This window comes from Polistes fuscatus, unplaced genomic scaffold (genome assembly GCF_010416935.1).
Source record: "Polistes fuscatus isolate 324 unplaced genomic scaffold, CU_Pfus_HIC Scaffold22, whole genome shotgun sequence".
In the NCBI taxonomy this organism is placed as follows: domain Eukaryota; kingdom Metazoa; phylum Arthropoda; class Insecta; order Hymenoptera; family Vespidae; genus Polistes; species Polistes fuscatus.
In genome coordinates, this window is record NW_025113099.1 from 1124763 (window position 1) to 1268941 (window position 144179).

The 144179-nt window shown below is 31.3% G+C and overlaps 4 protein-coding genes and 1 long non-coding RNA gene across 10 annotated transcripts in view; 2 read left to right on the plus strand and 3 right to left on the minus strand.

Moving 5' to 3' along the window:
- The first annotated feature begins 24694 nt into the window (after positions 1 to 24694).
- Positions 24695 to 27417, plus strand: LOC122517999. Its single transcript, XR_006303955.1, has 2 exons — positions 24695 to 24844; positions 27149 to 27417. It is a non-coding gene; the product is annotated as an uncharacterized LOC122517999 (long non-coding RNA).
- A 1469-nt stretch (positions 27418 to 28886) lies between these two features.
- Positions 28887 to 100298, plus strand: LOC122517950 (dipeptidase 1). The gene is made up of 10 exons (XM_043636584.1): positions 28887 to 29149; positions 49518 to 49671; positions 60312 to 60444; positions 64572 to 64722; positions 66949 to 67018; positions 81560 to 81736; positions 82024 to 82108; positions 84163 to 84238; positions 93200 to 93335; positions 99653 to 100298. The coding sequence occupies exons 1-10, from the start codon at positions 29025 to 29027 to the stop codon at positions 99767 to 99769; spliced, it is 1224 nt and encodes a 407-aa protein (XP_043492519.1). The 5' UTR covers positions 28887 to 29024; the 3' UTR covers positions 99770 to 100298.
- A 10084-nt stretch (positions 100299 to 110382) lies between these two features.
- LOC122517933 (REPTOR-binding partner) lies at positions 110383 to 135157 on the minus strand. Of its 3 annotated transcripts, none has more exons than XM_043636557.1 (4): positions 134851 to 135152; positions 119987 to 120080; positions 112923 to 113044; positions 110383 to 110636 (listed from the first exon to the last, which is right to left on the minus strand). In XM_043636557.1, exons 1-4 carry the CDS (start codon positions 134887 to 134889, stop codon positions 110532 to 110534), a joined length of 360 nt encoding a protein of 119 aa, XP_043492492.1. In that variant the 5' UTR covers positions 134890 to 135152; the 3' UTR covers positions 110383 to 110531. The 3 variants fall into 3 exon arrangements, with proteins under 3 accessions (XP_043492492.1, XP_043492494.1, XP_043492493.1); XM_043636559.1 differs by lacking the exon at positions 134851 to 135152 and adding an exon at positions 120152 to 120172; XM_043636558.1 differs by lacking the exon at positions 110383 to 110636 and adding an exon at positions 112382 to 112511 and having other exon boundaries at positions 134851 to 135157.
- A 1779-nt stretch (positions 135158 to 136936) lies between these two features.
- On the minus strand, positions 136937 to 138686 carry LOC122518045. Its single transcript, XM_043636709.1, has 3 exons — positions 138121 to 138686; positions 137750 to 137986; positions 136937 to 137270 (listed from the first exon to the last, which is right to left on the minus strand). The coding sequence occupies exons 1-3, from the start codon at positions 138684 to 138686 to the stop codon at positions 137126 to 137128; spliced, it is 948 nt and encodes a 315-aa protein (XP_043492644.1). The 3' UTR covers positions 136937 to 137125.
- Positions 138687 to 140529: 1843 nt separating this feature from the next.
- The window catches only part of LOC122518046 (ubinuclein-1), a 10064-nt gene continuing 6414 nt past the window's right edge, over positions 140530 to 144179 (minus strand). For all 4 annotated transcript variants that reach the window (XM_043636713.1, XM_043636711.1, XM_043636712.1 and 1 more), the window contains 3 exons: positions 143985 to 144101; positions 143678 to 143857; positions 140530 to 142698 (listed from right to left, as the gene is read on the minus strand). In XM_043636713.1, coding sequence (XP_043492648.1) covers positions 141279 to 142698; positions 143678 to 143857; positions 143985 to 144101 — 1717 coding nt within the window. In that variant the 3' untranslated portion in view covers positions 140530 to 141278. The remainder of the gene's footprint in view (positions 142699 to 143677; positions 143858 to 143984; positions 144102 to 144179) is intronic.

Below are 144179 nucleotides of genomic sequence, written 5' to 3' on the forward strand. Positions count from 1 at the left end.
GAGAGATTAAATTTTGTATTTCAATTTGCTATGCGACACGTTCGATATGCGGAATAATCGATACGGTATTATTTCGATTTATATTTTTATCCACAAGTGTATTTTGGAATTTAATAATGGAAATATATTTTTTGGATATTTGAAATAAATAAATAAATAAATAAATAAATAAATAAAAAAAAGCATGAATAAATTACAATAAATTGAAGAAATAAATAAAATAATATATATGTTACGAGAATGATTAAATGATTATGATTTTTCCAAAATAAATTATGCGTGAATTTTATAAAGAAAATATTGGAAAATGTCAATTTAATATTTGTCAAATATTTGTAGAAATAAACCGGGCTTAGGAATATGGGTTTAAAATGATGTGTCGTAAAAAGTGTAAAAAATGATTGTCACCTTTCGTAAATTATTCAAATTTTCTTTTCTTTTGAAGAATGCAGCAAGCAAGTACGTGCATACGTAAATCAAATGAGATAGAAAATCCATACGATTGGTTTTAATAAAAGAAAAAAATGGTGAAGTATGTTAAAGAAATCGTTTAAAAAGAGAAAAGGGGAGGAAGAGAGAGAGAGAGAGAGGAAAACGTCCCAAGAGTAAGTTTCTTCTTCGTATAATTTGACACGCGATCCACTACCGAATTCGCGACAGCAATTCTCGAGAGACAAAGGAAGAAATTGTTCTAACTTCGTAGCCATTTAACGGACCTTCTCTTTCGAATGTAAATTCACTGGCTCTGTCTTTTCTATCTCTTCATCTCCATAAAAGTACTAGAAGAGAAATTCCCGGACTTAACGCGTTTCTTCATTAACAGACGGATATTTGAAATAATGAGAACTTTATTTCCGAACGAAATACAAAAATAATAATTACGTGCCTACTTACGAAATAATCAAACAAATAAGGTAAAAGCCCTCTCGGTTGGCCAGTTAAGCCGTTTTCTTTTTTAGAAAAATTATATTCATTCAATAAAATAACTTACATCTAAACTAATGGTTTAACCTGTAAGCTTGAGCTTTCAGCTTTGAATAAAAATAAAGAAAAGACAAATTATTCATAAATATTTTAATAATAAATTAAAAAAAACATAGATTTGCAATGTCCCTATTTTTAGCCAACTTTCTCCCTCTTCTGGCCACGCATGTCCCCTCATTTGGCCATGTTTCCTATTTAAAATAAATAATTAATTAATAACTAATTTATTAAATAAATCAAAATTGAATAATTCAAAACTCGTGTACAAAGAAATTAATTACTCATTAGTATTAAAAAAACTAGTTGAATACTTTATGTACAAATATATATAACCTCAAAGCGAATAGCCATAAGTTGGCTAATGATAAAAACAGAGGCAATAATACTGTCTCCATGCTTGGCCACCATATTTTTAATGGAGAATAATTAAAAATCACTTAATTTTCAATTTCTATAATAATTTTAAGCTATGTTAATTGCAGAAAAAAAAAATATTTTGGTTGCTATTGTCAAAAATGAAATATATAGGTTAATAAAAATCACAGTATCCTTACCTTACTTAACAAGAAACCATCCAAAAACAGAAGTCTTGCACAACTTTATTTTTTTTCGTTTTTAAATATATTTTTAAAATAATCCGAATTACTTTCAATGATATTTTAAAATTAGAATTTTTTTTTTAAAACTGTCACCATGTGCACATCAGCATATAATTTATAATCACTGTTGTGGCATAGTGGCCAATAGAGGGGGCCTGGCTAACCGAGGGGGCTTTTACCTTATTAATTCTTTTTTTTTTCTCGTATCATATACAAACTTTTACTCGCATCAAACGAATGAGCATCATCGAAAAAAAATCTAATAAAAAAAACATATTTGTGGGATGAGAGCGCCTCTAAGTCAAACACTTAAATAGGCATTTGTTAGGTGATTGAACGTTAGGCCTTGGATAGCTCAATGGTTAAAGTGCAGTCGCCCGGAAAGCGGAAGACCCGGGTTCGAGTCCCGGTGCAGTCAGTTTCAACGGCCCAGATTTTTTCACGAATCCTACATATCTATAAATATAATTATTAACACTTATCTTCAATTTTAATTGCCTTTAGAGTTTTTTTCCATTTTTCCTGTCGAAAGAATCAGTGAAAAAGAAGAGAAAAAAATACATGACGAAATATTGCAATCCACGATCGAGTAGCAAAGTGTTGCTGCAACCGATTACGGATGATCGAGTAACGAGCTTTTATGTCGTGTTGAGTAAAGAACCGAAGGAGAGATCGGAGCTCATTTCGTGGCTCGTACAAATCTCTCTCTCTCTCTCTCTCTCTCTCTCTCTTTCTCTCTTCTACTCTCTTTGAAAAGGGATGACGAATTATCGCGAATTAATTCACGAGAGAAACGTTCGTGCGTCAGCGGCACGTGCTCGTGTGAGAAAGATAGAAAGATAGATAGATAGATAGATAGATAGATAGATAAAGAGAGAGAGAGAGAGGAGAAGTTGAGTAGACGATAAAAAAAATGAGGGAAAACTCGTTTAATAGCCGACATAGCCATGGTACGAGGGCAGATACCCCGTGTGTACATAAACGGCTGCTCTATTATCGTAGTGGAACGCTAATGTTTAAATCGATAACGTACCTACTCCCTCCCTCCCCCCTGCCCATCTCCTCCTCCTCCTCTTTCCACATCATCCTCCTACTATTTCTTCTCTTTTTCTATCTTTTTGCCTAGTTCGAGAGATCGAAAGTGTACATGTGCGTGTATATGAGTATGTGTTTGAATGTTTATACGCGTGTGTGTCTGTGTGTATGTGAGAAAGAGAGAAAGGTAGAGAAGAAGGTGGAAGAGAACCGTTTAGTAGCTTTTTTAGGACCACCTCGACGTTCCGAAGAAAGATGTAGACAGAATGATCCTTTCTTTTTGCTATTTTCTTTTTTCTTTTATATATATATATATCTCTCTCTTCTTTTTTCTTTATTCCCTTCGTTATTCATAATCACTAACGTTCGCGTGTGAATAACAAATTAATATCTTGGAGTAACTTTAGGAGACTGATTAACATTTGAAGTATCCGTAATAATGTTGATAACAGTTTGTGTAAATGATTTATACACATATCAAACCGTTCAGTTAATTAAATTTAATTTTTGATGAAAGATCGATATCGATAATAACGCAAAACAATTTCTTTCTCGTAAGAAAATCACATGTGAGATTTTATTTTTATTATTTTTTTTTTTATATTCTGTTTTGTCTGAAAATTGTACGAAAATGTTCCGTTTCTTCTCCTCTTTTCCTCTTCCTCCTCCTCTTACTCATTTTTCTTTTTCTACCCCTTTCACTCTTCCAGAACTCGTTCGATAAATTCTGTTTAACCGTGGTGAAACGCTCGGAGAAAATCGTGCGGAAATAATTATCCGAGCACCGTTAATGTGTCTGCTTCGAAGAGTGGAGAAAAGATCTAGATAAAATGGAGGGAAAAAAAATAAGAAAAAGAACAAAATAGTGGAGAAGAAGTAGAAGTAGAAGTAGAAGAAGAAGAAGTAACATTTCGTTGATAACCAGAAAAGAGATCTGCTTTCGAGGATTTCGCTAAATGCCGAATGATGTCTCCCTTTCTCTTTCAAATCTTTTTCCGTCTCATTATTGTTATCGGTAAAGCGAGAAAAAGATTTAAAAGAAAAAAAAAAAAAAAAGAAAAAAACGAACGAATATTAGAAAAATCAGATAATTTTTTTCCTATTATCCACTCGGCCAAGATAACAGAATTATCTTTGAAAACAAAGTTAAAAATTAATGTTAAAAGTTTCTAATAAAAACGATCGTTTTTTTTTTTTCCTTTTTTTCAACCTAACGTTCGTGCTTTTTTTCTTTTTTTTTCTCTATCATCTTCTTTTCTATTTCGATTCTATGATAAAATATTTTCCTGAATATCACCAGGATACGTAGATTGTTACAAATACGTAACAATAAAATCACTTGCGTTATTTCGTTAACGATACGATCAATTTGATTGTCTTTCAACCGGTTTTACATGCGCGCAACGCTTATGTAACGTAATTTTTTCTGTCATTTCATTCAACGTACTTTATCAACTTTGACGTAGAGATGGATGAAATATATTTCGCGTATTTTAACATGGTCTGGTATTCTCTTAACAAAATTTTTTCCTGTCCGTTCTCCGAGCCGAATTTTACAAATCGCGACGAAACAACAACTAGCGTTTTATTGCATTTTTTTGGATAGGAGTGGGGGGAGGAATGGGGAATAGGGGAGGGGTTTCGTTCGAACTCAATTAAAACACCAATCGTTATCGGTTTTCTCGAAGAGAGAAAACGAAGAGTACAAGAGAAAAGAAAAAGAAAAAGAAAAAAAGAAAATAAAGAAAGGGGAAGAAAAATTTGTTAGAAAAATAGAAAAGGAACGAAAATATATAAAAGGTAATAAAAAGGATTTAGTTGTTACGTCTGAGAAAGTTGGAAAAATATGCAACAACATTTATTTGGCTCAGTGGGGAAAATTTGTGGCATTGCTATTTGGGAGTAGGAGGAGGAGGAGGAGGAGGTGAAGGGCCCAGGATTAAAAGGGTTCAAAATTCTAGGCACGCGACAGCGATTCCGTTTACCTCTTCTCGAAATTACTTTCCGCCAGTTGAAAAGTTCGCGTTTACGTTACGAAAGTCCACACTCACGTGGAGTGAGACGTCAACGCTCATTTATAACACGACCACCACCACAATATACGTCTACCTCTACAATTTTCCGAGTAACATCAAGAATTGCTAACGCTACTCTTTACTCGTTTTAAACGAAACGTGTATGGTGGTGATACCGCGTACACGCAGTCAGACACGTGTAAACGAAATTCTTCTTCAAAAGAATAAAAAACAAAAGAAAGAAAAACAAATAAATTGATTCTTTTGAAAAATAAAATAATAATGAAAATTAATATTTTATTTTATTATATTTATTTATTTATTTATTTTAATTATTATTTTATTTTATTTTATTTTTGTTTATTTTATTTTATTTATTTATTTTATTTTATTTATTTATTAATTTATTTTATTATTTTATTAATGAAAATTAATATTTTATTTTTGAATAAAAATTAATTAAATATTAATAGATTTATAAACATATGAATTAAAATTAATTAAATATTAATAAATTAAATAATAATAAACATATTAATTATAAAATTAATGTGAAAATAATATTCTAATATATATCTCGTATGAATACAAAAATTAATACCTTACATTGTTTTACTATTAAAGTATTGTGCACGTGCCTGGAATAAAAACAATTCTTTTCGTTTTTATTTCAACAAAATTAAACGTTTATTTTGTTTCTATCTAAGCTCAATACTTTTCAACAAACATACGTAAAATTAAATAATATAAGATCGAATAAACACGACACTATTCTATACGAATTAATAAAATTAATAAATAAATCACCCAAATTGAATTTTCCTTATTAACTTAAATACGAATGTTGTTTTATTTTTCAATCGACTAAAATCAAACCGAAATATCCTATCACTTTGTTCTTAAATTCGTTCTCTTTGCCAATGGTTCGGCGATAATTGAACGAGCCAAAGGAATCAAAGGAAAAGAAAAATTCCCTTTGAAGGAAAATACAAAAAATATTATCGTCTAACGAGAAGCACCGAACGACGGGAACTGTAACAGGAAGAAGGAAGAAGGAAAAAGTTTGATATATATATATATATATATATATATATATATATATATATATATATATATTTCCTTCCTCCTACCCTTCTTTTCTTATTTACTTTCTTTTTTTCCTTTCTCAAATCTCTTTACGATCAAAAGAGAAGCACATCGATTGCCCATAACAACTGTATCTGTGTGTATAGAAAATACACAAATTCCAATAAATCGTTCGATTTCGTTTCCAGAAAAAGTCTAACATTTAAATTTATTGCCAATGAAATCGACAAAGGGAAATGTTGATCGATGTTTCCTACCTCAACCCCACCCCACCCCCATAACTCTTTCTCCTTAAAAATGTCAATCATTTCTCTCATTAACCCAACCAACACATTTTCTACGAGTCAACGAAAAATATTTGATCACCTGGCGTAACGTTTATAAATTAAATTAAAACAAAAGTAGAAATATTGTTTAATATTATGTTTTTTGTTCAACTTTTTTTGCTTATTCGATGAGCTCAGAGACTAAGGAACGTTGTCATTTTTTTGACTCACCGGAAGTGAGGTGAGTTGATCCTATGGATCATTTGCAACGAATAAAATACTGGAAATCTAAGTTGGTGTGGGTTGGTTGGTTGCGCTCGGTCGCCCATTATGACGACGATTAAAACATTAGGTTGTAGATCGTAAACGACATTGGTGCCTTAGTACGGAAGAAAGTACGGCTTAACCATCTATAAAAGAAGGTATCCCGAAGGTTTTGGTATTCAGTAACGCATTCGTTGCGACCGGAAATAACAGCAGCAACATGGTCACTTGGGTAAGTCACCAATCGTCGTTTTTCTCTTCTACTTTTCAGCTGTTTTTTTTTGCTTTTTCTCAACGGAAATTTCGAATATTTTGAAGATTCGGGTAACAGGTTGGATTCGGTCGTAGATTAAATCGATATGGTACACCCCCGTCCATTCAATTTCCTCTTTCTCTTTTTTCATACTTTTTCCTCATAGGAATTATTCAATTTTCCCAAGATTAAATAGCAGTTTGAATATTTTACATCAACGTTATTCTCGTTTATAAATTTCCCGATACCGCATTAAATTGATTTTGTTATTGTCCAATTGATTTTCTTGTTATTGTGCGCAAATACGCATGAATTACGAATAAATGATTTTGTTCTTCCTCTCCTCTACCTTCTTTTTGTTTTTTTTTTAAATAAATATATATATATAAATATTCTTTTTTTTGCATTTCTTTCGTTCGCTTGCACAAATACACGTGATATAATTTACATTTTAATTGTCGTATATCCGTCGAATTTGCAAAGAAAGAGAGAGAGAGAGAGACAGAGAGATAGAATTAAATTTACGTAGTATTTTAAATGCGATCGTTTACGATTAGTTGAAATGCATTTCCGCGATAAAATTCGCGTATTATATATTATCGCAGATTTTCCTAGCTTATTTCCCGTTCTAATCATTTTCGCACCTGTAAAAGACAAAATTTATCGAACGAGTTTCTCTCATTATTAACGAGCCTGTTACCGGTGTTGAGTGTAGAAAAAATTGCTGATTAAATTCCAAGTTATTAAACGCATCGCGTACAACGTTTCCGTTTCAAAAAGAATATATAGTGAAAATATATATTTTTCATAGAGAAGAGATCCCTCTTCTGTTTCTTTTTGTTCGTGTCCGTTAAAATAATAGCCGTGTTCGAAATTCATGGAAACAAGAGAATTAACATCGGTGACTGCGTGTTGGGCTTGAAACGAGATATTCAAGATTCATCGTATCGTAGTTTTCATCATTTTTCAACCCTTATTATATTTTTATTTCTTTTCTTTTTTCTTTCTTTGTTTGTTCAATAATTATTAACGCAGATAATCAGAGAAATACGAGAAAAATTGTCTGTTATTCGTGAAACCAGGAATACGAAGATTACGTTCGATTAGATTTCAATTCGACAGTAAGGGTTTCGATCGATAAAATATTTTCCTTTGATGTTAGGTATGGTTGTCGGTTGTCGGACTACTGTTAACAGTAGCGGCCAGCCAAGACCCAAGAACTCGAAATCAGGATAAATTGGCGAAACTCGATTGGATCGAGCCAACTCGAACGCAAGATGTTGTTATTGAAAAACCTACGAAGAAGTTGGAAAAGAGGCAACTTGCTGGACCGGCTGGAGTCACTTTCCAACCTTTTACGGTACCGAATGGTCTGGGTTCGTTTCACAATGGCTACAGTGGTGGTTCCACTATCGGAAATGGACCTTTCTCGCAAGTGACGTCTACGAAATCTTCGGTGCAACCACGAAGAAACGATGCAGCGGGAACGCATATAACATTTGTGACACCGGCTTTTGTTAATCCTCCGAGGAAAAATCGGGACAGTCATCAGGCTGCTTCTTTTCATCACAGTCATCATGGTCACCATCATGGATATCATCACGATCATCATCATGGTCACCACTCGCATCACGATCATCACTCGAAGCATAAACACGATCACGGTCATAAACATCATCACGGACACGACCACAAACATCATCACGATCATCACGAGGAACATAAGCATCACGAGGAACATAAGCATCATCAAGATCATCATCATCACCATGGGCACGATCATCATCATGGTCACAAGCATCACGAGGATCATAAGCATCACCATGGTCACGAACATAAGCACGAACATGGACATAAACATGAGCACAAGCATGGCCACGATCATAAACATCATGGGGAACATCAACATCACCATGGTCATCAGCATCATTCGAAACACGAACATCACGAGGAACACAAACATCATGCTGAGCATCATCATCATCATAAACATCATCATCATAACGAGCATCACCACCATCACGAGCATCACCACGTTAACGAACATCATCATCATCATACTCATAAGGAAACGGAGAATCATCATCATCATCATGGTCATGAACATAAGGAAGATCACAAGCACGAACATAAGGAAGATCATCATCACAAACACGGTCATGAACATAAACATGGTCACCACGAGGATCATCATCACAAGCATCACGAGGACCATCATCATAAGCATGGTCATGAACATAAACATGGTCACCACGAGGATCATCATCACAAGCATCACGACGACCATCATCATAAACACGGGCACGAGCACAAACACGGACACAAGGAAGAACATCATCATGGTCATCACGAGGACCACAAACACGACCACCACGAGGACCATCATCACAAACATGACCACGAACACAAACACGGACACAAAGAGGAACACCATCATGGACATCACGAGGATCACCATCATTCCCATCATCAGGAACACAAACACCATCATCACGAGGAACACAAACATGGACACGAGCATAAAGAAGAACATAAGCATGGCCACGATCACAAACATCATCACGATCATCACGAAGACCACCATCACGATGAACACCACAAACATCACGAGGGACACAAACATCACGAAGACCATCATCACAAACATGGCCACGATCATCATCAGAAACATCACGAGGATCATCATCATTCTTCCTTCGAAGGTCACGATCATACCCACTACAAATCCTATGGAAATTACTTTGGGGCCTCGCAAAATCACGAGGAATACGTTTTCCCCGCGGAAAGCGCACCTATCGTTGTCAAACCTCAAGTCGTTGACGTATTAAAAGTCCCACAAAAACCATCCCCAACGAAAGAATCCGCCGAACAGGTTACCGTCGTCCAAGTTTAATTTTTTCGATATATGTTAATCGATTGATCTTTATTTATATATCTACACTTCTTTATTTATTACTAATACTCGGGACTATTTATTCTCGATATAGGCTTAAATGTTATTCAATTATTATTATTATTATTATCATTATTAACGTTACCACAAATATTTCTTGTATCCCTTCGAAATAGCGATCAATAATAATCGTTCACACGATCTCGAATTAATCATCATCTATGAATTTGATTTCTATGTTACACTTATCACTTAACCCTATGGTCACAGCATATCAAAATACACCCGTATCCCGTCAAAATGAGAATATCGTGGTACAAACCCCAATATGGGTTAGTAGGTCCTTCGTACGAGTCTTTTTTTAACGGGTGACCCTATATATGTGTGGGATGCGAGCGTCTTCAAGCCAAACACTTAAATAGGCATTCGTGAGAAGATTGAACGGTGGGCCCTCGATAGCTCAGTGGTTAAAGAGCAGTCGCCCGGAAACCGGAAGACCGGGTTCGAGTCCCCCGGTGTCCACTCAATCCAACGTCCCAATTTTTTTCACGAATCCTACATATGGGTCACTAGGAATACAAACTTTTATCGAGACAGTACTAAGAGAATATGATAAAAGGTGAAAAAAAAAAAACAAAAAAACAAAGTTTACTTGTTTGCGTGTGTTCGAGAAATATCGCAATTTTCTATCTCTTTTCCGGTTCAGTAAGATATAGAACGACAACAACAACAGCAAAAAAGAAATGTGATAATAAAGGAGAGAATGGAAAAAGGGAAAATGAAATGGTAAGAAAATATATAAGATAGAAAGGAAAGAAAAAGGGAAGAGTAGTGTAAGATAAACAACATTTGCGTTTGCAATTCCATAGTTTCAAGAATGTTCAACTGAACAAGTTTAGCCCGGGGCGAACTAACATCTTTTCCGTGATGCTAAAGCTGTTACACTATAATGCACCGTTGGGGTAGCGATACAACAACGCGTAAGTAACTAATATAGTTATACCGAAGGAAACTAAGCGGTTAGTTTTCTTCCTACGAAGAGAGAGAGAGAGAGAGAGAGAGAGAGAGATAAGAATAGAAAGAGAACAAAAAAATGATAATCATCTTCACTCAGAAGCACACGGATTATTTCTTCCAATCTTTTCTTCATTTACAAATCATCCTTTGATCTCTAAAAAAGATAAAAACATTATTTACAAAGAAATTATTTATTAGAAAATATTTATCTTACCAAATATGATACGTTAGATACTTGTAACGGGATTAATCATATTTTAAACGAATTATTTAATTAAAAATAAATAAATAAATAAGAGAGAATGTGTTAATGTGAAATATAGAAGTGATATAAAAATAATGTAATAAGTGTAAAAATAGGATTGTGTGTGTTGGGTAAAAGAACGAGATGATTCGAATTTGCGGGAAAACTAATTGACAAAATAATAAGATATTATAGAAGAAGAAGAAGAAGAAGAAGTAAAAGAAAAGGAAGAGAAAGATCGATACGTCGAATCGATCGATTGGAAGATCGAAAATGACGTAGAGCGACGTTTTGATAAGATTGACCTTCTTTTTCCTCTTTTTTTTTTTTTTATATACGAAACTACTACTCCAATCGACGTTGCCTATCTGATGGATATTGCAGGAGAAAGTTTTAGCGAAAAAATCGTATCAGTTTGTCAACTAATTTCGTACGGAAAATTATTTTTTTATGGTGTTCCAATATACCTTTCGCACTCGCAAAAGAAAGATAAATAAAAAGAAAAATAAAGAATGAATGAAAGAAATAGATGGAGAGAGAGAAAAATTCTTTCACTCGGCAATGGACGTTTGAAACTCGTGGTTGGTGGGTTGGCGAGTGGGTGGATATTTGGGTTGGTTATGTTGGTTCGCAACTTTTCTCAACGCGAACCGGGTTTCGCAACGTTAGAAAACTGACTTTCGAGCTTCTTCCTTTCCACTCCCTGGTTCTCATCTGTCTCGACTGATTTTTCTCCAACGAGTCTCACTCATCCCGATGAATGAGCCCAAACTTCTTCTTCTCTTTCTACCATGGAAAATTCTCAACCAACTTTTATTAGACTTTTCTACTGTCGTCTTTTGAAACGTGAGAACTCCCACCCCATCCCCTTTCTCCTCACCAATGATTTATGATTATTGTATCTTTTCCTTTTTTTTTATTTCTATTCTTCATTATCTTCAACGTACCCCCCCATTCTTTAGTAACATTCGCGAGAATCATTATAATCGTTGAAAATGGTCTATCGTTTATTCTTAAAGTATCTTTTAAGTGTCCGACACTTTGTACCATTTGTTAGAATCATCATTTTTTTTTTCTTTTCATTTATTTTTAAATACTTTTATACTGGCTGACTTTTTTCTGTCTCTTTCTCTCTTTGAAATATTTTTGGAGATGAATTTAATAGAAATAATCCTAAAGTTATCCTTATATATAATCGTCTCGCTGTTATATTTATTATAACATTGTTATTATTATTAAAATTGTTATTGTTATTAAAATTGGTTATTATTATTAAATATATTAATATATATATATATATTAATTATTATAAAATTGTTATTATTATTAAAATTGTTATTATTATTAAAATAGGTTATTATTATTAAATATATTAATATACATATATATTAATTATTATAAAATTGTTATTATTATTAAAATTGTTATTATTATTAAAATAGGTTATTATTATTAAATATATTAATATATATATAGTAATTATATAAAATTGTTACTATTATTAAATTATTATTATTAAAATAGGTTATTATTATTAAATATATAATATATATAGTAATTATATATATATTATAAAATTGTTACTATTATTAAAATTGTTATTATTATTAAAATAGGTTATTATTATTAAATATATTAATATATATATTATTATTATAAATTGTTATTATTATTAAATTGTTATTATTATTAAATAGGTTATTATTATTAAATATATTAATATATCTATATATAATTATTATAAAATTGTTACTATTATTAAAATTGTTATTATTATTAAAATAGATGTCTTAGGAAATTTGGAATTCTTTTTGAACGTTTTTTTGATCTTGTTGGTTTAATCTTGTTAATCAACAAGATCAAAATAACGTTCAAAAAAAATTTCTAACCCGTCCAAATTTCCTAAGACACCCATTTTAATAATTTTATTTTCTGGACAAGATAAAAACCAATTAAATTATTATTATTATTATTTTTGATATTAAAGAATTTTTATAGAAAAATTTGTTCTTTTGAAACTACGTAAAACGTAGAAAGATAAATATTACATTTCGGTAAGAAATCGAATCGATTGATCAAACCTAGCTGTAATACAATTCCTTTTCACAGTTATCATCGAAAGAAGAAGAAGAAGAAAAAGAAGAAAAAAAAGAAGAAAAAGAAGAAACAATTCGAAAAGAGGAAAGGAATTGGTGAAAGTCGGTATGTTCGAATGATTTCTAGATGGGTTAATAAATCGTCCAAGTGCAATAGATCCTTGGAAATGGTTCAGGAAAAGGTGGAAAGGAAAAGGAGTAGAAGGGAAAGATGGTGGGGGGGAGGGGGAGCAGGGGGGAGGAGGAGGAGGATAAGCTCGAAAAGAAAGAAAGCGTTCCCTAGACGGCATCTTAAGATTTAAATTCCTCCAAGCGGGTTTATCAGCATGCATTGGTCGACCCAAGGAAAAAGCGATTTTCTACGAATATTTTCTTCCAACCTCCCCCCCCACGCCTACTCCACCCCCACGCCTACTCCACCCCCACCCCTATCCCTCTTTCATTTTTTTTCCTTTCAGTTTTATCCGATACATATTTGTGAGGAAAATGTTAGATTTTTTTGTGTGTGTACATAGTCGTGTTAGATGTTTTTTTTTCTTCTTTTTTTTTTTTTTTCTATTAATTTTGCTAGATAGGATTTATAGTACGAGGAAATGTTTGTCTTCGATGATTCAGAATCAATCCTATTTTATTAAATGTACTATCGAACAAATAAGGCAAGTTAAATAAGAAAAAGGAAGATAGGAAAATATTTGATACAAGGGTGGGGGTAAAGGTTGGGGATAGAAAACGGAAAAATGGAAAGAGAGAGAGAGAGAAAAAAAAGAGGGAGGGATATGAAATAAGAGAAATATAAATGAATGAAATAAAATAAAGAATATGATGAAATCTAATTTCGTCGAACGATCTTCGAAGTTTTTCGTCTGCGATGAATTTTTCAGCATTGACGAAAGATACGAAAGAAATCAAAATAAATTTGTAGTTCGTAATTTCGTTGATCAACGATTAAAATACTAAAATGTAAAATATAAATAGACATAGATTACAAAAATGTTTAGTGGCAGAGAATAAAATGAAAAAAAACGTGACTAAACGTGTCGATAAAGTTGAATCAATTAGATGAAAACGAGTAACCGTGAAAATAATTTTCCTTCCCTTTTATAAAAAATTGAATCCTAAATGAATTTAAAATTACAAATGTAACAGAAAGCTTTGAAGAAAGTCCGATTTGAAAACTGTCAACCAATGATATAAATTTATGAGATCATATAGGAATCCCATTAGGTGTTGTGCATTAAGAAAATGTGTTCTGTTCGAACAAACGTATGATGGAAGAGAATAATAATATTGTTCGATATATTTCTCGGTAGAAAATTAATCTCATCTCAACGTAAGAAAGAGATGACGAAGAAAAGAAATCTTCCTTTCTTTCTTTATTTCTCTTTCTAGCTTAGAAATTTTTAAACCACTTTTCTGTTACCTTCATAAATAATTCACATCTGAAACACTTTAATTGCACCATACTAAACGAAGCATACGCATCGTTAGAGAAGACGAGCTCAGTTTGTCCAACGATATTTCTGCATGCATTTGCAAGTTTTATCCTTCTATATGTTCTTTTTGCTTTACTTTAATGTTTCCATTAAGAGAGAAAGAGAGAGGAGAAATAGGGATCGACACATCTCGTCAGTTTCCAACTTCTATCCGGTACCAGTGTCATACTCATTAGCATAATCGTCTAAAAAGAGCTCGTCGAATTTCCAATAACCCATACATATACATATATATTACTTACATACACACATTACTTAAAAAACCTCATCCCAAAAGCTTGGAATCAGTTGCCAATTTCTATCAAAATTTTATTTAACATTTTTTTTTTTAATCTTTAATTTACGTATTTATTTATTCATATATTATTTTATGTATACATATAATATTTATTTATTTTATACTTATCTTTATTATTATGTATCTTTTTATAATTTAATTTATTTTTCTTTATTTATATTTATTTTATTTTATTATTTTATATTATTTCGATATTTTTTGTGTTTTTTTTTTTATGTAACAATGGGTTATCCCCATAAATATTTAAATAAACGAAATCAACGAAATATGACGATAAATTTTGCAATGATCTCTTATTTTATTATTTTATTATATATACAAATTGTTATTATTATATTTATTAATATTATATTTAAAGCGAAAAATCCGTGATTCGAGTCCCTGGTCCAGTCAATCCGATGGCTCAATTTTTTTCACGAATCCTATACAAACATATATTTACTTGAAATATAATTGGAAATGAAAATGAGAAAATAATTTTATTATTAAATAAATTTGATTGGATAATTTTGATTGATTCGGGAATGTAATTAAAAAAAAATTATTAAATTCATTCAAAGATAAAATAAATGATTACAGATCAGAACAAGACTGGATATTCTAATTGACGAATATGTACGAGATATGCAAATTTGATTGTCCTAAGGAAGAGAGGAATCCCATGAACTAAAAGATGAGAATATTTAGCAATTAAGGTAGAGTTTCTATCGCTTCGAGCTACGGTTCTCTGTTTAAATCTATGAGAGTTCAGTGAATAAGAGGTAGACGAATGGTGGATGAGAAGGAGGGAGAGGTGTTGGGGTGGAAGGGGGAGGGGAATTTGCAAATTTGGTAGAACAATAGGTGGAACGTCGAAGCGAAAAAGATTTATCGTTAAGAGTAATGCCACCTTTTCTATATAAATTTAATCTTTTTTTTAACCTTTCTTTATTTCTTTCTTTCTTTTCTTTTCTTTTTCGAAAATCTTTCGAATCGATCTGGAAAAAAAAAATAAATCCTACTTGTCAATTATTTCAAATGCATTTAAAATGATAATAATTACGAATAAGAGAAAATACTTTTAATCGAAATGTTACTTCGATCGATCGATCGATCTCGAATCGAATATCGTTGAAAAGAAAAAAGAAAAATAACGGATTAAAAAAAATTTGTGTAAAAAAAGAAAAAAAGAATACAATTTGATAATAACAAAAATGGATATATAATACGTAGATGAAAAAGAAAAATCGTATATGTAAAGCATAGTTTAAATACGGAATATAATATGTACCGAATGTAAGCAATATATTTGCTTATACGTATATACAAACATACGTAAAACTCCAACAACGTTCTATTTATCATTGGAAAAATAATTCCAATTAAAAACGCATGGGAATAAAGCTAAATTAATATCGTACGTAGTCTATATTTGAAAAAAAAGAAGAAAAAAAAACAAAAAAAAAAAGAAGAGGAAAAAAAACGTTGTATTCTCGGAAACGGAAGTAGAGAGAATTTATTCGTTGGATCGAGCGAGAGATAGCCGGAAGTGAACTGAAATGGACGTTCAAAACGCGTAACGTGCGCCCGCAAAAGGTCAAGCGACCCTTTCCCCATGATTTCCATATTTTCCATGCTGAATCTCCCTTTCTCTCATTCTCTATTTCGATGTTAATTTATTAGAAAAGGGTTTCGGATGCTGTCGGTATAGAGAAATCAGCAAAGAGAGAAAGAGAGAGAGAGATAAATGTATCAACAATTCACACTTTGGTTGCACTCTCAAAACCGATGCGCAACAGGACGGAAAGGACCGTAGATGTATTCCAATCTCGATTTATCTAGGATCGATCGGTCCTTAGAATCGAAATTCCCTCTCAAATTTTCACATCTCTCTTCCTCCTCTATTCCTCTCTCTCTTTTTCCAACAGCTCTCCAATCTCTACTTCTATCTCCTCATCTTCCTGGGATTCGGAAACGTGCGGTACCACTTAAAGGCCATTTTCAGGACGCGTGCGCGAACCATTCACCAGCTTTTCCATGGTCTAACTATGTACATCTTCACCTATATAGGGTGTGTCACGTTTTAATCGATCCATAACAAATAATACCAATTTATCTTTGAAATATTATTATCGATGCATTTTTATTATATTCGATCTTATTGATTTTTTTTTTTTACTACCCACGCGTGTTTATTAGAATCTTTTTTTTTCATTATTATTATTGTAGAATTCGTGAAAAAATTAGGCCGTTGAACTGACGGGACTCGAACCCGGGCTTCCCCTTCCCTTCCGCTTTCCGGGCGACTGCCTTTAACCATTGAGCTATCCAGGGCCCACCGTCCAATCTCCTCACGAACGCCTATTTAAGTTTGGTTTGGAGGCACTCGCATCTTACATTATTGAGGGCTTGTATTATTTGTCTTAGAAGTTAGGAAACTTTTCTTTTCAATAGCACTTGCGTGTAATAATAAATTAATAAAATAATCATAGATATATTAAATTAACTGAAATTATATTTTTTTATTTAAATTCTTAGGGTTTTGATGAAGATTATTTTGTTTTAAAAAAGAAAAATAAGAAAAATATAGAATTGATGAAAGGTAAATAAATTAGACGACACTTACATACGCAACGAGTTGATGAACATGTTCGAGTATCATAACGACGTGCGTGTTTCGAACTAATTTCTCATGGAGAAGACACATTATCATATCTATAGCATCGTCGGCTGATGTCATCCAACAGTCACGCATACTCGCATACATGGAAACGTGCGAATAGAAGAAGCACGACCGACACGTCTTCCTTGTCGTGTCTCTCCTAACTAAATATACTCAGAGAGAGAGAAAGAGAGAGAGAGAGAGAGACACGTATAGGTATACCTACACATATACAGAAACACACGTAACGTATATACATATCCAACAAACACATAGACATAATATACCTTGATAAATATGACCTCACTTTCGAGCTTCTCCATCTTTTGGAAAATTCTAGTGTCAGTCGACTGTTGTCTCCATCGGAAGTCTGTCCTCGTTTCCTGAAAGACAAGGGGCTTATAAATCAGTCAGTTTCAGATTAACCCGAAGAGGAAATTCTACCAAAGAATAGAGGAAAATAATGGTAAGAGGTTAAAGTTACGAATAGAGAATATCAAAAAGAACGATTGGATAATCCCTTACTCCTTTTATCGTTTTTTTATTTTTGTAACAATCGAGAAACCTTATCTTTCATTTCTCATAAAATTATTATTAGTATTATCTTATTCTAATGAAAACTTATTCCAAACGTTTCATCACCGTTCCCTCGGACATTGATTTCAAAGCAAACGGGGCTCGGGATGTCGATTAAAAGTTAAGTAAGTTCTCTTTTAAAGAGCAAACTTCCCATCACCGGTTTCAACTCAACCCAACCCAATCCCCACAACCCGAAGAGAGAAATTCACGGTCGCGATATTTTCATTGAAAACATTTTGATTGCACCCAAAGGATGGACACTAGCAGAACGATAGCGTATACGTTGTTACAGAAGACCAAGCTCGAGTAGACGGTTTAATGAATAATTCAATGCTCCTATAGGTGCGAACCAACGAAAAAAATCCAATATATTTTTCTCTTTTTTCATTTTTTCTTTTTTTTTCTTTTTCGTCGACTGCTCGGTTTATTCTATTGACGATGACATCTAATAAAGACCGTTTGAAAATTTCTCATCTCGACTATTTTCTATCTTTCCTCGTAGAGGAGCAATTGAAAGGTCAAGCGAATCGATAATCGAAAGCTGGGTGGTCGAGGCTAATGGCAGGTATCGTGTTACCTGACTGATATCGTTATTACCTCTTGCAGATCAACACTTTGGGCGTGGATGCAATTTTAAGAGCCTAAAACTGCTCAACTTATTTCTTCCATTCTTTCTTTTTCTATTCTCATTCCGATTTTGTTAATAATTTTTATCGTAACACGAAACACGTAAAAAGAAAAATGTACAAATCTTTTAACTCCCGATGCAGTCACGCGAACGTAAATTTCACGGAATCAAAATGCACGATGATTAAGACTCAGTGTCGCACCTTTTAATTAAATTATTTTAATAACAGTAATATAACAACAGAAAAAAAACGTAATAATACTGCAAAGATTGTATATAATGTGTACGATTTAAAATAATATAATAAATAATAATAAATAATAATATAATAAATAAGAAATAAGATTATAGAGAAAGATAAAAAATTGTTAAAGTAATCAGAGAAAAATATAAAACTTATATTTAAATACTTATTTAATTATACACGAGTAAATTTCTACGAATAAAAAAATGTATGAATGAAATGTTCATGAAAAGATTTCGTATGAACAATCGATTAATCATGCACGAATTTATATCGAACGATACTTATCTCAAAGTATGCTGTAATGAAAGAATTAAAATCGATCAAAAAACGGCTAGTTTAAATATAATAAATGAATAATGAAACACAAGGAAGAGAAAAAAAGGTCGAAATAATTGGAGGAGAGAAAAATTTTGCACGAGTAAAAATAAACTTATGTATATACTTAAAGTATAGTTTGTTAAAGTATACAAGTTTAGACGAATTCTGAGGCGCGAAACTTTATTCGAATCGAATCGAATTTCCCGCGTGTGCCTTCGGGGGAAGAACTTTCGCCCAATTAGAGGAGTTTTCGTCGAGTATCGGCGTACTATCGAACCTTCGTTTATGATCGAGTTCAATTTTCCATTAGTTATATAAGTAAAACGCGTAAGTTATATTATTTATGAAATAAATGAAAATGGGGAAGCTAAAGATGAACAAAGAGTAAAGTAAAATTTAATATTGTTTGAAGTATATTTTAAAAATTCATTGACAAAGTATCAACTTTCGCGTACTTTTGATTCAATTATTTTTTATTATTTTCTGTATGAACGTATCAAACATCATATAAATCAGAACACCGTTCCAATTTGACGGAAATTACGTTAGCGTTACTTTATTTATTGATTTTTCACACTTTCCCTTCTAGTTTTTTCCTTTCTTATTACTTTTTTTCTTTTTTTTCCACGATAAATTTTCATTATGATCGAATATTTTTCGAAAGATTCACGCTAACGCTCTAGAATTATTTCTTAACCCACGTTTAGTGATAGCTATCAGCCTAAAACGAGTACACGAAATCACCCCATAGATCTTTGGAAATGTCGAGCTGAGTTTATTCATATTTCTCACGCAATTTCATCCAATAATCGAACGTCCCTCCAATATTCTTACACGAATTTTTCGATAATCGACGATTCGACGTAACGAATAGTTGTGTAATCTATTTATATCATAAATTTTATTTTTTTAAATTATTCTAATACTTTGAACGATTGCATTTTATCCAAAATCCTTGATCAACTATCCTTGCATCGAATTATTTTTTCCCCCGTTTTTTTTTTATTAATGCAATAAGTTTGAAAATTATTTTTTAGGATTTTTCTAATACTCTCGATGATCACATTTTATTAAAACTACTTAATCAACAATCTCGTTGCATTGAAATGAATTTTGTATTTTTACGCTTTATAAATTCAATCAACTGAAAATCATATTTCAAGATTGGTTTCGATGCTTTTTTTTTATAACTATAAACATATCACTGAAATTGTTTAGAGAGTTATAGAAAATATTGTACACTTTTCACGATAATATTTTACTCGAGACACCAATTCGATTACAATGTAAATACGTGTTGAGAAAGTATGAAGGAAAAATTTGATGTATAACCGGATACGCAAATCATACCAAATATCATTGTTTCTCCAACAATAAAATGTGATTTACAATATGCAGCTGAGTTTCCTTGTCGAAAACAAAATCATTAAAATTATTATTTGATAAAAGAAAGAAAAAAAAGGAAGCATTAACACATTTACCGATTCTATAAAATGCAATTAAAATTTCGATTTATACGATTGCATTCGTATCAGAGATTTTTTTTTCTACCAAGAAAAATACCTCAAATAATTAGTTTTGTTTCACCATAGATAGATATCCCCATACGAGAAATTGATTTAACAGAAAATCCTAATAACCGTTAATATTTTATTAATATGAAGAGAATTACACCTTCCCCCTCCCCTACCTCCCCCTCATACATGAAATATATTCGTATTGATATTTGGAAATAATTTAGTTTGGCCAGTAATCGATTCCAATCAAGTTCCATATCGTCCGATTGGTTGAAATCGAGGAAGGCAGGGAAAAAGCTGGTCTAATGAAATTTGGATTGCGCGTTTATATTCTAGCAAAACGATTTGTAATACCGATCGAAATACTAAAAGAGAGAGAAAGAAAGAAAGAGAGAGAAAGAGAAGGAGAGAAGGAAAGAGATTCATAGGAAAACTGAAATTCTGGCCTTTACAGAAACACATAGACACATAAAAACACACACATGAAGCACTTTCCTCGTTTCCATCTGCTTTATTTATACTTCTCACGCTATTTCTTCCAATAATCGAGTGTCACGTGAACTATAGCAAAGAGTTATTCTGGATCAGGGCCAATTGCGGTGCTATAAACAGGATAAAAACGGAATATTCCGAAAGACACTACGAGATACGAGCTTTCGTTTGACCGACTAAATAAATCGGTAAAAAAGAAAGCAAAAGCAGCAGAAGCACAGCAGTAGCAGCAGCTGTGAACGTAAACGGATCTTCGATCGTTTTAGGAATTATCAACGATCCAAATACGTTTTATATACATACAGTACATATATATGTGTGTGTGTATGTGTGTATGTATATATATACAAGTCTCTTAAAACTATATCGTTACGATATTTTCGTATGAAATAAATTCACGGATATACCTGAGCTTGTCAACGTGTATTATATCCATGTAACACAAATATTTCTTATACTATTTCATAATTCTATTTTATTACTTTCACTAAATATATAACAAAAAGTGTACGACTTTATTATTACTATCATTATTATTAATAAAATAAACTGATGTGTGTACTTATGTACGCACGTAAGAAGTTATACTTCTTTGGCGTACCAAAACGAACATAACCTCAATAACCTCAAAAATAACCTCAAAAAATAACTTAAAAAAAAAAGAAAAACTAGTGTGTGCACTTATGTACGCACGTAAGAAGTTATACTTCTTCGGCGTACCAAAACGAACATAACCTCAATAACCTCAAAAATATCCTCAAAAAATAACTTTAAAAAATAACCTAAAAAAAAAAGGAAAACTAGTGTACTTATGTATGCACGTACGAAGTTATACTTCTAAGAAAAAAAAATAATAATAATATATAAGAAAGAATAAAAAAATATCAAAATATAGATATCAGCCCACACTAAATCGTAATATCGAATTATTTTATACGTCAACGGCCATGGCGCGGTATTAAAACTACTTCCCGCTCGATCAATTAAGTAAAGCAGCGCTGAGTACGATTAGTACTTGGATGGGTGACCCGCTTGAGAAAAAAAAAGAGGAAGAAGAAGAAAAGAAAAGACGACTTCATGTCGTAAATTTGAAATCGCTTAGCCCGCGCATCGTTAATACCGACAAACTTCGTGGTGTCGATTTTTCGTGTCGCTCGGAAAAAAATCACTCCCATCACATTTTCCCAAACGCGCCGAAAGAAGTATAACTTCAAAAAAAGAATACAAATTTCTCATGGAAAAGAAATTTCTTCTTTTTAACAGCAACAAATTACAATAGTGAAATAAATCAAGTACATTAAAAGAGAGTAACGTGAACATTGCAAGCAAACGAGAAGTCCTTTGCGATGTACACATTCACACACACACACATATACACTTATACATGAAAATGTATATCCATTATATATTTCTCTGGGCTTTCGTAATAACGGCTCTTCCGCGTGCAGGTTCTTCTTGACGCGAAAAAAATAGTACACAGATAACGAAGTAATCTCAATGGTGTTGGTCCAACCACACTTTCGGTGATTGCATTATTATTATAATAATCACGAAAGGTATGAAATTTCGAAATGAAAGCAGAATGAAATAAAAGTTGTTTTTGAGAACTATCTAAAAGGAGGAGAATGAGGAGGAGGAAAGGGTGAAGGGGAATAAAGAAGGGCTTTGGTACGAATTTGAGAGAAACAAGAATGCTTTGTCGAAATCTCACTAAACGGGCACGTGTTATTGGGAAGGTAAACTCTCGTAGTGTGTAATAGGCACGCTTCTAAACGATAACGGCGAGCTTGAAAGCTTCAGCTTCAGCTGAAGCTGCTAACGTGATTTGTATAGTTCGAGCAGAAGGCTCTTTCGCAAAATTTGCATTAGATGTGTACGTATATATCTACTAGATATATGTGTATGTGTGTGTGTGTGTGGTAGGTATATGTACGTCTAGAGAAATAGGTACTGGCCGATCGAAACTAATCAAAACGTTTTATAAGAGAAACCACGTTCGGGATTTGAAAACGGCAAAAGGAAGAATCGTTTAATGAAATAACGTCAATTAGATTGGATAGAAAATTCTCGTTTAAAAGGGAACAAAACTGTAGACGACTTTGTCCTATTTTTTTTCTTTTTTCCTTTCCTCGGTTGATTGTTCTTTGAAATAAGATTTTAAAAAAAAAAAAGGAAAAAAAAAGTTGAGAACAAATTGAACGGATTTAAGGTAAAACGAAAAAGAAAATGAGGATAACTTAATAACAGTGTAGATTAATCTTAAGCATATCTTTTTTTTTACATCTGACTTCTAGTTTAAAAGATAAGATGATCATTCGGTTTATCGTTCCGCTACACTGTAAATTAGATTCCTCCTAACGTAAACGTCTTCGTTCAGTTTGGTTCTGTTCTGTTCAGTTCGGTTCGGTTCGGTTCACTTCGTTTCACGAATTTTCAATCTGTCATCCACGTAATTCCAAACTTCTGATTGCTGCTCGCCTTCGGGAAAGTTTTCACGCCCCTGTCGAAGAGCTTCAACCGAACATCCGACTGCTGGGTGGGTGGGTGGTTCTTTGCGGATAATATTTAAAGACTCTATCCTGATGGAAAAATATTATCGAGAAACAAACAGTACTAATTTCGTCGAATCATTTTCATTCGAATTTCATACAAAATTGTTAATAAAAATCATCTAAAATGCGTCAGATATTTTTGGTCAGAAAAAAACAAATCAAAGTTTTTCATTTTTTTTTTGACACGTAATAATTTATTTCGTACCTTTCGTATTATTTTAAAATAAAATTTAACAGTGTCTTCTTCTTCTTCTTCATTCTTTAGTTTAGGCAAGTTGCCTGTTTCGTAACGACGTTTCTCTGCCTATTGCACTGTTAAATTGATTTAACAGTGTCGAAGGAATTAAAATATTTGATATAAATGTAGGATGCGAGCGTCTCCAAGCCAAACACTTAAATAGGCATTCGTTAAGAGATTGGACGGTAGGCCCTGGATAGCTCAATGGTTAAAGTGCAGTCGCCCGAAAAGCAACAAATCCGGGTTCGAATCCCGGTCCAGTTAAATTTTTTTCACGAATCCTACATAACGACAAATAAAAAAACCAAAAATAAGAAAAAAGAAAAAGTAAAAAATTAATTCACAGATCAGAAAATTCTTTGGTGGAGTATTTTCACGAGATGGAGAAAAAGAAAAAAAAAAAGAAAACAAATCAAAATTCTCATTTTTTACCATGATACTGAGAGAAGCTCGTAGTCACTTTACTCAGTCTTCCTGTATTCCTTCCTGAATTATACTGAGGAGTAGTCGAGGAAGTTTAAAAAACGTACTCGTACCTTTCGGCTTGGTTTCGTGCCGTAGGGTGCAGCGTGGTGCCCTGTGGACACGTAGGGAGAGTGTCTAACGAAAAAGAAGTCTCGGTTAGACGGTTCAAGAAAGAAGAAGAAGAAGAAGAAGAAGAAGAAGGATTCTGTGTGTTAAAAAGAGAGAGAACGTGTGTATATGTGTGTGTGCATGCGAGAGAAAGAGAGAGAGAAAGAGAGGAAAACAAACAGATATGTAGCAAAAGAGAGAGAGAAAGAGAGAGAAATAGGATCAAGATGAGGGTGAGGGAAAGAGGAAATAAGGAAAAGAGTGGTCGAACAGGAAGAGACGAAGAGAGGTGGGATAGAGGAAGATCGCTGCTACGAGAAGTGGTGAAGCGCTTGCGCCCTCGTTCTTCCACAGTTTCTACCTACAATTTCGTCAGTCGGGCCTTCAACTCCGGACCGCGTACAACGGATTTGACCGAACGTGCGTCTACGTTAGATTTCAAAAAAAAAATACACCCCGTTAGATCTTCGATAAATCGTAACATTAACAAACCGGAAGAAAAAATATGTGAAACAGGTGCGAAATATTATTCTGACGTATTGTTTTCCTTTCGAAAAAAAAAAAAAATTAAATTAAAATGTTTGATAATAAATATATATATTTTTGTTGGTTAAGTAATAATAATAATAAATATACAGATAGGGAAAGTTTGAAAAGATTACAGAGAGTGTTTAAATAGAGAAAAATTACAAGGGGAAGAAGGATAGTCTCGTGTCTTTTACGTGTTCGTTTGAAATCATTTGTTTATTTCTTAGATTTTTGTTATTATTCTTTTTTCGTTGTTGTTACTTTCTTATCACCTTTCCTTCCTTCCTTCCTTCCTTCCTTCCTTCGTTCGTACTTTCTCTTCCTTTCTTATCTCGCTCACTCGACTACGTTCCATCGTCGCCCGGTCTACGACGATACCAGAGAAGTTTTCCACGAACAGTAAAGTTTCTACGAACGGAAAGTTCGTCCTTCCTTGGTAAACTCTCGCGGAAGTAGCGCACGATCTCTTCCGAAGCTCTGGTTATTCTTCTTCTTCTTCTTCTTCTTCTTCTTCTTCTTCTTCTTCTTATTCTTTTTCTTCTTACATTTTACTTTTATCCCGACTACGTGGAAAAAGCTTTTTTGTAAACGCTTAAAAGCACGTTCATCTACAACTTCGAAGATACACCATCCACGTTTGCTCGTCAACCACCACCGAACTCACGACACACCTTCGTTTAACAATTTTTTCTTTCGACATCTCAAATTATTACCAATAAAATATAATTTAATTTTAACAGAAACAGAATAGAAAGCAAAATTTTCCAACAACAAAAATCTCATACGAAAATATTCGAGAGACTATTTAACCTAACCCGAAAAATACTCAATCCGCTGGACACCTCAGACTATTACCAATAAAATATAATTTACTTTTAACATAAACAAAAATTTGTCTAACAACAACAACAAAAATGTCATACGAAAATATTCGAGAGACTATTTAACTTAACCCGAAAAATACTCAATCGGCTTGACACCTCAGACTATTACTAATAAAATATAATTTACTTTTAACATAAACAAAAATTTGTCCAACAACGACAACAAAAATCTCATACGAAAACACTCGAGAGACTATTTAACCTAAACCGAGAAATATTCAATCCGCGAAACGTTACTTTCGTATCGGAAAATTGTCCGGGAAATTCTCAATCTCCCTCATATCGAAGGGTGGTCAATTAATTTGCCGATACTGACACATCGATGACACGATCGAAGGTAGGAACCCTATAGTTCGGAAGGGCCAACGACGGTTCGCGTTTCGCGCGGTAAAGTGGCTGACGACGTGTTGAAGTACGTTCGCTTAAAGTACTCAATTATACTCGAAAATGGCACGAGAAAGAGAGAGACAGAGAGAGATGATAGGTTTAGAGACGTCAAATTAGGAATATCGAGTGATGAACGTTAAGTGACGGATAAATGAATGAATCAATGAATGAATGAATGATGCTAGAGATGGTTGAATGATATGAGCAACGTTCGGAGCTCGTTCAAATCCCTTGCGTTAGTTTTGATGGAATTGAGAACCCCCCACCACCACCACCACCACTACCACCATTGACAGTAGCCGATGATGATCGTTAACGTCGTTAGCGTTAATTAATCATCGGCACGTAGATAAATACCTGTGTATCATGGTGGTAACTAGACGCCCGAACCAAGCCCACGTTCATTCATAATTATGAACAGGCTAACTCATTAGTCGTTGGGTGACATTAAATTCTCGCCTGGGCTCACGAACTGCCGATTCATTGTCTTCTCACCCTTTACCATCAACCCTTCCCTATCTAACTCTATCTCTATCTCACTTTCTCTCTTTCTATTATACGAAAAAGGGAAACGAAAACGTAACACACTAATTATTAATTAGCCACCGAGGGAAAACTTATTACCGTCTCGCCAGACAAAATGACAACGACTACGAGTAATTCTGTCAGCCTTTTTTTTCATTTTCCTCTCCATTTAATTTTGCAGTTTTTATTTAACGCAAAACAGATGTTTTCCTCGTATTATTTTTTAAACATATTTCAAATGTTCGTGTTTTATATTTTCTTACTTTCTTATTTTTATATCGTAAATTTGACGATAGAATTGTTTGGCATGTTAAGAATATTGAAATTGATATAGGAAAAATTGTGTGAGTTTTTTTTGTGTTTTAACAGGGGATAAAAAAGTAATTTAAGAATGTTAATGAATGAATCAATGAATTCATACATTCTTAATGTAATTGTTAAGAATGTTGAAATTTGTATAGGAAAAATTGTGTGTTTTTTTGTTGTGTGTTAACAGGGGATAAAAAAGTAATTTATTTGAGTCGACGTCTTGGAAAAAATCATAGAATGACATTGTCGTCTAATCCTCCTATACGTAATTAATCGCGAAATATCGAATAATCGAGTGTAGAATTTCTACTAATATATGTTTACGTAAATGTATCTACGATACCACCAGGATCGATCTCCGGTCGCGAATTGACAATCAACGGATACCGAAGATGATACGGAATATTAAACGTCGTAAAAACCCCGGAACGAGAGAACCGACACGTTCTGAGAAAATGGAAGAATAATAAAAGGGAGAGAGAGGATATATATCACATTTTTTTTCTCCTCTTGACATTTTTCAAACGCATTAATTATTCATATCTGTAAATCTATCTGTGAAAAAGTAAAAAAAAAAGAAGAAGAAGAATAAAAAGATGATAAATACGATGAAGTGAGCAAAATGAAGAAAATTGACGAAAATTTGACGAAAAAATTCGATTTATTCGAAGAATTCCATAATTTTCGGCAATAATTAAAGTTTCCTTCGGGTTTACATATGTGTGTGTATTCACAAATATAAAAAAAGAATAGAAAGAGAAAGAAAAAGAGAAAAGTATAAAATCCAGTAGATTTTGAGGACGAAATCTTCTTTGAGATTCTATAAGAAGATGCAAATTAAGGATTCCTTTCAGTCTCTCCGCGAATCTTTCGAATTGTGCATTCGAAAGGGTAAAGAAAAACGGGAAAGATAAAGATGAGATGGAGTAGGATATGCGAGGAGTAGAATAATCCTCGAAAGTGGACCGCGAGATAACGGTGCTTGCTTTGGTTTGGTTTGGTTTGGATTGGAGAGGAGAGGAACGAAGATATTGGATCGCAGTATCGAAATAAATCTTTCGAAGGAAAGTTCGATAGGGGAATTTCTAGAAGCATAGAGAAAGAAAGAGATAGAAGTTAAAAAGGAAAAGGAAAAAGATAAAGGGTAAGTGTCGACAAAGAAGAAGAAGAAGAAGAAGAAGAAGAGGAACAGGAATTGGGAAAGGGAAGGATGATTTTCTAAGGTTAATCCTTTTTGAGGGTGAATCGGGGGATAGAAATAAAAAGAAAAAAAAAAGGAAAAAGTTACGGGAAAGTACATCGACGAATCAACCGTGACGGTAGAAAAAGTAGTCCTGTGGGTGTTGGAAGTGAGAAATCGAGGAGAGCGTTTTCCGGATATACGTGGGAAGACGAATGCCTAGAAGATAAAGAGGACACCAGAATAATGGGCCAACGTTGATCTTTGAATCTTGTTATCTTCGAATTGGGTTAGAAAATAAGAGAATAATCGTAGAGGAAGTTGTTCGAACGATTCGATGGAGTGTTCAAAACAGTCGTTACGAATAAGTAATACGTTTCTTCGAAAGTAATTTCATGACATGGTGATTTGTTGTTTTATTTTTGAAATATCTGACAAATCGATGAAACAATTGAATAACATAATCGAAAGAAAGAACCGTTTAAAGTGTTTTCAAATAGAATAATTTAACATTTTGTGGTTTCTGTTTATGATTTTATGATCTGTGATTTGTTTTTGTTTTTTCGTTTGGAAAATATTTTTGAACTAAAAAGGGAAAGTGTAAGAAGAGAAAAATATACGTTTTTCGATGAATAATTTGTATAATCAGTGATTAATTTATTTGTTTTGTTTATTTTTGTTTGTAAAAGAAGAAAAGAAAAGAGAGAGAGAGAGGAAAGTGTAACGCAAGGTGGATCATAAAATTTGTATACGAATCCTGGAAGAGGAAGAGGAAGAAGAAGGGGAAGTGGTGGAGGAGGGGAGAGGGAGAGGAGTTGGAAAGTCGACGGTGATGGCATGAGGACTTTAATAAGGACGGACTGTGGGTCCAGCGAGGAGGAGGATGAGGATGGTGGTGGGCGTGATGGTTCTGGGTCAGCTCCTGACGAGGATCCTACTCGCAGCTCACACTGTAGATCGGCTTGCAACCGCTCGAAAGATACTCAGGGAGGTTCCCCTAATCGACGGGTAAGTTCGATATCATTAATCTTTATCATCTCATATTTATCTTATATTTAATCATCTAATTATTACTATGATCTTGTATTCAAACGATCATAAGATGCTACAATCAAAAACATGTTTTAATTAGGTGATTATATTATAATCTTTTTTATAATTAAAATTGTAGAATATAATAATGATTTCATTTAGGTGATTTAATACTACGATCTTTGTATTCGAACAATCATAAGATGCTACAATAAAAACATGTTTTAACTAGGTGTGATTATATTATGATCTTTTTTATAATTAAAATTGTAGAATATAATAATGATTTTATTTAGATGATCAGTAATTACTCTTATATTTAATCATCTAATAATTACTATGATCTTCTTGTATTCGAACAATCATAAGATGCTACAATCAAAAACATGTTTTAACTAGGTGATTATATTATGATCTTTTTTATAATTAAAATTGTAGAATATAATAATGATTTCATTTAGGTGATTTAATACTACGATCTTTGTATTCGAACAATCATAAGATGCTACAATAAAAACATGTTTTAACTAGGTGTGATTATATTATGATCTTTTTTATAATTAAAATTGTAGAATATAATAATGATTTTATTTAGATGATCAGTAATTAATCTTATATTTAATCATCTAATAATTACTATGATCTTCTTGTATTCGAACAATCATAAGATGCTACAATAAAAACATGTTTTACCTAGGTGATTATATTATGATCTTTTTTATAATTAAACTACTAGAATATAATAATGATTTCACTTAGATGATCAATAATTACTCTTTTATTTATCTTATATTTATTTTATATTTAATCATCTAATAATTACTATGATCTTCTTGTATTCGAACGTTCATAAAATGTTACAATAAAAAACATGTTTTAACTAAGTGTGATTACACTATGATCTTTTTATAATTAAAATTGTAGAATATAATAATAATTTCATTTAGATGATTAATAATTACTATGATCTTCTTGTATTCGAACGATCATAAGATGCTACAATAAAAAACATGTTTCACCTACCTAATTATATTATGATCTTTTTTATAATTAAACTACTAGAATATAATAATGATTTCATTTAGATGATTTAATACTACGATCATTGTATTTGAATAAACGTAAAATAAATAAAATTCTACAACATAGAATGATATCGCATAGATGATTAAATACGATCTTTATATTTCGAAAGTGCATAAGATATAAAATTTTTGTGCGGATGGTTAAGAAACGAAGAAAGAAAAAAATGAAAAAGAAAAAGGAAAATATTAATACGAGTAGTTTTTATTGGTAGACATCAGGAAGCTCATCACTTTCTCTCTTTATCCATCTCTTTCCCTTTCACCGTATATCTCTGTCCCGTTTATTTATCCGAGAAGATAAAAAAGGTGCAATTTAATTGGACGCTTCTGGAGCTTAGTGCATTCTCATACAGATAATGAGAAAGTTTCGCGAGGGGTTGTGAAAAAGAAAAGACGGTAATGGAGAAGCGAGAAGAAGTTATAAAAAAAAAAAAAAAGAAAAAAGAAAAAAGAAAGAAAGAAAGAAGTGAAATAAAATAAACGAAGGAACGCGGACATCGAAATGAGAAAAAAAAAAAAAAAAAAAAAAAAAAAAGAAAAATAAAAATGGATAAAGAGAAATAAAAAGAGAGAAAGAGAGAGGGAAAGAGGAAGAAAGAAAGAGAGAGAGAGAAAGAGAAAGGTGAAGAAAAGACAGAGAAAGCACTGAGAAAAGATAGTAGAATTTACTCGAGAGTAGCCCGTGGCTGTTTGATCCTTCAGTCTCCAGTTTCTCGGCTAACTCAAATGTGAAGGAATAAGAGAAGAGAGAAAGAAAAGAAAAAAAGTAAGAAAAAAGTCGAATGAGAGAATATAGAGACATAAGAAAGAAAGAAAGAAAGAAAGAAAGGGTGTGCAAGGGTGTGCAAGGGAGGTCAGATACGAATTTCCGGTTCTCCTGTCTGGAACAACCTTGCGTGCCTTTCTTCTTTCGTATCGCGTTTGTGTGATTGTTCTCTTAAACGTATACGTATTCTCCATTCTTATAGATGTATTTTTCTATGTATATTTATGTGTGTGTGTGTGCGTGTATATCGGCCAAATAGGTTATCGTATCAGGAAGCAGACGAGAGAGTCTTTGTACTTTGTCGTTGCAAATTGCACTCTTTCTTCGTGATCGTCTCTTCCACTCGTTACCACACATGTTTTACACACACACACACACAAACACACACGTTCACGCATATATTACACATACACATTATTTTGAAAGTGGCCTAATTCCATTCTTGCTAAAAAAACGCATATTATTCACTTAATAATTGCCATTATTTTAATGGGAACTGTAAATTGAACACCTTCGGATACACTTAAGTCAACATAACTCATTGTTCTTCTTTACGTATATTTTTAATTGCATCGAAACGCAAACCTTTAAATATCTCAATTTAAGGTTAAACGAAGTTAGGCCACTTCCAAAATAAACGGCTCGTATATTTATCGAGAAACATTATCGTACTTACACGTTTTACATTTACGTTCAAGTATCCAGTGTATTCTGTTTTCTTTCGGGGAAAAAATAAAAAAGGATTTTGCAAAGAGTGTTGATAAAGAAGAAAATATTCGGCGTGAAGAAACACGAACGATTTAACCAAGAAACTCACTCGTTAGCAACCCTGATAACGAATAAAAACCCTCGTAAAGCCTATTGTCCCTTGACGAATAATGCTCTTTACAGTTTTGTGCTCTTTTTTCTATTCGAAGTTGATCGCATGACTGCAACGACCAGTTTCCCTTCTTTCTTATAAACGACAATTCTTCATGTAACATATACACTTACATATTACATATATATGTGTGTCAGTTTGTATTGTGCACGTAGATACCAGTAAATATATGTATGTGTGTGTGTGTGTTTATACATCCGCTTTAATACAGCATTCTTGGATAAATCGGGAAAAAATCAAGTTATCGCGTGCTTAGGTTAAAACCACAAAACTGAAACACCGTACACTATAGGTGTAGGAAAAGAACGTTTGGTTGTTTCCTTAAATCGTACTTTCGAAAAGTTCCTCTACCTTTTCTTCCACCTCATCCCTTCCTTTCGAATTCCGAAATGAGAAAGAGAGAAATTTGAGGATTATATATGCAAAGATTACCAGAACTACGATACATGCTTCTTCTAGTTTCTACTATCGTATATTATAGTCTGCATGGAAAACATAATCTGCTCTAGTTTCTCTTAACTAAGAATTTCAAACACACGTACACACGTTTATGTATGTTGTGTGTGTGTATGTATGTAAAGGTATTTGCGTAACGTGAAAGGTTCAATGAAAATTATGAAGAAAAGAAATTCACGTGAAAAATGTTTCAACGACTACTTTGAGAATACTTTGAGAATACTTTGAAAAATGTTGAAAAGAAAAATAATAATAATAATAATAAGAAGAAGAAGAAAAAGAAGATGATGAGTGAAAAATTATCTGGCAAATGAATTTTATTTTTTCAATCTTACTATCGTTTTATTTTTCTTTCAAAAGATAATAACATTTAAAGCAAAAGTTTAATTAAGTAACATCGGTATGCAACTATTTCTCGTGACATTCATTATACCGACCAGAAATATTTAATTACTGTGTCCTTCGTTTCGAAGGGGGAGATCACTGAAACGAGAACTTTGTCGAGGGGAAAAAGGGTAGGTAGGATCAAGTAAAAGGGAAGTGGGCTTGAAAGAGTTCTCTACTCGTATCTCGCAACTTGTTCGTAAAAGATATTCTAGAGAAAGAGACAGAGAGAGATAGAGAGAGAGAGAGAGAGAGAGATAGGGTGGTATTTGTGAGAAATATATAAGAGAGTGAAAAAGAAAGAGATAGAGAAAGAAATATAGTGAGTGAGTGAGTGAGTGAGTGAGTGAGTGAGTGAGAATCAGAGTTTCGATATCCGTCAACTCGTTTCTCATCTTCTCGAAAAGAATTTTTAGATTCGTTGAAGTATCTCCAAGATTGAGCTTGCAATATTTCTGAACGTAAAGAAAGAAAAGGAAAAATAAAAAGGAATAGAAAAGAAAAGAAATATTCTGCGATCCAGTTCGCTAGAAAATGATCGATACGGGAACAGGAGAAACGTTTTAATTTTGAAATGTTTTGCGAGTACGTTTTTAAATTAGGGGGAAAGGGATCAAAGTTGTAATCTAAGGGTAGAGTAAATCTATGAAAATTGCAAGACCTCCCCCAAAGGGTTAAATTTCAAAATCGCACGTTTTCCTGTCTACTTCTTTTTCGTTTTCTCATTCGTATCATCGTCGTCGTCGTCGTAGTTTTCGAGATGAACCTTTTAAAGCAACAAGTCCATCGTGCACAGCTTCTTCCACTTATGTTAGTCACAGAAGTTCCTAGCACTTCTCTCTCTTTCTCTATTTTTTATTTTTTTTTATTATTTTTTATTCTCTGACATAAGAAGTAAGAAACATCGTCATCTTCACCGTTCCTTTTTTTTGGAGAATAAAACAGTGAGCATAAGAAAACGAACGATCATTCCGTGTCATAAAATGTGCTCACTTTCGTATAAACTCATTCTTATCGTTTTTTATTAATAAAATAATATATTATAAATAATTATTATAAATAATATATAATATATTTAATTATATATATATATAATTATATATATTATAATTATATATATATATATATATAATAGTCATATAATAATTGAGCCGTTTATTTTGAAAGTGGCCTAACTCCATATAACCTTAAATTGAGATATTTAAAGGTTTGCGTTTCAATGCAATTAAAAATATACGTAAAGAATAACAATGAGTTATGTTGCTTAAGTGTATCTAAAGGTGTTCAATTTACAGTTCCTATTAAAATTATGGCAATTATTAAGTGAATAATATGCGTTTTCTTACCAAGAATGGAGTTAGGCCACTTTCAAAATTAACAACCAGATTCGTTATAAAATTTGAAGGAACCGAAGTCCATTCAACATAATTTAAGATGCTTCAAATTGCGAAAAAACAATACTTATTTTATTTTACATATCTTTATAACACTTTAAAAACATAAATTATGCGATTCAAAATATTTTTTACAAACATAAATTACAAAACAATTTTCTACTCATCTACATTTTGTGTATGTGAAAGGGATTTAAAGAAATCATGATGTTTCGGTGGTATATATCGTAATAAGTCAATTATGTCCTTGAATTTTGCGGTTGTAATTTGTCTTATATTTTTATACAATGGTGTCAATACAATATTTTCGAACTTTCTTGGTCTACCCCGACGTGGTATTAATTCAGGACTTTCAAATTTTCGTTCTCATTCATTGATGTCTTATAGAAAATCTTATTCATTTTTGACAAAACGCATCCAACATATTTTTAACCAGTTTATTGGTTCTCCGTTAGAATTCTTTACCCTTTTAAAAATTGCGTCTTCTAATAATTTTGTTGATACAAAATCTTCTTGTCTCATTTCATGTACAATAAAGTTATTACCTTTCCGACACTTTTTGATAATATTGTAATACTCTCGGGGGCAAACAGTAAATTATTTTTTTTAATGCCATTTCTATCACACCAAAATCTCTACTCCTAATGGAGTTAGGCCACTTTCAAAATAAACGGTTCAGTGATTCAACTAACTCTGAAAACTTATGTGTCCAGAATGACCGTATTTACTCGGAATATAAAAAATCTTAAATGCTTTATTGATAGATAATTTGAATCTGTACATGTTACCGTGGGTAACCGGAAAAAAATGAAAAATGGAGTTAGGCCACTTTCAAAATAAACGGCTAAATTATAAATAATAATTATAATAAATAATAAATAAATAATAATAATAAAGCCCGAATGATATACGCGACACATGAAAATCTTTTTCTTTTTTCTAAAATTTTTCGGATCTTTACAAAATTTCAGCTTACTAATAAATGAACAAAGTAAAAATATGAAAATCAAAAAGAAGGTGAGAGTGAAAAGATAATTGGATTGATCAAGAGATATACCGATTAAATCAAAATTCGTTCGAGTGTTAATAAAAAGAGAAAAACCATCGTGAAAATCGGCTCGACATTCATACATGTATACGTATGTGTATGTATATATGTACATGTTTCATATATACATATACATATAGATATTTTCTATAAATACATTTATAGATTCCATATAAAGGAAAGTATTCGTGATAGGATGAATACATAAAGAAACGACAAAACTCACGGAATCCTGCGATTTTTATTTACATAATCCAATATATAAAGATAAACATTTCATGAAACATGTACATATATACATATACATACATATAAAATCGTCCAAATAGTTTTCTTTCTTTATATCAGCTTTTACATGCACAATTCTTTTTTTTTATACTATTTTATTCAATTATATACAAAATATAATGAAAAAAAATAGCATGCGAGTAAAATTATTATGAAAAAATAAAATAAACATTGAATACAATTTAATACATAACTTTAAACCAAAAGTAATATCATCAAATTCGTTCGAATAAAATGAATATATTCTCTCCTTATTTTATTATAATATTAATATTATTATATATAATATAATAATATAATAATAATACTAATAATAATAATAATATAATATTATAATATATAAATATTAATTTATTATTATATTATAATAACGTTCTTTATAATAATAATCTGAGCTAAGAAAAAAAAAAATCTGAGAAAATAACGTTGCGTTACAAGATGCTGTCTCCTTACCATGTTCTTTTTTCAAGTTTGCGAGAGAGAATGTGTATGTGTGTGTGTGTATACGTGTTTCATGAAAATTCTCCTTGGTTCTGGTTGGTTCATCGAAATAGTACACTATTTGGACAGGACGTCGAGTCTGAGTTTGAATTGTTTTCCTGAGAGACGACTCTCCAAAGTACATACACATAGATACTCATCATGTATGTGTGTGTATATATACCTACAGATAATATATATATATTTATATATAGGTAGATATATATGTACAAATGAGATACGATCTTTCTTCTCTTTGAAACGAACTGGATTACCTCGAAACATTCAAACAATTTCTATCGATTTATCGAGTGTCCTCATCCCCCATTTAAAAGCGATTTACGAAACGAAAGTTTTTAATTATTACTCTATTCGAACGTAATTAAAAGCAGATCGATGTACCTCTCCTTGTATTCGGACAAATATATTTTGTTTAAATGAAAATCACTATCGATAAATATTTTACACGTTGTTACATTTCTATTTCTGCACACAACTAGAAACCAATCTGATGAAATTTTATTCTAAAATTCTCTTACCGCATTTATTAATTTTAAATAATAAAATTATTTATATAAATTTTATTAATATTATTATAAATTAAATTTTATAAAATTACAAAATTAATAATAATAAAATAATAATTAAAATTTTATAAAATTATTATAAATAATAATTTTATTATTTATATAAATTTTATTTAATAATAAATAATAAAATTATTTATATAAATTTTATTATTATATAAATAATAAAATTATTTATATAAAAATAATTTTTAAAAAAATTAAAATTAAAAATAAAATTTATTATCTCGTAATAGAAAACGTGATTACATTTCTTTCAACCGTTTGGTGCAAATTATTTTCAAGAAAATAAAAATAAAAATAAAACATAAGAAAGAAAAATATAATTGTTAATAATGTTAATATTAAATTGAAGTTAAGTTGGTGGGATGTTCATTGTTGCAGTTTCTAATCGGATTTCAACGAACTGCATATTTCGTTTAATTCTCTTTCATTGTGTCTTTCTCTTCCTCCCACCTCCCCCCACCCTACTATTTCTCAACCTATACCACTTGGCTTCTCGCACCTCGTTCAAAATTGGTCGAGAAACGAGAACGTCCGAAATTTCGCTACGTAAATTTCGACTTCGGCTAACTTTCGCCATTACCAAGTGAGTATCCGTACTAGTATGCTTCCCCCTCCACCCCCACTGTCATCAGCACCACCCTCACTACCACCACCCTCGCTACCACCCTCGAGACGTACTTATCAACTCGAATATTTAACGCGAAGTAACATTAATCCGAATGAATTTTGATACAAATACAATTTCGGAAAATTACTTTTATTCGGTTAATCGAACATTTATTTCCTCGATTAGTATAATACATAGTTCAAAGTATTAAGTATAGTGATTTGAAAGATTCATTTTTTTATTGTTTTTATTTTTTTGTTTAGTTGCACAAATTTTTCTATTCGATCGAACGAATAAATCTTTTTAAAATTTAATATGCTCGTAATGATCTTAGAAATTTTTTGTTTATCCTTTTTCATTCATTAGTTTAGTCAACATTATCGTCTACCTTGAGAAATCTCATTAAATAAATTGAAATAAGTATATATATATAGAGAGAGAAATATTATATTATATAAGAAAAGAAAAGAAAAGAAAATAAAAGAGATTCGCAAAGGATGCTCCCGAGTGACCGATTTTTCTTTCAAGTCGAATCAAGAAGAAAGAATATCGGATTGGCCCTAATGCTTTGGAATAATTGTGCCAGGAATTATGAAAATGAATTTCATTAAAAATCTGGAACATATAAAACGTAAATTATCATTATGTTTTGTATTAAATCTATTAATGTGAAGATATATATATTAATTTGCAATTATTGAACAGTATATTTGAAAATAATTTGCCATTCGAATATTAATCGTGAAAAAGTGAGATTAAAAAACTAATTAGAATCATAACTTTTACGATAATCTCATTTAAGGTGAAATAAACTTCGTATTATTTAATAATTCTTCATTAAAATTGTTTACGTGTTAATTTAAAAAAATTAAAAAGCATAAATATATATATCATATACAATGCATGATAATTGGTGACATAATTTTGCTAATCATGTTATTTGTCAAACTGAATTCTATACTCGTAAATAATTCGGTATTCGAATTTTCGTCGTGTCTCGTAACACTTTAGCGAAACTGGGAATGAACCAACTAATATTCTAAATGAAGAGAGGGAGATAGAATGAGAGAATGCATTTGGTGGCTAGGATGGATGCTGTTAGATCCTTGAATGTGGTTAAGACGAACAACGTGCACAAATGTAAATAGGAATCTATGCTGAGGAAGCTCGTTTCTCGAGTCTGGAGGTCTGCGAAACATTGGTATGTAGGGTTAGGAAGGAACAGACACCAACTTCCGGTGGGGTTAATGCAGCAGCAACGCGTAACTTGATTTGCTGAAGTTCCTTGAAGGCGCCGAGGCGACCAATCCGACGACCTCTCGGAATTCCGACCTCGTTCTACGAAATCGGATCTCAGATCTTAGCTCTTACACAGAACGTAACTCAAAAGTTCAAAGTTTCCAAACGAACGAATGAACGAACGAATGAACGAAGAAGAAGAAACGAATGAACAAACTACTGCCACGGATTATGTCGAATATCTGGGAGGATGACTCTCAAACTTTTCGATACATTTCTGAAACTAACCGGCGAACAAACAAACAAACGAGATATCTTGTTGATAACGACGAATAAGAAATTATTTTTCTTAAGAAATAAAACGTTTAAAATATCATAAATTAATACAATCAAATTATTACATTAATAACTATTATCATATAGAGATACTTACGATTTTATTCTATTTTACTTGATTAAAGCTCCAAGCTAAACACTTAAGTAGGCATTCGTAAGAAGATTGGACGGTGGGCCCTGGATAGCTCAATGGGTAAAGAGCATTACAGTCGCCCGGAAAGCGGAAGATCCGGGTTCGAATCCCGGTCCGGTCAAGTCCCAACGGCCTGATTTTTTTCACGAATCCTACATATCTTTTAATAAACATTATTAAATATTAATATATTATTTCATAAATTTTGAATAATTTAAAATAATAAATTAAATTACAAATCTTAGAGAGAGAAAGATGATAGAAATATGAAAATTATTAATTCTTGATAACCGAACCGTCAGTTGTCAATTCTAAACGATAATTGGATAATAAAATTGCCATAAGAGAACGTAATCTTCTCTACGCATATTCATTGTTAATACGATAAAGGTCGGTACCGTCTAGTTCTGTAGAAAGCGAGCTAACTTCAAGAAGGTACTAACAAAGTTTAGCGAATCTAGAAACTGGCAATGCCACGGATTAGGTTTTATGAATCAGCCAGGAGTGCTATAACCACGAAAATAGTTAAGTTTCGAATTCATAGTGCACGAATTAAAACATAAAACGTGAGTACATGGCACAGGGAGCCGAAATAAAAGTGCTCTTTTAATTATTGTTCATTCCATTAGCGTTTTCTTAAGAAACCAACAAAAAAAAAATAAACAACTCCTACGAACTAATTAAGCTTTCCTTCACACGAACTTCGTAATTTTTCTTACGATTAAAATGAAATATCTTTCTTACACGCAAGCCTAGGAAAATATAGAAAATGAACGAATAAATTATTCGTTTTATCTTTCTGTTTATTAATTTACTTTACTTTACCTTATAAAATTCTGAAGTCAAAACTTTATCAAATTTCCGAAAAGTTTAAAAAACTTTTAAGTCCTATTGGTTGAGATACAAATCAAAAAACAAAACATTACAATAATTACAATCAAGAAATAATAGCCAATCAAATTAAAAAAACAAACTTCATAATCATCATTACAAAATATAACCCTTCCAAAATTAAATTACTCATTTTTCATTCTATTATTTTAATAATTTTGTTGCAATACGCAATGTCAAATTACAAATAACGAATAAAAACAATTATAAAAATAAGTACAATCAAGAGAATGAATCAGTCTCAAATGAACAAAACAACCGCATAATCATTAGCCATGTAACACTGTGCAAGTATAAATGACGATAGGCTTGAATCAAGACAGAAAAGGTGAAAGATAGGAAGAGAATGAGATAGAGAAAGAGATAGAGAAAGAGAAGTCAAGAGAGTGCACGGAAGTCGCATTTGCATCTGGAGTGACGTCAGTGCATCCAACAAACGGAATATTCAGCACTCATATACATATCGAGGCCAGGCACCTTATCACGCTTTGCCAATTAACCACCCCTTCTCAACGCACAACTCTGAGCCAGCCTCTCTCTCTCTCTCTCTCTCTCTCTCCCTCTTCCAAGCCAATCCTCTTCTCAACCCCCCACCCCAGCCTTCTACCCCTTTGCTCCGGTCGTTTGGCAAACGACGAAAATTCAGCACCATTTTAGGCGAAATCGACGTTAAAGTTATCTCACCCCTTGGATACAGGGTGCATTCTCTGCATACGTATCACCGATTAACTCAACGACTCGTCTTTCGAATTACATTGTCGAATTTCTCTCACTCCTATCACCCATTCGCTGACAATCTCCCCCCCTCTCTCTCTCTTTCTTTCTTTCTTTTTAGGTAAGCAAAAGATATTGTGATTCATTTTCGTAGATCAAAAGAGTATGTTTTATTTAGGTGTCAAAATGTATACCTCGTTACCGACCAAAGTGAAGAGGTGTGGGTATTTTGGTCAGTTTAAAAGAATAATAAAAAAGTATACTAAGCGGTAATACTTTCTAGTGGTTTTATATTTGATTATCATTATGTTATTTTATATTTTATTAGATATTATTATATTATTATATTTGATTATTTGATTATCATTATGTTATTTTATATTTATTAGATATATTATATTATTATATCTGATTATTTGATTATCATTATGTTATTTTATATTTTATTAGATATTATTATATTATTATATTTGATTATTTGATTATCATTATGTTATTTTATATTTTATTAGATATTATATTATTATATCTGATTATTTAATTATCATTATGTTATTTTATATTTTATTAGATATTATTATATTATTATATTTGATTATTTGATTATCATTATGTTATTTTATATTTTATTAGATATTATTATATTATTATATAATATTTGATTATTTGATTATCATTATGTTATTTTATATTTTATTAGATATTATTATATTATTATATTTGATTATTAATTATCATTATGTTATTTTATATTTTATTAGATATTATTATATTATTATATTTGATTATTTGATTATTTTTTATTTTATTATATTATATCATATATAACACCTCCAAGCCAAATACTTAAATAGGCATTCGTGAAAAGGTTAAACGGTGGGCCCTGGATAGCTCAATGGTTAAAGTGCAGTCGCCCGAAATGCGGAAGATCTGGGTTCGAATCCCGGTCCAATCAGTTTACAACGGCCTGATTTTTTTCACGAATCTTTCATATATTATGTGTTATATTTTGTTATATTATATATATTTGCATATTAATAGCTGAGAAAGCTAAATAAATAATATATATCTCTCTCTCTCTCTTTCTGGAAACCTTTTTCTCTCATTATTACATCATGGAATATTGTTGATATAGTAACAAATCAACGATTCGATTACCAAGCTCATCTATCAATCGTAATCCCTGTTACGTTAATGTCCAAATTGTCAATCGATATTTCCAAATTGAGGACTAAATATCGAGGAATACTTGCGTGTACATGCTTTGTGTGTATGTGTGCACGCGTCGATGAAAATGGCGACGGTTGTACTAGAATTTCATGAAATTGATGGAACTCGTGAATCTTCGTTTATTGAGAAGTCTGGATAATTAGATTGAACTAGAAAAAAAAAATGAATATTATAATATTTTGTATGAATGTTAAGTGTTCGTGTTGGTTGGAAAAAGAGGGTCACGTAAGAACGTTTAAAAGTGGAATTTTTCTTTAGACAGTGTTCTCGTACCGGATGAAATTTGACTAGGCAAGTAGTATTTAACTTGTTATTCTTAAAGGGGAATAAGAAAAGAAAGGAAGAAGAAGAAGAAAAAAAGAAGGGAAAATGAAATAGAGGAAAGAAAGTATGTAAAGGAAAAAAGAAAAAAAAAAAGAGAAAATGAAAATGAAAGAAGAATCGACTTGTCGTGACTGCAACCAATAAGCAAGAGAATTTTTATGAACGTCTCGTATTATCGATGGCTGCAAACACGAGCCTGGCCGACGGCCAAATGTTACTGAATACTTTTATGCATTGCTAAATGCGAACGGCCGATGGTTAACGATCGTTGCATGACGACTTTCGTGAAAATGACGGCCGACTGGAGAAAAATCCCGAATGCTTTTATCTCGCTCGAAATGATAACAAGAAAATAGGAAATAAGAATAAACGAGAAACAAACAGGGAAATTAAAACGTTCAATATTACAAATCGCATAATCACTATCACCAAAATTTAACCGACAAATATAAATAAATTAATTTAAAAATTAAGTATTTATTTTGTATCTTTCTTCTATTCTTCTTTTTAGTAATTTTTTACTTGATCTAATACAATTTTAAATTACAAACCTAAGAACTATAATAATAATCGCAATCGATAATTAACCAATTAAATTAACGCAACAAACGCTGCATAATTACCGTGACAAAAATCTAGCCTAGAAAAATGAATAAATCAAAAAATTCAGTGTTTTATTTTTTTCTTTTTATAATTTTGCGCATGAACTTGTACAATTAATAAATGTATGTAGGTATATGTGAACTCGTGCATACGTCATATCGACGTACAAAAGTGCCCAGTAAAATTCGTGTAAACGTCACGTTTATTAAGAATTATTCAAATATTTCACATTGGAAACTAATTGCACACATATATAACGTTGGTCATTTTTCTTCCATACTCGTAGGCGTATCAGCAATCGTTGATTTTTGTATATTACGAGTTCGTTTACGTTTGCACGAATTTTCGATTAGATGGATGACCGATCAATTCTGACTATTTTACGATAATCGTTCGAAACAAAAATAAACTTCTAACGAGTATAGGTAACGGTTTAAAAACGAAATTATAAATTCCTGTATATGTGTGTATATGTGTGTACACATGTATTTATTTTAAATAGGATGAATTATTTTATCTGAAATTATTTTATTTCATTAAGATGAATTGTATAAGTATTTTATACATTTTATTCAATTTTATTTGAAATAGGATGAATTGTGAGTATATTATACATTTTATTCGATTTTATTTGAAATAGGATGAATTGTAATTGTATCATTCGCTGCTCGATTTCATTTTGAGAAGAAAATATTTCCGTTCAAATGATTTTCTCGTATACGTATTATATTTTATATTTCGCGTTAAATTGATTATCAGTAATTTAATTGTAAAATAAAATGAAATTTCATATAATTGGGGGAAAATATTATCCTACTCGTCGAATCAAATCAACGAAAGTAATACTGAGCAACGATGATTTACGATGACGACAAACGATCGACCATAAACTTCGAGTTTATCCTCGAAACAGTTATGCAAGTACACTACTTGCCCTCTCTTTCTCTCGTTCTCTCTCATTCTCGTTGGTTCTCGCTCGTTCCCTTTAACTTATTGTTACAGTCAGGTTGCATGAACTTGTGAGAGAAACTAGCAAACAGAAATCCTCGAGCTACGATAAGAGGATTTGGCGAGCAACTAAGTAAGTAGTCCGATAGCTATTTCAAATTGAACTCATGTTTGTAAAAGAGAGAGAGAGAGAGAGAGAGGGAGGGATACTTGACATTGAGTAGGAGTTAAAAAATCTACGATGAGATTCAACGTGATAACAAATAAAACGAACCATCTGAGATTTGTCGAGAAAAATATCTAACGGAAAGGTGATAAACGAAATCCAATTGAAAGTATTTTAAAAAATGAAGAAAAGTAAATTTATACACAAAATTATGATCCTCCTGTAATACGTATTCATCATAATATAATTCACGTTATTAATATTTTTTATATCAAAAAACAATTCGTGCAAATAATCTTAATATTTAATAATTAAAATTAAATATTAAATAATTAAAATAATATTAAATAATTAAAATAAAATTAATAATTAATATTAAAGTTAATAATAATTAAAATAAAAGTTAATCATCTAATGCTCGTCATATTTATTATAATTTAAATTCAAAATTAAATTAAAAACGATGTATTGATTATTCAAAATGTAATCTTTTTAAAAAAACAATTCATTCAATTTAATATTAATAATAATATAAAATAAAAAGTATCCATCCCCGCTTAATAAATAATTCTAATAATCAAATAATTCTCAAACAAGAGTAAAACAAAAAAATCATAATTTGTTGAAAAACAAATGTAACACGATTAATATTTAATAATTTGAAACAAAACAAATTAACACGATGAATATTTAATAATTTGAAATAAAAGAAATTTAAACGATTAATATTTAATAATTAGAAACAAAAGAAATTTAAACGATTATTACAATACAAATTTAAAGTTAAAATAAAAACGATGATATAAGCCCATATAAATTATTCGAAAAAGAAAAAAAACAAAAATGAGTTAGACCTAGTTGGTTAGAAAATTGGGTAAGATAAATAATTCTAATAATAAATAATCCTAATAATCCTAATAATATCCTAATAATCCTAATTCCTAATAAATAGTTCTAATAATCAAATAATTCTCAAACAAGAGTAAAACAAAAAAATAATAATTTGTTGAAAAACAAATGTAACACGATTAATATTTAATAATTTGAAACAAAACAAATTAACACGATTAATATTTAATAATTTGAAATAAAATAAATTTAAACGATTAATATTTAATAATTAGAAACAAAAGAAATTTAAACGATTAATATTTAATAATTAGAAACAAAATAAATTTAAACGATTAATATTTAATAATTAGAAACAAAACAAATTTAAACGATTAATATTTAATAATTAGAAACAAAAGAAATTTAAACGATTAATATATAACAATTAGAAACAAAAGAAATTTAAACGATTATTACAATACAAGTTTAAAGTTAAAATAAAACCGATGATATAAGCCGATATAAATTATTCGAAAAAGAAAAAAGAAGAAAAATGAGTTAGACCTAATTGGTTGGAAAGTTAGGTAAGATAAATAATTCTAATAATAAATAATCCTAATAATCCTAATAATATCCTAATAATCCTAATTCCTAATAAATAATTCTAATAATCAAATAATTCTCAAACAAGAGTAAAACAAAAAATAATAATTTGTTGAAAAACAAATGTAACACGATTAATATTTAATAATTAGAAATAAAAGAAATTTAAACGATTAATATTAAATAATTAGAAACAAAAGAAATTTAAACGATTAATATATAATAATTAGAAACAAAAGAAATTTAAACGATTATTACAATACAAATTTAAAGTTAAAATAAAACCGATGATATAAGCCGATATAAATTATTCGAAAAAGAAAAAAGAAGAAAAATAAGTTAGACCTAGTTGGTTGGAAAGTTGGGTAAGAGTAATCATAGGAAACGAAAATGTATCGAACGGTTAGTTCGATAAACGGATAACGTTTGATAGTAGTTAAAGGCAGAAACTGTACAAGAAGGATAAGATGAGGAGGAAGAGGGAGAGGGTGAGGGAGTGGGGGCGGGGGAGGGGGAGGGGAAAATCGGGAGTAAACGGAGTAGGGGTAGGGGTTAGGGGTGGAAGAGGTGGAAGAGGAGGTTGTATAGGAGAAGCACGTTCGCTCGTTTGGTTACCTAATTCTGCTCGAAGTTAAACTCTGCTCGTACCGCATACAAAGTGCATTCTACCGGGTAGTAGTATGGTTAAGCGGTAAACGGCCGAGAGATCCATCTCCGAATCCGGTCAGATTTGTTTGGCTAACGGCACGTAGTACATAGGTTTCGCTTACGCATACCAGCAGAAAGAGAGAGAAAAAGAGAGAAAAGAGAGAGAGAGAGAGGGAGACTGGTTTTAGCGAAAATTCGTTATGAAAGAGAATGTTTGTGGGATACCTCGGTGGAACCTTTAAAAAAGCACACGTCTCCACATTTGCGAAACGTAAACGATTGTAGGTACATTTCGTTTTAATAATACTCTGGTAAATCTCATTAAATAACATGGGAACACACCCTTTTTTTTGTTGTATACATTTTTAACATAAAAAAGAAAAAAAGTTCAACAAATGTTGTTAATAAAGGCAACGAGTGTTTTGTAAATAAAATGAAACATAAATGTGTAAATGTATTGTAAATTAACGAATTTGTGTACGTAACAATCTTAAAGGAATGAAATTCATGGCGGGGGGAAGTCAGGGAATGATTAATCAGATTGGAGTTAAGAAGAGGATCTAACGAGGAGACGTTGGAGGAACGTAGAGAAATAATTATAGAAGCCATATAATCGCGTTGCGTCAGGACGTGTACCTACGTAGTTGACAAGAACCTAGACTGGTACGAGAAGGGACGAAGACAACGATGAACAGGATGAGGAGGAGGATGAGGGGGTTGAGGAGGATGAGGAGGATGAGGAAGAGGATGAGAGGACGCCTACCTACCTGATGCCACTTCACATCGGCATACTTCCACTCAATTAGATCTTCCTACTCCAATAGCGTACGGTGAGAACTTGGAGTTCCGGCATGTTACTTCCGCATAGGTTTATTCAAATTATCCGTCCCGGGAATCCCGAAGTATTCCGTAGGAAATTTCTCTAATGCGCTTCGTGCGGTTACACGAACCGAATAACGGATTCCCCGTGTCTACGACGTAAACTTTCAAGACTCGTGCGACCGTCATGACCACATGATACATGCATTTCATGTATTATTGATACCATAATATGTATTGTTATTATTATATAAATACTTATGTGTCCATATTTATGAAAGTAGTCTTAAGTTTTATATTTCTTGTTTGGAGATATTTAAAGGATTATATCTGGAATAATTAATTTTATATAATATTCAAATAACAAACACTATGTAACGGTTCATTTTTCACACATTGAATTAATTTAGTTTATAATAATGTGGTGTGAAATAACTAATAAACTTATTTTTTGTTAATTTTCACGTCCATAATTATGAAAGTAATCTTAAGTTTTATATTTCTTGTTTCGAGATATTTAAAGGATTATATCTGGAATAATTAATTTTATATAATATTCAAATAACAAACACTATGTAACGGTTCATTTTTCACACATTGAATTAATTTAGTTTATAATAATATGATGTGAAGTAACTAATAAACTTATTTTTTGTTAATTTTCACGTCCATAATGATGAAAGTAGTCTTAAGTTTTATATTTCTTGTTTGGAGATATTTAAAGGATTATATCTGGAATAATTAATTTTATATAATATTCAAATAACAAACACTATGTAACGGTTCATTTTTCACACAATGAATTTATTTAGTTTATAATAATATGGTGTGAAATAACTAATAAACTTATTTTTTGTTAATTTTCACGTCCATAATTATGAAAGTAGTCTTAAGTTTTATATTTTTGTTTGGAGATATTTAAAGGATTATATCTGGAATAATTAATTTTATATAATATTCAAATAACAAACACTATGTAACGGTTCATTTTTCACACAATGAATTAATTTAGTTTATAATAATGTGGTGTGTAATAACTAATAAAATTATTTTTTGTTAATTTTCACGTCCATAATTATGAAAGTAGTCTTAAGTTTTATATTTCTTGTTTGGAGATATTTAAAGGATTATATCTGGAATAATTAATTTTATATAATATTCAAATAACAAACACTATGTAACGGTTCATTTTTCACACATTGAATAAATTTAGTTTATAATAATATGGTGTGAAATAACTAATAAACTTATTTTTTGTTAATTTTCACTTAGACCACTTTCATAATTATGGGCATATATTAACCCTACACACATCGGCACCGTAAGAGTTTTGACATGTTTTAATAACTATTTTTATTTTCTATTGTATTTATTAAATAACAAAGTAAGCTTATAGATATTTCAGAAACCCCAAAGATAGTACTAATAAATTTTGTCAGATTTTTTAAAATAACAACGACATTAAAAAATTCAGTTTCACGGTGTGAGTAAAATTCATGCCGATGAATTATTAATATGTATATCTATATACCTTAATAACCATCTAGATACCATATATTATAATATTTATAATATATTGTTTATAATATAATATATTATGTATCATGTAAATTAATTATAAAATATTAATAATTTATTATAATTATTATATTATATAAAATAATTTATTACTCGCGACTTATATATACAAGTTTGTTTTAATAGTGTGGGATGCGAGCGCCACCTAACCAAACACTTAAATAGGCATTCGTGAGGAGATTGAACGGTGGGCCCTGGATAGCTCAATTGGTTAAAGTGCAGTCTCTCTGAAATCGGAAAACTGGGTTCGAGTCCCGGTCCTCCAGTCAGTTCTCAACGGCCCAATTTTTTTCACGAATCCTACAATAGTATACTTAAATATACTATTAAAATAATAATATAGACATAAGAGTTGAACAATTATACTTAAATAAGCGAAAAGAAATAGACTATTAAATGTATTGAGAAGAAAATGGAACTCTAATTGTAGAGAAGTAACGAATCGATTTTTCTCAACACAATAGGAAAAATCACTTTCAATGATAATAATGACGACGATGTTAACGATAATGATGATGATAATCATGACGATGATTATGATGATGACGATGATCATGATCATAACGATACTTTAAGAATCGTTCACGTTAACGGTAGAACAGCAATAGGATAGAAATAATCGTAGCAACCTTTAAATTGTTTCTCTCTTCGATGGCACCTATCGCAATTGTGTCTCTCCTAATTGTAAGAGAAAGAGAGAGAAGGAGATATTTTCCACAAGGATACTTCTAACTACCCTTCTAGAAACTAATTCAACGTGAAATGCAACGACTCAGACTTTCTCAAACTGATAATATTACGAGTATGTGTGTGTCTCCGTATACGTGCGTGTGTAAGAGAGAGAGAGAGAGGGAGAACAAAATTTTCCTCGCTTTTCTCCTTCGTCGAATCTCATCAGATTCGTTGCGTTTATTTGAATTTCAATTCTAAAACAATTAGTTTCTATAAAATTAAATAAAAAAAAGGAAAATTAGAATAATAGTTATTAGAAATAATTATTCTAAAGTTTAAATTACCTAAAATATTAGATTGGCAATTAAGTGATATCGTGGATTTTAATAAATAAAAAGGAAAATTCCAAATGTTTGTTTCAAAATATAACTTTATTCAATTCAGGCAGTGTCATAATTCCATGTTCGTCAAATTTCTGATACTTTGCTATCAAAAAACTGAATTAAATGTGATTTATCTATTGACGAAATCCTCAATCACTTAGTTGTCAACCAATAGAAGATTAAAGTTCAAATAACATGTTTTACTTCATTTAATTATTATGTATATCTTTTTTTGTGTGTTACAGACACAACGATCTACCGTGGAATATACGCAAGTTCCTAAAAAATCAACTACGAGGATTCAGGTTTGATGATCTCAGTGACATCCGTCCTTGGTCTGGCAACGCCTGGAGTCACACGGATCTAAGAAGATTGAGAAAAGGAATGGTCACTGCACAGGTGAGGTGATTTACCTGATAAGAAAACGATCGTAATCTTCATTTCAAACGATTGAAATTAATTATTTTATTAAAAATTAATTATTAAATATTATTATTACGAAATTTTCGTTGTTGCTTTTTTGGACTATTCGAAAAATATAAAAATTAAATAGAGAAAAAAAGTAGTTGTACAAATTAGACAGACCCAACTAATCAACAGAAGAAGATGAAGTGTTCCGCACGCGATATTCAACTTTGTCGCAAAAACGTAGGATCCTCGATTCGTTTGGCAAACTAAATTGGTGTAAACGCGAGGATTGCGTGTACCCCTTGGAGCCATGCTCAGTTCTCTAACTAAATTGCACGGAAATACTCCGACTATTTCCCATTTCCTTCGCCAACGTCGAAAAGTTCATTTCTAACGGTAATCGTACGATTACAATTAATTTCTCTTTGGTTTTAATCAAAATTAAAAAGATAGGAGTATTGATAAAGAAACCGAAAGAGAGAGAGAGAGAGAGAAAATAAGAAGAAAAAGGAAACACGAAAATTTAGTCATAGAATCAACGAAGCAAATCACCACGATTCGAAGAAATCCAAATGCGAAGGGAAATAAAATTAGCAAGGTTGAACATTTGTATAAAATAGCGAGGATGAAATTAATGGGGCGAAAGTGCAAGCAAAAGTAGTCGAAAACCTCTTAGAAACCTACAGCTAGCTTACGTTTAATTAATCTTTATTTGCTTAAGAGAAAATCACTCAGAAAGTCTAATATCATTCTATTCTAAAGTCTCGTGACTGCTGCTAGATTGTCTACCACTACTTGCCAGACGAAATATTCCAAATCGCTGAGAGATTCCATTATCGAAATTAACTGTGTCTGTGTCTATTTGTCTTTCTTTCCCTTTCTATATATATATATACCTCTCTCACTCTTTCTCACATGCACACACACACATATATATATACACAGATACGTCAATTTGTTTAAATTAAAGTCACCCTCGCTAATTTTAAACCCTCGAACGATCCCCTAATGAGTTTCATTCGAACAAATCAAATTAACGAATTCAAAAGATTTGTAATTTGTTTTATGTTATTATAAAATAACCTGTTGTTCTCTAACGTAAATATAAATTAGTTATACTTACCCATCTAATCGATTGTAGAAGAATAAAAATACGATTTTTGCTCGTTGACGAATTAAGAACGTTTGTGTTAATTTTTTGGATTTTCTGAAAAATAAAATAGATGGGGAGAAAAGTATTGAACAATAATTTAACTTATTAAATGAATTTCTTTTATTAATTAAATAAAAAATAAACTAAATATTTAATATTAATTTCGATTTTGTAAAAATCCGAAAACGGAATAGGAAATACGAAAATTTGTTTGCAAGATGTTTAAATAGCAAAAAATAAAAATGATGGTGGTAGGAAGAAGATGGAAAAAAAAAATAAGATTAATGTTACTTCTTTAAATATTGATATACGAAAATTTCTAACTCATGTTGGAACATTGTCGACACTAAAAAAACACGTTCCAGCATCTAATGTCAATAAAGTTAAGTCTCCTTTTATTCCATTTATTACGTTTCTTTCTTCTCTCGTTGTTCGTTTTTCCTCTATTGTTTACCGATATCATTTTCTTATCGTTTGAAATTTATTTCTGACGTCAATATTTTTGTTTTGTTTACATGACTGAAACAGCCCTTTAAAAGAAAAAAGCCTTAAAAAGAAAATCAAATAAAACAAAAATAAATTATACTTAAATTCCTACAAATAATACAAATTTTAATATATATTTTTAATTATTTAAATAATTATTTTTCGTTTATAGTTAAATTTTGCGTAAATTGTATCGATCAAATTTCAGTTTTATTTGATTTTCTTTTAAAGGGCTGATCAAATCTAACAAAAAAATATACGTTTCCTACCATCCGTAGGTTTTCGAACGACGAAATCAAAACTAAACGACCCAAAAGAAAATAAGAAAAATCTTTAGTGACATTTTTACGGTCACATTTAAACGAGTTAATATTTCATTCTATGTATTTCCGCGAGGGTGCAAAATTTAAACGAAGGAAAAATGTACTCCTTGAACCATAACGTTTCTCCCACGGCGAATTTGATGGAATATCTAGAGATACGTTTCGCGTATACCAAACAGCAAAAAAAAAGAAAAAAAAAGAAAAAGAAAAAAAGAAAAAAAATAAATCCTCGTATTCTATTCGAAAGCAAATATTTCCTCGGAGAAAAATAAACAGGAAAAAGTTTCTTTTCGATTTCTATCTATCGATTCGAACTATTAAATCACGAAAAAGAACATCGATTAAAACGTGTTATTCTCCGATCAATTTTATATTCCCTTCCTTCGATTTCTCGTAATTAAAAATAATAGCGACAGCGAAAAAAAAGACAAAAAATAATCTAAAATTGATGAGGTAAACGTGAGAGGGGATCGGTAAGAAAAGTTTAGAAAATGTTTGATATTCGATAAATTTACGAGCTTGTCAAAGCTTATTCGTCTCTTTACTCTACAAAACGTTCTTCCCCGTTTTGGTACGTGCCTCTCGAACAATAATTCCTGTCGCAACTATGAAATACGCGTAATAACTTACATCTTTATATCGCATAACCGATATTGCCTTTCCGAAAGTCCTTTATGTTCAAATATATGCATATAATATCTTATCGATATATCTTTAGGTTGAAACATGTAGAAAACCAGCGTATCTTCTATATTAACATAATAATAATACGACTTACGATTTAATTTAATTTAATTTTTGTTTTGTTTTTTTTAACCATATGTTTATTGCTTTGAACCAATACTACTATACTACTATTATAGAACCATTATACTTTTATTTATTATTTACTATTTTCTTTTTACTTTTATCTACTTACTGTGCGCTATTACTAATATAACGATAAGTTAGATAATAATTACATAATTTTCATTTCCGTTTTGTTTTATCTATACATTACATGGTACTACACTGTAATTAATGGTCTTTAGGGAGCCTAGGCTCTAGGGTCAATAAAATATTATTAAAATAATAATAATAATATATTTACATATATGTACATGTAAAAAATGCAATCGTGCGATACTTTTATCTCAATCTGTCAAGATATTTTTTTCTTCTTCTTCTCCTTCTTATTCTTCTTATTCTTCTTCTTCTTTATTTCTGTTCCTTTTTGTCTATAACAAAAGGTGGACTGTGCTTTTACCGGTAATTCGTAAAAACTGCTTCGCTAAAAGGCTACTACACTTCAGAAGAAACTTCTTAGAGTACTCTGAATATATATATATACATACTTATATATATTATCCAACAAACTGCACTCACTTGTTAACAAAGTAATCTCGAAATGGAAACCATGATCTATCAGAAACTAGACGAGTTGATAGGACAATCAAATATATATATAATATATAAATATTAATATAATAATAAAGTTTAGAATTTAAAGTTTAGAAAAATTAAATATATATAAAAAAAAAACTGGTGTTTGTACTTATGTACGCACGTAAGAAGTTATACTTCTTTGCCGTACCAAAACGAACATAACCTCAATAACCTCAAAATAACTTCAAAAAAAACTTCAAAGATAAAAAATAACTTAAAAACAAAAAATAATTATTATTATATATATGAGCCGTTTATTTTGAAAGTGGCCTAACTCCATTTTTCATTTTTTTCTGGTTACCCACGGTAACATGTACAGCTTCAAATTATCTATCAATAAAGCATTTAAGATTTTTTATATTCCGAGTAAATACGGTAATTCTGGACACATAAGTTTTCAGAATTAGTTGAATCACTGAACCGTTTATTTTGAAAGTGGCCTAATTCCATTAGAAGTAGAGATTTTGGTGTGGTAGAAATGGCATTAAAAAAAAATAATTTACTCTTTGTCCCCCGAGAGTATTACAATATTATCAAAAAGTGTCGGAAAGGTAATAACTTTATTGTACATGAAATGAGACAAAAAGATTTTGTATCAACAAAATTATTAGAAGACGCAATTTTTAAAAGGGTCAAGAATTCTAACGGAGAACCAATAAACTGGTTAAAAATATGTTGGATGCGTTTTGTCAAAAATGAATAAGATTTTCTATAAGACATCAATGAATGAGAACGAAAATTTGAAAGTCCTGAATTTAATACCACGTCGGGGTAGACCAAGTAAGTTCGAAAATATTGTATTGACACCACTGTATAAAAATATAAGACAAATTACAACCGCAAAATTCAATGACATAATTGACTTATTACGATATATACCACCGGAACATCATGATTTCTTTAAATCCCTTTCACATACACAAAATGTAGATGAGTAGAAAATTGTTTTGTAATTTATGTTTGTAAAAAATATTTTGAATCGCATAATTTATGTTTTTAAAGTGTTATAAAGATATGTAAAATAAAATAAGTATTGTTTTTTCGCAATTTGAAGCATCTTAAATTATGTTGAATGGACTTCGGTTCCTTCAAATTTTATAACGAATCTGGTTGTTAATTTTGAAAGTGGCCTAACTCGATTCTTGGTAAGAAAACGCATATTATTCACTTAATAATTGCCATTATTTTAATAGGAACTGTAAATTGAACACCTTTAGATACACTTAAGCAACATAACTCATTGTTATTCTTTACGTATATTTTGAATTGCATTGAAACGCAAACCTTTAAATATCTCAATTTAAGGTTATATGGAGTTAGGCCACTTTCAAAATAAACGGCTCATATATAAGAAAAAATAAAAAAAAGAAAATATCAAAATATAGATATCAGTCCGCACTAAATATAAGAAAGATATATCGAATTACTTCACCCGTCAACAGCCATGGCGCGGTTACAGCATTAGTTCTCGCTCGATCATTTAAGTAAAGCAGCGCTGAGTACGATTAGTATTGGATGGGTGACCCGCTTGAGAAAAAAAGGGGGGGGAAGAAGAAGAGAAGACAACTTCATGCCGTATACTTGAAATCGCTTTGCCGCGCGTTGTAAATACCGACAAACTTCATGGTGTCGTTTTACCAGACGCTCGGAACAAAATCACTCCCCATTACATTTTCCCCGACGCGCCAAAAGAAGTATAACTTCAATAATATAAAAAGTTTAGAGTAATATATTCGAACTAATAAGAAGAATCATCAACAAATCATTGAAATACACTTTTATCTTTCAACGATAGATAAAAGATTATCTTATAATACTTTGATTATTATCCTCGTGGTAGATGTTAAGGTTTTAACTTTGTAACCTTAACTGGTGGTGATAAAGGAGGAAAACGGTAAATCATGCGAGTATAGTAAGCTCTCTCTCTCTCTCTCTCTCTCTTTCTCTCTCTTCTCGTATTGAATACTCAATCTACTACTTGCGCATATGCACGCCGGTACCTGGCATGAGCAATCCTACTACCAACACTACGAATACTACGATTCATCACTGTCCTCGTTCATTCAAACACGAAGGAAACCCATCCACCGTGAAAAGGTTACGAATCATTGATTACGAAGTCAACGAGAATTCACTTGCTACGACTTCAAACTACTCACCCTGTTTCTATGTCTCTCTTTTTCTCTCTTACTCTCTCTTTTTCACTCTTTAACTCAACCTCTTGAGAAACCTTTCTCAATTTACGATCAGAAAGAGAGAGAGAGAGAGGAAGTTCTTTTAGGTTGAGAACTCGAAAGGAAATTACTAGAATCCTCTTCAAACTACTCGTCAAATAGTAACTCGCGAATAAATTGAAAAATTCATTCTACTATCTTTCATTTTACCGTAGATTTTTTTCTTTTTTTTTTTTCTCACAATCGAAGATTCATTTTGTTTAATTCATCGAGAATTCTTTTCGTTATTTTTTTTTCTTCCCATTCCATTCCAATCGTCCAATCGAATTGTCCGCGCGAAATTTACTTATTCAAAAAGTAAATTTGGATTTATCGATCGATCGATTAATTGATTGATCGATTAGGTCGAAGCTTCTTCGTTCGATCGATTTCGCATGATTAAATATTCATTGTCTACGACGAGTCGAGTATTTACCGAGGCCGATGTCTGGCCATAAACCTCTTTGTTTACTATCCGTCTAACTATATACACGTTTATATACTCACTGACTCTAGTCTGGTTCTCCTATTAAGCACACACACACGTACACACACATATACGAGTATACAAATACACGTACAATCTGTAAAGACGATTAATTCGCTAATAGTATAACGTTTCTTCGTTTGATATTAAATATTTCATTCATAATAGAAAAACTATGAACAAAATTATACACCATCGGGCTAAAGTTTCAAATTATTTGACCCAATTTCCATCAAAATTCAATACACTGACTTACTAATAGTGAATTTCTTAACTTTCAACTTTTCTACTTATATATTTTTTCTTTGTACGTTCTTTGAAAGCTTTTTTAAACCCTTTCTCGTACAAAAAAACATTAATATTTAATTTTTAATTAATATATATTATAAATTTATTATATTAATATAATTTATTATATAATTTATAATATAAATATAAATAATTTAAATAATATATATTTAATAATTATAAATAATTTATATATATATAAATTATAAATTGATTATATAATTAAAATGTTAAATAAGTAATAATTATAAATTAATTAAATAATAAATAATTAATATTTAATTAATTCGTATTTTTGGTGTGTTGCTTTCAATATTAACTTATTTGATGAAATTTGTCGTAATTACGATCAAATAATATTAATACAATCCTATAATATATCTGAACAATAATTGGTGAAACTCTTGAAAAGTTTGCATGGAACATAGTTTGGCAAACATTAGTTTAGAACAAGTTAATAGCCTATTAAGTTTCCCTAAGGTGCATTAGAATTCACTTTTGAAATACATGGTGGAATATAATCCGAAAAAATAAATAAAAAGATTAGGGAAAGTTATTGAATTTAGATTTTTAATAAATATTATATCTTGTTTTCTCGAAATTTACGTAGGTCGGTAGCGTGGATAAAATGAAAACCAGACGAAAAAAAAAAAAAAAGAAAGAAGAAGAATATACGAGATGGCATGATTTCGATATGTGGTAGTATCGATATCAGTACGTTCGATACTTTTATCGTCGTTACCTTGGAAAGAAAGTTTCTATCCTCTTGGATACTTGGGGATCGCTTTGCTACATGACCTACCACTATACTTTTTTCACTTCTTCCATGTTCTCAACACGTCGGGATAGGTATGTTCTTCTCAACACGTGCACATACATCTAACGCACCTACTTACACCACGTAATACCAAAAGAAGAACGTCGAAGATCCATGTATGACTCCCCCAAGTATTTCCTCCCTGAAGCTCCTCAAGGATTTCTACGCGGAAGCGGTTAGATGTAGCACTTCCGAACCAGGTGAAATCCCGGAAGTGGATTTCAAGATAGATAGATAGATAGATAGATAGATAGATGGGAGAAAAAGAATGGAAGAAATAAAAATGAAAAAAAAAGGACAAAGAAAATGCTCTTGGTATTTGTGAATACGTGTAAAAAGCAAAGATAAAATTTATATTGTATCTATGAATAAGTCTAAAGAAAAAGAAAAAAAACTGGAGTGTGTACTTATGTTCGCACGTAAGAAGTTATATTTCTTTGGCGTACCAAAACGAACATAACCTCAATAACCTCAAAAATTACTTGAAAAAAAAAATATATATATAAAAAAGAATAAAAAAAAATATCTAAATATAGATATCAGTCCACACTAAATATAACAGAAATATATTGAATTACTTTATTCGTCAACGACCATGGCGCTGTGATAGCATTGGTTCCCGCTCGATCATTTAAGTCAAGCAGCGCTGAGTACGATTAATACTTGGATGGGTGACCCGCTTGAGAAAAAAAAGGAGGGAAGGAAGGAAGAGAAGAATGGTGGACACTACTTCATGCCGTAAATTTGAAATCGCTTTTCCCGCGCATCGTGAATACCGACAAACTTCGTGGTGTCGGTTTTTCGTGTCGCTCGTAAAAATTCACTCTCATCACTTTTTCCCAAACTCCGCTAAAAGAAGTATAACTTCAAAAAAGACAACGAAAAAATGTTCTTGGGATTTGTGAATACATGTAAAAAGCAAAGATAAAATTTATATTGTATCTGTGAATAAGTGTAAAGATAAAAAAATATACAAAATTGACATTGCTGATATAAACCATTTCGTAGAAAATTTCGGGGATAAAAGATCGTAGAAAAAGTAAAATCTAAGTAAAACTATTCTAAACGTTTAAACGTGAATATTTAGGGGGAATATCGTATAGCCCATTTTATCGTAACCTTTTAAGAAACCGAAAGGACTTTTTAGGGGAGAGAACGTTTACGGATTGTATCTTCTCCCTTCAAACGAACGTTCTCCGAATACCTACTTGCTATTTATTCGACGGTAGATCGGGTTTCCACAATCATAGGTCACCTTTAAATAGAATCCCAAATGCTGAACTACGCTTCTACCACCACCACCACTCTTTCTTTTTCTCTCTCTCTCACATAGCAGTATTTTTATGAACGTCTGACCTAAAACTCGACTGCGACTACTCGTTTTTGTGCGAGTACCAACACTAATGTAAACGAAAGGAAAGAAAGATGTGTGTTCTATATAAACGCACACGATTCTGCCAAGGTCCGACGTTAACCATGCCATAACTACTGTGCCTCTTCTGGTACGTTCTTGTCTATGTATGTGTATATACATATGCGTGCGTATATGTGTGTTTCTGTAAAACATGGAAAATACGAGTCCCACGAACCTAAGAGAGACACACGAACGTTTCCTTTCCGTTTTCTCATTAAATACTTGCGACTATAAAAATATAAAACCTACCGATATCCATGCTCCTCCCCCCCCCCCGAGTATTTTCACACAGAACAAATATTCAATTTTTACGTGTATATGTGTTGTTTGTATTTACTGAGAGACGATCGATGTTACTCGCGTTAGAATAGAACACTCGAAATAATATCTTTAGTATCGTCCAATGATATTTACGAGTCTTAAATAAAATCGTTACGAATGTGTGTTAGTGATCGTAAAAAAATATAAATGAAAAATTATTAGAAGAATCGTTTTAAATAAATCGAAACACAAGATGGGTTTTAAATAACGTTTGAAGTATTGGTTGCTAGAATATTAAACGATTTTACGATTTAGAATAAAATTAGATATCCGTAAACGGGATTGAGAAATCTTTCTTGGGTAGAAATGGAAATGAATTTTCGATTAAATTGATAATGTAATTGTGTTTAATGGAAAAAATGGTTGCGATTAAAAATATTCGACAATTTTAACTTTTTCATGTTTTATCGACCCGACGACCCTATCGATTCTCGTCCTTTTTTTTCTCTCTTTTATTTTCAACGAGAGAAGAAGAGAAAATTATAACGAAACGTATATATACATCGTCGAGAATGTATGTAGGACGATTCTTAAATTATTCCAAACGACAAACGTATTTATATACTTGACTATAGGTTAGGATTTAAAAAACGAGAGGGAGGGGGAGTGAGGAAAAGATAGACAGTTCTTGGAAGTACTAGGTTTCACATTTGAATTTCAAAATATTATTCACATTTTCTTTATACTCACGCTTAATTGTTTTCAACGATATCGGGAGAACCAGTCTCCTACCCTTCGTGTTTGAATTAAAGATGAACGTCTCGGAGGAAACGTAATGGTATTTTAAAGTATCGTTAAGATTATCGTCTGAATAATCGAAACCATATTTCACAAAATACTTACTATCGACAACTCATTCAATATTCACAACGTACCAACTAAATTGTACATACTTATACTATAATATATAATAATAATAATAATATATAAAATAATATAATAATAATTATATTATTATATAATAATTATTATATATTCACAACGTACCAACTAAATTGTACATACTTATACTATAATATATATAATAATAATAATAATAATAATAATAATAATAATAATAATAATATATATATTAAAATAATATATAATAATTATATATATGTGGGATGCAAGCACCTCCAAGCCAAACACTTAAATAGGCGTTCATAAGAAGATTGGACGGATAGCTCAGTGGTTAAAGTGCAGTCGCCCGAAAAGTGGAAGACCGGGTTCGAGTCCCGGTGGTCCAGTCAGTCCAACGACCCAATTTTTTCACGAATCCTAATATGTACTAATAATATTTTATAGTAAATACTAATATATATCTTTGTTCTGTGAAATAACGAGGAGTGAAGAAAGAATTGAAAAAATACAAAATCAGGATGCAAAAGAAATAGAATACTAAAACGAGTAATAAGAAAAAGAAGGAAAGCAGAGAAAGCTTGAGAGAAGAGTGTTAAGATAATTTATACACACACACCACACACACACACACACAAAGTCAGTTATTAATTTGAATTTGTTTATCAATTGTTATGTTTGTAGTATAATTTATATAAGTTGGCGAATGGAAAGTGTAAGTTTATAGCTAGAACAAATATTATTTTATGTTATTGTAAAAAAGAAAGAATATAACGGAAGCCCTTCAAATCCAAAAGGGGCGGAGTAAGAAATGAATTAATAAATAAAATAATAAATAAATATGTTTGTTCATTTTGGTTTTAGTTTTGGTCGGCGTACACGCCCTGTCCATCCCAATATCACGACTCCGTTCAACTTGCTTTGGAACAGATCGATGTGATTCGCCGATTGGTCAATAAACATCCCGAAAGTATGGTTCTTGTTACTACGGCTGAAGGTAATTACAAAAAAGAAATTGCATAATTTTTATAACAATTATTTTCACGATGACACATGTGTCTGAGTAATTTTAAAAGAAAATTAAATTCATCAACATTTACAGCAATGTGTATCGATATTAAACTTTTATACCATCTGTATAATTAAAATTTATCTTGATTTTTACAAAAATGCAATAATGAAAAAATAAAAAGTACATTTATCGTCAGGAATAAAAATCTAAAATATACAAATCGTTCTTCCATCAAATGAGATTAAAATGGTCCACCTTAGACTACTTTACTAATTCACATTTGTATCTTGATCTTAAATAAATTACAATAATAATAATAACAATAATAATAAAGCTAAAAATTTCCTTTTCCATTTGTAAAAATGAAATAGAAAATATTCGGATCGTTTCCCCCCTCCCCATGCCACGCCACCACCAAATGATTGAAATGGTTTTCACCCTAATATTTGATATAAGAAAAAATACGAGCTTTCATATTAATGTAAAAAAAAAAGGGAGTAAGTATAGGGTAAAATTTATTCGGATAAAATAAAGAAATAAGAAGATGAAGAAGAAGAAGAAGAAGAAGGAAAAGGAAAAGGAAAAGGAAAAGGAAAAGGGGAGGAAGGCGACCGGAAAGTACGATCGCGAATCACGATGATAAAAGAAATTAAAATGGAGAGAAACTAAGTGAACGGCGTACCACCACGGTAGTTCCATCTCGATTGGGTACCATCAAGGTAACGAGTGTTTCCAAGTTCCAATTCGAAAGGCTCCCTTTGTCTTTGGAGGACGCGAGAAGATTGAGAAAGGGGAAGAGAAGAAACGGTGTGAAACTACGACATCTTCCTTCTGTTCATGGTCGTTGTCGTTGTCTTTGTCGTTTTCGTCGCCGTTGTAGTCGTGATGAACCCCGTAGACGTTATTGGAAACGAGAAAACGAACAACTGGTTATAAAAGAAGAGAAAATGGAAAAATGAATAGAAAGAAAAAGAAAAAAGAAAGAAAGAAAGAGAGAGAGAGGAGGAAGTAAGGAATTGAAAGAAAATATCTTTTTATCTCTCGCGTTCCCATTCCATTTTTCTCGAATTATATTCCCTTCTCCCAAACTTGGAAGAGAAAAATAATAATACATATAAAACGGAAGAAAATGGTAATATTTAAAAATACGAGGAGAAAGATAAAGAAGAAGAAGAAGAAGGAGGAGAAGAAGAAAAAAGGAAACACATTAGGAAACACACAGTCTTCGAAATGGTGTTCCGTTTCGTTCCGTTCCGTTCTGTTGTTCCCAAGCCGTAGAAAAATTGTCTCAAATGTCAAGACATTGTTGTTATTGTTGTTATTATTGTAATACCGAGTGTATTTCACGCGACGGCACGCTCTTCTAAAGTAATGCGAATAGGATGGAAAGATGGAAACGGCAGGGAGTTGTACGTCGCCAAGGATGCACTGGATATGGGAAAATTTCATGTGAAATGGAAATACCTTTTCTCGCTGGAATATATACGATCTATGCATGTATGTATATATATACATACATACATACATATATATATATATATATGTATGTATATCATCAACGTATGGTGCTTCGATAACTTGAAATACCTAGTCCTTCGTGTAGCCTTATGGATATGGAAATTTATGCACAATATGGACTTTAGAAAAGTTACGAGAAGAGAGGGGAAAGAAAAGAAAAGAAAAGAAGAAGCAATAGAGAAGATAGTCAAAAGTGTAATAAATAATATATATAATATAGACATTTTTCGTTAATATTAGACAGATATTTTGTTGATGCAACAAAATGATCTAATGAAAATATTTGGGAAATGTTTTTTCTCTCTTCTTCTTTTCTAATTTTTTTTTCTTTTTCTTTTCAAAAACGTTCATCGACGAAATAACATTTATTTTTGTTTTTGTCTTTCTCTATATGCGTTAAGTTTATCCAAGAAATAGAAATAAATAATTCACGGGTTTATACTTAGGAAGCCAATCCGAAGGATAGAAGAAGGAAAGAATAAACGGGGCTGTGGAAAATGAGAAATTCTGGGAGAAATGGAAAAATGCTCGGTTGGGGGGGGGGTTTCAGGGTGATTGTATTAGCAGCAATGGTATATACAATGGTCTTGCGTGTGTTAGTATTAGTGCGTAGTTCGTTGGTGGTGATATTCGCAGCAGGATTCGCACGATATCATCGGAGTTCTCTGTCCCCTTCTGAACCCTCACCATTTACGTATTACACGGATACACGGATACTTTTGCGTCTATGTATGTATGTATGTATGTATGTATGCGTATATACAGGACGTACGCGCGTGTCAACGCATAAATCAGTGGACGTAGTAAATCTAGTTCCATCGTGCAGCAGCAGTAACAACGACAACAGCAACAGTAGTACTACCAGCTTTCGCCCTTTTATTCCCTCAGATCGTCCCTTTTTTCTATTTTCTTCTTTCAAGTTTGATCCCCTTTTCATCGATGCGTTTATAGATTTTATTATTAATATTTATTTATTTATTTTTCCATTTTTTATTTATTATTATTATATAATATTTTATAAATATTTTATTTATTATTATTATTATTATTATTTATTCTATCCTTTAGAACGAAGGAATAAAAGTAAAAAAATAAATAGAAAAATCATCGCATATGTACTTACTACTTAAATAGGCATAAGTTAAGAGATTTGACGGTGGGCCCTGGATAGCTCAATGGTTAAAGTGCAGTCGCCCGAAAAGCGGAAGATCCGGGTTCGAATCCCGGTCCGGTCAAATTTTTTCACGAATCCTAAAATTATATCAATTTATCATTTGGTTCGTTTATTTGTTTGTTTATTTGTTTAAAATGTAAAATTGTAATATAACGACTTATAACGAGTATACAGACGTTGACAACGACAAGTAGTGTAGGATATTAGCAACACAGTTTGCACGTGGTATTTTAATCGAATCCCTACCTAGCACGAACCGCTTGCAAGCTCGCCAATTTGATTTTACGAAGCCGTCGGTCTACCCTTACACCAATGGCTCGTTCGTCCCATTAAACGTTGGTCATCGAATTCGTTGAATAGCCGAACGAATATCGAGTAAATGCTGATTGTGGAATACGCGAGTTTAGATAGCGAGAACAAGCGTGTACAATGTTTATTATCTTTTACGTATAGAACCAGCGCGTTTTGTAATCAACGAGAGATATCCAAGGCTATCAAAACCCCTGATGGGCAATTCCGATGATTTAATTAATCCGAATAAACATAACTGTGCTAGGGAAAATGCTATTGTCCCGGCTAATGATGTGCTATGTCAGAAAACGAAATGATATTTCCTCCGAACGTTCAAGATATACTATACAACTTAGTTAATACAAAATTTAATCTAAAGCCAGCGTGTAACAATGAAACTCGATGTAATTGGAATACCAGTATTCGATGAACCTGATATTCTATTACTGGTTATATTACATCCTTCAATACGAAAGATAAATCTTTTTCTTCTTCTTCTTGCTTTATTTTACTCCGTGTATTCATTGAACGAAGAGAAACGATTGTAATCTGTAATATATAAGAAATGTAAACGTACACTATTAGACAAAATTATTTGATTACATATACAATTGATAAAAATATCAAAATAAATATAAAGGAAAGTCCATTTATTATCATGACATAATTACAAAACTAAATCGTTTGTACTAAAAACGGCTAAAGAGAAAATGGTAGGAAACTTAGAGAGTGCTCATCAAATATTTCAATCTTGCTTTCAGTACCGCCTTAAAATATTCTTGGAATCTTAAGTAACAACTTCTGCAATCTCGTGGAAGTAATTTCGACTGAATTATAATATATTGAAAATTCATTTTGCACTAATAAAGATTCTTTTTGACTAATAACACATTCGGATTGAATCTAATTATTATTTGTATTTAACAAAAAATTGATTAATGAATAATACGAAAAGTGAATTAACATATTCATTTGAGCAGATTTTCTATCATTGTGTAAGATAATCAAATAATTTTGACTTATTCTTCTATATACTTCCAATTATAATAATAATGAACGATAATAGGGTGAATGAAAATGAGTGAAATAATCGCAGAGGAATAAACTTGAATTTAATGTATAATTTCAGGGATCGAGAGAGCACACAAGGAGGGTAAATTAGCGAGTCTTATAGGGGTTGAAGGAGGACATGCCATCGGCACGAGTTTGGCGGTCCTGAGAATGCTCTACGAACTTGGTGCCAGATACTTAACGTTAACTCACACGTGCCATACGCCTTGGTGAGTCTGCCAATCGAGATACAAAATCATTCAGATCACTATCGTTTAAGATACGAAGATTATAATCAAAGTTTCCGATACGTGTCCAATTTATCTCATCGACGAGACGTACACCACCTGCCAAAAGTTTCAAATCAATTGATAATTTAAATCAATCAAAAGATTATTTTTAGAATACCGATCAATAAACATTTACAGTAGAAAATCATTTGATCGATAAGAAAAATGTTAACGAGTCTGAAAATATGATGTCTTTTAAGATTTTAATATCTTTTTATATCTGCAATCTCTTGAATAGTTTTTTATATTTAATTTAGGGTAATCGTCGGGATTTTCCTACGGAGATATCTTTGTCAATTTCAATTAGAAATATTGGAGAAAGTATAATAATTGACAGGTTTGTCTGGAATGTGTCGAATTGTCGTTAAAAATAAAGGTGGTTTTTTTTCTAAGAAATTGCAATATGAAGAAGAAGAATTTCTTTATTAAAGAAAAATAATAATAATAATAATAATACAAAGTGTGTAAATCATGCTAGACTTGAATTTATTTTTTGACAAATTAATTTGCCTCGGTTATTTTAAAAGTTATTTTCCCAAAATTATTCTTACAAATACTTTGTTTATCCGAACTTCCATAAGGATTCAAAACTTTGCGCCAATCGATAGGAATAAACGTTGATATTCGGAAAAATCCATCGACGAGGTCAATTCAAACTTTGTCGATCTATTTTTTGTCTTTTTACATACTAAATTTGATAGTTTTAAAAAATCGATACTAAGACACTATCGAAATTATCTCGGAAGATTCCTAGCCAAAGTAGTTACGCAACGATAAAAGATAAAAAATAGTAGAATGATAGTAAAATATTATTTTACGACAAACAACAGATGAATTCGCGTTCGTGTTAGTTTTACGAGTGGACGCGACAGGTGTGAAAAAGAAAATGAGAGAAAGAAATAAAGAGAGAGAGAGAGATAAAAATTCTTCTCGCGGAAGATGCCATGAATTTCAGGAAAAACTCGCGAGTCTTCTTTTATCTCTTTTCTTATTTCTCTTACTTTTCTTCTGCTTATGTAAGGAAATAAAGTTTCAATTTATTTTACGATTCCCATATCGTTTCTCTCCCTTTCTGTCATTCTCTCGTCAAAATTGAAGAAGTTAATACGATGACGTAACTAATAATATTAGATTATGGTAGAATATCGACGTTTATTAGATCAGACAGATCGATTAACTCAGCTACTACCTAAGTTGCGAAAACGAACCAATCACGACGTAAAATCCGATAAAGCAATGTCGTCCTCAACACCATAGAATTTCTACGTACGTACGTAACTACGTACATCACCGATGGGAAGATCCCGATTGAGCCTTACCCGTTGAATAATCGATTATTACAACTAGTATCTATCTAATACTGTATCATTGATGTTCTGTCAGACGGTTTAGAGAATGGAACGTTAATACACGTGATCGTCACCATGGTATTAATCCTTGATAGCATTGCTATGTCATATCATCGGTACCTGACGCCATTGTTCAATCTGTTTCAGCTACTATTGAACGATAATTTCACGAAAATAGACGAAAATATACGCACAAGTTATTATCGTACAATATTATTCATATCATTTTGAATGAATAAAAATCTTAAAAATAACAAAAATGTATATATGCATATGGTATATACCAGTAACAATGAACAAAATTTACAAAATGTCAATATAAAATTGATTAGACGTTTTAAATATATAAATGAAATAATTGCAATATATAAAATAAAATTGTACAATGTAATTCTGTGTATATCCATTTATCGATTTACAATTAATTCGGTCAGAAATTACCGGGCATATATGAAAGCTAATTTAATAAGACTTTGAATAATAACAGTGTGTATGTGTGTGTGTGTGCGTGCGTGTGTGTTTATCAATAGTTTCAATAGAACCTCATCGATCTCGAGTAAATTCCATAACGCATCATATTATGATGGTGTGAGAATATAGTCGAATATACAATGAAGGTATTGCGTTAATGAGGAGAACGTGGTTAGAAATTGGACAACAATTCGTTAGACTTTGATCGGGTTTCTCTGTTAGGTAAATATCGTTATCGTGATACGGCAATAGAACCAGGAATTGGTAGAACCATGATTAGAAGTCATTGTATGGCAATAATGCGCACGATTGTAACTATAGAGTTACTGACCTGTTGGTTCGTTAGGGCAGACTGCAGCAAGGCGGATGAACCTGGTCAAGTGCCTCACGTCGGTGGTCTCTCAAACTTCGGTAAGGTGAGTACAAAATGAAATTCCATTAAATTCCCCAGCTAGTGACATTAACAATTCATCGATCCCACTTATAGTAGATTACGAGTAGTAATATTCCCATCAAAGAAAAAACCCTATACGTGTTTCCCCCATATCCGTGAAATTTCCCTCACGAAATTTATTTCAGATTATATATACCTACTTATCTTCTCTTTATCTATTATTTTCATTTAACACGTCCACGTCGGTGGTTCATTTCTTGTTTCTTTCCCATTGGGTGGCTACAATTAAAACTTTTCTTTCTATCGGTCGAGAATTAATTTAAAAACAAAAAAAAGGAAATAAATTTTCATTACTTTGATTTTCAATTATGTGGGAATTACTTCTACTTACTTGAAAATTTAAATATTCGATGTTACGTACCCGTTTAATAAAACAATCAAATATCCGGTGGTACACACGCCCCTACGTGTTAAATTATTTCTACTCGATAAAATATTTTGAAAGTTAATCAGAAACTTTTGTCGACGAAGATGTTTGTATTCGAATTATCCTTTTACCGCGGTATGTGTACATTGATGTCGGAAATATGATTGCAGGACAAACTCGTATTAATTATACGAGAATTATATTAACTTACGTGACTCGTATGAAACACGAAACAAATCCCTGGAATTACAATAATCCTTCAGATAAAATATATCGTTGATAATGGACATCCGTATATAGAAATATATTTGATAAACTAAATAATTGAATAATTTAGTTACGAAAACATTTCCATAAACCGTACAGCATTTTCAAGAGAAACTACGTTGGAAGTAAGCTTAGGCTAATGCACGGAATGTGTCGGTCTATTTTTCTCTTTGATTATTCAGAAGCAACCACCTCGTTGAGAGTGAAAGCATCGGTCTGGACGGCTTAGAGTTCATCCACGAACTATCCTACTAAACCTTTTAGCAGTAGTAAAGTACCTCTTTCCTAACCAACAGAAAGAGAAAGATCTAAACCGGATCTAATCACGATTTATAAACAATCCAAGTTTAGTACAATGAAAATTGTTTTCATTTCGTCAACGTTATCTCAGAAATATGCAATTTTTTTATACGTCAAATATGAATCAACTCATTCGAAAAGAATGAAAAGAAAATTAAATGAATATTATTCAATAATTATTGATATTATTATATGATTTAATCCCTTGACATACAATGGCGAGTCTGACTCGTCAAGCTTTTAAATTAAATTAATAATTAATAATAATAATAATAATAATAAATTAATAAAATAATAATAATAATTTTGATTTTAATTTCATTTAATTTGTATGTCAAGGGGTTAATGATTGAATATTTAAAATAGAATGAACATTTTAAATAGAATTTCATTGAAAATATCGAAAATTAAGCATCGTATTTGATACGAAATATTAAACAATTTTTATTTGTATCATCTTTTAGACAACTGAACGATTGATATTATACTAAACAAAAAACTATACACTAGATCAGTTTTATACGAATATAATAAATGCGAGGACGGACATATTTCAATCATTTTTATTGATATAACAAGGTATAAAGAATTGTGCCTTTCGAAATACTGAAAACGCGTTGAAAGTTAAGGGGAGAGAACGGACACCGCGATGACGTGAGAAGATGAGGGTACAGTTTTTTTTTTCGTGGTCCGAAGGTAGATGAAAAATGACTTTAGGGATGCGGTAATCGAATGGAATATCAAACGTGATGAAAATCGAATGGAACGAAACTTGAATATTCCGTTTATCGTTTCGATGATCGCAATGTTTCCTTGACCCTTTTCATACAAAACAAAAAATACGTATCGATTTAATATAAAAATCGTATTCTATTCAAAAAAAATCATATGAAAGTATACTTTTTTAGAAGACAACATTTACTATCTCATTTATAAACGATCGCGAATAAAAATTATTCGAGTTAAGAAAAAAAAAGAAAATTCTATTTAAATACTTGCACGAATGTTTGAAAAAAAAAGACAAAGTAAAAAAAAAGGGACAAAAATAATATTCGATTCGAATTTACGAAGTATGTCGTATCCGAGAAAGAAAGAAAGAAAGAATGAGGAAAGAAAAAAGGGATAAAAAAAAAAAAGGGAAGGAAGAAGGAAAAAAAGAAAGGAAGAACACGGAAGATTGTTAACGAACGTCGCTAAAGTATTCAACGAAGCTAAGATTTTTCTCCAGCCACTCCTTTCAGTTGCTACGAAGAAGAATAATGGTCGTACGATGTCCATTTTAATTCACCCTGATGAAAATCGATCGGGTTTCTCGCTATCATCCCGTAAACCTTCTTCTCGTTTCTCTTCCTCACTTTCATGATGTTTCTTCTCTCTCTCTCTCTCTCTTCCCCTTTTCTCTTCCATTCTTTTATATACACATTCATACACACATACATACACACATATATACATACATACAGATATATATATATACATTTTTCTCTTTCTTTAAAAGTAAGCTTTTTTCTTCAACACTATTCTTCTCCGAGTTTGAAAAAGGAATCGGTCCAGCAGCAAGCAATTCAACGTTACCAACGTCACACCAATATCTTCCTTCGCTTACAAAAAGATGTTATAAATCTTCATAGAACGTGAACGAGTAAAACTACGGGCAGGGGGGGGTGGTGGTGGGGGTGGTAGTTAAACTAGATGTTACAAGCGTGTTATCGTGTAAATGTTTTTTTCATAAAAGTTGTGTGAGATACGAGCGCCTCCAAGCCAAACACTTAAATAGGCGTTCGTGACGAGACTGAACGATGGGCCCTGAATAGCTCAATGGTTAAAGTGCAGTCGTCCGAAAAGTGGAAGACCGGGATCGAATCCCGGTCCAGTCAATCCAACGGTCCCCAATTTTTTCACGAATCCTACAGTTAATTAAACTTGGTTAAATTACCACGAACAATTAATTCTTCATTTGAATTTTCCTGTTAGTTTAAATTAATAATTTAATCTCTCTCTCTCTCTCGGCTAACTTTGTTAAGTATTATATTGAAAATATTTCTTATTAAAGTTTATTATATTGTATATATCTAATTAAAATATTCTATCAAAGAGTCGATAAATACTTTAGGAAATCGTATTTAACGTAGTATCACTAAACTTCATTCATCGTTTTTCGTCCACGCAAAGTAATGAAACTCGAGTAAGTGTAAAAGTTACAAATTCTTAGATCAATCTTCTTAAAGGTGGTAAAAGAAACTACTCGTTTTCTCATCGAGCCTTTCCAGAAGGAGATATTTTATGTCCGATCTTCTCGACTTTTTTACACCTTGCTTCCTTCAGATCTTACGACCGTTTATCACCTACATCGTGGCAATAAACAGCCATCTAAAGTGGCCGATAAAAATTCCAAAGCTGCTTCTGCTTCTTCTTCTTCTTCTTCTTCTTCTTCTAGTTCTACTTCTACTTCTTCTGCTTCTTTCAAAGAGTAAAAAAAAAGAAAGAAAGAGAGAGAGAGTAAAAACGTCCTCTCTCATCGTTACCTAACCTCGCAAATCCTTTTACCCCGAACGTACCATGAAATGGGCAGCTTTATATCTTTCGAAACTCATCCCCTCTCGTTTTTCGATCTTTAAAGCTACATTTTAAACACACAGATACACACAGATATTCATGCATACACATGTATAAAATCTTAAAGTATTTAATACGTTGGATTTTCTCAAACATTTTTCCTCTAATCTTCGATTCTCGTCTACATATTTCTTCGTAAAGCAAACAGTGGTTTCTGTCTGTGATTTGTGTGTGTGTGTGTGTGTGCGCAAATAGAAAGAGAATAGGTAAAGAAAAAAAAGAAAAGAACATTTTGATTGGTCGGGTAACGATAAATTCATTGCGAAACTTACCTACTCGGAAAGAAAACTTTTTTACGACACAGGGGAGACCAATTATTCAACAATTTTATTCGTTTTAACCTATGAATCTATTCCACCGAAAGACAATTATTTTTATTTCTTTTTTTTCTTTCTTTCTTACTTTTTTTCTGATTATATCAAGTTAATCCAAAAATACCCACAAGAACGTTCTCGTTAAATGCAACAACACTCCTGACGATAATAATGACGAGAAGGAAAAATATAAAAATAGAATCTAAACAAAAGACAAAAATGAGACAAAAAATTAAAGAAAAAATAAGAAAATTGTACGAGAGATATTTTTCTTCTTCTTCTTCTTTAAAATAGACAACTTTTTCTTACATCGAATTTTAATTTTCCATCAAGCGTAATTTTTTGTACCCCCGCGAAACTTGTACGCACGAAGAAACGTGAATCGATTAATCTTTCCTTCTAAAGAGTCTACATTTTTGATAACATAATAGAAAAAATTCCATGAAAGTAAAGAGTAATGAAAAGAAAGGGAAAAAAAAAGAAAGAAAAAATCTTTCTCACTTCGATAAAAGTTAACAAGTTCGGAAAGAATAATTATTTGATATACTCGATGAAAATTACAAGATGAAGAAGTTGAGTTAACCGATTGGTAATAAATCAATGAAACTTTTTCCTAATACACCGAGTAAAAGAATCATTTTCATCCATTTTGTTACACGTAAGTCGATAAATAAATTACAACAACTAAGTACCTTAGTAATCGAGTTTTTTTCTATTAAGTTTAGTTTAATTGCGTGGCAACGAAAAAAACCTAACCTACAAATTGCTGCCAGCGTGGACAAAAAAATTGATTGAAATTACATTTTCGATCAAGTCGAATCAATCAAGTTCAATTGATTTGATAATTTAATAAGAAAATACCTTTAAATATTGGATCATTTGTAAAGAAACTGTTGTAAATTCAATTTAAACAAAAATTGACTTACTTCACTTGTCTTTTTTTTTTCTTTCTGCATTCATTTTAAGATTACAGTAGAATTTAGATTTGCCAGTTCGATTAGGGGAGAAATGACATGAATAAATCAAGGTTTTACTGTAGATAAATCTCGACTGAACTCGAAGTTTTGTTAACAAACATAAAACAAAGGATAACCGAGAAGTTAATAATCACAACTTCTGTTAATCAGGGTCCTACTGTATAAATTATTAGTTGAAAAGTACGAGTATACTAATGGTAGTCCCTTTTAAATACAAAATTTTTCACTCCGACGAGTTTTATGATACCCTGGTGTGATTGTATTTAAATTTTTAATTAAAAAGAAACAAAAAAGAACAAAATATAAATACGAAAGAGAGAAAAAGAGTATAATAATAATAATTAAAATAATAATAATTAAATATGATTATACAATATATATTAATAAAATAATTAAAATGTAATTAGTAATATACAATAACTAAAATTAAATAATAATAATTAAAATGATTATATGACTTAACGTTGAGTATCAAATAAATGAAAAATATAATACATATTTATGGTTTATTATTACGATTATTACAAAATGCTTGGTTATTCGTAGAAGGGTAAATAGGGGAATAGAGTTAATAGAAAATTTGTGGTTAGACGATTGAGTTAATTAGAGGGGTAGCCAGTCTAAGAATCGTGCTTTTGGCACAACGGAGAAGTCATTTTCTTCGCGTTATTCGGCGAACGTGCTTTCATTAAGAAACGTCGTCCACGACGTGGTCTAAAGAAGGACAAACGTGTTTCCATGATCTGCCACGTACCATCTGCTCCAGTACAAGAGGGTTGCACTGCTTTCCAGTTATTTTCTTGAGATCTCTTTAACTCATCTTATATATGTGCACATAATTATGAAAGTAGTCTAAGTCATATATTTTTTTTTCTTGTTTCTAAATATTTAAAGAATTGCATTTGAACATTCAATGAATTTTAAATAATATTGAAATAACAAACACTATCTAACGATTTATTTTTCACAATATCGTGAAAATTATATTGAGTTAATTTTGGTTAAAATAATGTGCTGTGAAATAACTAGTAAACTTAGTTTTTTTTCATTTTCAATTATTGTTAGGCCACTTTCATAATTATGGGCACATATATAACTTTGTATATACATTGTTATTTGGTATTTTTCAAATAACCTACGTAACTGATAATAAAAAATAAATAAAAAATATAATAAATTGAAGAAAAAAATGATTGAATTTAGTTTTGATCTCGTCTATCTTTCATACAATCGGTTTAATTTCCTACCAACTTTACGAAGATATATTCGTGCATATATATATATTATTTTATTTTATATGTTTATGTGCATATTTATGTATATTTATTATAATAATCTACGGGCTAACTACTAAACTGTAATATCCTTCTGTCTCTTATTTTTTTGTCCTTCACTTTTTCTTCCCCTCTCCTCTTCCTCCTCCTGCTCCTGCTCCTGCTCCTCCACCACTCTTACTCTCGAGGAATTTTAATTTCACTGCTCTACCCGAATATCTCTTCAGTGATATTAAACTTTCAAATCTCGACCTCTTTATTAACTTTCACGTGCTTTTTAGTTCCTACTTCTTTCCATCTCTTACTCTTTACATTTCAACCGATAAATTATACCGTCAAGTATGACAAAGTTATCAATACATCTTCCTCTTCCTCTTCTTCTTCTTCTTCTTCTACTTCTACTTCTTCTTGGATAAAAACGATAAAACAAAAAGGAGTTTCGTCTACGATGGAAGAACAAATTAATTCTTCGATTACAAAAGATCAAAAAAAAATTGTTAAAAACACAACGAAGACGAGATTAAAGTTGACGAATAAAATATTGTTTATTCACGTTTTAAATACGAATAATAACGAACTGATGCGAAGAATGTGAGAAGATTTTGTTACGAGTTGAAGGAACCAAAATGAGGATTGAGTTTGGAATGTAGATGGGCACAGCTGGCCGATAAGTTTTCCAAAACGTTCTACGAGAACTGACCAGAGCCCTTTTGAGAACAGCTGCCGGCTTGCTGCTCCCCGAAAGTTTTCCTCTCCAAATAGGTGCCAAGGTGTTGGTAGTTTCCTAACTGAAGTTACCCTTCTCTCTCTCTCTCTCTCTCTCTCTCTCTCTCTTTTGGTGATAGCAACATCCGGTAGGTATCTCTAGTAACGATACCCAACGAAAGGACACAAGTTTCATCTCATTTTGGAAGAACTAAACGATCGTTACTTGGCTGCTGCTGCTGCTGCTACTGCTGTTGCTTCTGCTTTTGATGTTGTCTTTACTGCTACTCTGTCTACTTCGATAGTTCCATCTAAATAAAATCAAGGATACACGGATAATTAATAAAAATATAAATATAAAAGAAATTCGAGAGAGATGAAATGTGCTCATAATTATGAAAGTTTCTTTTTTATTTTTTTTAATGCTGCTGTCTACTTCGATAGTTCGATCTAAATAAAATCAAGAATACACGGATTAATAAAAAATATTAGTCCTCCAAACCCGAAAGGGGCGGAGTAAGAAAATAAAAAAATAAAAATATTATAAATATAAAAGAAATTCGAGTGAGATGAAATTAAATATGGTAAAACAAATGTGCATATAATTATGAAAGTTTTGTTTTTTTTGTTTACTGCTGCTCTGTCTACTTCGATAGTTCCATCTAAATAAAATCAAGGATACACGGATTAATAATAAAATATTATAAATATAAAAGAAATTTGAGAGAGATGAAATGTGCTCATAATTATGAGTTTCTTTTTTTTTTTTTTTAATGCTGCTGTCTACTTCGATAGTTCCATCTAAATAAAATCAAGGATACACGGATAATTAATAAAAATATTATAAATATAAAAGAAATTCGAGAGAGATGAAATGTGCTCATAATTATGAAAGTTTCTTTTCTTTTTTTTTTAATGCTGCTGTCTACTTCGATAGTTCGATCTAAATAAAATCAAGGATACACGGATTAATAATAAAAATATTATAAATATAAAAGAAATTCGAGAGAGATGAAATGTGCTCATAATTATGAAAGTTTCTTTTTTTTTTTTTTTACTGCTGCTCTGTCTACTTCGATAGTTCGATCTAAATAAAATCAAGGATACACGGATTAATAATAAAAATATTATAAATATAAAAGAAATTCGAGTGAGATGAAATTAAATATGGTAAAACAAATGTACCCATAATTATGAAAGTGGTTTAAATCATTCATTTTGTTTCGAGATATTTAAAGAATTACATTTGAATACTTAATGAATTTTAAATAATATTGAAATAACAAACATTATCTAACGGTTCATTTTTTACAATTTAATTCAATTTTACATTGAATTAATTTAATTTAAAATAATGTCGTGTAAAATAACTAAATAAATTCATTATTTGTTTTTTTTTTCAAATTTTGACCTATCGTTAGAGCACTTTCATAATTATGGACAAAAATAATAATAAGATCAATGTAATTTAATTATCTTTTTGTTTTTTTTTTCCAATAAAGTAAATAATGAAATAACTCGAAGGATTAAAACTAGAATAAATTGCAAAAAAGAAGGAGAGAAATATTGAAGCATATCCAATCGCCTTTGGCCTTTAAATTACAAAACCCGTAAAACTATACTCCCATAAATTCCAAACGAAAGTACCACCAACTTCGTTTATTGATAACCACAAATTTTTTGCATTATTGATAACCGCAAATTTTTTGGTTTAAACCAAATTCGTAGCTCGTACACCTCGTTCCATCATCCCCGACGTTCATTTCCCATTATCGTGGTTTCCATTTGGCTATTATTACATAATAGAAACACTCCTTTCACTCGTTTCAGTTATGCATTATGAGTGAGAACCAACGCAAATGGAAACCCCTTTGAAAATAATCGAGAAATTTGTTTTTGAAAATTTTCTAAAGCAACACACTTTCAATAATATATTAATCAAAATAAATAAATCGATCTTATATTTTTAGCTTTTAAATTTCAATCAATTTTTTTTTATTACATACGATTGACAAACAATAATAATTAACACGTATCAACATTAAACATTAATTATAAATGGAATAGAATAAATTTAATAATAATACAATAATATAATAATATAATAATATAATAAATGGAATTCAATATATAATTAATAGTTATATATAATATATTTTATATTATTATATTTTTATATATTATATATTAATATATTATATTTAAATTTATATATTATTATTATATTAATAATTAATAATAATTCATAATATTTAATTATTAATTATTATTAATAATCAATAATAATTCAATATAATAATAGAACAAGTGGAATTCAATATAATTAATAGTTATATATTAATATATTATATTATATAATATATTTTATATTTTATATTAATATATTATAATTATATTTAAATTTATATATATTATTATATTATTAATAATTAATAATATAATTCATAATATTTAATTATTAATTATTATATTATATTATATTTAATTATTAATTATTATTAATAATCAATAATATAATTCAATATAATATTAAAACAAGTGGAATTCAAAAGTTTGCGAATAAGAGGATAAAAAATAAAGCAGAAGAAGAAAAAAAAAGGAAAAAATAGGGAAAAAACATTCCAGGGAAGTGGCGTAATATTTTTTATTCCCTTTCTTTTCCCCCTTCGAAGGAATTCCTCAACGAAGGGACGCAGGGAAAGAGGAAGAGGAAGAGGAAGAGGAAGAAGAAGAAGGATGAAGAATTTTTTGGTTGGACGATAAAACCGGAGATACCTGTGACAGCAGTCGTAGGAGGGGGACATCGAAAAAAAAGAAGAAAAAAAAAAAGAAAGAAATTCTCGTGGGAGAACGCGAATTATTCGCGTCGAACGTTTTCAGTCGAACGATGGAACGACGAACTCTCTACGAGAGACTCACTTTTTTCTTCTTTTTCCTCCTCACGTTCGTTCTAGTCGAGCAGCCTTGAGGGGTGGATTTTTCTGATAACTTGAAAAGAAAAGAAAAGAAAAAAAAAACAGGAAAAGAAGAAAATGAAAGGAGAAGAAGAAGAAGGAGGGAAAAAAAAATCTAACTGTCACCGAGAGTAGTTTTCTGCTTTCGACGAAGTGTCCAGACAAACGTGTAGAAAAAAAAGAAAGGTGAAGAAGAAGAAGAAGAAGAAGATGAAGAAGAGAAAAAGGGACAGATAAAAAGATATGAATCAACAATAAATGTAACACCAGATGGAATATGGGAAGGGATGGGGAGGGTTTGGGGAGGAATGGGGAGGAATGGGGAGGGTGGGGAAGAGGGGGAGGGTTAAAAACAGAATACTTTTGACGATAAATTTTCCATAAATTCTTTGAGGCACGGTAACCCACCTTTTTGATGCACCGTAATGCATGCTGAGAAATTCAACACACACACGTTGAAATATTGCAATAACTGCATACGCATAGGTGCAGGGTGAGATTATTTGAGTCCCATCCTATAACAACAAATTGAATTAAACTACTACGTGATACTATTATTAATAAAAATATATCAATTTTGTTTCATTTAAAATATAATACAAAATATCCATGCAACATAGGATTATTTTATTATAATCTGAAATCTTCTACCTCGAAGATTTAAAGTTGCATTGGATTTTTTTACCTTTTTTTTCTTCCCCCATCTTCGTAGATTCCTTCTCTTTTATAAGTCACTAGGATAAAACTAGAGAAAGAAAGAAGGTCAGTGATTATTCGTTCGGATAAAAGATAAACCATCGCCGTCGTTCACGAGTACGAAGGAAAACTGAGAGAGAGAGAGAGAGGAGCAAAGGGAATAAAATAAAATTTAGATAAAGGACGACGGTAGAAGGAGTCTTCGCAGGAAATAAATCGTTCGAATAAGGAAGGACGACTATACTTGCCTTTCCCTTTTTCGACTGACTTCCTAACGTACAAACACACCTACAAACACACACACACACACACGTGTAAAAAGTACGTAGAACACGTATATACATATACGTAACTACTACTTACATTTTTCTTATCCCTTTCCTTTTCATCGTGCATCCTTTTCTTAAGTCAACGTCAAGAACATCGCGTTCTCTCACGCGCGGAGATTTTTCACGTTTCCTCCTCACTTTATCCCTCTTTCCAACTGAAATACTATCTCGTCTAGTCCCCTCTTTCTTTCTTTCTTTCTTTCTTTTTATTTTATTTTTTTTTTTTTTACTTCTCTTCTTTCTTTTTGTTTTTGTATTTTTGTATCTTTTTCTTCGTTTATCCGAAAGAAACGATGTGATGAAAAGGAGACTCGCACGAGTCACGTTAACGATGTCTATCTCACCGTTCTCGACTTACTCGACAAGTAGAAGGAGACAGAAATAGAGAGGTAAAACGAAATACAGGCGGACAGACAGACGGACAGATGGATAGATAAAAAGATTGAGATGAATAAGAAATCTCGGATACTTCATTCGGTTTTTTATTCGTGACAATGGTTTAGCGAAAGTATTAACGTTTAAATAAAAAAAACTGGTGTGTGTACTTATGTACGCACGTAAGAAGTTATACTTCTTTGCCGTACCAAAACGAATATAACCTCAATAACCTCAAAAATAACTTCAAAAAAAAACTTCAAAGAAAAAAAATAACTTAAAAAAAAAAAATAATTATTATTATATATATGAGCCGTTTATTTTGAAAGTGGCCTAACTCCATTTTTCATTTTTTTCCGGTTACCCACGGTAACATGTACAGCTTCAAATTATCTATCAATAAAGCATTTAAGATTTTTTATATTCCGAGTAAATACGGTAATTCTGGACACATAAGTTTTCAGAGTTAGTTGAATCACTGAACCGTTTATTTTGAAAGTGGCCTAACTCCATTAGGAGTAGAGATTTTGGTGTGGTATAAATGGCATTAAAAAAAAATAATTTACTGTTTGTCCCCCAAAAGTATTACAATATTATCGAAAAGTGTCGGAAAGGTAATAACTTTATTGTACATGAAATGAGACAAGAAGATTTGTATAACAAAATTATTAGAAGACGCAATTTTTAAAAGGGTCAAGAATTCTAACGGAGAACCAATAAACTGGTTAAAAATATGTTGGATGTGTTTTGTCAAAAATGAATAAGATTTTCTATAAGACATCAATGAATGAGAACGAAAATTTGAAAGTCCTGAATTTAATACCACGTCGGGGTAGACCAAGAAAGTTCGAAAATATTGTATTGACACCACTGTATAAAAATATAAGACAAATTACAATCGCAAAATTCAAGGACATAATTGACTTATTACGATATATACCACCGGAACATGATGATTTCTTTAAATCCCTTTCACATACACAAAATGTAGATGTGTAGAAAATTGTTTTATAATTTATGTTTGTAAAAAATATTTTGAATCGCATAATTTATGTTATTAAAGTGTTATAAAGATATGTAAAATAAAATAAGTATTGTTTTTTTCGCAATTTGAAGCATCTTAAATTATGTTGAATGGACTTCGGCTCCTCCAAATTTTATAACGAATCTGGTTGTTAATTTTGAAAGTGGCCTAACTCTATTCTTGGTAAGAAAACGCATATTATTCACTTAATAATTGCCATTATTTTAATAGGAACTGTAAATTGAACACCTTTAGATACACTTAAGCAACATAACTCATTGTTATTCTTTACGTATATTTTTAATTGCATTGAAATGCAAACCTTTAAATATCTCAATTTAAGGTTATATGGAGTTAGGCCACTTTCAAAAAAAACGGCTCATATATATATACATGAAAGAATAAAAAAAGAAAAAGAAAATATCAAAATACAGATATCAGTCCACACTAAATATAAGAGAGATATATCGAATTACTTCACGCGTCAACTGTCATGGCGCGGTTACAACATTAGTTCTCGCTTCGATCATTTAAGTAAAGCAGCGCTGAGTACGATTAGTACTTGGATGGGTGACCTGCTTGAGAAAAAAAGGGGGGAAGAAGAAGAGAAGACAACTTCATGCCGTATACTTGAAATCGCTTTGCCGCGCGTCGTAAATACTGACAAACCTCATGGTGTCGTTTTCCCAGACGCTCGGAACAAAATCAATCCCCATTACATTTTCCCCAACGCGCCAAAAGAAGTATAACTTCAAAATGTTCAAATATTTTATCGAAATTAACTATCAGTGAAGAAAAAAAACAGAGAATAAGGAAAATAAAGAGAATATAATATCCTTGAATTTGAAACCTTAATAAAAGAAGATCACCTATACTGTGACGAGAAAAGAAAGATTGAGACGTAAGACTCACGTTTCGTTTTCTTTTTTTTTTTTTATTGATTCAATAACAAGAACTTTCCTTTCACCTCTCTCCCCATCACCAAGTTTTGACGACAAAGACGACGACGCCTCGTTTTCCTCGTTCTACTCGTCTTTATCGTCTTTGAACGACACCGTCGTTTATTTTATTTATTACCTATCACACCTTTTTTTCTTCTTCGTCTACTCATCTTCCATCATTTTATTATATAAAGGAGAGATAAAATAGAGATTATCTCGTAATATACTCGAAAAGAAAAAATATTATTTAATAATAATTAATCTCGTTAAGATGTTACACAAGAAGATATAAGAATTATTAATAAAAATTAAATTATATTAAAAGATATTACACGAAGATTTAAAGTTATTAACTAAATAATTAATAAATAGAAGTTATTAATAAAAATTAAAATTAATAATAAATCGATTGTAAATAATCTTCGTTAATAAATAAAACTAATTATAAATGAAATTTTAAATAAAATGAATAACGATGAATATAATGATATTTGTTAATAATAATAATATTAATAATAATAGAAAGAAAAATGACAATAATATACGAGACTTATTGTTTATTTTCTTTCATTTAAAGATCGATGCTCCGAATATTCCTGTTTCTCTTTTTCTTCCTCTCTCTCTCTCTCTCTCTGGTTCTTCTGTCAGTTCGACGTGGTTTGAATTCTAATCGTTATAGGTGGGCAAACATTACGAACCATCCGTCGTCTGCCTTCAATCTGGTGAGACAGCTAGTGCAATAAGTGTCACTCGGATGTAACGTGTCCCCACTGTCAAACGAATCGATTCAAAGAATTCTACTTCCTACCTAAAGCTGCTTTTTTCCCCAATACCAACGTAAACTTTGTTTCATACACGCACACTTATGGTTAGATCCATAATAAATACATATACATAAATATATATAAAATAATTACACAGATTCTATATATGTGTGTACTTACACATTGTTCACGTTGAAAGTTGATAGTTTTCTTTCGAGAATCTTTCAACTTTTCTTCCTTCGATGGAAAATCAAACGCGAAAGGGGCTCGAGGTTAAAAATAAATTGAAATTAAAAAGAAACAAAAAAATTGAAAAGAAATCTCTCTTCGTTTTGACCAATTGATCGATCGTTCGTTCGTTCGTTCACTTGCTTGCTTCTTCTTCTTCTTCTTCTTCTTCTTTGAAAGTTTTTTCAAACCTTAAGAACTCACTCGCATTCACATAACTTTTCCGACTCCAACTTGAACAACTCGAGATTTCCCTTTTAATCCGTGCTAGATGACAACAAAGAAGAAGAAGAAGAAGAAGAAGAAGAAAGAAAGAAAAGAAGGGGAAAAAGAAAAAGACTTTTGAAGGAGCTTTTTCCCGTTAATTTTCAGAGCATCGTTCTCGAGATGAATCGACTGGGGATGATGGTGGATCTATCGCACGTTTCTGTACCCACCATGTTGGACGCCATGACAAGTTCAAGAGCGCCAGTCATTTTTAGTCACAGCAGTGCTCATGCTCTATGCAATTCCTCGCGAAATGTGCCCGATCACGCTTTAAGACATTTGGTAAGTTTTTTAAATATTGTGAAATGTGAGCGCCTCCAAGGCGAACACTTTAATAGGCATTCGTGAGAAGATTGGACGGTAGACCCTCGATAGCTCAATGGTTAAAGGCAAACACTCGGAAAGTGGATGACCCGGGTTCGAGTCCCGGTCCAGTCAAAATCCAACGGTCCAATTTTTTCACGAATCTTAAAATATTATAATCTTCCTTCTTTGGGATTAATAATTTATCAATCTGTTGTTTTTTCAATTTAATTGTTTGTTTTTATTTGTTTCGTTAATATTTTTAGGCGAGGACTGGTGGTATAGTTATGGTATCCTTCTACCCCCCTTTTTTAAGCTGCAGCGAAACGTCAACGTTAGAAGATGTCGTTGGTAAGTTGTCTAAAAATTATATAAAAAGAAATAAAAAATATTATTAATTATTATTATTATTATAAATATTAATTAATTATATATTAAATAGAATTTTGAAAGATTAAAATCAACGATAAGTACTCTTAATATCAGTTAATTCTTGTTTAATTTCTACACGTCCAACAAAAGTACTCTATTGTCAACCTTACAATATCAATTCAAACGTTATCGTGTAAAGAATATATACGATGTAGGAAATTCTCGATAGAAAAGCAAATATCTCGTCGTCCTAAGACAGGGACGAAACGAAAAGAAAGAAATCCTCGAGTTGTCTCCCACGAGAACCACCAATTTTCTTCGTGATATTCCTCGAACACTGTATATAATACATATATATATACATATATATATATATATCTCGCTTATTCTCTTCCAATTCCTTTGTCTTTGTCTCACTTTAACCATTTCTCACACGTTCGAACGTAGTAAATTATCCCTCCTTCTCTATTTCTTTCTCTCTTTGTACAATCTCTCGAAAAGCAAAGGAAGAAAAGGAAGAGGAGCAAAGTGGCGAATTAGAGGGGTGTAACGGGGAAAAAGTAGAAAGCCGATTGAATAACGAGCTAGACGTTCGATAAGAAACTTCTCGCTGCCTCTTTCTACTATTCTCCGAAACGGACGAAGAAACGAACGCGAATAAAATCGGACAGGAGAGATAAACGCGGAACTGGTAGACCTGTCTTTTCTATGTATACATTTGTATATACAAATTCATACATGCATACACATAAATGCACATTATGCATACAAATTCATACGTGCATACACATAGACACATTGATACATACAAATTCATATGTACATGCATATACATAGGACACATAACTGCATACAAATTCATATGTACATGCATATACATAGATATACGTATAGAAACATACAAATACATTTATTATACATACAGATATACACAATTGCATGTTTATATCGCATCATCGTAATTATTCACTAGCGAATTTGGTTGCATAAATCTTGAAAATCACGTGGACAATGCGAAACAGGTAAAAAGGAAGTGTATAAAAGCATTGTTTGACAAATAAAAGAACATACAGTAATTGTAAGCTACGATTATTAATGTTCGATCCTAGGGAATGTATAATAATTTGAAAAATGTCTGGCAAAAATTTCCATTATAATTATATCGGCATCATGAATAAACTGATCCTCGCATTTCCCCATTATTATCTTCCGTCCGTTTCTCTTTCGAAACGGGGCGTATTATTATCGCCGACCCTAACGAAAAGCGTTCATTAGTATGGAATTTGAATCATTCCTCATTATTACGATAAGACGATAGGATACAACCGTTGTTTAAATAATTGAATAAGGAATCGAGTTTCTCGATTTATACGAATGTTATCACGTAATTTGTGTTTCGAATACCAACGGATTTTACGTGCGCCAGATTATCTTATCTAAATTATATATTACAAAAGAAGAAGATAAAAAAAATTAATTAAAAAAAGAATTAACAAAACCATTCTATTAAAAGATTCGTTTAACATTAGATTTACCAGCTATTTTGATATATTTCTACCAAAACCAGTCGAAATTACTGATCTTTAAAAACAAGTGCTTAATGAGGTAAATGTAGCAATAGCAAAAAAATGTATATAAAATAATATAAAGTTCATAAAAATGATTCTTTAATTATAGCATCAAAAGTTATGATAATATCATAACCAAAAGAAAATGTTACATGTGGTAAGAATTTTTAATTGAAAATGCAAAGCCAATCAATTTAACTGGTCTGGTAAATCTAGTGTTAACAAATAAAAAAGTATTCAATTAATTTCGTTTCTTTTAAATAATATAATTTATAATAATATAAATATAAATTAAAATAATAAATAAAAAAATAATAATAATATAAATTATATTAAGAATATAATATATTTGTTAAAATGATTGATTATAAAAATCGTCGATTATAATTTTGAAACGAATTAACAACCATACGTTATATTTTACGTTACATTTATCACACTGTCTCCCATTTTGAAATGTTTCAGCACACATTAACCACATTCGAAAAGTGGCCGGTGTGGATCACGTTGGAATCGGTGCCGGCTACGACGGGATCAATTTGTAAGTGTTTTCTATTTCTATTCTATTCATTCTACTTACGTATACGAGAAACCTAGAATACATACATACGTCCAAAGAATTAATTAGCAGAGGAGAGTAAGAAAATATAACCATAGTAGAGTTACATTCCAGCAAATATGCCAAGGAAGATTGATTATACCTTCGTTCAAACTAATTAACGAACCATGCTGAATACATTTCCGCTTTTACCTTAACCGATAGATATTATTTTTCTTTCCTTTCTTCTCTTCTTCTTCTTTCTTTTTTTATTTTTACAAGACGACGAGATGATGAAATACAATTTTGTCTAATAATTAACAAAGTAAGTCTATAGAAATTCTGTCTTCTTGGTGAAATTCTGTCTTCTTGGTGAAATTTTGTCTGAGTGGGCTGAAAAGTTCTGACCGTGAGGTTTATTAAGCTCATTTATTAATGTCGTTTATAATCGACGATGGGTTGGAAAATTTTGAGCGAAACACATGTTTAATACGTAAATATAGATAATTAAATGATGGATATTGATATTTTGTAAAAAAAAAAGCATATTTTATGTTTATTATTCTATTTACCATGTTCGTTTACGTATACGAATGCAAGTAACACTGATTACCTGTATATGGTTTAAAACTTGAAAATATTTATTTCTAACGTGCAGTATTAAAAATTCAATGTTAATATTCGAGCAAAAAGTATCGTGTGAAAATTAAGAAAATTAATCAATGTACTCGTACGTACATCGGAAAGTTTAATAGAATAATAATGAAGAAATAGTTGATTACGAATTTAATAAATTGTGTATTTCGCGAATACATATATATTCGAGGAAATAAAGTCAAATACAAAGAGAAAATAATAATTAATCGTACGGTAAAAAACGAATTAAAAGAAAATTCAAATAATACAATACCAAAACATCAAAAAAACAAAAGACGTGTTATTAATTTTTATATTTATTATATATTATATTATTATATATTAGTTATTATATATTAGTTATTATATTAGTTATTATATATTAGTTATTATATTATATTTATTATATATTATATTTTTATATATTAGTTATTATATTATATTATTATATATTACATTATTATATATTATATTTATATATTTAAAAACCCAGATGCATTAATATTGCTCTCTAGCATTATGAAAACGTCGTCATTTCAAATACCCTACGCAAGTTTTCATATTGTCGATCAACCACCACCACCACCACCACCACCACCACCCTGAAACCATGGATATGTTTCGAATTTCAATGAGAATCGGAAAGAAAGATAAGGAACGCGTACTCGTGTAAAAATTAAAAAAATTAATCAAAGTACTCGTACGTACATCGGAAAGTTTAATACAATAATAATGAAGAAATAGTTGATTATGAATTTAATAAATTGTGTATTTCACGAATACATATATATTCGAGGAAATAAAGTCAAATACAAGGAGAAAATTATAATTGATCGTACAGCAAAAAACGAATTAAAGAAAATTCAAATAATACAATACCAAAACTTCAAAGAAACAAAAGACGTGTTAATACATATTATTTATTATATATTATATTATTATATATTAGTTATTATATTAGTTATTATATATTATTTATTATATATTAGTTATTATATATTTGAGCCGTTTATTTTGAAAGTGGCCTAACTCCATATAACCTTAAATTGAGATATTTAAAGGTTTGCGTTTCAATGCAATTCAAAATATACGTAAAGAATAACAATGAGTTATGTTGCTTAAGTGTATCTAAAGGTGTTCAATTTACAGTTCCTATTAAAATAATGGCAATTATTAAGTGAATATATGCGTTTTCTTACCAAGAATAGAGTTAGGCCACTTTCAAAATTAACAACCAGATTCGTTATAAAATTTGAAGGAACCGAAGTCCATTCAACATAATTTAAGATGCTTCAAATTGCGAAAGAACAATACTTATTTTATTTTACATAACTTTATAACACTTTAAAAACATAAATTATGCGATTCAAAATATTTTTTACAAACATAAATTTCAAAACAATTTTCTACTCATCTACATTTTGTGTATGTGAAAGGGATTTAAAGAAATCATGATGTTCCGGTGGTATATATCGTAATAAGTCAATTATGTCCTTAAATTTTGCGGTTGTAATTTGTCTTATATCTTTATACAGTGGTGTCAATACAATATTTTCGAACTTTCTTGGTTTACCCCGACGTGGTATTAAATTCAGGACTTTCAAATTTTCGTTCTCATTCATGATGTCTTATAGAAAATCTTATTCATTTTTGACAAAACGCATCCAACATATTTTTAACCAGTTTATTGGTTCTCCGTTAGAATTCTTGACCCTTTTAAAAATTGCGTCTTCTAATAATTTTGTTCATACAAAATCTTCTTGTCTCATTTCATGTACAATAAAGTTATTACCTTTCCGACACTTTTAATAATATTGTAATACTCTCGGGGGCAAACAGTAAATTATTTTTTTTAATGCCATTTCTACCATACCAAAATCTCTACTCCTAATGGAGTTAGGCCACTTTCAAAATAAACGGTTCAGTGATTCAACTAACTCTGAAAACTTATGTGTCCAGAATTACCGTATTTACTCGGAATATAAAAAATCTTAAATGCTTTATTGATAGATAATTTGAAGCTGTACATGTTATCGTGGGTAACCGGAAAAAAATGAAAAATGGAGTTAGGCCACTTTCAAAATAAACGGCTCATTTAATTTTTTATATATTATATTATTATATATAGTTATTATATATTATATTTATTATATTACATTATTATATATATTTATATATTTATAAAAACCCAGGTGCATTAATATTGCTCTCTAGTAATATGAAAACATTCGTCATTTCAAATACCCTACGCAAGTTTTCATATTGTCGAGTGTCTACAAACCACCACCAACCACCACCACCATGAAACCATGGATATGTTTCGAATTTCAATGAGAATCGGAAAAGAAAGATAAGAAACACGCATATTCGTGGAAAAATATACAAAAGGATGAATTGGAGTCAAACAAAGAGATAAATACGAAAGAAAGATGAGGAAGATGAGGAAGAGGAAGGGGATGAGTATGAGAAGGAGGAGGGGGTGGGGGTGGTTATGTATCGTACGTGACACTATTTCGTAGCTTTAGCAGCCATCGGTTGGACGACTTATCCGTTCCTCGTGTAGTTTGTCAAATCAAGAAGCTCGCACGTTTCTGTTTGCTCTTCCCCCGAAGCGAACGAGTTAAAAGCATCGACAGGAGGGGTGGGGGTTGCGATGGGGAGGGGAATGGAGGGGAGGATGAGAGGAAAATATAGGGGGATGGGTAGAAGAGCAGTTTTAAAACGGGAGAATTGAAACGACTGAGGTGACGTTGGATGAAAAGAGAAGAGAACTGGAGTGATGAGGTGAGGGATGGGGAGGAGAGGGGGGAATGTGTCGAGTCCTCCGGCGGTAACGCTTTTTACCCTTTTGTTGTTGCGATAGGTATCGGGATATTCGATTGAAAGGGTAGGAAAAATTCGGGATAGCTGAATGACGTTGAAAATAGAGAAGAACGGGGCGTGCTTGCTGAAAGAGCAACAACAAAGTTTGTCGATGCTTGTTTTTCATTGGGAGAAACGAACAAAAAAAAAAAAGAGAGAAAAGATGTATGTGTAAAGGAACGGGAAAAAATGAAAGAACGAAAACGGGGGATATGAAAGAAAGAGATTGGAAAAATAATGCGAAAAGGAGAAACACGTTTTGTTTGAGTTTAGTTTTTTGTTTTGATAAAAATAACGTTGAAACGAAAATGTTTCTTCTATCTTCTCGATCGTATTCTTAAAGTTTTACGATAAGACAATGCAATATATTGGTGGGGGAGATGTGTGATGGTTGAATTAATTATTTAAACTAATTCTTTAAAACGAATAAACGATGAAGATTTTGGAAACGTTATGTGAATATATGAAAAGAGAAAAAAGAGAGAGAAGAATTACAAAGGGTGGTTAACACACACGATGTTAAACGGTTATTCTCTCACAGGCGTATAGATGGATTTCACTTTGATGTATTTAGCTTTTTGTACATCGCGGTTAAAAATTTTCTACCTTCTTCATGGGATAAAAAAATAAAAAAGATAGGGAAAAAAAAAGATAGATATTAAAAAAAAAAAGAATATCAGTAACCGCACAACCAACAAAACGTGAGCTACGCGAGTGAAGGTATATGCGATGCATACTTCGAAAACTATGACGATCCCACGATTGGTTGTTCAGTTGCAAACTTTATGGGACGCGTTATTTACGGTCAACAATGGGACGAATGTTTCTTTCAGGTGATAAAAGTAAATAATAATCCGATAAAGTTTTTAAAAACAACGCGTATGAAATGTTCGCATTATTCTTCTCGTATTTTTTGTTACTGTGTATTAAACATCCGGTAATTATGAACGACATTTATTAAACTTTTGGATTTGGTTGTTGTTAAGAATGATTATCCTTTCATTCGCCGTTTTATATTATCCCGTGTCTCTATTGGGGAAGAAAAATAATTCAGGATTAAATATATCCAGGAATACGGAGACCAAACAAAACTGTATTATACGAAATTTTCTCAAATAATTCTTGCCCTCTTTTAAAATGATCCCCATTTCTTTGACGTTCGTACGACTACCTCGGGTTCGAGAGATATTATTGTGTAACCGAACACAAAAGGGTGTTTACATCTACGTAGTACTAACCTACATAATTTGAAAATTCATAAGGAAAACTGACCTGAATAAATTCCAAGAATTTATGTTGGTCACGCTAGGAAAATCATTTTTCTTTTTTTGGTTTGTCTCACAACTACAGTCACCTCAAAAATTATTACTATTACTACTATCACAACTATATAGTTTTACCAACAGGTGTATATACAATGCTATACGAAATATGAATGAAAATATTTGAAAGCCGTGAAAATATTTCTTAGCAAACGAAAAAATCATAAAAAGTTTTTTTTCTCTCTCTAAACAAAGAACATTTTCAAGAAGAAAAAGTCTATTGCTTTTATCTACTCACGTCAGTTTGATAACAACTTCGATAACATAAAAACCGGTCGTTTTCATCTTACAATTTATGACTCTCTCTCTCTCTCTCTCTCTCTCTCTCTCATCGATAACGATTAAATGCAATTTCGAACGAGACGACGCATAAAAAAAAAGAAAAAAAGAAAGTGAAGATGAGAAAAACGAGTCTCGTTTCAATGAGGGGGAGAAAAAAAAATGCACTCACCGTTTTATCTCATCTCAAATTTGCTCGAAAAATGTAGATTTATCTATTTAAATGCGCGATCATCGTTTTCGTGTCGATTATTTTCATATGGAACGAGAGACTGATTTTTTTTTTTTTATTCGCAAATTTCTAAGCCGACGAACGTTCTTGTTTAACCTACTATCTTATCTTTTCATCTACGTTCTCCTTTTCTTCTTCTTTTTTTTTACCCCTTTAAAAAAACTCGATGCAATAATTTCTCTTCCTCTTATTTTTATATTTTTATATTTTTTATCTTCGGAAACGCGTACACTTTTTTCATAAAATTCGAGAGACGGGATTATCGACACTGTCAATCTTGAGAAAATAAGAGGAAAGGTGATGATAATCATATCGGATAGAAAAGAGAGATGGAAAGTAAGAGAGAGAGAGAGAGAGGAAAAAATAAAAAGAGAAAAAAAAAAAAGAAAAAGGAAGGGAAAGAGATATTTCATGGCGAGAAAACATCCTATGGGAATATCAATGAAGATTTTGCTACGAGACAAAAACAATGCGTAGCGCTGGTTGGCGTATCTCATCTCGTTCTCGTTCTCTTTCACGAAAGGAATGGAACTTTAATATTGGTTCTGACATTTTTCCACCCCCTTAAAATGAAACACATGGCTGAGGGAGAAAACCTTCAACGCGTAGAGGGGAATAACCGTGATAGTAACTTTTAACAGTCAAGAATAATAGTAACAGTAATACCAAAGTATATTCTCGTAAAACGTATGTTTAAATCGTCAAGAAAATTCTCTAATACAATCGATTAATAATTATTACTCGATGAAACCGAGATAATCGAACGAATATATTTACAATGAATCTGTAATTAATTACTGTAAAATAATTACAATGAATATCTGAATAATCTGTAAAATAATTACAATGAATATCTGAAGGAAAAAAAACCAAAATTTCGTTGATCGTTGTAACCATTGACTTGAAATTCATTTGGGAAGCGTGAAAAGGGTTAATGCATTGAATTATTTCGAGCAAGGAAATTGGGTCACCTGTTAGGATGAGAAAGGAAGGAAGAAAGAGAGAAAAAATTAAATATATAAAAAGAAAGAAAATGTAAAAAAAAGAAGAAAAAATAATGAAAAGATGGAAAGGTGGTATTACGAAGGCTAGGTTGGCCAATGAGCTTTTACGTGAGATTAAAATTCATATTAGCATAGGTAGTAGGAAGAAAGGAAGGAAGGAAGGAAGAGAGAAAGGCCTCAACCGCATCCTATTCGGCTCACTTACGCTTAAAACGTGAGTACTTCGGTAGACCCTATGCTAACCCCGATTCGCCACAATAACTGTAATGATTAGCGTTAATTGGATCGTTAACCCGCATTTACTCGATGGCCTTTCCATGGCTGACACGTTCCACGCGTTATCACGAACAAACCTTCCTCGTTGGTTGTTAAGCTTACAAGAAAATCCTTCCATTTCGATCACGAAAATAAATTTTTCTTTCTTTTCAATTTAGTTCTCAATTTTTTGTACTCTTTTTTTACGAACAAAATCAACGTCTAATAGTTTAAAACGTATTTTCTGAACTTGACTTTCGGAACTATCGTTCCTAAATCCCTTCAAGTGATAAAAATAAAAAAAGGAGAAAAAAGTGTGCGTGTGTGTGTGTATGTGTAAAGTGATGGAATGCAATTCTGGCCTATTCAAAGTTCTTCTTTTCTCTCGGTGTATGTTTTCTCACCGATATCCTATTCGAATCTTGACTTTTTCCTGACGTAAATCACTGCCAAAAGAGGAATTTGCATAGCGCGTGCGTGTACGGCACTTCCTCGGTCTGCCGCTAAATAAATCGACGAAAAAAGGTTCCGTTGAATTGAAAAACTCGGGAATTAAAAATTAACGTTTTCCTTCTCTCCCTTCGTTGAATACTTTTAAAATAACTATGTCGGTAAAAAGGAATAAATTTACGATTGCGAGAGAAAATGAAGGATTGGAAGAAGAAACTCGTGGAAAAAAAAATCGATTTTCGTAATGGAACGAGAGAGAGAGAAAGAAAACAAAACTAGTGTGTGTACTTATGTACGCACGTAAGAAGTTATACTTTTTGGCGTACCATAACGAATATAACCTCAAAAATTACTTAAAAAAAAAAAAAAAAAAAAAGAAAGGAAACATAATTTCAATCGATCGATATATTATATATATCTAATATATCTATTATATATATCTAAGAAAGAATAAAAAAATATCAAATAATAGATATCAGTCCACATTAAATATAAGGGAGATATATCGAATTCTTTATGAGTCAACGGCCGTGGCGCTGTGATAGCATCAGTTCCCGCTCGATCATTTAAGTCAAGCAGCGCTGAGTACAATTAGTACTCGGATGGGTGACCCACTTGAGGAAAAAAAAGAAGAGGAAGAAGAAGAAGAAAAAAAGACAAACTTCATGCCGTAAATTTGAAATCACTTTGCCGCGCATTGTAAATTCGTGGTGTCGATTTTTCGTGTCGCTCGTAAAAATTCACTTTCATCACAATTTACCCAAATGCACCAAAAGAAAATATAACTTCAAAAAGGAGGACAATTAAAAACAAATGGAGGACAAGTAAAAAAAAAAGAGGAAAAGAATGCAAGTTGCAATATATGTTCTACGTCCAATTGCAATTTGGAAATTCGACTCTCAGGAAAAGTCAACTCTCGTGTGGCAGAAACAGTTCGATGTACATGGCTCCTGCTCCTGCTGTTACTGCTGCTGTTGGTGTTGGTGGTGGGTTCTGGGTTCTGGTTCTGGTGCTAGTGCTGCTGGTGCAGAGCCGCATAACTGCCAGTTTCAGCCACGACACGATGCACCATGAATAAGTCCCTAACCACTCTTGCTGCTTCGACATTGTCAGCCGGCTGGCTTTCAACGGATCTCTCAAACCCTCGTTTTCGTAGCCCCAACCACCTAACCGTCCACCCACCCATGTACCCAGCCCTTTCCTATCCGTTTCTCTAACAACGTAACCCTCCCTAACTGTGACACCCGTAATGAGGAGGATCGAAACTCGCTTGCATCGTCCAAGAGACCCTCTCGTCGTGTCATCGTCAAACAGGATTCCACCAGTTTTTTTCTATTTTATCTTCTCTCTTCTTTTTCTTTCTTTCCTTTTCTTTTTTCCCTCTTGTATCTATCTACAAATGTGTAGGTATGTGTGTGTAATAGATATTAAGTATCGATAAGAGTTATTACCCGATAGTTCGATTCTTTTGTTTTTTTAGTTTTTTTTTCAAGCGAACGTTAATTGTAAATTGGAAACGTTGAGGAGTACTTATCTGAAGTACTGTTACACATATTTTACTTTTCGAGATGAATCAGAAGGTCGGATTCGAATACAAACATAGACTTGTTCTAGTTTGTTCGTTCATTGGGGGGGGAAAAAAAAGGATTTATTTGTATTTTTGGAAACAAGACTCGTGTGCTTATTTTGATACGTGAAAAGAAAGAACAAAAAATATAATAAAAAAGGAAGGTACAGTATAAAAAAAACAATTCAGCGTAACGTCCGAAATAATGAACGAGGAAAGAAAAAATAAAAATATATATTTTCTTGTTTTTTTTTAAAATCGTTTGAAGATATAAGATTGAATGAAAGCATTATTAAAAGTATAATATAACAATCTTGGCCAATCTATTCTAAGCCAATTTCGAACTGTCTGTTTCAGGACACCAGCAGGTCTCGAAGACGTGAGCAAATATCCGGAGTTATTCGCAGAATTGTTAGCACGCGGTTGGTCAGAAAGAGATATCCAGAAACTTGCTGGCCTGAATCTCATCCGGGTCTTCAAAGCAGTCGAACAGGTAAGAGACATTTTTCTTTCGTTTCTTCTTCCTTTCCTTCCGTATATATTTTATCTTATTTATCGAACATCCTTTGACTTTATAATCCTATCTACTTTGAAACGCGACGTTGGAGGATATTGCCAAAGGCGATTATGTTTTTTTTTTTAACAAGCTTCCCTATCCACAATCTTATTTTTCTTTCTTATTTTATATATACATTTATTATATATTATTATATTATATAATTATTTATATATTAATAAATTATTTTCCAAGTTGTCATTTATTTTCTATATTATAAATAATTATGTGTGTGAATTATATTAGAATATGTGTTGTCTGCATTGTTTTATAATATCATAATAATTCTATAGTGTATACAGGAAATTCTTTTTGAAATTAAACTTACACCACTTTTCATAATCAACAATTCGGCAATTTCTTTTACCGACAAATCTTAAATTTAACAAAGCATCAGCATTTTTTAAGAAATTAAATACTAACAAATTATGAATCAAAAGTTAACACTAAATTAAGCATCTAATTTTTATTTAAAAATCTACTTAGACACCACCTTTCAAAATAAATCTTCCAGTCACATTTGCCATACATTATAATATAACAATTTATATACACTTTGGCAAAAAAGAAAAAAAAAACTAAAACGAGAGAGAAAGAGAAAAGAAATATCTGCTTAGCCGACTCAACCAATATCGAATTTAATAAAGCAAACAAATCATGCATCCAGAGTTGCATGAGTGTGCCACGAGGTTACGGGAAGAGGAAAGGGTTGGAGGGATTGCAAGGAAAGGTTGAAATAGGTACATAGGGGCATCGACGATTTTTACTCTCTTGGATGTCTGCCAATCCTAGAACCAGCTGGCTCGATCCTCCAACCACCACCCGTTCTCCATCCTTCTATATATTTTCTACCTATATTTTATATATATATACACATATACATATATATACAAAGTATGTCTAGGTAGAATGTAACACACTACTGTTCTATATATAAAATCACCAGACCTACGCCCATTTCAAGAGACTGGAACACGCTTTGGATGGTTTTAACGAAATTCTAACCTATTTTATGCACAATGCATACGTGATACGTTCTTTCGATTCGTTCAATCAACGCCTAACCTTCCATTTAAAATTTTTCATTTAACATTTTTGAGGTTATACTTCTTTTGGCGCGGTGGGGAAAATGTAATGGGGAGTGATTTTGTTCCGAGCGACACGAAAAATCGACACCACGAAGTTTGTCGGTATTTACGACGCGCGGCAAAGCGATTTCAAGTATACGGCATAAAGTTGTCTTCTCTTCTTCTTCCCCCCTTTTTTTCTCAACCGGGTCACCCATCCAAGTACTAATCGTACTCAGCGCTGCTTTACTTAAATGATCGAGCGAGAACTAATGCTGTAACCGCGCCATGGCTGTTGACGCGTGAAGTAATTCGATATATCTCTCTTATATTTAGTGTGGACTGATATCTATATTTTGATATTTTCTTTTTCTTTTTTTTATTCTTTCTTATATATATATATATATATATATATATGAGCCGTTTATTTTGAAAGTGGCCTAACTCCATATAACCTTAAATTGAGATATTTAAAGGTTTGCGTTTCAATGCAATTAAAAATATACGTAAAGAATAACAATGAGTTATGTTTCTTAAGTGTATCTAAAGGTGTTAAATTTACAGTTCCTATTAAAATAATGGCAATTATTAAGTGAATAATATGCGTTTTCTTACCAAGAATGGAGTTAGGCCACTTTCAAAATTAACAACCAGATTCGTTATAAAATTTGAAGGAACCGAAGTCCATTCAACATAATTTAAGATGCTTCAAATTGCGAAAAAACAATACTTATTTTATTTTACATACTTTATAACACTTTAAAAACATAAATTATGCGATTCAAAATATTTTTTACAAACATAAATAAAACAATTTTCTACTCATCTACATTTTGTGTATGTGAAAGGGATTTAAAGAAATCATGATGTTCCGGTGGTATATATCGTAATAAGTCAATTATGTCCTTGAATTTTACGGTTGTAATTTGTCTTATATTTTTATACAGTGGTGTCAATACAATATTTTCGAACTTTCTTGATCTACCCCGACGTGGTATTAAATTCAGGACTTTCAAATTTTCGTTCTCATTCATTGATGTCTTATAGAAAATCTTATTCATTTTTGACAAAACACATCCAACATATTTTTAACCAGTTTATTGGTTCTCCGTTAGAATTCTTTACCCTTTTAAAAATTGCGTCTTCTAATAATTGTTGATACAAAATCTTCTTGTCTCATTTCATGTACAATAAAGTTATTACCTTTCCGACACTTTTTGATAATATTGTAATTCTCTCGGGGGACAAACAGTAAATTATTTTTTTTTAATGCCATTTCTACCACACCAAAATCTCTACTCTAATGGTGTTAGACCTCTTTCAAAATAAACGGTTCAGTGATTCAACTAACTCTGAAAACTTATGTGTCTAGAATTACCGTATTTACTCGGAATATAAAAAATCTTAAATGCTTTATTGATAGATAATTTGAAGCTGTACATGTTACCGTGGGTAACCAGAAAAAAATGAAAAATGGAGTTAGGCCACTTTCAAAATAAACGGCTCATATATATAATAATTATTTTTCTTTTTTAAGTTATTTTTTTTCTTTGAAGTTTTTTTTTGAAGTTATTTTTGAGGTTATTGAGGTTATGTTCGTTTTGGTACGGCAAAAAAGTATAACTTCTTACGTGCGTACATAAGTACACACACCAGTTTTTATTATTATTATACTTATATTATTATTTTATTATTTATATCTATATATATATATAAGACGATGATTGAGATTTTATCGGAAAAATAAAGAATGAAAGTTAAATAAAAAAAGATATTGGAATGAAGACAACAACATTGTGTTAAACGAAACATTATATACGGTCTTGCACGCTTGTAGATGACTGTACTGGAAATTACAACAATAATTTAATTGTGGTGTACGCCGTTGGCCACGAAATTGCGGTTGTAATTTGTCTGGAGCAACGGCCGTTTATTAAATCGGAAGACGAGTGCTATTTCATCCTTAACATCGTTTGTCATATTTCACATTTTACGACGATTAACTTTGAACGTAACAATCATTGCGTTTCGATGGTTAAAAGTTTGGAAAAAGGTGAAATTCAAGTCGAACCTGTACATTTCTAATTTATATTTTATTCATTCGAAATATTATTGATCAAATATTAATGTTAATGTTGAAATAAACAAAAATTCTAATGAATTTTTTCTTCGTAAATTTTGATTACGAAATTTAATTTATGATTTACTTTATGATATAAATAATTGTTGCTTATAATCCAACCATAATTACAAGGCACAATCGATAATCAATTTCTTCCAATACACACACACACACACACATACACATTCTTTCACTGTATAAAATTTTGTTTAGAAAATGAAAATTTTATTAGGATCGTCTCGCTGAATTAAAAATGAGTTTTCATTGAAACCTGATAACGATTCGTAATTACAACCAAAATATTCAAATGTACAATCTTATATGCAAGAGTACAGCAATTTGGCATCATTGTACAAGTGTAGAAACTACTACTACTATTACTAATAATAATAATAATAATAATAATCATAATAATAAAACGAAAAACTAAAGAAGAGGGTGTTCGTTAAGGGTTAAACGCAAAGTCTCGTAATTGGTGAAATAATAGTCGCGCCTATCGCTTCCTGAACAAATTACTGACGATTACGTACCCCTGAAATTCAATTCCGACATTCCTTTAGCCACTCCTTTACATCCTCCTACCTTTTCCGTACTTAAGAAGTCTTTCCATGACCCATGGAAACCCAAGAAAGGGAACGGGAGAATGCAAGTGAAATTTGAAGACACTTTGAGCCTGTTTCGTAAGAACACTCTTCCTTACCCACCCACCCCCTCTATCTACCCACCTTCTCTTGAAAATTTCCCTGCAAACGAGTACTAAAGTGTACTACTATAGTTTTGAAAATGAATTGGGTACGAGTACGATCATGCTAATGTTCTATTATGCAGATTGTTGTATTCTTTCGCCAAGGTTAATTTGCCCAAAATTTTCTATTCTTTCTTTCTTTTTTTCTTTTTTTCTTTCATTGTGAAGTGGGACAAAAAATTTTAATATAAGAAAAAAACGAAAAGAAACAAAAAGAAAAATGTTAATCCCAGTGTATCCCGTCAAAGGGTAAAAGAATTTTGTTATCCAGCGACATTTAAAGTCGCCCATTCGTAATTTCTCACGGTTCCTGGAGTTTTGCTAGCATTTCAAATAAAAAAAAAAAAGGAGGCTTCAATTTCCAAACCAACAACGGTGAAAAAATAAAAACGTAGCAGAGAACGAGAGTATTCGCTGAGGTGATAAAAAAAAAAAAAAGAAAAAAGAAGAAAAAAAAGGGCTCGGGCGAGACCATCCGTGAGTATTTTTGTTCTCGTCGTAAATTTGATTAAGATTTACCTGAACGAAAAAAAAAACCAATTCAAATTCAACCTCCCCCTCCCTGCGCCTAGTTACAGTTGTTCGCAATCCTCGCTTTTAAAAGAAATAAGAAACGTGAGGTAAACGAGTGCTAGTCGGTTGTAATTTTTTTTTTTTTCTCTTTTTTTTTTTCCGTCGAACGAAAAGAAAACGAGAATAATAAAAACAAACGTTCCGCGGTTTTATCCCCCAAACTTTGATGCGAGTCGAATACGTCTAAAAGTAACGAAACATTTTAAATAAAAAAAAAAAATAAAAAAGAGAAAAAAAAATAAAACAGTGAGCGAGAGTGAGAGAGAAAGAGAAGGAGGAAGAATAAAAATGAAAGAAGAAAAAAGGAATTCCGATATTCTCATATCGGTTATTATTCGTTCATGGATGAAAGTCTATGGTAGACGGTAATGCCTATAGAAAGTTAATGGACTTAGAGAAAATTGATGGGTTTTGTGCAGTCTCCCATGAAATACGCAGAGTACCCAAGCAAACCTTTTTCTATCTCTTTCTATCTTTTTTTTTTCTCTCACTCTCGTTCACCTTTTACTAACTCATATTCATATACTCATGTACGTACACGCATTATACATATACAGGTATACGAATACGTAACTTTTACATTTTGTATCCTTCGATATAACATTTTCTCTCTCACTCTCTCTCTCTCTCTTTTTCTCTCTTTTTTTGTCCCACTTCTATTCATCCTTTTACTCTTCGCTAAAACCGTGCAATCGTCGGGCGCAATTTTTCTCGTTAGTATTCCCGACTACGAAACACTCGCAATACACACACACACACGTACACTCTGTTAGGTAATATATACACATACGTATGTGTATACGCATTCATGAGTATGTGTACCGAACGAGTTTTGCGTCCATAAGTGCCAAATTGAGGCTGCTACAAGAAAGATGATCGAGTTCTATCTCTCTCTCTTTCTCTCTCTTTCTCATTCGCTGACACGATGATACTTTCATACGTATTATTATTACCATTACATATACACGCACGTATACATGAAAGATAGTTTAAAATTTTCTTTCGGAAGAAAGTCCCTCGTGTAATTTAACCAACACTCTCGTCGTCACGTTTTACAAGAAACTTTTCGCGTTTTACCTTACCGTAGTTTATTATTATTTATAATAAAGTTTATTATTCGTGAATAATATTATAATCCATTTTTTTTGCAAAAATATGATTAAAGTAAGATGAAAATAATATGTTAAGCGATAAGAATTAAATTGTTAAGAAAATAATTTCTATATTTTTTTATATAATATATCAATAAGTTATAATAAGAATTTTAGTTATAGGTCTTCGTGGCTCAAATGGTAGAGCGTTATTTCGGTATGCGAAAGATCCTGGGTTCGAATCCCCCCGGGCCTCTCGATTTTTCTTAAACAACTGAAGCTCGAATTTATTAGAAGAGTTCTTCGAACGAACAAATGCGTTAGGGTTGCGTCATTAAAAAAATTTCAGTTGCTGATGAAATCCCAATGAAAGGGACGAAACATAAACTAGATCAAAATAATAACGTTCAAAAAGAATTTCTAACCCGTCCAAATTTTCTGAGATACCTATTTTAATAGTTTGATTTTCTGGACAAGATATAAAAAAAAATCAATTAAAATAATTTCTATATTTTGTTCTCGATACTTTTTATATTATACGTGTTTCGGTTTATGCTATTCTATGATAGAATCAACTGAATGTATCCAAACAACAGATCCGAAGCAACACGTCCGTGCAAACACTTAACAAATTTCACGTATGTGTTTGTTCACAGGTGCGTGACAGAATGGCTGCCGCCGGAATGGAACCACTCGAGGAAGAAATTCCATCCGAGGACATCCTTGGACGTAATCATTGCCGTTACAACGTTAGAAGATTAGCGGTACCATAAGAAAACGGGGCCCCACCCCCCATTAACGAGAAAACATTAAATACGCACGACTTTCTTTTTTTTCTTTTTTTTTTCTTCCTTTTTTTTGGCTTCCTCTCGTTAACCGAACTGATAAGAGGAGGAATTTTTCGGAAGGAAACTACGGAAAACAAATTGGAATGTAACAATTAACTGCGAACGAAATTTATTTGGTTTTTCTTTTTTTTTTCATTTTTTAATATAATCGCAACGTCTTTCTTAAATCTTTATACAACGTAAGTTAGATAGAGACGAAATAATAAAAAAAAAAAAAAACGAACTAAAGCACGAAAAAAAAGAGTATTAAAAACGAAAAAAGAAAAAAGAAAAAGAAAAAAAAAGAAATCGAGCTCAATTCTGCCAGGCGGCGACTTTCGCGAGTAAAAAAAAAGAAAAAGGTCGCGCCTTCTGACAAAAAAAAAAAAAGAAAAAGAAAGAAAAAAAAATAATAAAAACCAACACTTGTATTCTTATTTACGAGAGAAGGAGGAGGCCGACGTTTAAACAAAAACAAAATAATAATAATAATAATAATAATAATAATAATAATAATAATAATAAAAAAAAAAAAATAACAATAGAAATATATTAAGAATCTTCCTACGAAAAAAAAAAAACGAAAAAAAAGAAGAAAAAAAAGCGGAGAACGATTTTCGAGACGAACGTTCGATTATTATAAACGGCGACTCGCGTGCTACAAAGTTACACTCGTATAAAAAATATATAAAAAAAAAAAACACCGTGATAATATTTAAGACCAAACAACAACAACAACAACAACAATAAAAAAAAAAACAAGCAAAAAGCGTTTGTATAAATGTTTAAACGATCTAGTCGTCGAATATATACACGAGAAAACAAACACACATCGATGTTTCATTTGTACTCTCAGAGATTTTTTCCTTGTCGAAAACTGGAACCAACAAACAAAAAAAAAAAAAAACTATTCTAGTCAATAATCATACATAGGATATATACATATATATAAAACTAGGAATCGATGAGAAAGATGATAAAGATGGGACGAGTGGGTGAGTGGGGTGGGGTTGGTGGTGACTGTTCAGACGTATCATTGTTCCATTACAGAAAGTGGAACAAACAAGGCTACGGTGTAACACACAAACGACAACCAACAACACACGCACATTACGAACAAACTTGTACATATGCGGTACCTGAAGATTGGACTTAAATGGAAACTAATGGGGGCTGGGGGGTGGGGGCTGGGGGAATTGTAAAGGAAAATCGAAATCATTGTTTAAATCAAATCGGCCAAGTTGATACGAAACGCGAAGTATAATAATTGGCTTACCCATATAGGAACTGATCGATATAATTGTAACAAATTCAAATAAAACGGAAAGAGAAGAAAAATAAATGTCAGAACGTGTTGTCACGATGAAAGTGTGTCAAATAAGCGTGAACAAGCCGATTAGGTTTTTTTTATAGGGGATCCGCACCATCTTTTTTACTGCAAACAAACAAACAAACGAACAAACGAACGAACGAACGAACAAAAATAAAGAAAATAAAAGCGACCACGCTGTTTAATACCGTCTTTCTTCTTCATGATTTATCGTTCTATCGTCTTAGATCAAGACGGCAGGCCGAGTTGATAACCCAACTTTGTAAACGGCCAAAAACACGCGTACGAGGCTTGCTAGACTCCGATGATCCTGGGATCCTTGCCAAACGCATATCACACGAACAAACGCGCACCCGTACTTTTCCAAATTTACGACAAGCGTTTGTTGCTACTACTACTATTACTATTACTACTACTACTACTACTACTACTCTCTGTCTTTCGCTTGAAAACGCGAGAACGTGGTATAAATGTGTCTCGGAATGTGTGTGGATATGTGTGTGTGTGTGTGTACACACAACTAACGTCGTTTTATGCTATCTCGAAAATGAACATTTGCTATAGAAATATCTATACGTTCACAACTATACACACATACACACAAATACAAATGTGTGAGTACCATTGTACACATACCATGTGCATATGTATATCCTAATAATATTAGATTAAACGATACAATTATTACTCGAGCACATTATTCGCGGTCAATCTTCGTTACGGTTGATTTCATTATTTCCAAATAATTGTTCGTTAATCATTATGAAAATTTTGATTAATTATTATATGTACAGGGGTGTTCGATAAGTAATTTCGTTTTTTATCGATGGTGAATAAACCTGGAAAATAAATAGTTTGAGTATTAATACTAATAATAAATTAGAATATTCAGGGGGATTATATTTTAGAAAGGTAATTTAAGTAAATTAATAATAATAGTTAAAAAAAAGAATAACTAATAATTTTTCTTATAAAATAAAATTCAAAGAAATGATTTTGCGTGAGGAATAATTGTACCGTTTACGGAGTCTTCTTCTTTCGCATTTACATTAGGCACTCGTTAATCCTAAACCATCTGCGAGTTAAAAGACGTTTTATTAAAATTCGAAAGAATTATGTTTGCGAACTGGCAAGCTAGCAGCTAAACGGTGATTTCCGTTGTTAGCGAAAAAGAAAAGAAAAGAAAATAAAAGGAAACAAAAAAGATAGAAATAAAAAACAAAAAATAAAATACGACCAACGGAGTCTGAGCCTCGTGTCTAATATCCTAAACTTTGGAAAGAGTTACTGGTACCGGAAATAAATCAACGGCGAGTTAAACTACGCCGTTGTAAAATTAAACTACCATGATGTTTTTTGAACTTCATTCTTGCAAAAAATACCTTTCCCCTCCCCGTTCGAAAATAAATCTCTCTGCGATTTGAAGAAATGGAAACATTTTTGATCGATGAACGAGCAAAACAAAAAACAACAAGCGTGCACGGTAAGTTGAAAATTATTTTTCTACGAAATATTAATAAAAGTCAATTCTTTATAACCCTGATTTCTTGATTAAGGATAAGTTACGAAAAAAAAAAAAAAAAAAAAGAAAACAAAAATGTTTAGGTATAAGTTTCTATGGGGGGATTGTCGTAAAGGAAAAAAAAAAAAAAATCAAAGACTGGAGATAGAAAGAAAAGGTGGAATGGTATAACGATCGCAAAAAAAAAAAAAAGGCGCCCACAGAAGAAGCTTGTGTCGGGAAAATAAAAGAGAAACGAAACACTATGTGAGGGCCATAAAAGACTGACTTGAGGGCAAGTAAAGAAAGAGAAAGAGGAAGAGAAGGAGAAATAAAAATAGAAATAGAAATAGGAAGAAAGAGAGGGAATATCATCTGTATTCGTATTGTACCGCGTCCGTTATTTCGATGAGAATTAATTTCTCCCCGTTCCCCGTTCCCGTTCCCATTCGCAGGGTTGGGGTCCCCTAACGAGCTCGTTAAAAAGTTTCAACACGTTTAGAGTCAGATTCGAGAGAAACGACGTACAAAAGCATTTAAGCTTCTTGCCTCAACTACTACTACTACTACTACTACTACTACTAAAAAGAAGAAGAAGAAGAAGAAGAAGAAGAAAAAGATAGTAGGAGGGTACGAGTGAATGGACGGCTTAGTTTCTTCCCTGGCCACAAATAGCCGAGAAGATTTTTTTTTTTTCCCTCTTTTACAAGACCCTCCTACGTTCGGAATCTACCACTGAAATAAAAAGAAAGAAAGAAAGAAAGAAAGAAAGAAATATATATATATATAAAGCTTCGTTCCCGAGCTTTTAGTTTCATCTCTTTCCCTCATTTTTGCATCGAACCGAGCTGACACTTCGAATACGCGGTGCAACAGAGACAAAGAACGGGCGACTGTTAAAAGTCACGGAAAAAAGGGGGAATAAGAATAAAGAGAGAGAAAGATATATTATACTATATATATATAATATATGAAAAGAAAAATATTCGAGAAAAGAATCGAAAAGACCAAGAGAATCAGCAGCAGATCTCATTTCGGAAGAATAAGCCGAGGAAAGTAAACTATGTAGTTCCGAATGTAGCTTTCGTCCTACTCTCACCCTTAATCCCTCCTTCCCCTGTCCCCACCCCCCTCTCTCACACACTCTCTCTCTCTCTTTCTATCTTCATCTCGCTCGTTCTCTTTGTTTCGCTCCAAGCAAAGATATCGCCCAAGTTTATGGTGGAAACTCGACCTATAAATTTCTTCCCTTTAATACGAACCGCAACACATAATGTGAAACTCCACGAGTTATATCCCGTAAGCGTTCTAAAGAACGAACGAGGAACCTCTCTCAGAGGACGTTACTTTACTTTGTAGCTTCGTGAAATTTCTTCAATAGATTTAGAAAAGTCTTACCGAACCTAAAACCTAGTCGTCGTTTTCTCTACTTTACAAACTTCCATGAAAATTTATTACGACCTATACGATATTAAATCGTTAATATTTCTGTTCCTCCTACCCTTCTTTCTTTTTTTTTTTCAAAACTTATCGTGTAAATTAAAACCTACTGTCAATTTCAATTAATTACATACATATATGTGTAACTATATACGAACACTTAAATAGGCATTCGTGAAATGATTGAACGGGTGGGCCCTGGATAGCTCAATGGTTAAAGTGCAGTCGGTTAAAACGGAAAATCCGGGTTCGAGTCCTCCCGGTCCAGTTAGTCTCCGGCCCAATTTTTTTCACGAATCCTACATATAGCATTAAATAGAATTACTGTTGAAGAATATGGCCCAACCATTTGAAACCTAAATCGTAGATTAAAAAATGAAAAATCGTTAATCGATATTATTAATATTTATAAATAATTTCGAACAAATTTAATAATAATTTTTAAGAAGTAGTTTGATAGCATCATAGAGTCTGCTGATTATGCGAATTATCAATGCGACAAACGGCAAGGGTGTTAAACGTGCTGCGAAGCTTAGGACATCTTCGAAGTGTATGTAGGGTTGTATGTACTTCATGTACTACATAGTCAAGTAAAAGAGTAGGGGTAGGGGGAGATGAGAGGCTTTAGAAGTGACTAACACCCTTCTGGTGATACCGACTAATTAACGGTGGTACATTTGTGCGAAATTTGCTGCACAGTGTGCACATGAAAGAGAGAGAGAGAGAAGGATAGAAGGGGTATGACTGACGCACGCCTTCCTAGGATCAACGATCCGGTATCAATGTGTGTCTCTGAACCTATCATATCCTAGTATAGGTTGAAGGGTATACAGGGATAAGGCTTTACGGTTCGGTCAATCGTAAACCCTGATTACTCGAACCACCAGCATATCCCAGGACCGTACCAACCCCGATCATGAACCATCCTTCTCACCCACATACTTACACGTCAAACTACTTCCCTTTTACTCATTTATACTAACATACAAATGCATACACACATAGACACATATACATGCAAAAAGCAAGCTCATTCTCGGAAGTTCACTCACTCAGTGAACTATTGCAAGAAAGGTGCCTGCATTTAACTGAACATCGTCCACCTGAATATTACAACATCCACGCGTCGCACCATTGAATCTCAGAACGAACGTATAAATCACTTTGAATCATGCCAACTCATCCGTGTTGGTTTACTATGAGTCATTTTATCTAAACTTTTCTTTTTCCCGACCTTTTTTAAAGCCTATCGTCGAAAATTTAGTCGAAATTTAGCATAACTTGCACGTACTTCTTAAACGTGAATCCGATAACACATACATGCTTAAATGGACGCACAAACGTACATTCATTGAATTATTTAAACGTATATGATAAAGACATGTCATTGTTGGAAAATGAAGATAAAATTTTGGATCTCGTGCGTGAAATATGAAAAATGTAAGGAAACAAAAATTTATCTATCGTAAAGCAGCGATATTACATTCCCTTTGCAACTTACTTTATTTCTTTTTTATCTTTTCTTTCTTCTCTCGTTCCTCAATCATTCATTTATCTACTTTTCCATGTGAGTTTCGATTAAGAAAAATGTTGTCAAGGAAAAGAAAACTTGAACAAATATATTAATTGTTTGTTTTCTCATTAGAAAATTATTACGAGTATATTCTCGTAAATGCATTTCATTTTATTTTCCTTTTTCTACAAACAAAAATATATATATACCTTTATATAAATTTATGTACGCGTGTATATATAATATATATGAATAGAAAAAAATATACAAGGAAAGAGGTCAACTTAAATAAAAGCCATAAGTTATTGTGGCTTCGAATCACGTACCCTCGCCTTTGCAGCTTTTTTTTTTTCTTTCTTTACCCCTTTTTTTCTTTACTCGTCGTTTGTAAAATCAACTTCCTCTCTCGTTCTTATCCCAATTTACATTCCCTGCAACTTACTTTATTCCTTTTTATCTTTTCTTTCTCCTTTCCTTTTCTTTCTTTTCTTACTTTTTCTTTTTTTTACTTTATATATATACTTTTTTTTTAACTTTTTTTTTTCTTTTTCGTTTTTTTCTATCGCCGACTCTTAAAACAATTTTACGACGAGCAGCTACGAAAGTAAATAACCCGCCCAAAAAGACGAGAAAATTTCTCTTTGAAAAATAAATGAAGAAAAAAACAAAAAGAAAAGAAAAGATTAAAAAAAAACCCCGTAGAAAATAAAAAGTACGGAGGAGAAAGGGGCATCTTTTTTTTCTTCTTTTGCTCATTTGAGTTTTCCAACGTCGATATTTCGTAAGGCAGAGAGTTTTAACTGGCCAGCAACAGCATCTACAGCAACAGTAGCAACAGTAGCAGCAACGGTGGGTACAAATTTTAATCTACTGCGATAATTCGACTGGAGATAATTTTTTTTGTTCCTTAATAGAAATAAAAAGAAAAAATAAAAAAAGAAAAAAAAAAAAAAAGAAAGAAAGCAAGAAAAGAGACGGAGCGAAGGGGAAGGGGAGTATAGTAATTGAATTGCTTCTGACGAAACAAACACGGTTTTAAATATTTATAAAAGAGAAACCATAATAACAAGATCCCTTATTTTCTCCTCCATCTTCGCGAATGAACTCGTTCCGTTTGGCCGGGTGTAAAATTCGTCTTTCTCGCTTGGTTTTCTCTTTCTCTCCGTGTTCTTCCACCAACAGACCAACCAACCACCCCTCTCTTTCTCTTTCTCTTTCCCTAGCCACCCTTCAAGCTCAATTTTTATTTTTTCCCCTTTTTTTTTTTCTTTTAAACGGACTTTCGCACAATGCTTTATGAACTCTGGGGCCACGAGAGAGGAACGCGTCTCCTGCGGGAATGCACTTTTCCGCGGGAACGAAATTGAATGCTCGCGGTTTATGGTGCGCGGAATTGCGAATCGTTATCTCGTATGGGATATGCATACGTGCATGCGTGTTGTATTACATAGAGAAATAGATAGAATGGTAGTAGGGACTAACATATACGAAAGGTTCAACCTTTTACGATTCTCGGCAAGTGCCATTAATGCTTCTCGCACGACGGGGGTCTGGGTCTGGGTCTGGATGGGGGTGGGGGTGAGGGGTGGGGTGGGGGTGAATGTCGCACCCCTTTTCTAAGCTGTCCAACCTACCATTTCATTTTCCTCCTCCTCCTCCCCCGTTTCTTCTCTTCCTTCGCATTTATATATCCACACACCATAGACGAGAAAGAAAAGCTTTTTTTTCATCCTGATCTTATGACACCCCAACTAAAATCCTTTACAACTACGCGATAAGCTTACGAATAAATTCCAAATGAGTTCTTTTTCTCTTCTTCCTCTCTTTTTTTCTTTTTTTTTCTTCGTATTTTTATTCTACAGAAACACGTGTGGTGTTTCGTGTATCGTAAATTGGTTACCGTTAACAATCTTATAATATAATAAATAATATTAATAATTTATATTATTATTTATATATATATATATTTATTTTATTTTGTACAATAAAAGAAAGAAAATAAAATTAAATCAAATCAAATGAATGAAGATAAATCGAACACACCCCACCCCCCTAAGCTTTGTTCTCTCTCTTTATATTTTTTTTCCTACGTTTAAGTTGGATACAACAATTTTTCTAGTGTAAAGATTATTGTATATATACCGTTAACAATCTTACGATATAATAAATAATATTAATAATAATAAATATATATTATTTTATTATATTATTATTTTATTTTATTATTATTTTTATTTATTTATTATATTATTATTATTTCTTCTTCTTCTTAATATATATATATAATATTTATATTAAATTAATTATATTCTATATTCTTAATTATATATTAAATATATTTATTATAAATATATATTTATTTTATTAGATTATTATTTTATTATATTATTATTATTACTTATTATTTATTATATTATTATTTATATATATATATTTTTTTATTTTGTACAATAAAAGAAAGAAAAGAAAATTAAATCAAATCAAATGAATGAAGATAAATTGAACACCCCACTTCCCCTAAGCTTTGTTCTCTCTCTTTATATTTTTTTTCTCTACGTTTCGTCGAAAAAAAAAATAAAATAAAATAAAATAAAATAAACGCGTTGACAGAGTGTAAGTTGGAAAACATTTACCTTTCTTTTTTGTTTGTTTGTTTGTTTGTTTGTTTGTTCGTTTGTTAACTGTTGATTTTTTGTTTTTTATCATGTAGTATTATTATCGTTACTACAGAAGGGGGAGGGGGTGCGGGGGGTGGAGACACCGATAGGAAATGCATTTGAAATAATGCAAAATGGCGACCGATCTACGATCGCCGTATACTGCGTGACAATATGCAAATCCACGTTTAAAGTGCATACCCAGCCCCCCCCCTCCTCTACCCTACCCTACCCTCCCTCCCTCCCTCCTCGCATGAAAACTACGTTTTTCCTCTCACAGCGAAAATTAGCATTTCACGAGAGGGATAAATATGGTTCATTTTGCTTCTCTCTTTCTTCTTGTTCTTCATTTTCTCTTTTTTTGTTGTATTATTTTTTTTTGTTTTTGTAATCCTGAAATTCAAAAAAAATATATATATATGTGAAATCAACAGTGAGAAAAAAGAAGATATCGAAAAGTGGCAGTAATCGTAAGTTGGCGAATGTTTATTGAAAAATATCCATTTTATTTAAACTTTTAAAACTTATGCGAATATATAATATATATATATATACATGCATACATATACATATACATCCAAATATATGCGAATGAGAATATCTATATTTTTTCTGTCAATAATAATTATTATTCTGTACAAAATAATACGTGTGTGTACGTTTTATAAAAATATTATTTTTACTGACTGTGACAGGTACTTTGTATGCACGTACAAAAACGCGGCCTAATAAATCTTTCCTCGATAATTAATTAATCAAACTTATCATCATACAATCAGATATAATATTTCTGATACCGATAAAAAATAAAAAAAGATATTATTTAGAAAAGGAAGGAATAGTAATAATAATAATAATAAAAAGGAAAAAGAAAATCAAAAGAATTATTTTAGCAAAATACGCACAATTGTAACGAATCGTAAATTCATAGACAATTCGAATTTATGGAAGCAAAAAAAGTACGTCGTGTATCTCTGAATTCGAAAAATTAAACGAAATACGCACAATTTGTTGTCAATTTTATCTATGATAGATCAAACATCTAAAATATTTGATAACACAACGAGATATCTTCCCTGTTTTCTAATCCTTTGTTTCTTTTTTTTTTTTTCTTATCCGCTACAATCAACGAACTAAAAATTAAACGCATCCTTACCGATATCCGAATAATAGTATTATTTTTTAATCATTTATAATTTCAAGGATGTCATCGTCAAAATATACTTTTATCTTTTTCATATTTTTTTCCTCGTCAAACGAACGAACGAACGATCGAAAAAAAACATCGTTTTTCTAAACAAAATAAAAAACGTGTTAATGCAAAATTTACAAATCGTTAATTGTCGTATCGTTCATCTTTTAACAATGATATTATAAAAAAAATCTTTCGATGATCAAAAAATCAAATATAGTAGAATAAACGATCGAGAGAAAAACTTTTCTTTCTTTCTTCTTTCTTCTTCCTTTCTTTCTTCTCTCTTTTTTCTTCTTTAGTTTAACGAATAAAAGTAGAAAACAACGGAACAAATTTCGATTGCACGGCACGTAATAAAGAATACACGTGCTACGAAACAACGAGCGGTTGCTAGTACCGCAACTATCACGACAACTTTTTCTTCATACGACGAGATGAGAGAAAGAAGTAAACGAATAATGGGGGTGGAAGGTTGGGAGGGTTGAGGGAGGGGGAGGGGAGGGGGGATATACTGGGAAGGATTGTAATGATAGGAATTGAAATAAAACAAAATCAACAACGTTTCCTTTCTTTGAGGAAAATGGTCGGGGTGGAAGGGGACGGAGGGGGGTGGGTGGGGGGTGGTAAATATGACGAACGAAGTAACCGAGGAAATAAAATTCAATGAAATTTTCGTCGATCGTCAAAATTCCGTTTTTATAAATTTTCGCGAGGAAAATTATCCCCCCTTTGACTTAGGGTGGGGGGAGAGGGGATGAGGGGAAGCCTTCGAGTCGTTGAACAAATAAAAATTTCAAATCCGATGAAGAAAATATTCTACGGCACGGATTAAAATTAACAACGTGGTATCCTTGAAATAAAAAAAATTCGTCGAAAAGAAAAGAAGACAACAGAACAAAACAAAAATAAAAAAGGAAAAAAAACAATTCATAAACTCGGCTACTACGATATCGTTGGTACGAAATGAAAAAAAAAAGGATGAAAAAACAAAGGAAGGAAATAAGGAAATGAAAAGGGAGTCAAAAAAGTCTTCGAACATTCGTTCGAAAATCATTTAGTCTTCCATGATGATTTAACTGTTGATTTTCTCTTTCTTAAGGGTTCCAAATTGCTCCAGCATGGTGTGCAGCCCTTCGGGAATACGTCCGTGATCCAATTCGTGTCCCCATTGACGATACTGCAAAGGTAAACACGAATAAAAAAAAGATACTATTAGAAGGTTTGATTTCTTTAGCAATCGAACAAAAGATTGGGGATAGAATTGCATCTCGTTTTCTCGTTTCTATTTTACCTAAACAGGAAGGATTTCATTCCACTGGGATTAAATTGAACTTCGAAATGAATTATCCAATAGGATTTGGATACTTCTTTGAATTTGGAGTATTTAAAAAGTATTTTTGTGTGTTTTCTTTTTGTTGCTTTTTCCGTTAATTCATTTCCGTCATTGATTTTCTCACTTAAATTCGTTATTTGATTTTATTCGTTCTTACTTAAAGTTTCGTATCATTAACACTTTGCACTCGAGCGGCGCCAATATGGCGCCCGGTTGATTTCAAGTGTCAACTCGCGCGGCGCTGCTGCAGCGCCCGAGTTATTTGAAATCTTAAATCAAGCGACTTAGCAAAACGACACAAAAGGGACTGCAAGGTTTGCTTTGACCGTAACACGACTGGAGGTAAACAGGAAATTTCGTATTACTGTGATACGTGTCCTGATAAACCAAGAATGCATCTTGGCTATTGTTTCACTAATATCACACCAAAACAAATTACAGAGTTAGTATTTATCAAAGTTTGTTTTTTTTTTCGACATATAAATGAATAAACTGATGATATTTGATTATTTCTATACGCTTGTTTGTTTATAAATGTTTTTAAAGTACCCGTAAAATGTCTACTTAAATTTGGCCGAAATTTCCTCGAGTTGCTGGTTCGCGCAAGCGAGAAAGGCCTCGAGTGCAAAGGGTTAATTTGCAGGACACGTAGTTTTGTACATTTATAAGCCTCAAGCATACTTGCAAAGGACAAATATATAATAATACGATTCGATGATCAGAATTAAACGAACGAACACGGACGGGCAAGTAGAGTAAGCGGAAAGTAATTCCCATTTACACGCCACCGTTTTCTAAATTGTCGGTCCAATTCCAATTGGGGAATTCGTCGTGAGAGTTTCAGGGCTTTGGTTCTGTAGGTAAAATGAAATACCGTTATCTAGTTAAAACAGATCGAATTAACGTTGACGTTATTTCACATGAAAGATAGAGGAAAATGAGTAAGACACGTAACGGAGAAAATGAAATTTACGATATTCCAAAATCGAAATCTACCAACCAAGTTTTACTTTATTCTACGTATGTGTATGTGTATAATATTTCTATACGTGTAAAATATTATACTTACAACGAATAAAATTGGAATATGGAATCGGTTAAAACATCGGAAAACATTTTCAAACGTATTTTTCTGTCAGAAAGGGTGAAATATTTTTCCAGAGAAAAAGAAAGAGAGAAAGAGAGAGAGAGCGAATGAATTTAGGATAAGAGATGAAAAACAGGAGAGGCTTGGTCTTCTATATAAAAAAAAGTTTGCACTTCTACGAGTTACTTAATTACACAAAAAAGATGGACGAAGTAATGGCAGTGTGGTGATCGTGGTAAAAGAGGAAAATTATGGGAAAGAAAGTTACGAGGTTATGGCATTTCCGCGGAGAATTCCTGCATTATCACCTCTTCCTCCTCCTCCTCCTCCTCCTCCTCTTCTCTTCTTCTTTTTCCTCTTCTTTCTCATCTCTAACGTATTCCATAAACGAAACTAACTCGGCGAAAGTTTTAGGTGTAATTTTACTTTTTTTTTTTTACTTCTTCTTCTTCTTCTTCCTCCTCATCTTCTTACGTTTCTTTTCTCTCCTTACTTTTTAATATTTTTATTCTTCCCTCTCCTTCTACCTTTCTTTCTTTTTTTTCTTTTTTCGAAAAATCTCAACAGAGGAGATTTATGACGCGATACAAAGACTTTACGCTTGACTTTAACTTCATCCCTTGGCTTGGTTCCTTTGACAAAAGAAAATGTAAGAGAAATATGGTCGAAAGATGGATCGAGTTTTCGCGTAATTAAAAAGCATCCCCCTCCCCCCACTTTCTTCCCCCCAGAGATCTATTAAATTTAAACCTATCTTACCGAGTTATACGACGAAGATATTAACATTTTTCTTCTTCTTTTTCTATTTTGTCTTTTTTTCTTTCTTCTTTTTTTTTCTAACAGAAAATTCAAAGAAGGAAGGACGACTGATACACGTGCGTTGTTCGCGACACGTACAAAGGATCATTATTATCGTCATCTTATATTTCTTGTTCTGTGTAAAATAAGATTCAGGATAAAAAGGATAGGAATGTTGAGAAAATAGAAAAAAAATCGTAGGAATTAAGAAAAGAAGAAGAGGATTGTGACGAAACGTAACGCACCATTTCGAGCTCCCTTCTTAGAGCTAAGACAGCCTTTTCTCTGTCAGCCACAAGTTCTTCCAGGTACTGATATCTCAATTTTTTTCGAGCACGGCACTCCCTCGCACTCTGTCGACTACGTTCTGCGAACAAAATAATCCAAAATTAATATAAAATACAATCAAATCTTTGAGCCGTTTATTTTGAAAGTGGCCTAACTCCATATAACCTTAAATTGAGATATTTAAAGGTTTGCGTTTCAATGCAATTAAAAATATACGTAAAGAATAACAATGAGTTATGTTGCTTAAGTGTATCTAAAGGTGTTCAATTTACAGTTCCTATTAAAATAATGGCAATTATTAAGTGAATAATATGCGTTTTCTTACCAAGAATGGAGTTAGCCACTTTCAAAATTAACAACCAGATTCGTTATAAAATTTGAAGGAACCGAAGTCCATTCAACATAATTTAAGATGCTTCAAATTGCGAAAAAACAATACTTATTTTATTTTACATATCTTTATAACACTTTAAAAACATAAATTATGCGATTCAAAATATTTTACAAACATAAATTACAAAACAATTTTCTACTCATCTACATTTTGTGTATGTGAAAGGGATTTAAAGAAATCATGATGTTCCGGTGGTATATATCGTAATAAGTCAATTATGTCCTTGAATTTTGCGGTTGTAATTTGTCTTATATTTTTATACAGTGGTGTCAATACAATATTTTCGAACTTTCTTGGTCTACCCGACGTGGTATTAAATTCAGGACTTTCAAATTTTCGTTCTCATTCATTGATGTCTTATAGAAAATCTTATTCATTTTTGACAAAACGCATCCAACATATTTTTAACCAGTTTATTGGTTCTCCGTTAGAATTCTTACCCTTTTAAAAATTGCGTCTTCTAAAATTTTGTTGATACAAAATCTTCTTGTCTCATTTCATGTACAATAAAGTTATTACCTTTCCGACACTTTTTGATAATATTGTAATACTCTCGGGGGACAAACAGTAAATTATTTTTTTTTAATGCCATTTCTACCACACCAAAATCTCTACTCCTAATGGAGTTAGGCCACTTTCAAAATAAACGGTTCAGTGATTCAACTAACTCTGAAAACTTATGTGTCCAGAATTACCGTTTACTCGGAATATAAAAAATCTTAAATGCTTTATTGATAGATAATTTGAAGCTGTACATGTTACCGTGGGTAACCGGAAAAAATGAAAAATGGAGTTAGGCCACTTTCAAAATAAACGGCTCTTTAATCGTTAAGTAATAGAAATATTCAAATACAAATTTCCATGAACAAATGAATGAAAAATAATTGATTAAATTAACTGATTTTAATAATAAATTAAATAAATGAAATAAATTAAATAAAAATGTACAAATATTTCATTTTGAAATAAATTGAATTCATTTCCAATACGAATAAAGTATAATCAATCTTGTATCATTTGAAATTTCTTCTAAACGTAGATTTAAATAAAACAAGAAATAAAATACGAAAATTAAATAAATTAAATATATTGAATAAATAAAAATGTACAAATATTTTATTTTAAAATCGATTGAATTCATTTCCAATCCGAATAAGTATAATCAATGTTGTATCATTTGAAATTCCTATAAACGTAGATTTAAAATAAAACAAAAAATAAAATAAAATAAAATACGAAAATTAAAAAATTAAATAATAATTGATTAAATAAAATGTACAAAATATTTTATTTTAAAATCGATTGAATTCATTCCAATCCGAATAAAGTATAATCAATGTTGATCATTTGAAATTCCTAAACGTAGATTTAATAAAAAAAAAAAAATAAAATAAAATCAAATACGAAAATTAAATAAATTAAATAATAATTGATTAAATAAAAATGTACAAAATAATCCATTTTGAAATCGATTGAATTCATTTCCAATCCGAATAAAGTATAATCAATGTTGTATCATTTGAAATTTCCTATAAACGTAGATTGAAAATAAAACAAAAAATAAGATACGAAATGATCGTACAAATAGATGAAACATTCGGAAGCATATAATGGTAGAAAATATCAGCTAGTTCAAGGGGAGTTGCATAATCGTGCATTAAATACGATATTTACTTGGCACTCGACCTAGCTAACCCTTTACTCCCAGGACACGTGCTACACGTGGTGTGCTGAAAAATCCTCTTCCTTTTTTCCTTTTTTCTTTCTTTTTTTTTTATCGAAAATGAAAGTCACGATACCATTTTGAAATACGTTTTTTTAAACGTCGTAACATATAAAATAAAAAAAAAGAAAAGAAACGAATGAACGAAAGAATGAAAGAAAGAACATCTTTTTTTTTTTTATCGAAAATGAAAGTCACGATACCATTTTGAAATACGTTTTTTTAAACGTCGTAACGTGTAAAATAAAAAAAAAAGGAAAAGAATATTTAAAAAAAAGAAAAAAGAAAAGAAAAAACGAATGAACGAAAGAATGAAGGAAAGAACAATAGAGTCATTTTGTAAATCCTCTTAAATAACGATATCGATGTCATTTGGCAACAGTCGAGAACTCGCATTCTCTCCTTTCTGTCTTTCCTTTTTTTTTTATTATTCTTTATTTCCTTCTCTCTTTTTCGAGATAATAGAGAGATTCAACAACGATACGAACGTACGACTACGACCGTTCAGTGGAAATTGCAAATTCCTTTTTCACCTCGGTGCAATAGCAATAAAACGCTTTATGATCGAGAACGGACAGATATTAACGTACCAACCTGACTTTTTATAACACACTGTAAACGTTTACTTCATAATACTTTTCATTTCTTACTATCAACGTTTTTCTACGGATGATCCATACGAAAACATTTTTCCACTATCGACGTAAATTCGTGGAAAGACAAAATATAATAAGGGCTTCTATCTGTTCAATTTTCTTTTTTTTTTTACTGACATTCGTATATCGATGATAGAAAAATTAACGGCGTACAAATTTAAAAAAAAAAAAAAGATATTATTATTATTAAATAAACAATATATTATTGTAAATAATATTATTTATATTATTTAAAAATATTATATAAATAAATAAAATTTATATTTATATTATTAGTATTATATTATTATTATTATATTATTATATTTTATATATAAATAATTTATAATATATATTTAGTATAAATATATTTATAATTTTTATTCTTATTATTATTTATTTTATTATATATGATATTATATATAATTATATTATAAATATATATTATTAATATAAATTATATTATTTATATATACAATTAAATTATCTTATAATATAAATATATTAAATAACATTATTTATATTATTTAAAATAATATTATTTATATTATTTAAAACAATTTACATTTATATATATATTATTATATATTATTATTATAAAAACAAAAAAAGGTTTGGAAAAAAACGTGAAAAGTATTTTAAATTCTGTAAGTTATAAAAATGTATATAAAAAAAAAGTTAACGAATATACGTATCTAAATACTTTTTATATATTTTATCTGAAAAAGACAATGAAAGAGAAAGAGAAGAAAGATATAGAAAGGAAGACAATTACGTAGCACGAATACCAAAGTCGTAAACCGAGCTTAAAGTTCGCAAACCAATTCTAGCATCCTTTTTCTGTTTCAACTTCATGAGGAAACTTAAGAGAAAGGAATAAGATGTACGAGAGAGAGAAAGAGAAAGAAAGAAACTGAAGTAAGAAAACTAAATATAAAGAGAGAGAGAGAGAGAAAGGTAGGAGTCTTATAAAAGTGACGGAAACTTGAAATCAACGATAAGAAAAACATTAAAAAGAACACGTTATTCCTTTTATATTATACGTTGACGTTCATTGTCGAGAGATCAACCGCAAGAAGAATAAAATTACAAAAGGAAAAAGATAAATATAGAAATAGAAAGAGAAAGAAGAAGAAGAGGAAGCCACGAGAAGTGTGCGATAACGTTGGATAAGAAAAGAACAAAAATTAAGAGAGAAAAAAAACGAAATTAAGGAAAAAACAAAAAAAAAAGTAGAAAAGGAGCAATACTAAATAGAGGAAAAGTAGAAAAAAAAGAAAAAAGAAACGAAGGAACGAAAGATGAGAGTGGAGCGTGATTATAAAGTTTCCTCCGGAAATAAGAGAAGTACGCGTAGCAGAAATAATCTTGGGAAATTACTCGGTGCCATGGTCCACAGGGGGGTACTCCCCCACCCCCACCCTTCTCTCCCACCCTCTCTCATTCTCTCTTTCTCTCTCTCTCTTCTTCACACTCTTTCTTTTTCGCAGACACTAATATAAAAAACACCGAGCGTAAGACACAACACAAGTGAGACACAGGGACAACCCTAATACCACCACCAACCAGTACACCAAGAGGTTCGAAGGTCTTTTTCTTTCCTTTCAGTTTTTCCTCGGTGCCTTTATCCTGACCTAACCGTCCTGGCAAAATAGTGAAATTGCAAAATACAACCTTTTAAAGCCGAACAGCAACAGCAACAGCAATAGCCACCACTGACTACCGTTGTATCTTCACCCAACACTCCCCCCTACCCCCTTCAACCCCATCCACCAATCTAAAGAATACAACTGCTGCTGACATCGAAGACGACATAAGAAGACAACGGTTTGTTTTTTTTTCATTTGCTGCTACTCTTTTATAACATCTTATTTCTTTCTAAGATTTAATTTTGTTAATTTTAATTTGTTTTCTAATTTTTTAATTTTTTTTCTCTTTGTTTTGTTTCTAATCATATATTTGTTGCTTTGAGCCAATACTACTACTATACAACATAAGAAAACAACGGTTTGTTTCTTTCTTTTGCTACTACTCTTTTATAACATCTTATTTCTTCCTAAGATTTAATTTTTGTTAATTTTAATTTGTTTTCTAATTTTTTAATTTTTTTTTCTCTTTGTTTTGTTTTTAATCATATTTGTTGCTTTGAATCAATACTACTATACTATACAACATAAGAAAACAACGGTTTGTTTCTTTCCTTTGCTGCTACTCTTTTATAACATCTTATTTCTTTCTAAGATTTAATTTTTGTTAATTTTAATTCTTTTTTTAATTTTTAACTTTTTTTCTCTTTGTTTTGTTTGTAATCATATATTTGTTGATTTGAGCCAATACTACTATACTATACAACATAAGAAAACAACGGTTTGTTTCTTTCCTTTGCTGCTACTCTTTTATAACATCTTATTTCTTTCTAAGATTTAATTTTGTTAATTTTAATTTGTTTTTTAATTTTTTAATTTTTTTTTCTCTTTGTTTTGTTTGTAATCATATATCTGTTGCTTTGAGCCAATACTACTATACTATAGAACATAAGAAAACAACGGTTTGTTTCTTTCCTTTGCTGCTACTCTTTTATAACATCTTATTTCTTTCTAAGATTAATTTTTGTTAAATTTAATTTGTTTTTTAATTTTTTAATTTTTCTTTTTCTCTTTGTTTTGTTTTTAATCATATATTTGTTGCTTTGAGCCAATACTACTATACTATACAACATAAGAAAACAACGGTTTGTTTCTTTCCTTGCTACTACTCTTTATAACATCTTATTTCTTTCTAAGATTTAATTTTTGTTATTTTAATTTGTTTTTTACTTTTTTAATTTTTTTTTCTCTTTGTTTTGTTTTTAATCATATATTGTTGCTTTGAGCCAATACTACTATACTATACAACATAGAAGACAACGGTTTGTTTCTTTCCTTTGCTGCTACTCTTTTATAACATTTTATTTCTTTCTAAGATTTAATTTTTGTTAATTTCAATTTGTTTTTAATTTTTTAATTTTTTTTCTCTTTGTTTTGTTTTTAATCATATATTTGTTGCTTTGAATCAATACTACTATACTATACAACATAAGAAACAACGGTTTGTTTCTTTCCTTTGCTACTACTCTTTTATAACATTTTATTTCTTTCTAAGATTTAATTTTGTTAATTTTAATTTGTTTTTTAATTTTTTAATTTCTTTCTCTTTGTTTTGTTTGTAATCATATATCTGTTGCTTTGAGCCATACTACTATACTATACAACATAATAAAACAACGGTTGTTTCTTTCCTTTGCTACTACTCTTTTATAACATCTTATTTCTTTCTAAGATTTAATTTTTGTTAATTTTAATTTGTTTTTTAATTTTTTTAATTTTTTTTCTCTTTGTTTTGTTTGTAATCATATATTTGTTGCTTTGAGCCAATACTACTATACTACTATTATAAAACCAGTATAATTTTATCTACTTTCTATGCGTTATTACTATTTTAATGATAAGTTTAATAATAAATACATCATTTTAATTTCCGCTTATTAATGGCTTAATTAATTCCGTAATTAATAGCTTTTAGGGGAAGCCTAGGCTTCTAGGGTCAATAAAATATTATTAAATAAATAAAATAAATAAATAAGACTGCGTCAGGTGAATCCTGATCCGGTATTATAAATATTCATCAGAAAAAAGAATAAATATTCCTAACGGTCTCCTCGAGCTAAAGAACTTTTCTTGATCTTTTCTATATTTGTATTTTTCTTTTCTTTCTCGTAGGATTGCAATAGCAATCAGTGTGTAACCGTGAGGAGAGTCTTAAAAATCCCTGAAATTCTTCTATTTTACAACCAACTACGATGACACGCGTTCTCGCATTTACTTTCCTTTTATTTTTCCTCATTGTTCTTTTCTTACCCGTTTTTCTAAATTTCTGCAATTCTTTTTAACGAACGAAAATCAACATGAATAATAAAATTGTTGCCAAAAAAAAGAAAAGAAAAATAAATAAATAAATAAATAAATAAATAATTTATTTTAATATCTGGGAAACATATTGTAATAATGCAATAAATAAATATAATATAATAAAAATATTATAATATAATATAATAAAAATAAATATAATATAAAAAATAATATAATAAATATAATATAATAAAAAATATAATATAATAAAGTATAATGTAATAAAGGATAAATGTTAAAGAAAATATAATAATATATAATATAAATGTGTAAAAGTATAGAGAGACGTAGTGATACTAAGAAAATGTTAAACCGATCTTACCCAGCTTGGTTTTCATGTCCACCTTGTCGGACGCCTTCCTTCCAGGCTTGCGTCCCCTCTTGCCCCCCTCTTTCCGATCACCGCGAGATCCCGCCTGTAAGGTAAGATAAACGATAAATAAATCCATAATGTCAACTGAAAATGTGTACTTTCTACACAACGTACAAATCTTCTATTATCTTCGACCGAAGATCCTTCCTCCTTAGATTGACAAGCACGCTAAGTTTATTTTAGATAAGACCGAAACTTTTAACGTTTCATTTTATTTTTGGACAGATTTTATAAATCATTAAAAGTCAAACAAAAAAAAACTAAAATAAAATAAAACAAAAAAAAAAGGGAGAAGAAAAGAGTGTTCAAGTTACGTGAATTTTCAGCACGTACGTGCGTATCTGCTTTTAAGTCCCCCCCTCCCACTCCCCTCACCAAAAAGAAACTAAACTACACGTGATAAACTAAACTAAACGCGTGTGTGCGTATAATCCCCCCCACATCACACACACATTTACAATCGCCTGTTAAAATTTAGCCGTCCCTAAGGCATCGTAGTAGTAGTAGTTGTGTTACCGGATATATATGCACGTACCGTATCGTACCGGTTTTAGCTATGCATACGTTCAAGGGGTGACAAAATACAAATTCCTTTCTCTCTTTTAAACCATCCGCTCTGTGTTTACTTCCGACCTCTTCTACCTCTTCTACCATCATTCCTCTCTCTTTCTCTCTCATCTCAATCTTATCTGATATTAAATCTCCTCGGAAATGATCTTTCTTCCTTGTTCTCTCTTCTTTCTTTCTCTTTCTTCCTTTCTATTTCTCTCTCTCTCTCTTTTTCCTTCTCTTTTTCGACCAACACCACTTCCGTTTTCTTCTTTGCTACTAAATCTCGCATATACGAGCAACCATTCTCCCAACGCCCCTTTTTCCTCCTCACCTCTCATATGTGTTTACCTACTTTTATATTTTTTTTTTCTTTCTTTCCCTTATTTCCTTCCTTCTTTCTTATGTACACGACATCTTTACGAATATTCCTACATTATTAATAGAATATTGTATAAATATATATACTATATTATATATAACAATATTATATAAAAATATATATAATATTATATAACAATATATATGAGATGCGAGCGCCTCCAAATCAAAAGTTAGATAGGCATTCGTGAGGAGATTGGACGGTGGGTCCTGGATAGCTCAATGGGTTAAGTGCAGTCGCCCGGAAAGCGGAAGACCGGGTTCGAGTCCCGGTCCTCCAGTCAGTCCAACCGCCCAATTTTTTCACGAATCCTACATATATATATTTAATATTATAATATATTAAATATTATATAAAAATATATAATATTTAATTAACAATACATAAACAATATATAATATTTAATTACAACATATATTTATTATATTTATATTATATGTAATTATATATATTTAATATTATATATTAAATATAATACATATATATAACAATATATATATATATTTTAAAATATATAGGTGAGAATATATTCGTAGGTAACAAAGTTGGATCGAGTAAAAAGTTTCTTCATATTGTTCTGGTAAGTAGATTTAAGATCCCATAACTTTGATAATTTTAATCGAATCCGAGAAAACTTGCGTATAGTGGAAAGCTGATATATATAACATAGAGTAATTTGAAACAAATTTATTCAGTCAAAAGTTATCGCGTCTTGAAAATGAACGGAGATGAAGTTATTATTCGAAGCATTTTCGAATGTTGTTTATGAAACAACAAAAAAGAAAGAATTCGATTCGAGTTAATAATAAATATAATTTAATTAAGATAAGGGACAAATCATTTCTCAATCGAATCTGCATCTATACAAGAGGAAATTTCGCATAATTTCCAATTAATCATGTTACATGCTTCCTTACAAATCTATGCATCACGCAATACAAATATTATTCGTTCATGCGTATGCATATTAGTTGTATACATATGCATATATATATGTGTGTGAATATATAACAATAAGAGAACATACAATGTGATTACTATCGCGTAATAGTAAATACCAAGAGATAAACCAATGCGAAAGTAAAGATCATCAAATTAAAACCCACGGTTTCGCGAAAACACGAATTCGAATTTGTGGTATTGTTTTAAAAATCTTTCGAGAATCAAAGTGAAAAGAAATTTATTGAAAAATGCAAGTGTCCTATACGAACGACAGAAGAATACTGAGGAATAAAATTGCAGAAAGTATTTTTAAGAACTTCCTGACGAGAAAAAAAATTGTATTATTTAACCTCAAATGGATAATGTTAGAAAATGAAAGATAATTAATCATACAGAATTGAAAAAGAATTTCAAACAAAGATGAATCTCATCTAGGATATGATAGAACAGAATGTTTAACGTTGCAAATTGGAAACAAAGTTATCTCCTTCTATCAACTCTTCTAATGTTTTCATTTTTAAGCATAGAAAAAAAGGAAAAAGAAGAAGAAGAATTTCATTCGTATAAACTTTCGACAAAGTTACGATGAATAATATTGCAATATTCCAATGATCCTGACAGAGTTTCGTCTAAGGAATACGCAAATCTGTCAAACTCTCTGCTATTGACATTTCGTTTCTAAATCTATCACGACTCCTACGTTTCGATTTCTTCTTCTTCTTCTTCCTTCTTCCTTCTTCCTTCTTCCTCTGTTTCTGACAGTTTCTCCGATCCTTCGCGTAATAGTAAGTGGTACGACATAGTACAGAAAAGAAAAAAGAGAAAGAAAAAAAAAGTAACAGAAAAAGAAAGAAAATTTCTCTCCCTCATCCGATTATTTTGTTCATTTCCAAACGAACAAGTAACCCTCATTAAGCATCCAATCCAATCGTACAAATGATAAACGTATACGACGATAGGATTAAAATAAATTAACCGAATACGGTGTACCGGCACGAAACATTTTACGTGCGATTTAATCGATGAAAAACCATTTAGTATTTAACACTATCAAATTATTTTTTATGTATTTATTTATTTAATAAAATATTTTATTGACCCCCTACAGCCTGAGCTCCCTAAAGGCCATTAATTACAGTGTAGTACAATATAATATATAGGTGAAACAAAACGGAAATTAAAATTATTATTAAAATTATTAAAATTATTATTAAAAAAAAAATTATCATAGCAAATACTTAGAAATTATTTCATAATTGATATTAATTATTGAATGCACGTAACTATACATTTGTTTTTACTTAAAAGAAAAAAAAAACAACAAAAAAGAACAATTTTCTTTTTTATCATGCGAACGAACGCGCACGTATCCGTGAAAAGAAAAATTAAGAAAAAAATAATTAGAAAAACTTTAAACCGACACCACAAGTCGTCGTCGTTCTTATATCACCGGATTTCGTAGAAACGGAAGCGAGGCCACCACCAAGCCACGATGGGAAACTTGCTTTGTCTACGTGTAATTTCTCGAATGGTTTCGAACGATTCCAATCTTACGATTGTTTCTTCTCACGTCCATGAAAGAGGTCGTTTACTTTGCGTACGTTATTTTCTCTCTCTCTCTTTCTCTTTACGATACTTAGTAAGGATCCTCGCAAAGCTCAATTTAATCTGGTGACATTAACCCACTGCGTTCCGCAACCACCTACGTGCAACACTTTATAAACAAACGTAAAACGTTGCATGCACGTAAAACTCTGTACCACCATGGTGCATCTCTTAATGTGTGTTACAGTCCCATTATCCTACGACTATGCAACTAAATCTAAATACGTAAAACTGTACATAGGAGAGTATAACTTATATATATATATATATATATATATATTATTAATATTATAATATATATTAACTTATATATTATATCTATAATACTTATTTATTACTTATATATATATATTATATATTACTATAAATAATATATATAATATATATGTAGGATTCGTGAAAAAAATCAGGCCGTTGGAAGACTGACGGGAGCGGGACTCGAACCCGGATTATTTCCGCTTTACGGGCGACTGCTTTTTAACCCATTGAGCTATCGAGGGCCCACCGTCCAATCTCCTCACGAACACCTATTTAAGTTTTGGCTTGGAGGTGCTCGCATCCCACATATATAAATATAATATAATATAATATATAAATAATATAATATATATATAATATAATATAATATAATATAATATAATAATATAATATATATATAAATATTAATTATATAATATAATATATATTTTATAATATATTTAATATATTTATAATATATATATAATATATAATATATAATACATATATATATATATATACATTACTTATATATATAAGGAGGGGGAAGCGAGAATGTCCCATTTAAGTTGACAACCTTGAATATCTTTCTTATTTTCCACGACAAAGAAAAATGTTTCAGAAGATAATGACGCGGATATAAAATAAAGGGGATATGATGATGATGATGATGATAAGATTACGTGGTTATATTGTTCTTTGAAATATACAAATCATTCTTGTACTTATTTTTTCTTTTTTTATATTAATGTAATATTAAATTAGTTGAATTTAAATATTACAATGAAATCATATTGAACGATTCTACATTAAAAGTGATTTTATTTATTGGATAAACGCTTGAAATGTTTGAATTATATTATTTCGTTGTATCTTGCTGATTTATTTTTAAATATTGTTATCATCAAAAACAGAAAAGATATTTTATTTTAGCTGGTCAAGTTAAATCGGATACTACTACTACGTACATGTATACTCGTTTAGTATCCACATCCACATATTTGCCATTCACACACGTATTACACGTTTCTCTAACGTTTGTATTTTACGATGCGAGGAAATATACGATGCCTTTAACGGAATCGTGACGAAGCACGCGACCGTCTGGAGTATCTTCGTGAACGTTAACGCAACAAAACTCTGGATAAATCCATTAGAAAAATCTTTTCTTCATAATTTTTCATTTTTTCTTAACATCGAATAAATCGGAAAACAATATTGAAACGTTGCGATATTCCATTAAACCTACAAATATTTAAAAAAAAAAAGAAAAAATATATTTAAGAACAAATTACTACACGTACGAATCGGAAGAAACATTAAAACAATTTTTTATCTAACGCCAAATATCGAAAAATAGATGATAAGCTGGATCAGTTTAAATTTTTGATTCAAGTCTGTTACATAATTACTGACACACGTATATCCCATTATTTTTAATGTATACGCATATTCACACTTGTATTGAATATTCATGTGTTACGTGTAAAAGCTATTTTAATATGATTTACGTACAATAATTCTGTTAACGAACGATATTTTTATCTGTTTATTTTTCATTTTTAAATTGTACGAAGGAATTTGTTCTCTCGAAAAAATTCTTCTTGTCACGAGGAAACACGTGATTTGAATTAATTTCTATTAATAATTATTATTAATTAATAATAATTAAATAATAAATAATAAATATATATAATAATAAATAATAAATAAAAAATTAATAATAATTAAATTTAATTAATAATAATTAAAATATTAATTTCTAGATAAATCCAACTATCTGCTATACTTGTACCATAACATGGTCTTTAAATACAACAAAAATATTCGTAAAATGTGTGAATTTTACGAAGACATTTCCGTACCTCAAAGATATCGAATATGATTTGAAAATAACGGATGTCCGGTTCGTACAATGCATCAATAACCTGTCGAGTATTAAAGCAAAAATTTTCCCAATGATGGATCGCATTGAAAATATTCGATAACCCGCTTCCCCCCCCCCACAATGTTCACCAAAATACCTCGTACCTTTACATTTTTTCACTGGGGCGTGATTAAATCAATAGTTCATGATGACATTCCTTCCTATAACACCGAAAAACGTGATTGAACATCTACGGATACCGGTTACATTGATTTTCTCAAAGAAAAGAAAAAACATTTCTATCAAACTTATTTGCAACGATTGGTTAACTTCCGAAAAATGTATTTTTTATCTAAAATTTGATTAAAAAAAATCATAGTACAACAGTTAGGTTGAAATAAAACAAAAATATTAATTATATCTTTCATTGGTATCGTTGAAAAAATCATTTATGAAAAATACAATTATTTGAGAGATATAAATAAATATAAATAAATATATAAATATAATATAATATAATAATAATAAAATAAATAATAAAATAAATATAATAATTATAATAAAAATATATATAATAAAATTTGTTAGAATTAATTGCGAAAAAAAAAAAGAAAATGAAATAAAATCACTCTAAAATCCCCGATTTGCCAAACGAATTGTCAAAATTACGAATAAAACAAAAGTAATACAGAAATAAAGTATAAAGTATATAAGCCGTAGTCAGAAAAAAACTGAACGATAATGCTCTTACTTAGTGTCCATTGATGTTTTTTCGTAACAACGAGGAGATATAACGTAGAAATAACAGTTTCGAAACAGTTAGAATTTAAAAAACAAAAAAAAAACAAAAAAGAAATTCATTAAACGGACGTATATTTCGTTTAGGGAAAAGCAATTATAATCGCAGAAAGGTGCTTTTGTTATTACCGAATACTTCATCGGGGGTTTACGTTATTTTATACATAAATCGTGCATTACCGAATAAATCCGACAAACGAATAGTCCAAGTTCAAAGGAAACAGTTTTCACATTTTCCCTTTCCACCATACTTTTTCTTCTTTTATAATCCTCCTTCTTTTTTTTCTTTTTTTTTTTTTTTTTTTATTTAAATTCTGTTTAGCAACAACACAACCACCGTACGTCATAAAAATCTCTCTTATCTCGCGTATGTGATTTTTCGTAAATGAAAAAAATTAAAGTTAGAAAAAGAATACAGAAAAAAAAAGAAGAAAAAAAAAAACTATGAAATGCGTGTAAATGAAAACGCACGAAAACAAAGGGAGAGGATAAAATAACTAGGAAAATGAAAGGGTACCTCTAATAAACATCCTCGGGATTCTAATTTTCCTGTTTCTATCCACCCCTTCCCCCTCCCTACTTCCCACCCCCTCCCATGTTGCTTCGTTTAAACGACTTTTAGACGATCATCTTTCAAGCGGAAACCTTTTAATTATGTAGCTATGAAACGTTCTCAACGAAGCTTACACCCTGTCACTCCTCCTCTTCCACCCTCTTCCACCCTCTTCCGCATCGACCCTTAACCCACCCTCCAACCCCAATATCACCTACTTAAACTACCCTTCTCTATCCACCCGCGGGTTATTCTCGAATTTACGAGAAAATAAATCCCCCACCACCCCCCCAGTTCGCAATTAATTTCTCTACGCAACAATCTTAAAACATAATTACGATTTCGATGAAGCTTCTTTCGATAAAACCGCGAAACTAAAACCCACTCCCGTTCATTTTTCAGATTAACTATTCGATTAAAATTACTCCCCCCCCTCGTTTTCTTATTTTTTTTTTTTTTCAAATATAATATTCACAATCTCGAATCGTACAATTCTCAATTTTATTTGACTATGATTTATCATACTTTTTATAAAAAATAAATTATGCGTTGGTGTTTTCTAGAATTGAGAAAATAAAAATAAACAAAAATGATTGTTTCTCTTAATATTCAAACTCGCGATTATATTTTCTTCGTTAATCTACCTAATCTAATTCTAATAATTAAATAATAATTTAATAATTAATATAATTAGAATTATATATAAAATTAAATATAATTTAATAATTAAATAATAATTTAATCTACCATGACGTTACATTTTTAAACTACGAAATCAATGGCATCGATAGAAAATAAAGAAACAACGTGGAACAATTTTTGTCATATTATATACTTACTAAAAATAAACAACAACAAAAAATTGAAGAAAAAGGGTAACGCAACTCGTAGTCAATGAATCTTAAAGGGATTTTCAAAGGGATCGGAATGAAGGGGGGGGTGACTGGTTCTGATTTAAAAAAGAAAAAAAGTTAAGAGAGGAAAGAAAAAAAAGGGTTGACAAAAAGAATCCAAGGGTCCTAGTTGGAAGCACGTTCGCGCGACTTTTCTCGGGCCTTGCGAGGAAAATGCGTGCCGGGGCATAAGGAAGAAGGTAAAAATGTTCTTTCTCTTCTTGAATTTTACATTTTATTGTTCGTGAGTTTCTGGCGAACGGAAAAGAAATGGGAAGGTGGGTGAATGAAGCGAATGAATGAACGGAACGAAGACCTAGGAAACGAAGAAAAGGGGATGAAAGAAAAGGGGATGAAAGAAACAGAAGAATTGTAGGAAAGAGAGAGAGAGAAATAAAAATGGAAAGAAAGAGTGAGAAAGAGAGAGGAAAAGGGTAGGAGCGTAATTTTCCGAGTACCGTCTCTCGTTACTCTCTCGTCACTCTCTCGTCACACGTACACACCCACCTACTCACCTACACACACACACACACACACATACTCTCTCTCTCTCTCTCTCTTTCTCTCTTTCTCTGTCTGTCTGTTAGTAGCGGCGTGTAACAATGAAAAAGGGTGGTGGCTTCGTGAACACAATGGCTCGAGCGAGCAAAATCATCGTACGCGGCACGAAAACCGCGTACCTTGCCCAACCGAGAGACTCGTTCGCGGAAACGAAACGAAACGAAACGCGGCGATGCAACGACGACGACGACGACAACGACGAGTCACGGATATGAACAGAGAAGAACGAGAGACAAAAGAAAGAAAGAGAGAAATAAAGAAAGAGTGAGAGAGAGAGAGAATATGAAAATTATTTATACACCGACCGGTTTGACTTGTTAGACTGGAAACATTTTGATTAGAATATCCTAATCGTTTTTTTCCCCCCCCGAACAGAATAAAACGTTATTCAAGAATAAAACATCAATAATAACATCAATAAATAAAACATCGAGAATTAAAACATTATTCTTGAACGTGTCGAATGATTACGAAGATAAAACGGATGCCCAACGTAAATGTTCTTCCTTGATTTGACGAAAATCAAACGATATTACAATTTGAAGATTTTCTAATTTTCTGTTTTTATCTTTTTTTTTTTTTGTGTAATAATTTTTCCTAACAACGAATAAAATCTTGGAAAATCGATAAAACTATAAATCTGCGATCTCTTTACATTGTCTCTCTCTCTCTCTTCTCTCTTTATCTTTTTATTTCTGAAAAATGTTTCTCTTATTAAGGTAGATGACAGAGAGACTTTTTTGAAAACCCTCGTAATGACCCAGATTTGTAAGGAGATGTGACGAGTTGTCGGTGACAAGGTAGGTACCAAGGGTGCTTGTCAACTTACGTTTCGTTCCTGTTAAAGAAGGGACCACTCATGGGTAAACCAACACCTGAGGGCTACACACTACAGAAAATGGTAACGATAACGACTACGATAACGCTTAGGACTATACACGATCGTCCGAACTTGAAAAAGGATTTTACCAAACGAGAATCGCTTTTCTACGTGCAACCCCCAATAACATTGTTTTTCTCTTTTTCTTACTCGTACAATATTGTTCCAAACAACGAAAATGGAATTCGATTATAATTCATTCAAATCGCAAGAATCTTTATTTTTGTTAATAATTTAGGACTCGTGAAAAAAATCTGACCGTTGGAAAACTGACTGACCGGGATTCGAACCCGGATTTTCCACTTTCCATTTTACACTTTTCCGACTGCCTTTAACCATTGAGCTATCCAGGGCCCACCGTCTAATCTCTTTACGAATGCCTATTTAAATATTTGGCTTGGTGACGCTTGCATCTCGCAATAATTCGATGTAAATATCGAATATATATAAAAGCTTTCTTTGTTACATATTACAAGTTTTTCTTTCTCTTCCACGCCAATGATTACGAAATGAAATTCACGAAGAAGAATACGATTTTAATTATTATAATTATCGTCGTTTGAAGATCGACCAATAATCACACAGAGAAAGAGAGAAAGAGAGAGAGAAAGGGAGATAAGATATAATATTTCGTTAAATATAGACAAGTAGTAGTATTTTCATCATTTCGACAGAATTATTTCATCATCTTATGAAAAAAAAAATAATCCTAATTATTATTATCATTATATATATCATACTTTCATATAATCTAATTTAAATGTTTCGACAATCTTACCAAAGATTATATTATTTTTAATATTATATTAATATATTATTAATATATTATTAATTATTTTAATATTATATTATTATATATTAATTTATATTATTTTTAATATAATATATTATTAAAATATAATAGCAAAATGAATCTTTTTTTAAAAAATCGTTAGATAATGAACAACAACTCGAACATTTATTTCTTTTTCGTAGCTCGAGGAAACCTTAAAAAGTATCGATTATTCTTTGCATTCTATTCACCAAGTCGAGTCTTATTTCTTCGTTCGAACGATAATTTACTTAAAAGAAAATCAAAACTAGAGTCAACCTTGAGGCGAGTCGTTCGTTATCGTCGTAAAAGGAAGTCTTAGGTAAACGAAAAGGAAAAATCAAATAAAGCGAAGAAAAAGAAATATAGAAGAAGAAGAAGAAGAAGAAGAAGAGTAAGAAGAAGAAGAATAAGAAAGAAAATTAGTAGAAAAAATAAGACGTAATAAAAAGAAGAAGAAAAAGAAGAAGAAGAAGAAGATCTTTCGATAGGTCGTACTAGAAAAATATTTCCCGTTAAAGCATCGTTGTACCAACGTAACAACCTTTGAGGGAGTTAATTAATCATAGCAGGAACGATACGCTGAGAGAGTACCAAGGACTCTCAACGTGTAATCGAGTACAAAGAAGAATTATGTTTAAGGTTATCATTAGTCGTAGTTAGTGGTGTATGTGTGTGTGTAGTAGATGTATCTATGTATTATTTATTACATATATAAATTTATATTTATATATATATATAATGTATGTCTAACAATAAACAATCCTACATTTGTTTTTCAAATTAATTGCTTTAAATCTTTCAAGGAAAAATAAGAAAACAAGATGGCGGATTAAAGAACGTGTAATCGAGTACAAAGAAGAATTATGTTTGAGGTTATCATTAGTCGTAGTTAGTGATGTGTGTGTGTGTGTAGTAGATGTATCTATGTATTATTTATTACATATAAATTTATATTTATATAATGTATGTCTAACAATAAACAATCCTAAATTTGTTTTTCAAATTAATTACTTTAAATCCTTCAAGGAAAAATAAGAAAACAAGATGGCGGATTAAGACAACGTGTAATCGAGTACGAAGAAGAATTATTTTTAAGGTTATCATTAGTCGTAGTTAGTGGTGTGTGTGTGTGTGTAGTACGTGTATCTATGTATTATTTATTACATATATAAATTTATATTTATATAATGTATGTCTAACAATAAACAATCCTACATTTGTTTTTCAAATTAATTGCTTTAAATCCTTCAAGGAAAAATAAGAAAACAAGATGGCGGATTAAAGAACGTGTAATCGAGTACAAAGAAGAATTATGTTTAAGGTTATGATTAGTCGTAGTTAGTGGTGTGTGTGTGTAGTACGTGTATCTATGTATTATTTATTACATATAAATTTATATATATATTTATATAATGTTTGTCTAACAATAAACAATTCTACATTTGTTTTTCAAATTAATTGCTTTAAATCCTTCAAGGAAAAAATAAGAAAACAAGATGGCGGATTAAGAATAAAAAGAATATAAAAAGAAAGTATATTATTTGAACTTAAAATCACGACATTGTAAATGAATAAAACAATACGATGAATAAAATGGAATGAACGAGTAGGAGAATTTCTTAGATTGTCCCGTTATTGCGTTCTCCTTCGATGGCCACCATAGAAGGGGAGATCGTATCAAACCCTGCCCTATCACTGGATAAATTCCTTTCTTCATTTCACAAACAAACAAACTTTATTTCTATCATATACACGCCTAACGTTTCTTTCCTTTTTTCTTCCTCGAATAAATCGATTTATGGTGTGTAAAAGCGGAACATTAACGCCGATTCTCGAAGCAGCTTCCTCTTTTCAACGCGTATCGAAACCCATAAAACGGCGTGTCGAGTTGAAACGCACGGATGCGTCGTTTCCAACGAGATGTGCATGTGCATTCTTCTATGTCCCCCCCCATATGCATGTGTACGGCTGTGTTCGTGTTCGTGTGTGTGTGTGTGTGTGAGTATTAGAGAATGAAAGGAATAAAGAGAAATAAGGGAAATAAAATTTAAAAAAAAAAAAAGAAAAAAAAGAAAAAAAGTAGAAAACACAATACCCGTATTTTAAAACACGCGATTCGGAGTAGAACGATTGTTAGAGCTGTGATTGGACGAAACTACCCTCCTCTTCATATCACCAAGAACAACGATGATGATGATGATGACTATAGACGACTACTATAACAAAGCAAAAGACACAAGAGAATTGCGCATTGTAAATGTTAGACGGTACTCGACGCATACTATGCGTGTAGAGCATTGACATCGTACCGGAAACAAATATATTTTGTATTTATCAAAAGAAAGTGTGGTAAATTGCCTTTAAAAGTATAACTAAGATATCATTTAAATATCATTTAAATATCATTTAAATATCATTTAAATACAATTTAAATATAATTATAAATATATAAAAATAGAAATTGCGCATATATACATATACATATACATATATATATAACTTAAAAAAATTTATATATTAAACAAAATAAAGAAATTAATTCGTGAAAAAATATAAAAATAATTTTACTAAAAATAATCGAGAAAAATATAAAATATAAAAACAAATTAGGGGATATCGATATACGGGTATGTGCGCATATGTAGATATGCTACATGCGTACGAACACACATACACGCGTACACACATATATATCGCATAAAAGTAGAGGAGGTGGTCATTCGAAAATAAAGAAAAATGTTGGGAAATTGGAGGAAAAAGTTTATAGGTCAATAGCCAATTTGATCGTAGAGAAATAGGAAAGTGAGTTCTAAGCTCTCCAGTTAGAAATATGAGTATATAAAAATATATATTAAAGAAAACTCACCGGTGCTACGCGTCGCGCGAGCTCCGACAACTGCGCAGTTCACGGGTTAAGAGGCTGCTTGCCTTTCAGGGACGTCTATGGCCGATACCGGCGCCCGTGACCGCCGATATGAACAATCGACGCTACCGCCACCTACACGATTTTTCTTAAAAGCTCACGATCTAACGAAGCTCATTCATTCGTTTACATTCGCTCAAAGCGAATCGCATTCAACTCCTTAAAAACTTAACCTAACAAAATGAATTTTTTAACGCTTCGCTTTTTCGATTTGTTTTTCTTTTTTCTTTTTATTTTTTTCATTTAAATATTTTCAGCAAAGAATCCTTCGCAATGACGTTGCACTCAAGTGCATCTCGATAGATTATTCTAGATAGTTCTCCTCGGATGTTTTCGAACGAAAATAAAACAAAAATCAAAAAATAAAAAACAAAAAAGGAAGGAAGATAAAAGAAACGAAAAGGAGACGAAACACGACACACACTCTTTGAATGCTATTTATAACGCTTATCTTCGTGCAACGAAGTAGAATAAACTTCGTAATGACGTATTAAAGCACACGATACACCACACAACTAACACGCACACATATCATCATGTTAATGCCATAAGCGACTACGTAAATCTTTTTTATTCATCGGCCTTTTAAATGCAACGTGGAATTAGTTTCCACGTCCTTGCATTTATTGCTAAGAGAGTTTAGATAGAATTCAATCGCACGAGTGAGTATCATCTCTGGAGACTAACGGGAAATTCTTTCCAAACAATAAACGTTGCATCGTATTCTCCTCCTATCTAGAGGACGATGAAAAAGAAAAAGAAAAAATAATAAACGCCGACACACCTATCAAAGTTAAAATCCAAGTTTTACAAACTTTCGAATCAAATAACAGAACTTATTGTTTAAATCAAATTTTTGTTAGTAAAAAAATCGTTCACAAATCGTACCAAATAATTCGGAAACAACTTCGAAACGTCAACTCGACTCCTATGATATGAAAGTACTACGTTGTAACAAAGAATACAGAAATGTCTAGAAACTAAAAGTATCCCTTTTTATCTAACCAGATTCATTTCAGTTTCTACCGCGACCACCAGTGGGCGATAGTAAGTAGATTTTATTTTTTGATAGTATTGTACCGTCATCGCGTTAAGTACATACTATCGCCTACTGGTGGTCCCGGTAGCAACTAAAATGAAACTAGGTCGATAAAGAAGGGAACTTGTGAGTTTCTATATACTTCTGTATTCTTTGGTTGTAAGTAAAATCTTCAAATGAGACATACGTCGTCAAAAACTTGATATACATTAAATCGAAAGATAAAAAGGAAGTGCTCGAATGATATAAAACTACAACAATGTATCCGTCGATAAGAGTAAGTCTATCGATCGGTAAATACCCACTATTAGTAACAGCACAAATATAATGAAAAGATAACGCTATCTTTTGCGAAGAATGCTAAACTACGTACACACGTGAGCATCGTATGACACATACATACAAAGAGATTCGTGAGATACAACGATAATACCAACGCCACTAAACATTGCGGGAACAGGCGCCTCCCATTCTACACACCCCTCCTCTAACAACCCCTTCACTCTGGTCTGATTCTAAAGATCTTGACGTAAACGAGCGATCGAAACAACGCCCCTCGTCCTGATCAAGGACACGAACCCGCCGAAACATTCTATTTCTTTCCCGCGCGCCCTCCTTGCACAACATGGTGTAATAATCTATGACGCTAATCAAAGGACATATATATATTTTGTTTTCTTTCTAAACTAGGATTGCATCATTATGACGTACTGTTATTACTGTTATTTCATTTTTATTTTTCGTTTATTCCTTATCTATGATCGACTCACCGTCTCGTTTTCTACTATACACATCGGCTCCACTTCCATGTTCCTCCTCGAACGAATTTCTATATCTTCCTTCCTCACTCGATTCACCACTCTCTTTCTCTTCACTCTTTGATTATTCGTCTTAATCCGATATTCCACTTCTTCAATAATATAGGTATCAATCTTGATTTAGTCGATCACTTTTGTCGTTAATTTTTCAATGTTTCTTCCGACATCAACGTGTACCAGCGTGTGTCTGTTTACAAACACTGCAAGGTCACCGCAATCCCCCCAGGCATCTAACTCTCGATGTTGGCTTGAGAAACATCGCAAATTACGTCATGAAAACCGACTGCCGCGACACCCGCGCAGAAATTGGCTAATCAGTTTTACAAAATCTACATTATCTACCGAGTGAGAAACAGACGGTGGCGCTAATAGTGGACAAAACTTAAACTACAATTGTCGCGTAATTTCAAATTATGTTTGGATAAATTATATTTGGAAAATCTATTTTAATTGACGCGAATGTAGAATGATGAGCTTGAAACATAAAAATAAATCGTTTAATTAACCTAAATGTACAGTTTTTAGTTATACTCCTTAAGAATCGATTTTCATATAAGGCGCCCGGTATGAAAAAAATATGAAGAGTCAAATTTAGTGATCGAATGACCTCGTCACGTTTTTTGTGCGCAACCTGTCGTGCGCATCTTTCACTTTTTTGTAACGTATGTGTGTATATGCGTGTCGAGCTTTTTAGAATTATTAATAGACGATTTCTTTATAAGTATCACCAAGTAAATATTATTCTTTATTCGTCATATGTGTGATGGTATGAGTATAGGTGGGTGAGAGAGTGTATCGTTGGACAAAAGAGAAAGAAATCGTTTCGTTAGATTTGAATGTTTGTTTAGGCTGTAAGGTTACACCGTCTGGACTTGTCGCCTTTGTGTGGCTCCATCGAAGTTTCAACCATTATTCAATGGAGTACACATACAACCATTGATGCGGTATTTTCACGATTCTTAAACCACGTATTTACAGACGTTTATGTATTGTATTTTAGTTATCATAAAATTCTTGTCACAGTGATTAATAATGACATTATTGATATAATTAATATTAAAAATGATAATAAAAGTTAAGTTATTCATTTAAATATGAATGATTATCAAGACGATTATATAATTCAAACGGTGGATAAGTAAGCTACTCGAGTGAGCCACTATAGTGGCTCATGGACCTGGAAAAAATATTCGCAAAAGCCACTTTAGTAGCAGGCCGGCTAAGGCGATATCGGTAATAGTAGTGTTCTACCTTATCTTATCGACCGTCGGTAATTGCAGTTTTCTACTTTTAAAACATCGACCGTCGGTTAGATTTCTAATTTGTTTATTCTACGCCGATAATATTTTATATTAAGGTTCCTGACGGTCAATATTATTAAGGTAGAAATTCTCATTAACAACAGCCGATGTTTTAAAATAGGAACCTACTATTACCGACGGTAGATAATATGAAAGTAGAGCACTACTATTACCGATATGGCCTTAGCTGGCCTGCCACTAAAGTGGCTTTTGCGAATATTTTTTCCAGGTCGATGAGCCACTATAGTGCGTGAGTATAATTCTTGTTTTATTTACACTTTCTCGAGTATGTTTTTCTACAACTCTCGATATGTGTGTATTTTACGATATAACTTAATAGCATAAAATCAAATTTTATGTATACAAAAAAACATATTTTCATATGCATCAAAGTTCAATGTGTATACAAAATTTACGAATAATAAAACTAACCATAAACCCATAATTATTTGTATTCTTTATTTATCATGTTTTTCTCTTTTTAAAATTTATTCTTTAAATGAACCATAAATAAAATGACAAGTTCTATCAAAGCAGATCCAGAATTCAATTGGATTTTTCGAACCTTGTCAAATGCTCTCAATGTGTATCTAACGATGTATGAACTAATTATTTACGATAATTCAGTAAATATGGAATTAGATAATTTACGTAAGTAATTAATCTAAATAAAATAGAAATTAAAGAGCATTTTGAGATTTATTTCAATTGTTAATTAAATAAATGATTTCATTTTAGAAGCTTTATCATATCCCGCTTTATTAGCATTCTTTGATTTTCTTATTTATATGGTCGTACAATAAAGGATTATTTATTGAGAACTAATTAAAAAATGATTTAAAAAATGAATACGTAATAATAATAAACTTATTCCTAATTACATCTACTTTTAATGATTGAAGAATATTCATTCGTAATTTCTAATGCTAATAACGACCATGGTAAGGCAAATGTCTATTAAAGAATCTATTATTTTTGAAATCAATATCATAATGATTGTTATACAACCCGCCGAAATAATCTTCATATGGATAATAGATCTTTCGATTAAGAAAGTATGGATAATAATCGCTGTGAAAAAGAAAAAAACACCGAAATTAATTGAAACTAATTAAGATATAAATAAATACAAATGTATAATATAATATAATATAATATAAAAAATATATTATAACATATTTTTATATAAAAAATATAAAAATATATTAATTAAAATTTAATATAAAAAATATGTTATAATATATTTTTATATTTATTATTATAATATTATATAATATTATTATAATAATATTTAAATATTAAAAATATATTATAACGTATTATAAAAAATATTATTATAAAAATACATTATAACATATTATAAAAAATATTATTATAACATATTTTTTATATTATAAAAATATATTATAACGTATTATAAAAATATTATTATAAAAAATATTATAACATATTATAAAAAATATTATTATAAAAAATATATTATAACATATTTTTTATATTATATTAATATGAATAATAAAAAAAATGAAAATGAAATAAAATAAAATTACCGATAATGTCTTAAAATTCCGCTATGATTTGGATTTTCGTAATAATATTTGGGATGAATATTATAACGATAATTTTGATACAAATATGGATTACGTTGATAATAATCATAATCTCGTAAATGATAATGACGATTTTTATCGTCGTATCTTCCTAAATCGTCGTGAAAATATTTTCTTCCGTCGTCGTATCGGTGATTATTTTGAAATTGATCGTAACGAGCGCGTAAATCATCGTATCTACAAAAATAAAAAATGTATAACAATACATACCGAATGAATTTCAAATAAAATGTCGATAATAATAATTAAACGAATAAATTGAAATATATCAAATAATTTATATCAATTTACGAATATAAAAATCAACGTACCTTTGACCGTTATCGTAATTCCTATGTTCGGCTTTATTCTTTTCCTTAAAAGAAGCGTCGTGTAAACCATCCCTGAAATGATCCTTCAAATTGTTCTCGTAAAGATCAGCGTTTTTGTCAAAAGATCGATGTCCTTTCTCGTCGTGGCTATCCTCGTAAAAATTCGTTTTATTACCTGCCTCATCTTTGTGATAACTATTACTAAAACCGGTATTATGAAAACCTTTTTTGTGATAACCAGTACCGTGTTTTTGAAACGAGTTATCGGATTCTTTCGTAATTTCAACACGCCCGGACGAATGTCTGTCTTTGTCGAATCCTTCGCGTGATTTATCCTGTTCGTTGTAACGAGCAACCTTTTCATTATTCTCATGATTCGTTGACAAATCTTTGTCGTACAATGAACTATCCTGATTACTCGATTGTTCTTTGTTCAAATGAACTTCCTTCAATTTACCTTTCTCTAAATCAGAACCCAATAATTGATCGCTCGGATCGTAATAGGAAGAACAAACGCAATGTCGAATGAAAATTAATAATAAAAAAGCGTTACGTACAAATATCATTTTTCTTTTCGAATATATATATATATATATAAATTAATATAATAATAATTAATTAATATAATAATTAATGTAAATAATTTCTTTCGAAAATACCGAAAGTATTCTAATCGATTTACTATTATAAGACTGACTCTTTTCACCAAACATACGATACTTTTATAGTCAAATAAACGGCCTTGGTTAAAACCGACGAAACGAAATGTATCCTGTGAACCGATCAAAGAATGTTAACACGATGACTGTAACGAAAGTTTCATATTTTTTGTCTAATCTAAAATAAGATAAGATAGAAAATGCAGTTAATAACGCACAGGTCACGGATAATCCTTCTTAAGGCCTCAATGAAAGAACACAGGTGACCCGTGACCGATGTATTAATCTGTTAAAAAGAAGAAAAAAAAAATACCAAGAAATCAACGAATTAAGTTGGCCTTCGTCGTTAATTGTTACGAATCAATTAAATCGAATCTGAGGATGCACGGATAATTAAAATTCTTGCAACGCAATGCAACGCAACGAGAGAAACGTTTTTCTTAATGGTTTCGGAATTTTTCAAAATATTTTACTTTTGACCTATTTTTATATACACTTTATTCTTAATTTAAAAAATATCATAATGCAACTAGAAAGTGATTAAAAAAAAAAAGAGAAAAAAAAACAGAAATAATTAATACTCGTCGTTTACGAATAAAGAAGGAGGAGGGGTGGTGGTGGGGGTAGACAGTCATGTATAAATGTTGTAAAAAATATTCAAAACTTATATTTGAAGTCGTCTTAGTAAAAATTCTCAATGCAGAATTGTACAAGACGCTTAAACGTACTGTAAGTATCATATTGTTAAAATGGAGTTGGCGGGAAAAAGGAAGTGTGGGGAGGGGGAGGGGGAGAAGGAGGAGGAGTAGGAGGTAAGGGGAACGAGGGAGAGGAGGATGTGTATCACGTTAGATACATTTACTAATTATCATTTTTACGTGTTCCAAAAATACTCTAACTCGTTCGCTCTTTCATACTCATTTTCTCTCTCTCTCTCTCTCTCTCTCTCTCTTGTTTGTTTGTTTTTTTCTTTCTTTTCCTCTCCACCTCTAAATACTGAACTCACACATTGGTTCTCACCGCATACATTGTTTGCTATTTAAAATCTATCATTCGATCTAGTTGCACACGAAGCTGCACCATTTAATCTATTCGGGGAAACGGGGGAAATATTCGAATTCTTGCACTACATTTAACTATTTTCTTCTTACCACAGGCCAATATAACAATGATCACTTGTTAATTGTGATGTTATTCGCTCAGATGTTCGAACTCTCGTAGTAGTCTGTATTTTTAAATGATTCGGAAGGCAACATGAATTTAGGCAGAGAGAGTATATATAAAAAATATATTAAATCTAACCGATTCCTTTTTTTCTTCTTTTCTTGTCATATTTCATTTCATTTCATTTCATTTCATTTCATTTCATTTCATTTCTTTTCTTTCTTTTTGTTTTTGTTTTGTTTTGTTTTGTTTTGTTCAGGGCACACTGCATTTTATCGGATGCGACGATGGTAAACGTGAGATGACAGCTCGTGTGCACAAAAGGAACAACACTCGAAACTTTTCTTTTCGCTTGGTGACTTAGGGTGGCCAAAGGATCCTCAATATTATTCTTACATAAGGTATTGGTTTTATTTTTTATAATTACAATACCCCCATTCATTAATCATCCCACCCACGCGACACACGGCAATTATAAAAACAAAACGAGGACGAACAAAAATTAATCTCACGTTTATAATAATCACACAACGACAATTAAATAATTTCATATAAAATAGACAACTCTATATTCCTTTTTTTTTTCTTTCTTTCTTTTCTTTTCTTTTTTTTTTTTAATATCTTCATCTTACTCAATACCACCGACTTAATTTTCCTTCGAGGATTCCAATTTGTGAATCATATATAATAAGATACAAAATATTATAAAGCGACAAAATAAAATAATAATTCTATTTAAAAAAAGATAAAATTGTATTCTTAGCCACCCCATTCACGGCGACGATTGGACGCTAACTTATTTACACATACTTAATAGATTATAATAAATTCATAATTTATACTTATTCTGTACAGGTAATGTTTGACGCTGTTCTTAACGAATCATTATGTATTTACACAATTATTATTCTTTTTTTTTTCCTCGGCTTTCCTCGAATGCTTAAAAATTTGTATATGACGCATTGCAATGAGATATCAGCCGTCAAAACTCTCTTTCTTTCTTTCTTTCTTTATCTCTTTCATTCTATAATTTTTTTTTTGACCATTGACGTAAGTAAAACGTCGCTATTATAATAATAATAATAATAATAATAATAATTATAATAATAATAATAATAATAATTATAATAATAATAATAATAATGGAAGAAGTTTCGAAGAATCACATTTGACCATTTTTAATTGATCTCGACAAATGCCCTTCTTTTTGTTTTTTTTTGTCTACAAAAGTTCATTCTTCATTTTTGTCCAAATGGTATCCATTTGACCCTAATCCATTATAATCATCATCTAAAATATACGCCATTTTAAAAGCGTATTTATAATGTCTTTCCTTTACCACTGTGCTTCTTCTTTCGGTCGCAATTTATCTTCCTTTTTAAGGTACAACCGTTGATACTCTTCTTGATAAGTGACATACTGCACACTAGATTTGTTTGGTTTTTGAATGCCACACGCGTTAACCGGCGAATGGCTAGGCGAACAATTCATTTCTTGTAATTCTTGTAATTCCTTTAATGACCTCATAACCATTTGAACATCCTTTTCTTGTTCAGTGGGTATTATATTTCCTATATACTCATCCAGATATCCGCCATCTTTTCTTTTATCCGTTGTCGCCCTGGTAGAAGTGTCATCGTTGATTATTTGACTCAAATATGTCGTAGCAGCAACAGTCTCCTCGATTTGTCTTTGTTCCTGTTCTTCCTTCGTAAGCGAAGTTTGTTGTGGTAATGAAATTTTGTCCGAGTGTATGGATGGTGGTTGTGGTTGTGGTTGTTGTGGTTGCGGTGGTCCAACTTGTTGTTCCAACAATTTCGGATCTTTTCTTCGTTTTTTCGTGTCTTGCAATTTGTGTTTATTTTCCATACACCTTTCACGCTTCTTGTCTCTCTTATCCGTTTTACTACTCGTAATTTCAACATCTTTATCCTCTAATCTCTTCTCATTTTTAATCTCCGTGTTGTCTTGTAATATTCTATGCTTCAATGAAACAGGCTTAGAGTGTGGCGAAGTTTGATTAGCTAATGAATAATTAGAATGTTGTGTTGTTGGATATGAAGTTTCTTGTCTGTGTACAGTTACATGTCCACTTTGCGGAACTTCGTTAGCGTTAGATAATATATTGGAAGGTTCTGGATAGGCCGTAATAGATACTACATCTTTTTTAACTTCGTTCGTCTTTCCTGGTATTTTATGATAATCATTGACGGGTGTAATTGAAAGTGAACTATTTGCTAAGTCCATTAAATTAAACTTATCCAAGTGACTTTTGGTTGGCTTTTGTGCCATTAATTGTGCCGTAGGTACAACTGAAATTTTTCCAACTGTAGTAGAATTCGAAACGATATTCGAGGCTACGTCAAATTGCGTCCCCCCTCCTCCCGTATTATTATTACCACCATTGTCCTTATTTTTGTCTTTATTTTTCGAACTAATTTGCTTCTTTTCGGCATTATTATCGTTAGATTTAAGTGTTGTCCCGATGTTTGTAACGTTCAAAGAGTTTTCATTAACGACAGTTACAACCTTAGCGGCAACACTTGTAGGGGTTTTCTCCCTTTCTTGAGTAGTAGTAGTGGTAGAAGTAGAAGTTGAAGTAGAAGCAGAAGTAGCAGCAGCAACATTATTATTATTATTATTACTGCTTGTTGTTGCTGCCTCGAGCCTTCCAGTAGAAGAATTGCAAATTGTATTTGCAGAAGAAGAAATACTATTAGTAACATCTTTCAACTTCTTTGCTTTCCTTTTAATTCTAAAATCAGAAATATAAAATAATGACGTTACGTTTATGTATATCTATCGATCCTTGAATATATAACAACAGTATTAATGTACATACAATAGTTATAAAGTATATACAGATTATGCAGCGTTCGACGTGTTATAATAGTAGATAAAAAATAGAAAGAGGATACAATAGAGATAACAATAATAATAATAATAATAATAATAACAATAACAATAATAATAATAATAGTAATAGTAATAATAATAGTAATAATAATATTAATATTACATAAATAAACAAACAAGTTTTTAATGAAAATAGTAAGACAATGAACGTACAAAGAATACAAAAGAAAGAAAATTAAACATAAAATAAAAATATGTACAAAAAGGAAAGATATGAGCGAGAAGTGACAAAATTAAGGCCCATTTATCATACATTGCACTAAAATTATTTATCTACAAATGCATTAGAAATATTAAGAAGCTTGCGATTGTCAAGCTCTTTTTTTTTGTTTCTTTTTTAAAATAATTATTATTAGAGCTTCCAATATCGAGTTTAATCCGAGAAGTTGAAATCGTAATTTTAATCCAACACAAACACCATCTCCCTAAAACATACAATGACCAGAAAATAGAACTACCGTCTAACTACCTGATGATGGATGTACAACTGGCGTTGCAGGCTTCGATCTCTGCTGACCGTGATTTTTTTTTTATTTTTTTTACATAAAATTTAGTTTTAACTGATATCGATATCTTGGCGTAAAGTCAATAATCTTGATTAGATATTACTTATGAGGGGGACACATGCAGAAGAAATATTTCTTTCACCTTTAGGAAAAAAATTAGATAAGCTAAACAGAAACAAATCGTGCATTAAAGCGAAGCGTGAAATAAAAAAAAAAATACAAATTACTTTCTAAGATCAAAATTTGTGGAAGAAAAAAATGGGCAAAGATATTTGCACGTGTGTATTATATAATAATAATAATAATACTTACGTTGGTTCGACAGGATTAGAATACTTCAACAAAGTTTGTAAGCGTACATAACCAGACGGCCATAATGGTAAAACTTTTGTATCCATAAAAGTTGCCACGAATGACTCCATACTTTCTTTTCTAGGTCTTAAAATTTTAAAATATTGTCTTCTTGCATTTGCTATTTCATATACTAGTTTCCTATAAAAATAAAAACAAAAAAACAAAAGAAGTCGAAATTTGTCGAATAATTTTTCTGTTTTTTTCCGTAAAATGTATTTCGTATGAATTCAAAAATTTTATATAAATGAAAATAAAAGTGGCATACTTAGTTTCGTCTGTCCAGGGAAATCGTTTCTTCGGAATTTTAGATTTATCCGTACTTTTGCACGAGCCTTCATCTTCGTCGCTACTCTCGGCAGCTGCGGGCGAACCTTCGAATCCCCTGGAAAATCAATTACAAAATTATAGTTGAGAAAAAAAGATTAGGAAAAAAATGGGATGTTGGTATTGCGGTGATGAA

Excerpts from the sequence above, each read along its gene's own strand:
- LOC122517950 (XM_043636584.1), top strand. The coding sequence starts at position 29,025 with ATGAGGATGGTGGTGGGCGTGATGGTTCTGGGTCAGCTCCTGACGAGG. Across the intron at positions 60,445-64,571 it reads TCTTGTTACTACGGCTGAAG|GGATCGAGAGAGCACACAAG; the intron begins GTAATTACAAAA and ends GTATAATTTCAG. Across the intron at positions 82,109-84,162 it reads AACGTTAGAAGATGTCGTTG|CACACATTAACCACATTCGA; the intron begins GTAAGTTGTCTA and ends GAAATGTTTCAG.
- LOC122517933 (XM_043636557.1), bottom strand. The coding sequence starts at position 134,889 with ATGGAAGTGGAGCCGATGTGTATAGTAGAAAACGAGACG. Across the intron at positions 113,045-119,986 it reads GGACATGAAAACCAAGCTGG|AACGTAGTCGACAGAGTGCG; the intron begins GTAAGATCGGTT and ends TTTTGTTCGCAG. Across the intron at positions 110,637-112,922 it reads TAAGAAGGGAGCTCGAAATG|TATCGTCAATGGGGACACGA; the intron begins GTGCGTTACGTT and ends TTACCTTTGCAG.
- LOC122518045 (XM_043636709.1), bottom strand. The coding sequence starts at position 138,686 with ATGATATTTGTACGTAACGCTTTTTTATTATTAATTTTCATTCGACAT. Across the intron at positions 137,987-138,120 it reads AATTACGATAACGGTCAAAG|ATACGATGATTTACGCGCTC; the intron begins GTACGTTGATTT and ends TTATTTTTGTAG. Across the intron at positions 137,271-137,749 it reads GGAATTTTAAGACATTATCG|CGATTATTATCCATACTTTC; the intron begins GTAATTTTATTT and ends TCTTTTTCACAG.